Source organism: Mugil cephalus, chromosome 19 (assembly GCF_022458985.1).
Source record: "Mugil cephalus isolate CIBA_MC_2020 chromosome 19, CIBA_Mcephalus_1.1, whole genome shotgun sequence".
NCBI lineage: Eukaryota > Metazoa > Chordata > Actinopteri > Mugiliformes > Mugilidae > Mugil > Mugil cephalus.
Window position 1 is genome coordinate 8,546,283 of NC_061788.1, and position 106,430 is coordinate 8,652,712.

A 106,430-nucleotide genomic window follows, 5' to 3' on the forward strand; every position below is an offset into this window, starting at 1 on the left:
CGAATTATGAGCGTAGCTTGATTAAGCTGTGCATGTAAACGCACTGACTGTCTTTTTCTAATTATAAAACCGCAAACAGTACGGCTTGCAAAATTAAAACATCTTGCACAACTGAAGAGCCATAAAAGATCAGTCCTCCGATTTAGCATTGGGCTGGTCTTCTTACACAGAGCACGTCATGTTTCTACATCAGCCTAGAATGGCCAAACTAAACGCTACCGCAACGCAGAGCATCTTACAACCCGTTCATTTACACACTAAGTATCTCAGCAACCACAGACTCTCCTACACGCCAAATACAGGAAATGTGAGGGCACTCTCCAGTTTTATTCTTGCTTGTTGGTAACTTGATAAACTGTGGATTCATTACAGTTGCACTGGAGTGGTGTTTTCATGACACACCTGACTTCCTATGGCTCACAAGTTACACTAGAAGACAGCAAATGCGTTGCAAGCATACTCCTCACAATGCAATATACTATGCTACTAATATCCTAGTTTGAGATCAGACGCAACGGGTGCTGACTCACTCGAGCTATCGGACAGCTTCGTCTCTCTGAAGCTGATCTGATAAAGCTGAAAATGTTTGCTTTAATTAAAATGAGCATATATGACTGAACCTTAAAAACTAAAGGGACCTAACAAAAAAAAAAAAAAAAAAAAAAGTTGTTGATGTTGCGCACTGGCGCCTCCTACACACACCTACACACTTGTTTACAGCCTCCAGTTTGAGTTAGATTGATGGACCAATATTTACTTTTTATAGAAAGAGAAAAAGGAACAATATTTGGTAGAAGTGGTCATGTTTTTGGTTTTCTTCATGTCTCTGCTGAGTTCACTGAGCTCAGGTTTTCTGGTTAGTTTTGCTACATGTTTTAATACGTGCATTTTACACATTCATCATTCATCAGTTAAATAGCATCATATTTCCACTGTCTATTTCTTATTTTTCTCATTTTTATGTTTATGTTGTTCTTTGATTAGCACCAGTATTCTGGCTTTAAAATAATATAGAGTATCAAATACAGCACACAATAAATTTGTTTAAGTTTCCTCCAACAGCGTGGGAACAGATGAGCCTACAGTATAACCAAGAAAAAAAAGAACAAAAGCTATTCACGAAACAGATTTCATCACTCAAACATGGCCGGTAAGCAGAAACAGGTCTATCTGACAGATTTGGAGGATAGGATGGTGACACCCACTCCACAGGTGGCAGAATGAAAGCAACAGCAGCATGTGGGTGTAACATAGAGTTGTTGTTCTGTGTACTGTAAGCCTTCATCTTTGTTTTATTCAAAGGGGGAGGTCTTACGTGCTGGACCCTCAACCTTGCACATGGGCAGGTGAGCAGACGCCCGCAGAGACGCGAAAGTCCGGGTTTTAATCGGTGTTAGAGGTGATATTTATGCAGGGGATTTGTTTACACCTAAAAAAACAGAGTTTGCACAAGATTAGCCACGTTGTATTTGAAAATCTAAATTCTCAGACCTCCCTTTTGCTCTGGCTGGAGTGTCCTTGATGCGTCTCCTCCTCCTCCTCAAGTTTCTCAGAAGCCCCAGTAATTAACAGGGTGGTAAACCTTGCCAATGGATTTATGCAAATTAAGATGAACCACTCCACCTTGTTTGTTCCAAGCAGTTATGAGAAGAAGTAAGGAATTATGTTTGTTTGTTGGCTTTTACCAATAACTTATAGATTATTATTATATTATTGGGGAAGGTTCCTTTATGGAAATAATGGTTTATATTGCATCATAACTAAATGATGTAATGATGTATCAAACTCCATTTAAGTTACATTAAATATGGCGCTAATGGCAGAAGTCACCAAGACCTCTGCAGTTTACTAATTATAAGTCGTGTTATGCAGGAAGGACATTTTTTATTTTGTTTAGGGACTGTAACAGGATTGACAAAAGTATTATTCATACTGAAAGTGAAGATCGTTTTCTCTTTTTCTTATTGCTACCAATTTGACCCCTGGATCACCTCAGCACATGTTCAGACACAGTTGTAAGCTAGCTAGGATGCGCTAGTTCGTATTCAGCTCAGCCTCTGACTGATCTCAGAACCTATCTCTGACGCCACAGTCTGTCACGTATCGCTTGTTTCCTCCTTGTCAGTGTATGTTTTTGAAGCAGACTTTCTTTTTTTTTTGCTCAGTCTGAAACATTTTCTGCCTGTGCAGATGTGTTAGTTTCCACCACTGTAGGCAAATTCAGGTCAAATTATGTCTTACCTTTGACTTTTGTGTGCATTTACACCACATCTTATATCTGTACATACATGTACACCGTGCTTGAATTGAAACAAGAGTACATAATGCTGCGCTGCACATAAATTGAGGTTGTCTCAGCTCTTCAGTGTGTTCATAATGAGGTTAATTATGAAAAATTAAGATAATAACAATTCTGATTGTCTGGGTTCAAGGTTTGAAATCTCAGAGAGGAGAGTTGTCAGAGGGAGGACATTTATTTTAACAGTTTCCTTTCCTAACTAATTTTGTCTTTTTCTTTTGGGGTTTCAGCACCGACTGAAAAGCCTACACTTGCTTCTCAGTCATTATGACATTTGACATTATTCTAGGACAAAAATGAAGACAACTAATGAGTCCCTAGGTCTACAAGACAACACACAAAATGGTCAAACCTCTGGTAGGTGTGTACATGTACACCTGTAAACAAAGTCTGCACTCTAAGAACCAACCAAACACTAAAACAGAAAATAGGACAGGGCTATTGTAATCTGAACTCACACTGGTCTGCGTTAAAGCCTAAGTATGGCTGGGTCAAACTCTTATCTTGCTGCCCATTGCTCCGGAAACCTGCAGTTAAACTTCCTGAGACTCAAAGTTTACAGCAGAGTACCTGTGAAACCTGCCTGCCATCCTGCAGTGGTATGACATCCAGGATAGGAAGCTGAAATAATTTCCCTCCTCTCATTCAACTCTTGACTTGACGGCTCATCGATTACAGTAACACACGCGTGGTTTTGCTGCTGGTTCTTCCTGTTGGAAGTCGTAACATTTTCCCATGTCTGAGTGGCTTTCTTCCAGCGTACAGCTCAGAAGGTTTAGACAGTTGCTCCCAACGTCCCCAACTAAAATAAAAATAAATAAAAAAAATGGGATTTTGGTTCCAGACAGGAGCAAAGTACTGATGTGTCTGGAGATCAGAGGTGGATATCCAGAGCGGAGGCACTCAACTGCTGTCACCCCCTTCTGTAAAAGATTAGCATTCCAAATATGCACATGTATAAGTTGACCGAGTACAAAAAAATGTACTACGATTCAGACAAAGAGTGAATGATGGCCTCATTACAGGGGTCAAGTGCAAGGTGCAGCACTATCTTCTAGCTACTTCCAATCAACTTCCAGCCTGGTACAATCTATACATGCTGCCTTGTATACATTTCAAAAATAATGTGGGTGGTGGTGGCCAACGCCCACTCTCCGGAAATCACCTCCAGTCTTGATTTTCGTATCAATATTTTAAACCTTTCCGTAACACCCCGGCCTCCAGGTTAAGAACAACTTGCATAAGGGCTCGAAATAACTGAGAGCGAGGAATGCGTCCGAGCCACAACTGTCTAGGATACTTAAATAATAGTGAAGTAATTGGGCAAACACACTAAATGAGCTGCTCTTTGATCCTGGGCTTTTTTTTTTTTTTGCCCACAACAGTAAGTGAACAAATAATTGAGATGGATTAGGAAAACATCTGGCAGTTCATACATCTAAGCGGTAACACTGCAACGCTATCATTTTCTCTTTAGCAGTTTTTTGGTTTCTCCCAGTTACTGAGGGAAGTACCTGGCTCTTTAGCTGCTGAATGTCATTAGGGGCATTGAGCAGGTACAGTACAGAGGGAGAGAGTATTTGGAAAAAAAATAAAATAAAAAAATACTGCAGCTGAAAACTAAGATTTGACAACAGCGAACCAAAATAGGAAATGTGTGAGGTTCATCAGAACAGACGAATAGAACAGGCGTTGTTGAAAAAACTTTAAAATGAAAACACATGCAGCCGAGCTTTACGCGCAATCGCTGACATAGAGCGTATTTTTCATTTGGAGAATCATTACACCCCGCGATGCGTGTCGCTCCCGTGTCCCTCAATAGGACACTTTCAAGCAGCATTTACATCACTGATTACACCCTCTTATTATATTCCCATTATGCTGCATTACGGGCTTCAGAGCAGCACAATGGTTCCTACATCCTGCCAGGTACGAACTGGTACACTGAAGCACACACCCAAACACACTCAGATACTGTCACCGACTCTCTATCACACCACCTTTCTTCAAGTCCTTTCACTTCTACCCTGATATGTCTTTTGTTCGACACCTGATATGAACCCCTCTAGCTCCTGTTTGGCAAAGGCAAAGGCCCACCCACTGGTTCAACCCTGCATTATGCTGCAACTACCTCTTCCCTGTTTTGTTTTTTTTTTTTCCCCTCTTTATCCTGTTTTTTTAAAAACCTTAGCTCAGTCGTCCAGCTGCACCCGAGCCTCGCGCTTTGGCTGTTTTATTACCAGCTCCAGACTCGCTGCATCAATTTTCTAACCCTTGCTCCTGGCTTGGCCTTTGCCCCAGCTCTCTAACGTGTCTCCAGACCTCCAGGCCCTGGTCAGGCAGTCCTCCATCCCTCTCTCCGTCCTAGAGTTTTAGCCCCAAGGCTGAGCTCTGTCTATACTCATCCGTAACCATACCACCCAGTCCAAGCTTGCAAGCAGGTTTTTTTTTTTTTTTTTTTTAGGCTTGGCCCGTGAGTGTTAGTGTGTGTGTGTCACTCCCCTCCCCTAAGCACAGGTGGACTTGTAGGGAACGCTGCCAAATAGTTTTGGTTTAGAGGGAGGGAGGGGTGTTGGCTGAGGCTGGTGGGTGTAGCAGTTTTTTTGTTTTGTTGTGTTTCTTAGATAACCGTTTCATGGAACCGTACCTTTTCACTCCCCCAAATCACTGACACACCTTCAGAGCAAATTCGAGTCTCTATCTTGCCCCGCTCTCACTTTCACAAGTCTACCAGTGCTGAGACGGAGTTGGGTTTCCTGACAGGGAGCGAGCGCACAAGAGAGGAACTGAAATCAAAACTTCTCCTTTAAAAGGTCAGTAACATCTCGCTGTCTCTTTCACTCTTTCCTTTTTCTTCCTCTGTTTCACTAGTGTTTCCTCTACTGTAAAAAAAAAAATAAATAAAAAATCACAATGAGAGGTTTATATTTCCTCTCTGCTATGAAAAAAGTTTTCAAAGCATGCAAGTGCTGTCGGCTACCCTCTGAGAGAAGTAGAATCAAACTAAAGGATGGCTGACCTTTCGTGAAACCAGGTTCTTCTGTGTTCCCAATTTAAGTTGCAAATTGCTTTTTACAACAGGGCCATACAATAGAGAAAGTAACGTCCGGAGATACCTGGACATTTTCTTTGTGTGTGTATCTTTGCAACACATGTGAGCAAAGTGACAGCCTCCCTCTTCACACAGCAGCCGCACATTTAGGAGGAAGCAAGTGAAAGCATGACAGAGCTGGAACAGACTGAAAGACTGATATCACTTTTACTTGTTAATGTCAGAGCAGCTTGTTTAAGTGCATGAGGATTTACGTCTTATTCCTTGTGATTTTTTGTGAGCTGAGCCGCTAAGAAGCACGCGATCGTACGATTAAGCTGAACGCTGTCTGAGCAGATGACGTCTCTAATTGACAAGGTAGCATTAAGCTACAGAGGATAACATCTGTCCTCCAGGAATCAGTCAGTCATCATTTAACCTTATTCTCAACTTCAGTCTTTCTGCGCAACAGATTGTGGGGGCAGAGGTTGAAAGAATATTTCCTGTGACTACCCATCAGATAGGACGAATTACTGTTAACCTTTATGTGCATTATTTCAGATGATAAGTGTTACTGTTTCATCTTTCAGAAATAGATGTTGGAATTTTCCGCAGTGAAACCTGATATGTTATAATTGAGTATCTTTCTAAGAAATGGCGCTCATTTACATATCAGCAAGACTAGCATTATCCTAGCTGATGAAGCTCAATGTACAAAGACACCTGCGATTATTGTACGTGTACGACTTAAAACAAACTGAGCAGTTTCACTTTTCAGTTCCCAGGACTGATCTAAAAATGGTTGTGGTCTATCTCCGTTTCACCTGTGAACCACATTATCATCATCTTCTTTATTAGGCATGTAGTAGCATGTTTCCGTTATCAATCACATGATGGGCCGCATGAAAATGACTGAAAAACTAAAAAGAACAGGATTTCCTATAGAGCACATGAATAGCTGCTGTGTGGCGCTGAACAGTGCAAACTTTCTGGTTAGAAAGACTTTCATGGCAACAAGTAAATAACAGATGCGCTTCAGCTCGAAACCTTATCAGCCTCCATCATTGATCAAAAAAAAAAGAGAGAAAGACAGTGTGAGTCTGTATAGTTGCCTTCCTGTAGCAGTGGGGGTTAGATGGGGATAAAATCTCGTCGACAGCACCACACCTATTCTCGTCACACACCCTGGCTGCAGCTCTTCTGTCTGCCTCGTTTTCTCTCCAGGATTATCTGAATTGAACCTGATCCTTGCTCTTCTTTTGTTACGTCTTCAACGTGTTTAACAAACATCACCCCGAGGCGCATTGCGTTCGTGTTTGTACAATCTCACCTATAGCACACTGTGCACATTATGGGAAGCAAACATTCGTGGGCCACCCTATAGAGGAAGCGACTGCGCAATTCTGCGTGAAAGCATAAGTTGTCGACCGAGAGACTTGGGTGTCGTGGCTGAATGTGTCAAAGACATGAGGATGTGGCTTCATAATTATTGCAAAATTATGCAATGTGTTCATTATGGGACTGACAGAGTGAATGAGTCCACACGCCTTCTTCCCACCTGACAGCGTGTGGGCATGCCCATGTAACACAGCATTTACACTGGGCTACACAATTCAGTCTTAACCTCACATGACACAGAAGTCATCGCGTTTTCTGACCATTTAGATTAGACGTATGCAGTCAAAGCCTCACGTTCGTTCGGCGCACGCAATGTATGTATGTGTTCGTACGTCTGCCATGGCGGAGCAGCCGCTTGTTTGTGCGTGCTGTGTGCGTGTCCGCCCTCCTCCGTAGGATCGAGGTCCAGGTTTTGTTGTGTGGAGTTGGGCTGGGTGAGTAAGCCGCCCCTCACAGATGAATAGAGGATGGGAGGAGGCTTGAAGAGGCTGCCGTGGGTGGGAGGCCCGAGCCCTGCCAAAAAAGCTCCTTCTGTGGGATTTGTGTACTTTTGCGTTCCTCACGAAACACAGCGCCTGGCTAAAACGACAAAGCAGCCAGGGAGGCAGGCACTCGCACTCCCAGAGGTCGGCTCGATCGCACCCCTCTCTGCTTTTGTGAGCTTTTTTTTTTTTTTTTTTTAAATTTCCACCGTTCTCCGTTTCTTCTTCCCTCCAGCCCCATTGCTTCTTCTCATTACCTCTCTGGAGTTTTCTTCTTCTAAATATTGATTATTTAACAAATTGCCCCACTCAAATCAAATAAGGTGCACTTAAGTTATCTCTAATATTGGATTTTTAATTTTTTTTTTTTTACTTAATATATATATATTTTACAAACAACTACAATACTGCCTTTGTGTGATATTTTGGTTAATTTTAAGTGAGCTACACCACACTAGTTTTGAATAGTTTATTTAAACTTATGCCGTGAGCGCGTCGGAGCGTATTCATGGTCTTTTCAGTTTCTAAATCACAGTGTAAATGTATCTTGTGGTTGTTTTTGTATTCTTAGCAAGGTCAAAGTAATCACAGAAATATTTCTGTCACACATTCAAACATCTGAAATGTCAGTGGCAGCCACAATTTGTTAATGTGGTTGTGCAGTGAAGCGTTTTACATACAATTTGTGGGTGTTTCCTGAATGTTACCTAGATAATACAAAATAGGTCCCCGTAACCACTGGCAACCCACCCAGCTTTAGCCGAGTGACAAGCAACAAAGAGACATGGTTCTCTGCTTAGCGATGAGGCAAAATGATCGGCCAGTAAATTAGAAAATTAAAGCTCTGCTTTTGACTGTGGCGCGCGGTTGCAAAGGCGTCGCAGGAAACATACAGACCCCGAATGTCATTCAGCATCAGGGAGTTAGATGAAGAAAAGAAGAAAGGGAGAAAAAAAAAAGAGCATGATTTCATAATCTGTAAAAGAAAGATCTGGGTTGAATAAGTGGGTCCACCCACCTGTGTGTGAGAGGCAGTGAGAGAGAAAGCAGGGCTGGATGGCAGTTTTAGAGACATGAGTGTGTGGGTTAGGCTAGCTGGCCTGCTTATGCTATCTAATCACTGGGAGAGAAAGGAGAGCAGCATGCCTTGATCCACCCACCCACCCCAGACAAACAGCAGTTAGCCTGCTAAGTACTATATGTGGTCGCCTGCAGCTCTAGGTTGTACATGGGGGAACGGAGATAAAATGTGACAGAGTCTGCAGGTAACAGACATTCAGCACAATTATGTCTCATTCTGAGCAGGGGAGAAAGAGAGATGTGTCAATTTGGAAGCCACTGTGGGTCAATTGCATATGAGAGAGTGTGTGAGTGCACGTCACACTCGGTGTGTGTCAGTGGCGAACACGTCGGCCGTAATTCGGCAGGTTTCACGTAGAAGAAGCGAAGCTAATGAGAGCTCACCGAGAGTTGTTTTTTTAAATTAGCTTCATTTGTTTTAACGCGGGGCTAACCGAGACCACTTAATAAACGCCGTCCTAGAATTAGAGCGGCTTTGTCAACGTGAACTCATTTGTGTTACGTTAAATTCCCTGCGTCTCTTTTTCGCCATTTGTATCACAGGCGGATTAGTTACCTGTGTGATACCTGAGTGGGTGGGATGAGATTAGTCCAAAAATAGCTGACCTACACATCGCACTTGTGTATTTCGGAGTGTGGTTCAATGAGGTCCGCAACCCTGTGTGCGCGTGCTCGTGTGTGTGTGTGTATGCATGTGTGTGTCATGACAGGCATCTGTCTCCCCTGCCCTGCAGCCTGACTGGTTTTAATTAGGAGGTGCCAGAGCGCCCGAGGGCTCTCCTGCTGACACACACACGCGCGCGCGCGCACACACAAACATGCATACCCGCACACGCACGCACACTACCGGAGGGCAGACAGAGGCTGTCCCACCAAGGCTGGCCTCCTTCTCGTTATCACCATAAGGAGTTGTCCTCATTCACCTGACGACCCTCACAACACACACATGCAAGCGCTCGCACGCAAACACCGGCGCAAAGCCAATCAAATGAACACGACGCCGAGATGCATCGCGAAGTTGTTCTGATTTACTTGTATTTCTCGTATTCGCAGTTTAGCCGTTTCAGATCCAGAACAAATATCTTAGCGGAGGCAGGTTCAACGTGAAGAATAATAACATTTGTCTTCGGTAAATCAATCCAGCCAGTCAAGTTGGGCCTCACGCACAACAATGGGTTCATTCAACTCGTTACGGCCACCTGTGCAATATTGTAACTCTCAGCACTCGCAGCTCTAAATACGCAGCTTGTGTACTTTACCTCCCTTCTGGCAAAGCTTCCAATACTGATTAGGTTGTTTGAAAAGAAGTCAGAACGGGAGAAAGTTAAAGCACAAACAGACGGAGTCAGCAGAAAGGAAACGCCCTCACCTCACTCACCCGAATGGCATGCTCCAAGGTGAGTTCTAATGACCCCGCGCTGCAATGACAGATGGGTGTGTGTCTCTTTTTTATTTGTCTATGCCTTAGCTTAGGCAGCGCGCACAGCCGGTTTGCACGCCTCCCGTTCGCGTTCAAGCAACGCGGCCCCTGAGAGCGCGCCTCCGTCCTTGGACTTCAGGAGGCAGGGGTGCAGACCTGGGAGGCTGCTGCGATGCCCTATCTCTGGACTGTGTGGGGGATGACTGCCTCCCTTTCCTGCTCCTCTCCCACACCGAGCCACACCTGGCCTCTGAGACACCGGGGTAAAGGGCACAAGTCAGGCTGGTTGTGTTTGTCTGCTTCTATTAATCCTGGGAAGGTCTGCTAAGCACTCCCCTGAACTTGATTTCCATGTTATTTTGCCACCGCTACAATTTCAACAACGCAGGGCTTTCCAGTTTGTTAAAAGTTATCAGAAAAGTTCGAGAGAAGTTTTATGATTAAACTGCTGGGTAAACCCCTTCACCTTTCCGAGTTTGTGTGAGGAACAAGAATGCTGTTGGATAGTTTTTAATGGCACGACGTGTTGTCGGCCTGTTGCCTGAAGTCACCGGTAATCTTTCGCTCTGACGTCTGCTCTGACGTCTCTTTTATGAGATGACAGCATCACAGCTAATGTTTGCTAATGGCTCAAAACTGCCAAGCACTTTTCACGCGCAACTGGTGCTTTGGCAATCCTTCTCTTTGATGTCAAGGTACAGACTCACCGCCCGAAGAGGTAATCTATCCAAAGAAGCATGATTCACGCCGCAATGTACGACGAAGGGGATATCAGAAAAAAGGGGAGTTTGAACAGATGCGTGTGCAGAAAAGAGGTATATTCATGTAGCATCAATGGGGTTGCAGTGTGTCAATTAAACTGATCTTACAGTCAGACAGTCTGGGATCCCACAATAGAGCTTTCTGGAGTAAGTAGCCATGGAAAATAATAGTAACAGCATTAGGCTGGTAGGTCTTACCCTTAATGAAAGTGTGTGAATGTCCTTTTGTTCGACTGACACATGCAAATTGGTGCTCCATGATACGTGGCTGTAGTGCTGCTGCAAGACGGTCTGAGATATTCTGATGAGGTCCTCTCAGAGACACAGAAAGAGGCTGTTTCAGCTCAGATTTAGGCCCTTTGGTTCCGTTGCGAATCTGCTCGCCGTGTTTATGATACTGTACAGTGAGACAAGCTGACAACAGTGTCAAAGTCTTCATGATGTCAACTTTATGTAATGATTCTTCACACTCCATCCCCCCTCCAAAGTGCCAATCTGGTGCCCTGGTACGTGTCTCTTGCTGGGAGCAGCAGGTGGCAGTAAACAGGTACGCTGAGCCACCAGTCTGACAGACAGACAAAACAGATGACTCTAATTCAGCCCCTCCGATCCTCGTGTCTTCGAAACTGTGAGCGGCAAGACGCACTGCTTCTTGTTGTCTACACATTCAAAGGCATGAAGGGGACGAATAGCAATCAACATTCAAAAAAAAAAAGAAATATAAATCCCTAAAACACAGACACAAACATTAAGTTTCAAAAACCTCATACAATTAGCATAGCCTTCCTACGTAGCGTGGCTAAATGAAATCGCATTTTCGTCTGCATCACACACACTCTTGTATCAGCGCCATTGGATGGCCGTCTCTGTCAGTTTAGCACACGACACACAACAGCCTTGGTAAAGCCTGCAGCTTCACCAAGTTTAGAACAAAGCAGGTACCACTTAAGGTGTGTTGCTATGGTGGTGGCAACGAGTTTAGAACAGATAGCTGATCTTATAGAGCGGCAAACGTTGTTTTTCTGGCCGTCTGGCTGGCCTGCTAGCAGTTAGTGGCTAACCTTGTTTATATATACTGGATGCCAATGTGAGCTGGCCTCAGCTCTCACCCTGCACAAAACAGTGTAAACCACCATAGGCATGGGCTGTGGTTTGCTCCGGTCCATGTTTTCCCCAGGGGGAAGTGGGCATAGCAGTCTGATGTACACTCTGATGTTGACTTGTTTGTGGAGGTTAACGTGACACAATTTGACTGCCTTCGCAGTATGATTGTCGGTTGTGATAAATGGATGTTTAGACATATTTCAATAGGTTCTGAGTTTCAGTAACCACTGAGGGAACTATGGCTCAATGCATATTCTACCTTTTTGGAATCAAAAGCTGGCAGGGTGCATTTATTAAATTTAGTTTTATTGCTGTCACAGTTACATGCTCTCAATTTACTTTGACAAAGTAGCTGTTAAGTGCAAACTATAGACAGAGACACATAGATGAACAAAAGGGTGGGGTTTAGTAACGTCATTCCGTTAAACCCAATGGCCGTTAAGATAGACGTTAATGTGCTATGTCATAACATTTGGCTTGTCTGTGACAGCAAAGGAAACTGGGGTTCCCCCCACTTTTCTTTCTCTACTTCAGTCTGTAACTGACACGACATCGGAAGCAGCCTAATGAATTAAGAAGTCATTCTTCGAGTTTTCTCGCCGTGAACTTCTTCTTTCTTGACATTGAATATGTCCTCAAATTTCCTTCTAAACTGATTTCCTCTCCTCTGTTGAACCCTATAGCTAATGACTGATCTGACAAACTTCCTCCTCCTCTCCACAGACTGAGGTGGTGGTGTGCTCACCAACTGTTACCCGGTGCTTTCTGACTCAAAACAGGAATCTAACGTTGGCCTTATGCTCCTCTCAAGCTGGTTTTTGAAACCTTGGTTTAAATAACGGTTCGACAAGGACGAAAATAAGTCCACGCGCAGTTGCTTGTGATACTTTCAGTGATTGTGGTTGAATCATGTCTGAGATGCAGAGGTAATATTTCCTCTCAAATTAACACCACTGACTGAATTATGCAGTGTCGCTGGGTTGATTTATTGCGTTTTTCAATAGTTAGTCCATTGTGGTTCTCATGGGGGTTGCATGTGCCCCTCGCTGCCTTCCTCTGAATCACAGAAGTCTCGGTACTGCTTAATGTCAGTTTTATGACAAACCCTGCTTATGGGTGAAGTGGTATTTAAAAAGAGAATAGCAGGGCTCAGTTTAAAACAGGTGTAAAACTGAAACTAAGAGGCATATACGTCGCTCTTTCTGCTCATGTACATCTCGCCATCTCAGCTTGAGACTTACCAACAGAGGTGCACAAAACAGTTTTCCAACTTTTCCCTCTCTTTCTCCTTTCTTTTTTTACCCTCCCTCGGTCTCCCCAAACAACCCCTTCGAGTTTCTTTGCCCCGGTCCCTTTATACCAAAATCCACTCGAACACAACTAAAAATTCATTTTGTCTGACCTAAATCAGAGGGTGTCTGCGCCATGGGCTTATTACACACTGCGCTTAAACTTGTGTTGTGGAGGAGGATGGGGTATTATTATCTTCCAGCTACCCACCCTGCTATAAAAACTAGTGGTGCGACATCTCCTCAGCGCAGTGCTGCTGCCCTCCCTCCCTTCCTCTCACTCTCTCGCTCGTCCTACATGAGCTACACACAACAGTGAGCCTGACTCTAAACTCCACACTAGCCACTCAGCTACACAGACAGACCCAAGAATCACTCTCTGCTCGCTTCTGTTGCGCCGCTTTGCTCCTCTCCATTGGATATTCTACTCCGTTTTGTTTTTGTTTTGTTTTTTTTTTTCCCTTTTTAATTTTTTTTTTTTTTGTGAATGGGCATCAGTGCCCGGTGTGAGGAGCTTGTGAATGGACTGACTTGCTCGGCTGACTGACTGACAGACGAGCAAAGAGAGCGGCAGCTGTGTTTCAATTAAAGACAGCGATGCTGAGAGGTCAAGCGGGGAGCAGCAGAGCCGCGAAGTAGTCTGGACATACAAAGACACGTGAGGGGAATCGAGAAACTGAAGACACGGTAGGTGGCGGCTGCTGAATGCTGTGGAATGCCGGAGAGCGTATCAAGACATGTGTAAATTTATGTGGATGCCAGACGCGTCGAGCGTGCACAAGGAAGTGTGTCTATATATCTGTAATAGTTTGTGTGCTACCGTTACAGATCGTGTATGACTGTGGGCAGGCTTGCACTTGTGTGTAATGTTACGGCGTGCACATGTGCATCAGTTGTGTTGTGTTCAGTGTTGTAGCCCTGCAGGTTGGACCATAAAGGCCCAACGAAGTGCAAACTGGTCAATAAAATCACTTAACGCCGCATGTCATTATTTAGGCTCCGGCGTAAATATCGTGCAGTAAAAAAAAGAATGAGAGTTTTTAGCATCTCAGCACAGTCAGGAAATGTTAAACATTGCAGTTTCAGTGGACTTAAGTGTGTGTTTTGTCTCCAGCGCTAATTACACATTTTCAGTTTCCATATCTATACGACGATCTCCTCTCCTTTAAATCCAAAACAAATACTCGGGTAATTCATAAAGTTAACAGGGGTGTTTGGGAGCGTGGACAAAAATAAAAACATGTTGTGGATTTTAGGCTGAGCTGTAAATTATTGTTTGCCACCCGTCAGCTTTTAGACGTCTTACCTCATGTAGTTACAAAAAGCAATGACCAGTATTAGAACTGTTTTCCAGCTGGTGTTTTCATTTCTGTCTCAACTTTTGTTTTTAGTCACTCATTTTTTTTTTTTTGACTGAGTAGAAAAACTGCATGGATGGAAACACAAAAACAAAGGCTATTGTTGCAGACATTTGAACGTGCATTAAGTCACTATAAAGTTCGGAAAACTTTGTGAGAAAATTTCAGAAAGGCTGTGTACGCTCAAATCAGTAGTGCAGCTGTGATATCTCATCACCTCTGGTTAATTTAATCTACACATGCAAGCTTGACACAAAGGCTTAAAAAACACACAAATATGAAACTTGATTATTTGACCAGAAAAATACAAATACAGATGAAAATTTTAGAACTATATTAATGTCCAATATTCAAAAAATTATATACTTTTCATATTATATTGGGCCACCGTCCAGCTATCATCTGATCACTTTGGGGGTCTTTATTCAGAAACAAACTGAGTCACTGAAATGTATCAAGTGATAAGTAATACGTTCACAGTTAACAGTCTAGAAGCAACAATATTTATATCTTCATCACCGAATATTCACCGATATTCAGCAGTGAATTATAAAACTTTTGTTTGTGTTTTTTGGGGAGGGGGGTGCAAGATAATGGCGTATAGCTGTGGGCCCCCCTGAAGGCTCGAGAGAGCTTTCAGTAGATGTATTTATTTTATTATTTCATTTGATCAAATGTCTGATAAATAGTAATTCTATATTAATCATGCTCGTCTTTTCTTGAAATTATTAAGCGATCTATGTACATTTTTTATAACAAAATTTTCTAAAGCGAACTTCAAGATTTTTTAAACGACATAAATCTTAGATTTCCTCCCAAAATTGACTATATTATATCAAAACTGTGCGTGACGACACACTTAATTCTTAAAACCCTTAAAAAAAAAGGGTAAATTTCTCATAAATAATTGCCATGCGATCCTCAACTTTTGCGTCAAACTAAATGCTCAAATGTGGCAATGGCATTTCATCATTACTGTATGGTAAAATACACAACCCATGTTGTGCAGCTGGCATCACATGCCTCCCTCACCTGCTGTAATTGACAGCAATTAAAATAGAGTGTAAAAAATCTCCCTGTGCGGCCTAAAGGCTCCAAACAATTGACTCTAAAACACTAACCAAGGAAGTGTCTACTCGAGAAACAGGTGCACTGGTGTTTTACTGGTGATAATGGACTAGTTTACACACTAGGTCAAATGAATGTCTTCTCCTAATAAGCGGGTGAATTTTGGCTGTCAATACTGTAAATTATTGGCTGTGCAATTGTCCGCCTGTGACAGTTGTTTAGCAGGTGTTTGCTATGGGCAGTTGGTGACAGGGGTAAACTCTGGCTGCTGGTGATTTAGCATGTGGGTCAGGTGGATGCACTGGCCTGACAGGGATAAACTAGGCTTTGGGTGTTGCAGCTTAGAGGCCAAATGAGTGTCTGCCCGTGACAAGGGTTGAGATGGACATTAGCTGCTGATTTGTGGCCTGAGCGGTCAGGACTGGGGACAGTTAGCCACTCTACTCTGGGCATAATGATGATACAGCTGGACAGAGGGAAGAGGAGGATGAGGAGGAGGAGGAGGAGGAGGAGGAGGGGGAGGAGGAGGAGCAGGAGGGCGAGGAGGATGATTAGGAGGAGGTGGTGGTGTTGGCGGTGGTGGTCACTGCTCGGAAAGCAGATGAAGTTCTTGGGAGAAAGACGACAGTGAATGGAGGTGACACATAATTTGGGGTGGGAGTGCTGAGTTGAAAGTGTGAGTGACTAAGTGAAGCATGAGAGGACACGTGGTCGGTAGAGAAAGGTGGAAAAAGAGACTGAACGGCCTTTATTGGAGGTCAGTTCAAGAAACGACTTGATGAGTTTTCCCTCATGGAGCTAAATCCCCTGCCAAGCGGCGACCGGTTTGTCGCAGGAATCGGCGCCGCAGCCGAGCGCAGAGCACGACTTTTACTATTAACACGTTCAAAAATAGTTTCGACATGTTGAAAGCTGACATCATGTACTGAGTCAGTTTTCATCCTCAAAAGTTTGACTCTATGGGAAGAGGAGATGTGTTGCGACCCAAAATGACTTAAATAGTAATTATCAGTGCCCTTTCTCAAGGCGTCCCGCCCTGGCTGCTCTGATGGGTGGGTGGGGTGTGTGTGTGTTAAGGGTTAAGACTGTTTGGCTGATGAAATGTCGCTCCAGGACCTTGTGGTGGGAAAGCTGTGCCCTCCTCCCCTCCCTGTCTATGTGGCACATCCTCCTTAGATCCTCTCCACATTGTAATTAAGGGCCGGCCGCTAAGAGTTAGTGCTAGCTAGTGGCAGGCAAACAGTGGGAACAGAGGGGAGTGGTGCTCGCTGGGGCACCAGGCGAACAAACAGCAACAGCAGCACGTGTCCCATAGTTCCAGGAGTGGGTGGGATGGATCGAGAGCAAACGAATGACAGCGGGTTCGCCAAGCCCTCCCAGTCAGACTCTTTTTCTCTCCCTCTTATCCACTCAGTGTTGTTCCAAGCTCTGCACTATTGTTTGCCTTGGCAGGCTGTTACAGGGAGGGGCCCCTCTGCTGGTGTTTGTGCAACCTGTTAGGGAACTTTTAGGGCCATCTGATCTCTCCCTCGCTCTCTCACTGGAGATTCTCTCACCTTTTACCCAGGCTATTACTTTTGTGGATCTTAAAATATAATTCATTCTTTGTAATGCGCAAAGTTTGAACATGTTGCGTGTTACGCAAGGTTAAAGCACGGGGTTCGCGCCGCACCGCGGCAACAGAATCCACGCACCTTTTAAGCACTGATTTTTTATTTTTTGTGTATCACCAGTTTGTCTGGTCACTGCAATGTTCTCCTTCTCCTTAGAGGTAGGTGCATGGGTCTGCGGCCCTATAGCACCACCCCCTCTATAGACATTTTAATTATGTCCACACTGTATCAATGGCACGAACATAGCAACAGTTACCTAGCAACAAGATCGACAAGAATAAACTACATGTAAGATTGGTACCCAAGTTATATACCTGGAGGTGAACTAAGGGATTTTCTGAAACTGTTTTTATTTATTTATTTTTTTTCCTGCTCTGGTATGATTCTCTGCAAAAGAAAGCGAGACACTCTGATGTGAGTGTGTGTGTGTGTGTGTGTGTGTGTGTGTGTGTGGCTTCAACGCCGGCCCATTTAGAGCCAGTCAACAATGCAGTTGTGGTGTGTGGGGCTGCTTCAAAGTATTTATCTACACATGCCTCCAGTGACCACCAAGTGTGGACGGCTAAGTTTAAGCTCTATTCATAGATGTGAATGAATGAGCACCCTGCCAGAGGAAGTTTTATCACCGTAACTGCAAACAACAGCACAGTGAATCAACAGGTAGGAGCCCAGGCAGCCGGGGGAATGGAAAAGTTGAGAAAACAGCTTGGTGAATAGGCGATTGTGCGCGCGTTGAGGAGGCATCTCCTATGTCGGGGCTGCTAGTCACCGAGCTGTGAATCGAATGAGTGAGGATAAACTGCAAGCAAGCGTTTTGACAGGATACAGTATCTAGTGTACAATCTGACCTCTTTTGTCGTTCTCTTCACTTCTCACCACATCCCAATCACACTGTATTGTTCAGCCCGAAAAGGTATCAGTTTGCGTCGTGTCTGGTGGCGACAGAGGAGAGGGATGGACATCGTGAGCATTATCACAAAAAACTCTCACGCACTTCTTCTCGTCAGCGTCAAACTGAAACAATTATTGAATAAAACAAACCCTGCTTTATGTCTTATCAAGATGACGGGTTTCCCAAAAAACTTACACGGCCGCTACACGTCTCTACAAGAAATCGTGATAACACATTCAAGAATAAATATTACCCGACGTGATGTTTGCACAAAACGAGACATGCTGTATTTACCACTTGTTGCCTTTGCTGCACAGATGGCACACAAACAAGCATGCCTACAGTATATTTTAATAAAGTAATAAAGCTGGGCTGTCACTCATTGTTCAGCTGAGAGCCTTCGGCAGATATGAATGCTTTTGTTTTTCGTTGAAAACCATTCATCAAATGAATGGATGCCGCTCGTCCTCAGTGACACTTCATTTCAAACAGAGGCGCAGGTGTTAAGTTGAGCCGCAGCCACTGCTGCTGCACTCTTTTACATCAGCGCTTCAGATCCTGTTCCATTATTTGCTTAAATGTGGCCTCATCATCACCTGAGGAATCCCTGCTGCAGACTCAAGTGCTGCTGTAAACAACCGCAAAGAAAGACCCCTTCGCTCGCTGAGGCAGCAAGGAGCGCACCTCTTTCGTCACAGTGACAGGAAATGTGGCCAGTCATCAAATGCCAACAGGAAATCAAACAGCACACGGAAATTAATCACTGTTTAATTTGTTTGAGTTACACGTATGAGTGTGTGTTTTAATTCTGATCGAAGGCGGTTACTTAATTACATCATTTTGAAAGTTTTGTTTGTTTAGTTTAAAGCCCGTTTAACCTCCTGAGACCCAAACGTTTGTTTGGAATTTCTTTAAGATAAGATTAAGATGTTTAGTTATTTGTGAAGAAGTATATATATATAAAAAAATAAGCATCATCTTTGAACTGGAAGTGCTTTTTGTAAAAACAAAATATATGGACACGTGGATTATTTCACGGTATATTACAATTTAAATCCCCAATGTGTATCAAAATTTAAAACTGTTTATTTTAACGCAAAAGCAAAATTGGAAGCGATGAAATCCCAGTGTCCTCAAATGTGTACTTGTGAATTAGTTAAATTTTTATGTCATATCAAACTAGAAATAAACATGTACTGAACCTTCGTTACCTGTACATGGCAGACAAAAGTGTTAAGACCAGTCCTTGAATACAAAAAAAAATACATAGAAACAACACAAAATACAAATTCTATGTGTAAATGTACATATACATTTTACAGTATAATTTTAATATTTTTTTTAAACATAAAAGTAAAGTTTTGATTTAGGATAAAAGGATATTTTGAGAAAAATGCGGGTCATTCAGATTCATTTTATTTTTCAAGTTGATCTTTTTATTTACTTTCATTGTCTTTCGTCTCTACAGTCAGCAGAGACAGAGAGAGGAGAATGGTTCATCACAGAGAAGAGGACCTGATTGGGATTCCCTTCCCAAACCACAGCAGCGACGTCCTCTGCAGCCTCAACGAGCAGCGTCGCGATGGGCTGCTCTGTGATGTCATCCTCATCGTGCGCGACCAGGAGTACCGCACCCACCGCTCGGTTCTGGCCGCCTGCAGCCAGTACTTCAAGAAGCTCTTCACTGTGGCGACCGACGGCGGAGATCACCATCACGCCGCGGCCGTGTACGAAATTGACTTTGTAGCTCCGGAGTCTCTCACCGCCATCCTGGAGTTTGCCTACACGTCCACTCTGACGGTGACGGCGTCCAACGTCAAAGAGATCCTGAACGCGGCGCAGATGCTGGAGATTCCTTGCATCATTAACGTTTGCCTGGAGATCATGGACAGCGGGGACGGCGGAGGAGGAGGAGGAGGTGGTGGTGGTGGAGGAGGAGGGAGATTGGAGGAAGGAGAGGAAGATGAGGAGGAGGAGGAGGAAGATGAGGAGGAGGAGGAGGAGGAGGAGGACGAAGAGGAGGATGTGGGCTCCAGGAAAGATGAGCAAGAGGAAGAGGAGGACAACATCAGCGAGAGGTCACTGCAGTCGTCAGAGAGCAGGGGGGAGCAGACGCCTCCGGGGACGGAGGATTCGCCGCCTCCCAGCACCTCCACCTACCAGCAACGGTTTGACCTGCACAGAGAGTCGTCCCAGCCCCGGTCCCCAGACACCATGAGGGCAAAACAGGTACGGTTTGTGCTAATTGTGGAGTTCACGTTCCTAATCTTGTGATTTCAGGGAAAGGTTTAACTGAGAAATAACAATTATGGTGTGATGTGTTGCAGGAGAGTATGGAGACTCGGGCTCTGAAGGACTTTTCCATTGAGTCTCTTCTCCAGGAAGGGCTGTACCCCCGCATGTCAACACTGGACAGGAGGGCCAACTTCTCTCCTCTCCTGCCAGGCTTCTACCCCTCCATGTGGGCTGCCGAGTTCCCAGCCTTCCCCCAGCAGCTCCTGGACCCCGGCCACCACCAGCATCCCCACGCAGGAGCCTCGCCACAAACCAGGCTCCCTCACACCTTCCCCGCTGCCGCGCCGCTTGAGGCCTCCAGGCCTCTCGATCTCGCTGTGAAAAGACAGATCATCAAGGAGGAGATGAAAGACGAAGTCCCGTCCGGCCTGCTCCAGGGCGACTTCTTGAAGGAGCTGGTCAGCTCAGGCTTGGGCGGCGCCATCAACGCTGGGTCGGCGCCATCAGAGAGTCACACACTGGGTCCGATTAAGGACGAGGCAGACTTCCGGTCGTACCTCAGCTTCCTGAGCTCGGCGTCCCACTTGGGTGCGCTGTTCCCTCCCTGGCAGCTGGAAGAGGAGAGGAAGATGAAGCCCAAGGCGTCGCAGCAGTGTCCGATCTGCAACAAGATCATCCAAGGAGCTGGGAAACTGCCGCGACACATGAGGACGCACACGGGGGAGAAACCGTACATGTGCACTATCTGCGAAGTGCGATTCACGAGGTATGAAAACCAGCCCTACTTAGCATTAGCGTTTAAGGCTGGCAGACCACGCAGAGATTATCTTATGATCTTCTTCTTGTGCCTACAAAGCATAAGTCTTGAAAAACAGCAGGGTTAACGGAAAAGAACCCCATGCTCTTTTGATTGAGGTTAATGTGTATTCACCTCATCTGAATACCAAAGCGTTTAAAGTGGAAAGCCCCCTCCGCTGGGTTCTTTGCAGTAGTGGTATCTCACTTACCTACATCCTCCTACTGGTATTTTTCCACCTGTATTTTAGAGCAGAACTTTTAATGTTGACAATGAAAACGCATCATCTTTTCTGCCTTTTAAGATCAGACATGCGCACAAGATCTAAAAGGGCAAAGAAATGCAGTATTATAATGTTTGTGCTTTTAGTGTTTTAACCACATAAAATAATTTATGAATACATGTTGTTTTTGTTTTTGTTTTTCACCAGACAAGACAAACTAAAGATCCACATGCGGAAACACACAGGCGAACGTCCCTACATCTGCCTCCACTGCAACTCCAAGTTTGTCCACAACTACGACCTGAAGAATCACCTGCGCATTCACACCGGCGTCCGTCCGTACCAGTGCGAGCACTGCTACAAAAGTTTCACACGGTCCGACCACCTACATCGACACATCAAGAGGCAGAGCTGCCGCATCTCCCGCCCCCGGCGAGGTCGAAAGCCAGCCGCCTGGAGGTCCACACCTACCAGCAACTTCCTGTGCCCCCCCAACGCTGCAACCAACCGCTTCGAAGAGAACGGGTTGAGCCCCGCATACCAGGGGGTCAAGGGTCACGGACTTGGGGAGCTGCTCGGCCTCAGCAACAGGGGCCTGGGATTTAAGAGCATGGACGGCGCGGGCAGGGAGGGCAGGGAGGAACGGCGAGCAGAGGGGAAGCACGCTGCAGAGGAGGAGAAGGGAGGAGCAGGGAGGCAGAGGGGAGTGTTTGCCTTCGCCCTGGCTGGAGAAGAAGTGCTTACCCACTCTCCGTTTTACGGCGCGACCTCTGACCCCTGGACCATGAGACTAGAGCGCGCCCCGCCCATTCCCGAACCAGCCAAATGAACTCTGGTCTGTAGGAGGCGAAAATAAAAGACAAGAAAATCTCGTAAATCTCCGTGTCTGTTCTGATCCAGGAAGCTAATGCACCTTTTTTTATAAAGTGAAACAGTGATATCATGAACATTTTGAAGCCTGCTGATGTGGCAGTGGTAAAGCAGACAGTTTTTTTTTTTGTTTTGTTTTGTTTTTGAAAACACAGTCCAGTTAAATAATTTAACTAAATAATTGCTTCAGCGCTCTGAATGTTTACAAGTACTTTCACTGCATTTAAGAAGATATAAACTGCTAGTGAGGGAAACATATCAGAATGACATTCCTTCAAAATTCTGGAAGAAGTAAAGAGGCATTTAAAAAAATCTTCATATGAAGAAGAAACTTACATTAAGACTTGTCAGTTAGTTGGAATTAGTGACTATGCTGAATGTAAGACACACCATTACATGTCGAACAACAACAACAATAATAATTTGGATCTAATGAAGATAATAATAATTAAATCTGAAAGAAAACAAGCTGTATTTTTTGTTGTGTTTTGTTTAGTAATTTTTCCAAAAACAAAGGAAACCCACTTGAAATCCATGTTTGGATATTAGAAAACGTGTTATCATCTTTCCACTGCCTTGATCTAAGCTCCTCGTCTGCACTATTGTACATAGACACAAACTTTTGGCCGTGGTGTTGTTAATTACGGTTCTGTTGCTGATCATGTAAAATACAGACAATATATACAGACTTCCATCCAAAGATGTGTTCTTTAATATTTCACAGACTTGAATAAGACTTTGTTTTAATGTTTATGAATATGTGTCTTCAGAGGATGTATATTTCTGATTAATCAACTGCCGCTTTAGCTACACAGTAAGCTTGTGTTTCGTTTCGTTTTCGTTTTCCTTTTTTTTTTTTTCCTGCTGTAATGAATCGAATGGTTTTTGGCCCCTTTTTTTCATATATGTCCATCTCTTGTGTATAAAGAAGTTCAAAAAATTATTTGAATTGAAATTGGAAAGTATTTTCTTGCTATTTATGCGTATTTAAAATGAATGAGCCTTGGCTATATTTTGCAAATCTGTTTTATAAAGACACTAAATGTTGAACTTTGCTCTCGTCTGGGACTGTCATTTTTGCGCGTGTGTGTGTTTGCGTTAACCTTTGTATTTTTGGAAAGTGGAGATATACTGGCGTCACCTCTGTTCTTTAAAGAACTGTGTGTGGTTTTAAATTCAGGACTAGGATAGAGTTTAGGTCAGGGTGAAAGTTAGAGGTTAGTCGTGCAGTTATGTGTGACGACATGGCAGATAAACAGATACTGTAAGTAGGAGGACTTACCTTCTGGGAGATATTTCCGTACAAAAACGTACAATCAACATATTATAAGACATTAGGACTTTAAGATACCTCACAGATAACAGAACGTCATTCGGACATTTACTGATACGCTTAACTGTAGCGTATTTTACCACTAACGTTAAAAGATGTGCACTTAAAAAATGGCAGCAACTTGACTGTCACGGACGACTGCGATCACGGAGTTACACTATAATAGTGATGTAGATGTCTAACATTAGCATGAAGAGATTGGTGAAATTAGTTTAACACAATGAACCATGTGTATAATCCACTGTCTCTATAGTACTATATTATTCACACCCACACAAACAACACAACAAAGCTCCTCAGCTGGAGGATTATAGGTAGGCAGCGTGTGCTGTGATCTCGGGTCACACAGCAGCTGCTATTCCTGCCGAAGACAGTCATACTTTTGAGTCACACATAGTGTGTCTGATATATTTTAGTCATTAATGAAACTGACGTTCTATTTCTCACAAAAACAATTAGAATAAAAACAAAAAACGCCACAGATAATCCTGCGAGCTCAATAAACAATAAATTATTAAAGATAAATCCGGTCTGCTCTTTCATTTCCATTTCCAGGCCCATCCTGCTCATCTTTTCATCATAATATTTGTGAAATACGTCTAAAATAAACCTGAAACGACAATTAATTAATTGCCTACTCAAGCTGAATAATGCACAGTGCATCACATAGATGATGTTTCAATTAACTGTTCAGTAAATAGATTAAAAAAAAAAAAGATTAATAATTCCTGTCTGATCAAATATACCCTTTGCATTTTATGAGATTGTCATGTCTATATATATTTACACGGATAGCTATCAAAGGTGTAGTATATTGTTATTGTTACTGAATGTGCTGAGACTTCCTGCAAGTTGAAAGAAGCTTTTATTCCCTGCATTTTGCTAACAACACTCAACTTGTTTTCTCTCAAAAGCCCTTTTCACCACTTCAAGCGCTAATTTCATTGGTGGCACCTCTCACGGCACAGTCCTCTTCTGTTTCTTTGCCCTGACCTCTAGTGGAACATAACAAGTACTGTACTCACGCCTGTATTTCCTAATATTTAGAGTATAGCAATATTCATCTGAATTTACTGTGAATAATCGAGGATAATGGATGCCTAACTTTGATTTGGAACTGACAAAATAAGAGAACAAAATATAAAACCCATTAAAACGACTACTTGTAAAATGATGAAACTAAATTCGTCTCTAAGTTGCTCATTAAGGAAATAAAATCTCATTGGCTGTTTGAAACATCCCTTCAGTCACGGTACAATTTTATTCCTCCAGAGGGCGCTAAAGATTTTACTTTAGACCTTCAGAGTGACATGAGGCACAGTCCAAGAGGCATGGAAGTCATTTCAGGGATTGCTAGGAATGTCTCATTCATGAGAAGCATCAGATATGAATAGACAAAAACAACACTCTGCAGAGGAAGGTGTATTTATTTATTTTTTTTAACTGTCAAAACAATAAGTAATGACTTGAGTACAGAAAAATAGGAGACGTGATAGATTCTTTTCATGGTCCACACCGCAAACAAACCACATCCTTTCGTATATGTCCGTAATGGTTTGCAGCAGATGCTTGCTGATAATTTGTAATTATTTAGTCTTCATTCAAGTGATGATTGACTGTTGTGATTAACTGTGATAAACCTTAAAGATGACTTATGACAGTTAAGTATCGTGATGAAACACTTTGACGGGGCCTTTAGACAAGTTTTATCCGATTTAATATTCACTTAAGTGTGCGTGAAAGCTTCAAATGAACTACGGAGTGTGAGGTGACAAATGCAGTCCCACCGAGTGCGGTTCAGCCTGGCAGATGACGCACAAAGATGTAGCTCACTTCTCTTATATTACTGCTGCAGGAAAATTATCACGTGTGACCTTCGTGTTTCAGTTCTTTATCTGTTTATCAGCTGTCAGCATCGTTTAAAAAAATGTGAGACCTTTTTTTTGTTTTCTGACACATTCAACTAGTCAAACTGGCTGTCAGCTACTCTCCTAGTTGTAGACAGTTTTGTCGCTGTTCTACTTTCGGGTGTTCTGCACAGATTATTCTCAAAGAATCTCATATTAAGACAGTTTTTATCTCGTTATTGTCGCTGGGTTTTTTTTTTTGTTGTTGTTTTTTTCATTCACATGGTACAAAGCAATCGGAATTGGCTCTGCTCGCACTTAACATGCTTCCGTCATATGTAAGCTGCAAAACACAATGGGCCAGGAATGTCTGAACAAACTGCCCATGTTTTTTGCCTACAGAAGGAACGTAGCCCGTCAGGAACATTTCAAAAATTCGTGAAATAAACTGCTGCTCTGAAGAAAAGTCAGTTATCAGTTATGTGATTGCACCGTACATCTTTGTATTCATTGCATAATGTGTAATGAAATGTTTGAATGTAGTGTGTGTGTGTGTGTGTGTGTGTGCGTGCCAGCGTGTGTGCATGCGTGCGTCTAGCCTCCAACCCTCCAGAGGTGCAACTTCCTTCCCGACCTGTGGTCTTTTCTTGGTTCCCCTCCCTCATTACTTTACTTTGTCATGATCCTTTGAGGTCTGCGGTTGTACATGGAGTGACATTTGCAGTGTCTAGCTGCGTATGCTACGTGTGCGCTCATTGCATCTGCACACACACAGCATTCTTGATGGGACATCCTCTCAGGAAGCGGAGTGACAATGCAGCAGCAGAATGCAGCTACAAGTTAAACCACAGGGACTGCAGAAGGTAACAGGGGCCTGATGTTCTCTGTGGGGCTTCTGAGAGGCCAGTGAGGAAACACCTTCAAAACAAAGAAGCTTGTAAAGGAAAAAAAAAAAAAAAAAAAAATCTCAAGTATAAGGAACAATAAGTACAGCATAATTGGAAAGTAGCTCAGTGACATCCATGTCAGTGGCTCAAAGTTTACTGAAGGTTAAATACTCTGGTGCTGATAGAAGACTTTCACACAGTATTGTTACTTAATGAATGAATATATTTTGCATTATTGTATGTTCTACAACAATAGGTCAACACTCTCTTTAAACCACAAGGAAGTGCGTGCATGGACTGATAAAGGGGTTGGACAAAACACCGCAGATACTTCCTTTTTTGAAGAAAATGATGAAACAGTTACTTTGACTATGTCACCATATCCTAGATTAGCAATCGGATATTTTCGCGGATATCATGCCCTCCGCATAATACATTAATATATCAATGTCTTGGTAATGTGTTGGCTATTTACACATCAAGCAGGTGACATAACATTAGCCTTCTAATCAAGTTGCTCAATTTGATTAGTGGAAAGTCCTGAGGGGATGTTTAAAGCTAAAAACAGCTGCTTGGTGAAAGCAGCTGGGACTGGCTATAAAATCAAAACGATGTGCTGAAAGACACAGCAGTAATGTTTCAGGATACGTAAAGTACAATGAACAATCCTTCTCAGATAAGGCACACTCCAGGTATTTGATGAAGTTAAAATTCTGCAGTATTCATGGCTGGATTTTGAGTCAGTGCTGAGGTCATATCAGATGAAAAAAAAACTCTCAGTTCATTGGTACAGGAAGCCAGGAGTGCCCCCCCCCCCCCAGTCATTTGGTTTTGGCTGATGTGAACACAGATGTTGGAATGAATCTACTGAGGTAAGATCAGTTAGGAGGGGTGGTTTTGTTTCGTGCAAGATTATGACCAATCACAAAACTGTCTGCAAGCGAGTCATATTGAGGGACTTTCAGAACTTTATCTGAGAAGATAAACCAGAGTTAAATTAATATTAAATCACATTGCAATGTATTGCATCAGCGAGCCAGACGTCGTTGGCTGGAAACACGCTCTCTGCTCAATGTGGATGAGCAGGTGGCTATAAACTGGACCCTTCTTGTTTTTCACATGAAATGTCATGCATGACCTCTTAAGGAAGTCATCACTCTCTCGCAGCGGTATGAAGAAATGTGTATTTATAGCAGAGGTTTTCAAAGCGTGGTTTGCGTTCTCCTACCCTAGATTATCTGTTAATGTTACAGTTGATACTTTCTCTGCGACACTCACACTTGGTCTTTAAACTGTGTTTAAATGCTATGTTTACATGCACGTGAAAAAAATAAAAGAAAATAAATAATATACATATATATATATTGCCTTAATCCGACTCTAACTGGACAACAAGTGCACGTAAACTTGTTACTGCGACTAATACCAGAGTTCTCCTTATCCGACTAACACAGATAATGCGATTGGAAATTGATTTTCCTGGACCCTGGAACAAAAAACATCCAAGAAATCCAGTCAGCCAGAAGAAGGTAAACAGAGCGGGGATGAGTGGGCATGTGGCGCTACAGATGACGACAACTATATGTTCTTCTTGTATGTTCGGCTGCATTGGGCTTGGACTGTGAGATTGGTACGTCTTTAGACAACATGAGTTTCATTTATTTTTCACAATATTTCTGGAAGAGAGAGCTCGATAAAGTTTTTTATTTATAATTTTACATTTTCCACAAAGCAAAAAATAGGATGACAGCGCATGAAAAATAAAGTAATAAAGTCCATTCATTTCTATATTATTTGACGTCAATAGGTCATAGGTCAGAAACACGGTCAGGAAGGCACCAGTCATCTGAATTTCTAATGGAATATGTAGTAACACTGGAAGGTTTTACTCTGCAGACCTTTTTCACAATAGTTACCGGTATGATAACGTCTCTATTTAACGTACCAGCGAAAATTCCCTCAGGTTTTCTCTAATCTCACACATTCTAGACCACCAACATCTACAAACATAGATATGAGTTCAAGCAATTACTATTTTGTAATGAGGTTTATAAACACAAATCATTGGAAGAGACAAGCAAAAGAAAACTACAGAGACCAAAAAAAAAAAATTTGTGCATATATTTTTTAAGACGAACAAATACATCTACTTAGAATCTAGACTTACCTAGAATCACCTGTAATGATGTGGTTACATGATTTTTTGGGGGAATTCATTCTCAGTAGGGGCATCTGCTTTGTGTTACACTGTTACTTTACTACTTTTTTTCTTCATGTAAGCAGCAGCTATAAAGGCCAATCAATGTCTCCTTGGAAATGCAGCATACATGCAGTGTTGCTGTTCCTCCATCCACGGGGTGCACAGCAGGACTGTGTAGTAAGGTATATCTACTATTAATCAGACAAGCTATAATGGTTTCCTGTTCACTTACAATACATCTTACTTTGCAAGTTTATAGTGAGCTGAAGAGCAGCTTTATTGATTCCACAAACAGGAAGCAAACACCAACATAGTTTCTTGGAAAGTGTCAGCCTGAACCATATTGGGAATGTGTTTGAAATCAGAAGATATGTTTTGTGGAATCAATGAGAAGTAAGGAATGATATAGTGAGATTAAACAAAATATAATACAAGGTTACATTGTACCACATTAACACGCAGTAGGCAAATGGTGATGCAAAACATTGATCCAACATTTTCTGTAGGTAATCTCATTATAAAAAACTAATGGTGTCTCTATTGTGCAGAAAAGCAATATGTAGATTGTATCTGAGGCATTCTCAGGAACATTTTAGACGTAACTGGTTATAAACATGCTCTTAAGGTTATAACACTTAGGTTATGAGAAGTTAATACAAATAAAAAGGATGTGATGTCAGGGATATTGACATGAAATGCATTTTGAGCCAAGTAATCAATTCCACGTAGCCCGTCCAGTATTACCTCACCTGTAGCGTGAGAGCTTAACTCCTTAATGGTTTTGGATGGCTTTAGAAGTAGCTGAATAATTTAAAAGCTTTAGTTATACGAATTGAGAAACAGTTTTATTTCAGTGGAGGTGCATGTTTGTTGATTTGTATTTTTTGTGCCTCACTCTCCTGAGGTTACACATCAGTAATGAGACCTACAGACGATAGGTCAAAACAAGGTTTTCAGCGGGTTTTAAGGTCTACTATATATAGACTATACTAGCAAGCTTAGCATGATTTGTCATGCAGGAAGAGACAATATTCAAATGAGTAACAGAGCAGTGACAGACTGAACAACGTTTTTATCACGTGAACATGAAAAAGATAAGGCAGCAGATACAAATAAAAAAAACAGATGCATAACAATATCAACTACTCTGTGAATGTATCATTATGCAAGCACACCTGTACATGCACCTGCACATACATTAGTATAGTCATTTTCATAATGTAATGGCTACTTGAAATGGGGCTGTGTGGGGCTTGTGTTTGTTATGTTCAGTCCATGAATAGTTATATATATATATAATGATATATATATAATGAGTTGTGTGAAAAAATAGCTTACCAAGCTGTAACCACATGTTCACAGGTTCCATTTAAAGGTGTGTAAGCAATTGTGTTCATTTATACTCGTCTCATCTCATCTTCTACTACTGAAGTAGAAGTATATATGGTAATGGCAAATAATGGGCCGTATCAGACAAATACTATCATAATATCACATTCAGTAAGTCTTCCTTAAACTTTCTTTTCAGCTTTGCTTTCAGAAATATACCATGACTGGACAATCTTTATAGACATTTTCCCTTGTTTAGATGTAGGTACTGTTTCAAAGAGGATCAAATGTTTGCCTATTCAAATATGATGAAAAGGTCCACTCTTTTCTTGGATATATATATATATAACTATAGCACTGTCATCTCTCATTTTGTCATGACGTATACTGTTGCCAAGAACTACTGCACTCAGTCTACGTAGGCATGGGTATCTTTTCTTGGTAGACTGATCTCAGTGGAGGTATAAATATTCTGTGGTTAGTGTTCAGTTTAGTTTTTCTAGTAAAGACCTATAGGCTGGCGATATTCACAGTTACTTCATATGTGACAGATGTCAAAAACTCAACAGATGAGCCTTGACAGTCTTTTTGTTTTTGTTTAGTATTTTACGACAGCTGTTGTTGCTACGTCTAAATGCTAAGCTTCCGCTGCAGTGTAACACTGTAACCCACCTAATTTACAATGCACACTTTGCCTACATTTAGGCAGTAGTGTGTGTGTTGTTGTAAGTTAGCACAGTTAGCCTACATAGGGACGAAAAAAGGGAGGAAGAGGAAAAATAAGAAGAAGAAACACGCGGGATAACAATAGGGGCTATGCTGTAGGGGCTAGGCCTCGCTAGGCGAAGCCCCTTAACCCCTAATAAGCAATCATTAATGGAGAAAGTGCTAATATCCAACATAAACAAGGCTTCTGCAGGTTTGAAGAAGTTAAATTTAAGACCCTTTTAAGATCATTATGGGTTAAATTTAAGACCTACATGAAGTGCGGAAAATAAGGCAAATCAGAGACCCAGAATTACTTTTAAAATAACAAAATGTATTGTTATTCAACTATCATCTTAGGACATCCCTGAGCTGGGCTCCACTAATGAGGAACAGAGGGGGTCATACTGCAAATGAAGAGGTAATAAATGGATGTAAGGATTTAAGCCAACCCTTAAACAGGCAACGTGCATCAGGAGATACATGCTCTCACTAAGGGAGGCTTTCATTCATCAATCTATCTTTTATCAATAGTTTGGTCTGTCATTAGCATGTGGGTCACTTGGTTTGGTTGAGTTCATCTCTCATCGTTTAATTAGCCTTGACAGAAATCCATCATGGCCGACGGTGGTGCAGGATATGCTACCCAGAGAGTATTTATTAGTCATACTTATTTTCACTTAGAAAGAATAAAAACTTTTAAAACTAACTAAGACCATTGTCTTACCATTGCCATGAGGAAAAAGTGCTCTAACTATGTTTGTATTGTTATTTAGGGACCTTATACATGAATGTATCCCACGAGATACGTTGCCAGATTAGGACTAGAAAATGCAGAAATTTACTAATCTGTATTCCTCAACATTTTTGTGTCAAGCTACAAGGCATGTCACTATTTACTACTAAATTGTATACTGTCATGCACTTGTATGTACATTACAACAACAGAACTGTATTTTATACTTAAATATTTCAGTAGTAATTTCTATTTTGGCAGGGTATTTTGGCTAGCTCTTTTTATGGGAAAAGAAAGGCAAGTGCAGGAATGGCAGAGAGGATGAGAGTGATGGAGGATATCCCTGCAAGCTCTTCAGATTCAGATTCATCCAGTGATGAAGATGAGGAAGTAGTTTTCACTCAGCACGAGATAGAGACAGAGAGTGAGGACAGTTCTCATGAAGATGAGACTGAGAAGGATGAGGAGAGAGAACAGACGTCCAAAAAAGCCAAGAGATTCAGGTGTTTTAAGTAGGAATTTTGGAATAATAAAATGAATGTCTGTTGGTAAACATAAATTACAGCTTAGTATCTGGTTTATTTATCAATATTAAGTAGTTATTACGGTTGTTTTATTTACAGCTGGCGTAAAAAAAAAAAGGTCTGAGCACCAATCAATGGCAGCAGCCAGTGATTTCAGATAACCTGAGGAACTATCTACTCCTTGTAGCTATTTCTGCAGATTTTTTGATGATGAGCTCTTCCAGCATATTGCAGAACAGACAAACCTCTACAGCTGTCAACAAATTGGGGCCAGCATTAACACCACAGTAGATGAGCTCAAGTCATTTGTTGGTATAAAGCTAATCAAGGGAGCGGTGAGAATGCCATCCATGGATGATTACTGGTCAGAAGACACACGCTATCCCAAAATAGCCAATGTGATGCCAGTAAAAAGATTCCAATGTTTGCCAAGATTCATCCACTTCCAAAATAATGAGACCTCAGATACTACCAAGGACCGGCTCTGCAAGATCACACCAGTGCTGGAGCACATAAGTAAGAAGTGCCTAGAAATTGAAAGTGAGAACCAGTTCTCAATAGATGAAATGATGGTCCCTTATACATAGGGGAGAAAGGCTGGGTCTCTGCAAACAAAACCTCACCATTGGGGTATCAATGGGTACAGTGTGCAGCAATAAGCCCCGTCAAAGAGGTCAGACCTTTCTGCAGGAAGAAGGGAAGAAGAGTTGCTGTTCCTTGCCCAAACATTGTGTCACAGTACAATGTCCACATGGGAGGAGTTGACCTAGCTGACATGATGGTGGCCTTGTATCGCTCACCTGCTAAGTCACACCGGTGGTACTTGTGCCTCTTTTGGCAAATGGCTGATATAGCAGTCAACAATGGATGGCTGCTGTATTGCAGAGATTGGAAAGGCAGTGTGAAAAGGCACAAAAAGCTTAAAGTATTCAGGCTGGAGGTTGCGGATGCACTTATCCATGGTGGAAAGAAGAAGGGGAGGCCTTCCAAGGGAAGAGAAGAGGATGTGCTGAGTCCCACCAGATGCATCCAAAGACCAACAACCCCAAGACCAGTGGCTGATGTCCGCTATGATCAAGTGGATCACTTCCCGGTCTTTACTGACAAGGGAAGGTGCAGATTCTGTCTAGATGGACAGACAACAATCTCCTGCAGTAAATGTGATGTTCATCTGTGCATCGTCACTGGAAAAAGTCCAGGAAACTGCTTTCAACTATTCCACGAGTGAATATAGACAGAAATGGGAAAGAGACAGAAAAGGCATTGTAGCTGTTAATTTGTATGTGCTATGTTTTGTTCAGTTGTAAAAATGTTTACTCAAGAGTCCAAGTTCGGGCATGGAGTACTTATTGTACAGGAGGAGGGAGAAGGAAATAACATTCCCTCCGTTAATTGAATGTGCATGTTGAAACTGAACTGACAGCAGTCAACTACAAAAATGTCTCATTTGTCCTCCTCAAATTAAATGTTAATATGTTTTCAATGTCGGCTGTTTATTACCTCAAAAAAGGCAACGTATCCTGGGAGATACAACTCATAAAATCCAAAATACAGAACATAATAATAAAAAAATAAATAAATAAATAAATTTTTTTACTTGGGTCTTAAATAGAAGAAAAATAACATTACATTATTTTTTGCAATTGGTTTTCTACTCGTGCCTGTTTAAGGGTTAAGACCTACAATGCAGAATATGCTCGTATTTAAGACTAAGGCCTTAAATTGGGATTGTCAAATTTTAGACTTTTTAAGACTTCTTAAGACTCTGCAGAAACCCTGATAAATGTGTGTGCCCCACTTCAAGCCATGAGAACGCACCTTTTAGAAAAGTTTCTTCACTGATTTTAATCATGACACTAAATGCAAGTTGAGCAGTCTGAAGCTATGAACATTGAATGTTTAAAATGTTGACTCCCATTGATTAATTTCATACTTTATTTTCCAAATGTGCTGATGTATATTAAAGAGAAGGTGAAGTGGTAAAACAGAATCTGTAAATAATAAATATAATGCGCTGTGATATCAGGGACTTCATATGAAGCCTGCCTTCCAAATTCCTTCCCGGTTAATGACAATGTAGCAGCCATCCATTCAGCAGGCAATGAACAATGACTGCCGGACATCAATACAACATGCTCTCAGTAGTTAGATCTAATGGGCCTGGGAGAGAAAAGCCCTGCTCAGCCTTGTGATAAATCAACCCCTGGTGTACACTCGCATTAACTGTCTGGAAGGCTGAGGCAGTTGCACTCAGCAAAAAGAAAACCGCTTTTCCCCCTACCTAATGCAGTCTGACTGACAAGTTATCAGAGCCAAAATAAAGGGCCAAAATGTGAAGAAAGCATTAAAATAAAGAGCCTGCATTTACAATATGTAGCACTGCTTTTAAAACTTCTTAGACCCTGAATGAGACTGAAGCAAATTTTAGTGTTTGTAAGTAACATGTAATCAGTGTGGAGTTTAAATTGACTTGTTCTACAAAGTCAAAAAATAAATCTGTCTTTCTTCATTTGAGATCCTGTCCTTTATGAAACAGTTCAGAGCCGACGGCAAATTGACCAAGATTTGTCAGATATGGCTGCATGTTATATGCATAATTGTAATTTAGGGATTATTTTGATGAACACATTGTTTTTCATCTAAATCAGTACTTCTGGAAATGAAAACATCTGACAGCTGTATGCAAGGGACCTAGCTCTCATTCCTCTGCAGAAGTGAGGTCTGATACCTGATACTAATAATCATAGTTTAATCCTAACAACATCTAAATCATTTCAAAATTAGACTTAGACAGACTTTAATGATCCATAAGGGAAATTGCTTGGTCACGGTAAATTAGTTGCATATAAAAAACACCCTTAAGAACCACAAGTAAATAGCTAGCTAAGAGAAGCCAACTGGGTAAATGAAATAAAATAAAAAATATTTGAAATGTAAAAGTTGAAATATAAATATATATAATAGTCGTATTTGATACAAATGGCAACATTGTTATATTACTATATGTATACACGGTACAGGCAGCACTGATCTGTAAGTATTAGGAAAGAATTAAACATACAATATTTCTGATATTTGAGTCCTTTGCATGTACTTTATTTGGAGGCTGGTAAAATACTACGTGTGCTCACATGCAGAAGAACAGTCAGTGACCTTGACTGGGAACCATGCAATTATCACGCAAGCGTTCAAAATGAGTCAAGTACAGAAAAACTGTGGCTTCTGGGATTTTTCCACATGCAGTGTTAAGTGATTTCAGTCCATTGAATTTATGCTTTTACAGTAAAGTCAACCAGTCTGACACTGGATCGCCAGTAGAGGAGCTACTGTAGTACTGTAGTTACTAATGTCAGAGACATTGGCAGAATCTCAAAAAACTCATCTGTTTAACCTCTCAGCTGGAAATTAAAAGGAAAATTAAAACTGCTGCACTTAACAGTTAAAGAACCAAAGGTAAGAGCACTAAATATCTCTGCAGCCGAAGGGAATGACAGAACTAAAGACCTATTTCTGTTTGTGTGGCCTTCTGAAGTTGGCAGAGCTGAGACGAAGCTGTGCCACAGCTGAAATTATGCCCCAGAAACATCTCTGAAGCCTTGTTCTGTTAGGCTGCATGCAAGACACCGCCGTGCCTAGAAATACTGCCACCACAAAGCCACAGGGCAGGAGGGGACTGTCCGCCTCAGATTTGTAGCCCAGACTCATGGGGTGTGTTTTGCCTCAAAAAGGCGAGGGTGAAATTAAAGGCAGTTGCTTTCATGTAATTGCACATGGATGTGCCCACTGCCCACGGAGCTGACCCCAGCTCTTGCACTCTAATGACGGGTTGAGAGCATGAACAAGGCAAACCCTGGCAGAGTAATGCCTACAGGGATGTCGGCCCAATAGATTTTGTAATAACCCTATAGCACTAAAGCACAGGGCCCTTATCTTTATTCTATCGGTCCATTCTCTTTTAACAATTAGTTTCCTGCTTTGAATGAGAGTCTTTTATGTTAACAGTCATACACACTGCATTATAATCAATTATGAATGTACTTTATATGAACAGGCATCCGTTAGTGTGCTTTGCTTTAATGTTGCATTACGATTAATAATGGATACCTGGATATGTCCATGCCAAGAGTCAAGAGTTGTTAGTTAAATGTTCGATATCTACACACAGCAAGTTGATCCTGCACAAAGTCTATTAAAATGTAAAGATAAATACATAAACCACATATCTAATTGAATTATTTAGATTACATACGATTAAAATACATTTCAAATGCAAAAATGCCATTTACCTTATAGTAAAAGCAAACATTTGATCCATATGATACTAAATATTATATGTGAATTGTTATCCATAGATGAAAATATCCAAAATGTACATAAAGCAATGGTAGTTATAGCCTCCCCTTAATGTGATGAAGTAAAAAATCAATAGTCGACTTGAAGATGTTCAGAAGTGTAGCACTGGTTATGTTTATTTAAACAATGACACATAAAAACTGTATACTGCAAAATGTCTGGGGCTGACTGTAGCTAAGGAGTGGAAACTTTCCTCGAGGAATGGTTTTACCATCTGTAAGGTCAACTACTGTGAAGGAAGGTTATATTGTACAGTACTTTCAAATAAGGGGTTTCAGCTTGTAGATTATACTTAAATAATATAGCATTATAATAGCAGGAAATCACACATATGGTGCACTGATGATTTAGGGGAGTCTTACAACGTCTGATGCTGAAAAATGGCAGCTACAGAGGACTTTAATTACTGTCCTACTGACAAAGATGACAGGAAAATTCAGCCTCACTTCAACCAAAGAAGTGGCTGCCTCCAGGGTAACATTTTAGTGAGGGTGGTCCAGCAAAAGAGAAACCCCTCCACCCAAGCTCCTCTTCAGTAGTCTATGAATACACATAGACTCACTCAAACCACATATTATGGGTTAGTACTTGCTGATGGTTTCATATTTGGACCAAAGTTTATGTAAATGCAGATGCGAGCTCCACATCACTGCCGTTTGCTAAAAAACCCAAGGTTTTTCCAACCATGTTCTCGGGCTGTTAATCCAGCTGCCTTTACATGGACCCACTCTGTGATTGGTCCCAGATTTGCTGCGGGTCCACAGTAACTATTTGGCTTTTCCCCTGAAATTTTCCCATTGCCTCTGGCACAGTGTGACCTGCAGGAAATGACTGAGAATTGTGACTGTAACAATGCTAATGGACCAATGCCAGACCACAGCTGTTTATTCGGCCGCACAAAACATTCCTCTGGGTTAATAACCACAGACGCTGGAAGATATCTACTATTTAATGATTTGGTCCGTGACACAGAATGGTATGTGCTTTGTCTGGGGAAAATTGTAGTAAAATGTGTAGCACCGACTAAAGTACTAAGGCAATGAGATTTTAGCTTTTTAGTTTAGTTGTAACTCAGTTATCCTGAGCTCGCAAGCTCTTTTGTTTGAAAATAATGTTTATTATTTTAGTCTCACATTTTATGTTGAGATTTTAGTCAGGGACATCTTAAAAGCTCCTCAAAGTGTAGAGTCTACTTTGTCACATCTATTTTAAAAAGTCATCATCTGTCTCTCTGCCTCTTAGACTCCTTGCTGCCAGCCCTGCCCATCCTTCCTGGATATGAGGTCACAGCAGAGAGACCAGAACAAAGGATGGGCTGCAGTCATCTTAACCAAAACTCTTACCGCATAATGTTTACTCTCTCTTTCTACTTCTCGTCTGCGTCAGAAATGAACCAAGCAAAATATAAAGTCCTGCATGTAAACTCAAGGCTTTTATTAAAGTTATGCTATGGCGTGTGCATAAACATCCAGAGGCAAACTTCATGTTGCAATGTTGCATTAAGACATTTGCTTGAATTTTGTTGTATTATGTTGAATTGTGGTTATCATTTGACTTGAGTTTCATTTATCAGTGTGTATTAGGGCCTCAGTGTCTGTGCAGATATTATTTATGATTTTACTGTTTCAGTTTAATTGTAGTTGTGTTTTTTGTAAGCTGCTGTACAATAAATCCAAATTTGAACTAATTAAGTTTCTAATTTTGCTTCTATATTGTTTTTTTTTTTCTTGGTAAGCTATTTTGGTAGCTAACTACATACTAGTTATGTGGCGAGTTTAACATTTGCTTGCTCCTCAGCTAATTAAAAATTATAGCAATTTTGAATTACTAGCTAGCTAAGTAGCTAACTGACAAATTATTAGCTGTCTTAAATGATTACCAGCTAGCTAAGTAGCTAACTGACAAAATATTAGCTATCGTAAATTATTACTAGCTAGCTAAGTAGCTAAATGACATAATATTAACTATCGCAAATGATCACTAGTTAGCTAAGTAGCTAACTGACAACATATTATCCATCTTCAGTTCCCGTTTGGGATGAACTGTCCCCCGGCTAAAGAAGTCGACGAAAATGCCCCGGATTTTTTCCTCATCTTCTATGAATGCAGAAAAAAAATTATTTTTTATTTATTACCGGTGTACCGGTATTATTACAGTCAATGGTTATTACGGGAGCCGCCGAAATGAAAGCGATAAACAACTACGGTAGCCAGCCGTTGCAGTTTAAATATGCTTAAATATGAATAAATATCTCATAAGAAAAGAAACGGTAATTGTCCCTGTTTCTTCGTTTCATCTTGATAACATTTAATTAACACGGGCTAATTCGATTTATTAATTTAACTTAAGTTTTATGAAGCTCAACCTGTTATGTGCTAACTTTAAAGTAAATTTCACTTTATGTATGCTCTCCAATAACCTTTTGTTTGAGCAAAGTGACATCCTGACACATCATTATTGAAATACAATGCAGCAGGTTGGGCTTCCACATACCTCCTCCCGGTTTGATAGTCTTGGTGAGTTGAGCTAAGCCTCCAGCTGCGTCTGTGCTCCCCCTGTCCGGACTCGAGGGAGGGGAGAGAGGGGAGGGAGGCAGGGGAGTGACTTCCAGACAACCGTCGACAACTCCGGAGTTTTCAGAGATCAGTAAAAGATGAGGAGTTGCGTTCTTTCATTGATACAGAAGATACTGTAAATGCAATTCCAGGAAATACGGCGACTCTATCGACAACTCAGCGATGAGATGCGGCTGTGCCCATCAGCGCGCTCTTAACTTTCACTCAGACAAGAAGTGCGAGCGTCCAGCGGTGAGTTGTGTCAAAGCTGCTTTTTGAGGAAAATGTAGACTGCTTGAATCGGCGCGAAGTGGCCAATTAAATCCGTTAAGAGATGCCGGAACATTTAAAAAGTTAGTGTGATGAAGAATTGTGCGAAATTTCAAGTTGAGAAGCTGAAGAAATTTTAACCTTGAATAAGCCTCTTTTCATTTACAAGTGTCCTGTGTAAACAAACATCACCGTTTATTTTAAGGTGTTGACTCTGTGTTTATTGTAAAGTGTTTGCAGGTATTTGCTAGACTCAATGACCTCTTGTTTCGACAGAAATGTTGAAATCCTTAAGGCAAAGTGGGATATTATACTGTAACAGTGTCAGAATGATGATGGTTGATGTAATAAGACTCTCATCTTCTGCTGCAGTTGAACACAGTGGATACTGGACTCCCTGCTCAAGTCTGACATCGTGTGTCCACAGCCGGCGTTTGGAAGATGAACAGCACTGAAATATTCCTCCACTACAACTACACGGGAAAGCTGGACTACCGGCCTAACGTCGGCGCAAGCCCCGGCGCCCTGGACTTTAAAACCATCGTGTTCCTCGTCATTTGCAGCTTCATCGTCCTGGAGAACCTCACTGTGCTGGTGGCCATATGGAGGAACCACCGGTTCCACAACCGCATGTACTTCTTCATCGCCAACCTGGCACTGTGCGACATGCTGGCTGGAGTCGCCTACATGGTCAACCTACTCCTGTCAGGAGAGAAGACCCTGCAGCTCTCACCTGCGCTGTGGTTTGTGAGGGAGGGCAGTATGTTCGTCGCGCTTGGTGCATCCATTTTCAGCCTCCTGGCTATTGCTATAGAGAGGCACCTGACTATGATCAAAATGAGGCCGTATGACGCCAACAAGAACTACAGAGTCTTCCTGCTTATAGGGACCTGCTGGTTAATCGCTATATCTCTCGGAGCTTTGCCTATTCTAGGCTGGAATTGCCGGGGCAATCTCCCTGATTGCTCAATAGTCCTCCCGCTCTACTCCAAGAAATACGTAGCTTTCTGTATCACCGTTTTCATGGTTTTGCTCTTAGCCATGTCAATCCTTTACGCCCGCATCTACATCCTGGTTAAGTCCAGCAGCAGAAAGGTGAGCAAGCACAGCAATTCTGAGCATGCCATGTCCCTGCTGCGCACGGTCATCATCGTAGTCGGGGTGTTCATTGCGTGCTGGTCACCCATCTTCGTCCTGCTCCTGGTGGATGTGGCGTGTGATCAACAGTGTCTAATCCTCTACAAGGCGGACTGGTTCATCGCAGTGGCCGTGCTCAACTCGGCCATGAACCCGGTCATCTACACTCTGGCCAGCCGCGAGATGAGACGGGCCTTCCTGGGCCTGGTTTGCGGCATTTGCTACAAGGCGAAGGTTTCCGTAAACGACAGCGGGAACAGGCAGTCTCTGGAGCCCAGCCGCAGCAGAAGCAAGTCGTGGAGCAGCCAGAACAACCCTAACCAGAGCCAGCAGGGCTCCAGGCAGGCGGAGCTGGACAAGGGGCAGGAGACGGACACAGGAAACAGCCAGGTCTCTGTGGTGGCGGGCGCAAGCAGGGGTGCTGCTGAGACTGTCCTTGAGAGCGACAGAAAAAACTGAAGAAAGGAAGAGTGAAATAATCTATATTCTTACAGGGTTGGTTCACAGTGGAGTGCATTGGTGACGAAAGGGATTACGATGGGTTAAGAATGAAGGACGCCTAAAGGGCAGATTTGAAGCATTTGCTGCGGGGCAGTAGTTTAAATGTTCACGCACAACGTTAGACAGATTGATGCATGAGGCAGGTAAGTTCAGTGAGTTCCCTCTTTGTCACATCTAGTGTCCAGTGAGAACCAAGTATCTCCAAACTTGATCATTTATGCAGAATAGTGAAAGACAGACGTCGAATGAAACGGTGCTCTTCATAAAACACAATCAAAAAGTGAACATTCACCTGCAGCTAATAATAAGTGCAATTATAGTACTGCAAAAACAATGTATTGAAGAATGATTGTAGACGATTATTACTTTAACAATGAACAGCCAAAAGTATTTATTATCCTCTGTATTCTGCAATTTCGTATTTACTCAGTATTATTACAGTATGCTGTGCAGTTACTGTGATCGGCATTGTACACTCAAGTGTTTTTTTGTTTTATCGGTAGCAACAAGTTAAAAAAAAAAACAAAAAAAAAAACAGCATTTGTTACCACTGTGCAAGTAAAGTCTAAGTGATAACAGGGCTCCATCTGCTGGCTGTGCTGCTGCATGTTTTATATGGACTGAAGAAGCATGAAGAGTCACAAGAGGCATGTGAATGCAGCATGTGCTACAGAAAAAAGGATTAAATGCAGCTATTTATATGAAGCAGAAAATATAAGCTTTTACACAATAAAGGTAAAAAAAAAAAAAAAACAAGAGTATGGATAAGGATCCTGATTACCTCATGTGGGCAGCAGAGTGCAGCCTTGTTTAGAGGTGTGGTGTTCAGGCATTTTTAAATATAATATTCACAACATTTCTGCAAACCAACCATCGTTTGGAAAATTCAATAGCAACATAATCTGTCCAAAACAGATCCACTGTCGAATAATTTAAAAGACCTCTTTGCTTCTTCTTCTTTTAACTTTAGCTTATTCAGTGGATTATCCAGAGTAAGGACACCATTGCTGCGCTTATTATTATTATTATTAATTTTTTTGCAAATGAGTAAGTGAAACCATGAGGCAAACTTGTCTGTGAAGATTCTTCTGTCATCCAAGACACGGTGTATCTGTAACAAAACTAAAACAAGGGCAACTGGACTTGCTCGAGGTTTCTTGAAGATGTTGTCAAGCCAATTTATAATGTCTGTAAAGTTAATTCTCTTATTACTGTGGCACAGACAACTATAGAGATTCTACACATTCACAGTTTTATTGCCAACAGTCATACAGAATAATGAGAAACCCATACAACCAAAAGATTAAATCTGTAAACATCATTTGGACTTGTTGTTTCTATGTTTTTATTTCCTTTTTTTTTCTCAACTTTACCTGTCCCAAAATAGTGAGTTTTCTGTGCAATTCCCTCGGACAAAGATTTATATTCAGAATCTCGAAATGATACATCTAGAATATATAATAGAGAGGGAGGAAAGGGGGAGGGAAGGAAGGTGGGAGGGAGGGAGACGGAGATAGAGAGAGGGAGGAAACAGTAGTCTCAAGCAGCAACACGCAGCAGGGCAAAACACAACCTCTAGTGAACAGGCATGCCCCATTGAAGATCAGCTATTGCACTTTGAAGGGAGAAAGAAATATATATAGATATATATCAAAACAAAACAAAAAAAAAACAACACCACCAATTGTGAAAATAAAAGGCACATTTTCATCAACAGAAATCTGGAAAGACGGCGTGTACTTATTTGTGTCCCAGTGTGTTTGGCGTCTCAATTTCAGTACCGAGCTGTTTCTGCTCCATTTGTGATTCTAAAATATTCTGATAACAGATTTAAATTGGCGCCTTTAAAAGAAACTTGCGCCACATTCCTTTTCCCAGTATTAGATTTGATGAAATTATGTTGCAAACATCAAAAGAACATAAGTGGTAAATATATCTTCCCCATTGACTCTTTTCTACGTAAAATTATTCTTCTCCCCTTAAACGAATCCTGAGATGAAAACCGGGATATGGGACACAGCTGGTCTTGAACTGATCTAGCGGATTACTTATTTATTTAAATTATCCCTATACTGCTTTTTGCTAAATGTGTGTGTTGTTGTGAGATGCATGTACTGTACACTCCCTCTTGCAGCAAAACACAGGCACATTATATTACATTGCATCTGTCTTGTCAAACTCATTGAACACATGCTGATTTTGGTTCAACTGAATTGGTCCAGTGCATATCAAATACAATGCCCCATTCATTTGGTTTCCATCAGAGTCCTGACAATAGTACGGATGAGAGCATTTTTTTTTCCTTTTTTTAAAAAAAAGGCTGTCTCCAGAACTGACATGTACCATTTCTGTGAGCCATTTCCAAATTTGGATTAATTCCCCACAAAAAAAGTACTTTGTATAACTAAAATCCGATGAACGGTCGTGTACAGCGGACCGCAAAATTAAAATCAACCCTTTAACTAGTTGCTTCGTAAGAGCTAGATTTCCCCCTTAACTGTAATGCTTCAAGCAATACAGGACACTGCATTCTTCTCTTGCAATAAATGATAAAATAAGAGAAGGGTGACTGACAGGGGTGAACACGTACCTCTTTGATGACATCTAGTGGCAAAACAGTAGTATTGCCATTTTGATATCAACGCTGATAAACTCTTTCAAAAATCAGTAACCAAAAAGTGATCTGATATTTAACATTCTGGATCGAGTGCACACAGTGTGAACGCAGCATCTGTCTAATTGAGTCTGTAAGTTACGTCTCACCACTAATTCCTCTTGGTATAACTGACGCAGATGATCTAAGTGATCTAACTTCTTGATTGTGCTATTCATTTTCACCAAAGGAAATAAAATAATAATCAAAATAAAAGAAAAAAAAAAGATGTGAGAATATCCACTGCAAGGCCCAAAACTAATCACCGACGACACACCTAAAAGAATTCAGAGAAAACCAATTCAGAAATAACATCACTGGTTGAAAAGCATAACTATTTTACAGTGTCAGCATACACAAGCACCTCTTTCAAATAAAGGGGTCTCAAGGTCTACGAACATGGCCACAAGAACGGTTGATTTTTAAGTCATGCGACTGCAGTGACACGAGAAAATACTTCATAAAAAAGTTTATCTTTAAAGCCATTGACAGCACTATGAAGGGCGTCGGTTTGCACCCCAACACTTTGTGACAACTGCAAAGCAAAACACATTCAGTTCTAATCTCCAGTAAAAGCAGGTTTCATATAGTGACTAATTGAGTAAGACGTCACACTATTGGTGAGATTTAAAGACCCCACCCCCACCCCTCCTAATGTAATTCATTAGATTCATTATAAACAGCATTCCTGCTTCCTCGACATCTTAGCCAACAGTTCCTGTAGAAATGTGGTTGTGCTTGACAGACAAAACTAAAATTTCAGATTTTTATTCTAAAATACTCTTGTTAACACCTCTTTGAGGTTTGATTTGCACTTCATCTAAACTACAAGAACATTTTTCTTTTAAATCTTTTAAAACACCAAATCAAGATATTATGTCCAAATGCACCTATGTCTTCTCAAAAATATAGCATTTCAGTCATCACAACAAAAATAATAACAGTTCTATAAATATTTCTTTTTTTTTTATCTTAAACAAATCTTCCAGTGACTCCAGGAAAGTAGCTGCAGGTCACTCTGTCAGCGCATAGAGCCTTTATTTAAGCATCTTCTCGTGTTTCATCTTCACGTTCCAAGACTGGAGACTGTTTAGAGCTTCCTGTTTCCCATCAGGCACTGCAAGCATCACTGTTTCCTTCCAACAGGCTGCAGGAGACACAGTTCACTCCCGGCTGACACAATCGGCAGATTGTTGTCACGGTGATGGCCAATAAGGTGGCTAATGCTGTCAAATATATGATCTTTTGTCCGTACCTTTGAAAAGAGAAACAGAGATATTAAAAGTCTGTTTTGTGAAAGAATCCTTTGTTTTGGACAATGAAACTTATTTTTCAGTAATTTCTATATAGAGCGTCCTAAAAGTGTAATCTACATTTTGTTTTACCCCTGTCTTACCGTGCCCTCAGGGTCCACCAGCAGTAGGTGTTTGGCAAGTCCATTGTGCATGCCTGTTAGTACGTAGGACCCTGGGTTTGTAGTGCTCTTACGGACGAGAAAGTCCCCGTCCTCTTTCAGTAGTTTCTCAGCATCACGGCGGCTCATTTTTCCATGGTACCACGTCTGGCCCTCCAGCTCCTCCTGTGCCCGGAAAGCCAGAGAGCGCACTAGCAGAGGACTCGAGTTGTCCACGGATGCTGCCTTGTGGAGACCAGACACCTGGGACTGGGCTTGCCCCTGGGACGGTGGCTGGGACTGGGACTGAATGGCGTCCTCGAAGGGCTCTGGCATAGATGAAGGCAGCAGAGAAATGTAAAGTCGGGAGAGGAAGTGTAAAACGCATGATAAAATGATCAACACATGAAATACTGTTGAGCAGTTTCAGAAAGAATTTATAGTTTTTAGGACACACTGCAGGTACAATCATGGTGTTAGGCGTAGGCTAACCTCTTTCACTTGCCACGCTAACTACGCAAGCACATTTCTGGGATTTACTTTATAACTCATTAGTATATATTGCATCACTTTATAGCACTTTCCTTTAAAGTAATTTTCCCTAATTCTTTTAAAACTGGGGAAGCTTCAGTGTAGGATTATTTTGGAATTTAAGGTTGAAGTATAGGAGGACCTATGATGAGTGGACAACTGCTCCGTATGGAGATATAAAGGCCTACACTGAAGCAAGAAAACATACTATATAGTCAGTCACATCTTCTAACTCCACCTAAATACCACTGCACTGTACCTTTAACAGTTGAGTGCCTGATGCGATGATATGCTGATGACACAGTGTTGTATAGGAAAGGCCGATGGGCAGTTGTCAGCCAATGAAAGTAACACAGGACATTTACCTTAATTTTAAACCTGCAGGGTCACAGATTAAGCTGACAGAGTAATAGGAATAGTAAGAATAAAACTGGTGCACAAAGGAAGTAGAAGGATACATATAAAAACAATAAAGTTAACACAGACAGACCTGGACCATCTTTTCCAAGAAAATCTTCCTGATTTGCATGTGAATATGCTTGAACAGTTTAGGTAATACTGTATTACCTCAGCAACATGCATGCATGGTGTAGGAAGAAACATGTTAGGTATATATCCTCCTGAGACCCTATGTCCTCATATGGGGACATTAAGTTTTAAGTTTTATTGCAGTTTATTCTGCTTCATTTAAACCCATTGTCCTCATTAGTGGACACGTTAGTCGACCATGTAGTGGTAGCAAAGGTTAAAACTTATTTATACATGCTTATTAACGTTTCTAGTTTGATATGACGGGCAAATTTAACAAATGAACAATTTCTGCTAACTGGCAAGTACTCGTTTAGGGACATTGGGGCTTCATTGTTTGCAATTATGTCATTGCACAGCCATGTTCAGGTATTAAAATACTGTTTTATATTTTGTCACACATTGGTGACTTGTTTATAATATAAATAATGAAATAATCCCAGTGTCCACATATGAGGACATAGTTTTTTGCAAAAATTACTACTTCCTGTTCAAAGATGATGCTTAGTTTTTTTTATACATCTTAGGTCCTACTAATCCTAAATTAAGAGGAAATTAAAAATGCATACCAAATAAAAGATTAAGTCCCTGGAGGTTAAATGTGTTCAGGTGTACCTGCATGGGTCCATGTGCAGGTGTGCTTGCGTACTGATATATGTCCATATTAGTTGATATTCTTATCCATCCACCTTATCTTTTTCATGTTCTTGAGACAAAAATGTGTTGAGTCTGTCGCCAGTTACTTAATTGTATACTATCTGTTCCTGTATGGAGAAACATGCTAAGTTTACCAGGCACCAAGCTTGTTAGTAGAAGTAAAAATGACTGTACACTTAACGGACTAGAGCATGTGGATAATGATGGCTGAATTAATTAATTTTTTAAGGAAATGATCACTGTTAAATTATATAGTCAACATGTAATTTGTGTCATGGAGACTTCATACATAGATTCATCTTCATGTAACTGATCCTCTATGTATAATAATAGCAAAGCAAAGGTTGAAGCTGAAAGGAGGAAAGAGTACGGCTATGCAGTGACTCTGTCCTCCTTTTGTCTCCATATGGACATGATGCTATTATATTGCCACAGCAAAGTCACGGACTAACAAAAGCTAGGAAACCTCTATAATTAAGAATTCTAAAGTCATTTTACTGTTTCTAAAAGTATAATTTCGTTACCATATATTGTTTTAACAGATGGTTTAAAAGCAGATTGTCTGAAAGTCTTGAGAGGTATATGGAGAGCTCAATTAAAATGAACCGGAAAGTGTTTGAATGGATGAACTAAGCAAGACTCAATGTGGGAACTGTGATTAAAAACATGGCTCCAACTTTGTCACATTTATTCTATTGAACAAAGTCAGAGTTGATGGAAACTGATTATTTGGAACTGTCCATGTAAAAGCCATATAAAAAAAACATCAATCTACAACACACGCCAACCAAATCTTACTCATGTCAAACAGGTCCTTCTGTGGGCTTTCTTTTGCTGCCGCTGCCATGCCCTTTGTCACATTTTCTGCCTCAGCCTGGAGCGCTGCGAGCACCTGGGCATCGATCTGCTGGGTGTTCACATACGTGGGCATCTCCCCTGCTTTTGATGCCTGACCTTTACTCTCTGGCAGACTGCTTATATCAAACGATCCTGGACATGCGGAGAAACAATCACACTGCTCACATGATAAAATGGTGCAGGATTTAAATACGTCATGAAGAGGACTGCTTGGATTCTCTTACCCTGCTGAAGGAAGATGGGCTTTCTCTCGTCTCCCCAGTTTTCACAATGTCGCCCTTGGTAATACGTCTGATCTACTGAGCCTGGACCCATCTAGGGATATACAGAACAATAATTTATATATAAAATATTTAAGGTAAAGACTTGTGTAATGTATAGACCCCTTCACAGTTTGTAAACAATGTGACGTACTTTGTTGGGCGGGGCTTAACTGGATGCCAAACATCTCAAACACTATAGCTTGTAAACGGCGGTTAGCGTATGTCAAGAGACTGTATTGGCACCAATGGACAAGGAAAACACATATTTTAGAGAATATACTAATACACACAAGATCCTGAGTGTTATTTTAGAAAGTTGACTCTGACTGATGGGACTATATTTACCAACCCCTTCACTCTCCCAAGATGGACAAGTAGAACAAAGACACAGAGGGGACAAAGTCTAGTCTGTCTTTATTAAGTGAAGCCTCTCCAACAAAGATATTAAAAGAAGTAAGTGGAACCACTGTGGAGAGTAACGTAGTAAATACAATTTCAGCTTGGACACCCCTGAAACAAGTAACTAACGTCGCGTTAGCTAGTGGTTAGCATTAGCATTGACATGTCACAAGAATCCCCCAAATAATGCTCAGATTAGCGTAATTTCAGTTCAACCCATAACGTTTTCGAGGCTGAAACTGATGATGCATTAAATATTAATCTGACATGATGTTAAGTGTGTGTATTGTTGATTGCCTCCCTATCTTTTCTTTTATTCGACAAAACCAAACCAAGGTTGTCTATGACTGGCAGTGGCCAATATGTGATAAAACTTCAAGTTAGTGTTTTTGATTTTTCGGTTTTGGCACCAAAAAATACAGAAAGTCGACCTTTTCATGGTTGAAAGTGACAGTGTTTGCCTCAAGCTTCCCTCTGTTTTGCCTCCAGCTAACGCCATGACGCCACAGTGACGTAGGCCATGAAGGGGCCTATACATTTACACGAATCATATGGTAACCATGGAAGCATTTATGTGTATTCAGCTCGTAAATCGACAGTTTGATGAATTTGTAAAAGCTGCAGCGTGATAACTTTTGTATTGTTTTGTGTACAAAAAGGAAAAGCAGGTTACTTAGAAGTCCCACAGTGATGATCTGATAAAGTTGCTCAATATAGCTCGTTTCCATGCCGCCTTTGCCTGTTTGTCATTATTGATACTTCCAGTCTGAAGCCTTAATGTCGCACATAGATACACACAAACAGATGAACACAAACTTCTTTTCTTCATACAGTATGCCTGAGGGTAGTCCAGATTAATTACCTGGCCTCCATCTGCTGCATTCTGATTGGCCAGCCGGGTGTCAATGAAGCCCCCGGGGGGTGGCATCTTGCCGGGGATGTTGTTGTAGTAAGGGTGCTCTGCTGACTCCTCCTCTTCCTCTGTCCACGGTAACTCCTCCATGTTTAATACCCTTAAGGGAAAACAATAATTTGTATGTGCTTTTGCGTATGTATAAAAGCACTCTTGGGTGTGTTTGCCACGAACACACCCCTTACCTGTCATGCGTGGAGGACAGCTTGCTCGAGGGGCACTGCAGGTACTGCTGGAAGCGAAGGTCAAAGGCCTGGCCGATGGTGCTGATGACGTCCTGGGCCAGTCCATCGGAGCACTCCAGGATGTGACATGCTGACAAGAACCAGAAGTTTTAATGAGCATGTTGAATAAGAGACCCTCTACAGATTATTAAAGAAAACAATATTTACCTCTTCTATTAACAGGGTCCTTTGCTACATATGCAACAAAATCTGTTGTGTCCTACAACAAAAAAAAGAGAAACTTATTAAAATCTGCTCATATAATGAACAGCTCTCAGAGGGCTAAATATCTTTTGGAGGACTTTAATTAACATTGTACCGTATACAAAGCTATAATTAAGTACATTATTATTATATACAGCACATTTCATTGAATAAATGCACTAAACAGTTATTTTCAAAACAAACCAAAAAACAAGCGTAACCATTTCCCAAATGGATAAAAACAAAAGTATTTATATACTTCTATTCAACAAGATAAAATAGTTTTTAAAGGTTGACATACTAAGAGGTTTTCTTGCACAATCAACAAATGTATGCGAGTGAATTTTATGCTAATAGTTACTTACTGGGTCTCCGCCTGATGCAAAGGAGATGGACTGCATGTGGTGGTTGGCTATGATCTGTCAGGAAGAAAGTGATACAATGCATATGATTCAACCCAGATTCATTTTTAGTTGCTCTTGTATTATATGTATAATACACCTCCTTATAGACGTGTCATTTATTTTCTTAAAACTCTCACCATGTTAACAATGCCTAAAATAAAGTTTCCTTTAGTGTAGTAGTAGTTTCACTGTGGTTAACTGGTCCCTTTTTTTCCACCCTTTTAGTTGACAGTGGAGATTCCTTCTTGACCTTGGACACATGTGTTATATATACTATAATACATGGTCCAGAAACTTGGTTATTTACAGAGCTTCCAAATATATTCTTTTGCATTCTTTCCCCCTTTTTTGTGCAGCTGTTTCCATACAGTCAACAATGACTGGCTCAGTCAGAGCGGGACATCTGGTGACATCCAGTCATATTATTTATATAGATGTACAGAATGTAAACATATTATGACTTGACACACTTCAATCCACAGAGACTTATATCAGCTCAGGGGACAAATTGTCCAGACCAAACTGGACTTTCTGGACAAAATGCTATCGTAGCAGTATCTCCTTTTTAAAAAAAAAAAAAATTGCATGTCTTAATATAATAGTTTGCAAAGTTTGCACACTGACCTGTTTGCAGTCGGGGGTCATCAGGTTGAGGCTACTGGTGGAGATGTTTAGGTTGATGGACATGCCAGCAAACTGCAGATTGCTCTTCCCCAAAATGCTGGACAGAGCTTTGGACGGTGGCTGAGAGGATCACAGGGAGACACATGAAAGGAAAAAAATGCTATCAGTTAGCATATCTAGAGAAAGTTAGCTGAGCTCGGGGTATAAAGAGGAAAGCAGTGAGGCTACAAGAAGAGACTTCTCCAGTGTTTATGCTAAGCTACTAAGCTAATCAGTTGCTTGCTCTCCTCGTCCAAAGAATGACATACTTTCCAAAATGCAGAGCAATTAATTTAAATAGAATTATTCAGTGACATGTCATTTCACTACTGCTGGATGAACGCAGTGGAAGCACTCTGCCTAAAAGACACCAGTTTTTTAGTTAAAAAAAAAAACACTAAAATTATAACCTCATGTTCGGACGTTTATTTGGATCTCTTTATAATTAAAACATTACATTAACAATTATATTATTTACAGTGTGAGCAACACAAATTCCCCCTAAAATTAAAGGACTGTAAATAAATAAATAAATGCACTATGCAGCTGGTGACACCATTGTGCGTTTGTCAGCCACGCAGCCAAAATAACATCATCTTATATCTCGAATCCGTTCGTAGAGAAACTAGTCTGCACTCATTCTGCGTTATATACTCTTCCCTGACATTTGAGCGAGCTCCAGAGAGCAGAGTAATGCTTCATTTCACACCCCACATTAAGACACCGTCTCCTCACACACCGTGGACACACACACACACGCACACAAACACACACATGCGCGCACACACACACACAGTAGCTCAGCCTCCTGATCGCAGATATTGTGCACTACATGAGTCACTAAGCACTGTGTGCGGTGTGCAATGCATCGTGGGTTGGAGCAACACCCACGCAGATACAGTCCCGTACCTCTTCATCTATCTCTTCTCTCCTCAGCCTCTCTCTTCTCTAAAGTACAATTTTTCTCTCTCATCATTTCTTCCTCCCCATCTCTAGCTCTCCGTCTTTATTTTCCCTCTCTTTTTACATAAAGGAGGGAGAAGAGGAGAGGGAAAAAAAACATACAGGGGAGATGCTATATATAGATCGTGGAAGGGTGAATGAACATCTACTGCCGTTTCCTCTTTTTCTATCTAATGTACATTCGTTTTCTCAGGTATTCACAGTGCTTCTCCTGTGATCAGTCCACCGCTCTGTCCCCCTCCTTCCTTCCCTTTCTGTGCGAGTACCTTTCTCTTCCGCAGTGCTCCTTTGGTCCCTGGAATAGCCTCACACACAAGGCTGATGGCTTCCCTAGAGGGAGGGCAAGAGGAGGAAAAAGAAGAAGGTGACTATAGGCACAATCACAGTTAGTTGACTGTTAGACTATGTTTACAGTCATTACTCTGAATATATTTGCAGTTATGTCCCCAAATAATTTATAGAAGATTATAGCTAGATAAAGACTTTTTTTTTTTTTTTTTTGCAAGTTGCATATGGACTTGAACTACCTGAAGTTACAAAAGACTTGGCCTCACTGCCCTTCTTAAACATCAAATTAGTATTCAAATACTTTTTTTTAACAAAATTAACTCAAATACAAAAATAAATTAATAAATCATAAATTAAGCAAATAAAAGACACGTAGAATCACAGGGTTCACAGGGTTCGAACGGTGTGTGGTCATCACCTGGTTTAGATATTCAAATTTATAAAATCTAATTCTATACTCTCCATACATGCTTAGGTACCCTGTACAACTTTTCTGACCAATCCATACAACAGTACAATTGTTGCAGCTTTAAAGTGGCAAATGTACGTTAACACCTATTAACCAAATGAGATAAGAAAACAGTGGTTGCCACTGATGAAATTATATGACAGTTCTTAAATTGACAGTATTTACAACGATGTGTCCGAGCAAAATTACAAGTCACACACACCCAATGATGCACACAATACATCTCTAAGCAGTTAACATTTAACTGACTGACAATGTCACACAGGCGACGCTGTTTAAGACGTGATGTCCAAGGATGTTTTTTTTTTAATATATATTGTTAACTTTTATTTACTGTTATGTGGCGCTGATACACCAGGTAAAATCCTGTGTACGTTGTTCATTTGGCCAATAAAGAGATTCTGATTCTGAAAAACAAACCTGTAATTACTACTTTTGCCACAGGCGGCGCCACAGTGGAGACTGCTACTTTAAAATGGTTCAGTGAAGACTTTGACCTGTGGGTGGTGCTAGATGAAATGTTGAGGGATTTATTTACTGTTTGCTGGTTTTCTTTTTTTTCTATTTTTTTTTTTTTTTTGTCTATTAACACATGAAGTATGAAACATGACCTCACTAAGTTTTTTTTTCCATTCCCACTCCAGATTTCAGAGGGAAAACATCCTAAGGTGATTGTTACGTAAAAGTTAAAAATAAATGGATTAAACAATGGCTAAACATAGAACTGCTTTGATGCAAAAGAGTAAATTGAGACAGAGTGAACCAGAAATATTACTTTTTGTATCCTCTCCAAAGCACACACAGCAGTAGGTTATTTTAAAAAATGAGAGGTCTAATAATAGGTTCACGTTCTCTAATTGTCTCAATATCTCTTCCTCTATTTGTCCCTTTATAAGGGAGAAAAAAAAATAAAACCACACATCCACCCAGTGACAGAGAGAGGGAGAGAGACTACTGCGAGCTAATGTTACCGGGCTCAGGAAATCAAGCAGAAAAGTGAACATGACAGAAACCGATTCACTGCTGGCCTTTGCCTCAGTGCACATTGGTCAATGATTTCAGAGTGGAGACAAAGAAAATTCAATGCAAAAGAATAACTGCACTCAAAATTCATATGCAGCCCAAATAAGATGATAGTTTTGAAATGTTTAATCTTAATAAATCATGGCCAAACGCATACCAACCATTAGCAGCATTTTGTAGATAGAAGTGACATTACAGTAATATAAAATTTTACAAACAGCTGATACACTATTTACTATATACTATTTTTTTGGGTGCTCTTTTAAGTCCCAAGAAATTATGGAGTAATTGTCTCTGTCATTATATTGTAATGTATTGTGTTGTATTGTACATACACTGCCTTCATATAGAGCTCAAGAGCTTGTGGTTACAACATTTAAAGCTGGGTAAACATTTATATGAAGTGATGCCTGTCTCGAAGCCACCAAGGCTAACAGTTTAGCAAGCAAGCATAATGTAGGCTAACCTAATATAGGAAATGAAAAGTTATAATGAAACGATGAGGCCATTGCGGATACATTTTTGCTCAAACATGCTGCTGATTTACAAAGAAAACTCTATACAACTAAATTACAACACGTTAAACTTACTATCAACCTCCGCAATTTCTTAAAAAATGAACATATACTGTATGTCACAGCTCGTAAACTCAAACTTCACCAAAAATTTTCCACTTATGAGGCTGTTAAAATCCCAAGAGGAGGTCATACAGACTTTTCTAGTAAATCTGACCTTATTTAAGGGCAGCAGTACATACAATGTACAATGTTCCAGTTAGCATAGCAGACCTTAGCATCACATCATCAAATGTTAAATAATTTCTAAACTAGTAACCCAAGCTTTAAATTGCATATCAGATTTGTAATTAAAGTTAATAATCATTAAGAGTAATTCTTACTTACAGATGTTAGCATTAGCTGCATTATTAATCTTAGCAAGCTAGCTTGATGCTTGCTAATCAATGCAACAAGCTACCTTAGCAAGCAAGCTAGCTTGATGTATTGCTTTATTGAAAAGTACACAGCATTCTTCTGTTTGTAGGTTGTGACGTGATGTTCCATTGTAGAGTCGATGACATTTTATTGAACTGAACTGTCGTATGTGAACTAGCATGTACAAGAACAAGGTTAATTCATAACAACAAAACTATATAGATACAGTTGATGGATTATGGCATCTTAAAACTGAACTACAATTAATTAGTTACTGTAGACAGGTAGTGAAAGTAGATTAACAGACAATTTATTTCCTTTCTTTTTTAATACTTTAGCTGCTGAATGTTAAAACGTAGGATTCTCCAGAAATAGGGACTAGAACATGTGTTAGTGTCTTAGTGTTCTTAGTTAATATTTCCTGAGTTTTAGTTGTGAATCAAACTCTTAATACTGATTAACTAGTCGCTGAGGTGTGTGTTGTTTGGGGGTTTGTTGTAAAATCTATTAACTTCTGGCAATAAAGCACCATTGTGTTTGTACATACCTTGTTATTTGTGACCTTGTGGTGAAGTCCAGGGATCTCATTGACCGAAGGACTTCTATACAGCCCAGGTACTACAAACAAAGAATAAAAACATGGTGTGAAATAAACAAACACAAGCATGGCATTACATGCACAAGAACTTCACAACACTTAACTTTAATAAAAGGCACAAATGATTTCTTGAGCCTTGAGTTTTGACCACTGTTTTTGACCAGATTGAACGCATCCAAGTGAATTATGGGTGAAATGTAATGTCTTGCATGAGTTAATTTATCTTCACATCGATTCACTGGTTGCCCAGGAAATGATGCATGCTAATGAACATCATTAGAAGATCTTCATTTTTGTTATTGCCATTTATTGCCACCTATATCTGTTCACGCATGTACAAAAAAGACCTAAACACGTAATAAACCAAAGTCATAAATTTGCTGATATCATGTTTCTTAGTTTAAAACTCATCAAGAAGTTCACAGAGCCACAGTCTGACACAGAGCAGATGAAACATAAATAAATAAATGCTTGTTCCATACAAAACTATAAGTGTGTTATTATGTCCTGCTTTGTCACAAACTCATCTTCTATATCAGTCGGCTACTCGCATTACAACACCTCCCCTAATTAATACTGCATAGACCAGGAACATTTTGTGCTGACGAGCGCCTATCTTTATCACAATCACATTCATAATCTGGCTGTAAACAAAACGGGCATCCAGACACACCAACTCCATTTCATAGAAAAAAACAAAACATATTAGAATCATAAATTTCACATTATGACTCCCAGCCTCTCTAGCAAGTACTTTCAAAGTTCAGGCAAACAGACACAATTCCTGTCGACGTGACGTTTGCAAGTTTTTAACGTCTAATCTATTTTTAGAACAATGAAGTGTTTGAAGTGTTCGACCCAGAACGGTCAGACACGTATCAAACCGTTATAAAACTGGTTGAGACCAATTCTGAGCACAACACGTGCAGGCGTTTTTTTTTTTACTCTCAGCTGCACAAACAATACGCACCTCAGTCATAACGTAAAACTCAACTGCAGATCAATTATGAAAATTGATCGAAGGCCAAATCTTAAGAGGCCATAAACGATCCCAGTAGACTAGAAGTCACATCGAGACATAGACCTCATCTCAAAGGATATAGTTTTCTATACTGTTGGTTGGATATGAATGCAATGCTTCATCTATAGTACACTATACACAACACTCAAAATGATGGATTAGTTGATGAACAGAAACCCAAGTGCCAGTTTCTTTGATAATCAGATAATCGTATCAATCATACGCTTAAAAAAAAATCAGCCATCTTGTGCAGACTTTAGATGCGTTTGTTTGTCGTAGGCAACAAAACAAAGACATAAATGTTCCTCCATGCATGCAAGATGTGTAAAATACCAACGGTTTGTCGTACGAATTTATTTACGCCACCCTATTACTCATGATGTATCCTGTACTCTTAGCAAAAGGTGGACGACTTTTTAGCTGATTCAGCTTGTTGAACTGGCTCTCTTTCTCACCGGTTGTTCAGTTTGGCAAACCGGTGCACGAGAAGAAAAACAAAAGAAAATACAAAGCCACAAAGTTCACCGGTTCACAGACACTGCTCTCATTTAATATCTTTATCCAATCTGAAAATGGTCTAGAATGACCACAGTATGCGACTCTTCTTTGCTGCCTGACCTCCCAGTTATTAGCAACACAGACAGATACGAAGGCTTCGGCCACCTGCTGGTATAAAGAGTTATCTGCTACAACACAGGTCTTCAACCAGGGGGGCCGCGACCCCTATGGGTCTGTGGAGGTACTGCAGGGTCACAAAATCTTTAATTGATTAGACATTTTTTATATATATATTTTTTGAATTTCCCGCCATAAATTTAAATTTCTTTAAATACACATTAACATGAATCCAACATATTTTAGTACATTTATGCAAAATGATAATAATAACATATTTCTATATAGCACTAGGTTGAGTACTTAATGTCTACGTAATATCTTCCTCAGTTTGGGGGTCCTTGGCCTGAAAAATGACCCCTGTCCTACAAAATGTATGTTCCAGCTGGACGTATTTTACGTGCAACTTTTTGACCTACATGCAATCACTGCCACAGTTGATGTCGAATTGGCCCTTCCTCAATAAGTGTGACAAGCAAGGGCTTACTTCTGACTTATATCTATTTTTGAATCCAACCTATTCCACCCAATAAACACCAGCACTGCCTGCAAACAAAATGGCTCGACTTTCTAAGAACAAACAATAAAACGGCAACAAAAGTTCCGACTCGATCTCGACGGCAACAAAACCGACAACACGAAGACGAATTGCTACGACCAAAGTGCAGCCAACTCCAGCGCTACTTTTGCACAGACACATGCGTTAAAAGTGTGAGTGTAGACAGTGTCGCCGTCAGTCGATGTCCCCTCAGAGTAATGGTGCATGATGTGCGAGGACGGACCACATGACGCTAATTAAAAGTGGTGTGAGCAGAACACCACGTTGAACTCAATACTCAGGGCTCAAACCGCAGAAAAGAGCCGGGGGTGGGGGGGGTGCACGCCGAACGGACCCATTTCCCCTCTCGCAGTGTGGATGCTTTCAACGGCATTGACTGGACAAATAAGCGCTTTCTGCCTTAATGCAGTTAATGGAATGTCATGCCGACCACAGATACTGTAGGCTTTGTTCAGGCAAAGTTGCAGAAGGTGTCATATGATGGCAATCACTCTGCGTAACTTGATTAGGAAGATAACACATTTCACCCGACAATGCTGCTCTTCATATACATTTTCATCCTAAACCTATATTTGACCTTTAGTTTAACGTGCCGCATAAATTGAATTTGAGGTTACTTTGCGGTTTCATTGAAAAATGGTTTAGTCCATTTCCCCCCCCCCCATTCATTTCACACCTTGAAGAGCCGGGGCTCAGCATCACCACTCCTCATACTAGTGACTCATTGCCGGCATGATGACATTCACAGCTCTTGTAGTTGTGCGCCAACTTGTGCCCCTTTAAAAGATGTACGACGGCTGAGCAACATTAACAAGGGGTGCGGGTGTAATGGGACTCACATGCACTGTGGTTTGTCTTTTTTTCCCCCATTCAACCATGTTCACTGTCTGCAACTGAAACAACCACGGAGCTCACGGAGGTGCACAATGTACAGAAATAACGCATCGCCATGGTGACTAAAGCATAACGCCGTGGCTCCGCGTAACACAAGGCAGACAGAAAACACGGCGTCAATTAAATGGTTAAGATGACACTGATAACTGGCTGTTTTTATTTTGCACTCATGGGGTTTTCATCTACTTTTCCTGAGTGTTGACCTTCTCCATCTCCTGAATTATTCAATGTCGATTTTCTGCTTGCTGCTCCTTCGCTCAGCTTTCTGCTCTAGCCTACCTACCTACATACACCCACTCAAGGGCATGTTGTGATGAGCAAGTTAACCCCCCCCCCATCTTATGCAGGTAGATACACTGGAGTCATTGAAAGAAAAAGGAGAATGAGTGGAAAAAACTGGGGTAAGACCAAAAACGAGGCCACCAACCTTCACAATGTATGTCACTCCTGGACCAGAGATCTTCTCATTCGAGTGCAGCCATCCTCTGGAGGGCTTGCTCACCAGTCCGCCGCCTCCACCCGGATGCCAGTCCTCTCCGCCGGGCTGGAGATCGTCCAGCCTGCTCTTCTTGCTCATGCTAACGGCCGGCTCCAGCTGCGAGCAGGGGCTTGAGTGAGAGGCCGAGCTGCACAGAGAGCCGCCCACACCAGAGGCTGCTGCCGCCGCGGCTGCTGCTGCTGCTGTCGCCGCCGCCGCCGCACTGGGGCTCGGGCCACTGGAGCCGCCTGAGCCCGATCCCCCACCCCCCTGCAGCTTAGACACAGCCAGGTCCTTGACAGCCGAGGGCAGACCCTTGATGCCGAGCAAGCTGCCCGAGTTGCTGAATTTCAGGTTGGACACCTTGTTGATGAGCGTGCAGAGGGTGGTGCCTCCATCTTCCAGGTGGTCGGAGCCGTGGCCGGTGGGGGTGCTGGACGGAGCGGTGGTGGCGGATGAGGGCTGGACCTCAGTCGGGGGTGTGTATGATGTCTCGGCTGCAGACTGGGGGGTGGCCGAGACCTTGGGGTTCATGGACAGGCCGTGGAGAAGCTCATCGACGGATGTTACTGACTCATTCCTGAAGCGGTTGTATTTGGTACGGTGAAGCATACCCTTCTCTCTCTTGCTCTCTCCCCTCTCTCCACCAACCAACGCGCACAGCCTGCCTCGTTCACAAGTGTGCTGGCAGACGTGGCCGAGCCGCGCTGATTACCCTCTCCTGTAACATAGCAGCAATGGTACAGGCAGCAAACGCCTTTTAGCAATCACAGGCCACCTGACTGTAATTTTCTCTATTGAGGTTACAGTGGTGGTTGTGTTTTCTGCTGCTGCTGCTGCTGCTGCTGCTGCTGTCGCCAAAGTCCAATCTGCTCTCAGTGAAATCCAGAGCTGCAATCCAATCCGTCAGAGAGAAACACACAGACACAATCCATGGGAACACAACACTGAAGCAGAGGAAGAAGAGGATAAAAGGTGGCCAGGGTTGTGGTGCAGCTTGTTTGGTTTCCAGCGGTGATGCTGATGCCTACCCTCGAAATCCAAAAAAAAGTAAGAGAAGAGGAAAAAAAAAACAAAAAAAAAAACAGGTCTATGTTGTTGATGATCACGGAGACTGAAAGGGAAGAGCAAATACTCTCTACTGACTGCTGCCTGCCTGCCTGCCTGCCTGCCTGCCTGCCTGCCGGCTCAGAGCTAAAGCATGACTCACTGATCTGAGAAAACCTTCTCAACAAAAGGCTTGCTGAACACTGCAAATCACTTCCTGTTGGAGGGAGAGGAGAAAAAAAAAACTCCCACTTACAGCACACTAGAACCAATCAATTTTTAAATTCCCCAGTCTCATATTTATCCTCCATAACTCTTTCCCCCTTATTTGTTTTTCTGAGAAAGGGAAATGAGGAGCGAGAGGTAGCCCGATAATCTAACTTAGTAAAACAATTACACATAATCATTTCCTTGAATTCTCGTTTTAAAGCCGGCGATCGGACACAGGCTGCGACGAAAGGATGACACGCCACAAACTAATCGCGATAAATGAGGTGAAATAAGGCATGGAAACTAACATTCATTGTCATTTCATTGACAGCTATGATCAGGAAGCTCGCTTAAATCTCAACCTTTTTTTTTATTCAAAACAGATAATAAAGATTTACCTTGAAAGAAATCTCCATAAATCGTCAAAGGAAACAATAAAGTAAAATTTTAGCTTGGCTGGAAATACGTAGCATCATTAATATATTGCCCATTTTAATTTATAATCACCCGGGTTTGAACTATCCAAAATCTACGACTACTAAACGCACTTGTTGTCTCTCCGCAAAAATATAATCAAGCATCAAATCAAGAACAGAATGAAGCAATTGATCAATTATTTTGAGATTAACAGTCTGCTGCGTAGTGCTAATTCTATGTCTTCAACAACAACAACAAAAAAAAATCCACATCTAGGAAGCAGATTCACAGCCGGTCTAAACATGAATGATACAACTCAACAAAACACAAAAGGAACAACATGTCTCTCAGGCAGATAAGTCAATGAAAACAACCAAAACGGATAACGGAGAAAAAAAAAAAAAAAAAAGCCCAAGAGTCTCTTTAAAACCAGCAGCAATGAAGCATCTTTGTCTCCTCGGCAGCGGCGAGCGCACATTCATATAAAATGTCCTCAGGAGCATCTAGCAAAGGCGAAAGACTGACACTCATTCATAAGCAGCTTCCGCTCTCACTGTGCTGCAGATTTCGCACTGCAGTCCCTCCCAATATCTCTCTTTCCTGCCTGGCAAACGAGGGAAAAAAAAAAAAAAAAAAAAAAAAAAAGACAGCACGTCTGCCTCCTCTCCTCAGAAACAAAGGCAAACACAAAAGCAGAGGAAGAAAAGCCGGGCCCTCGCAAATCAAAAGAAGAGGCAAAAAAGACAAAGGAGAAAAAGAGCAGAGGAGGGGGGGGAAAAAAGCATGCAATATTTAGCCTTTTATGTGAATGAAATAGCAGGCTGGCATACCAGTGTTTCTGTGAATGGAAGCAAGGCCTTTCTGCCTCTGCAAGGCAATCCCTAGGGATGGCATGGTCTTATCCAATGAGGAGCCAGCTGGATGACTCATTCAGGGGAGGCTTGCAGAATAGTGGAAGAGACCATTCCAGACACAGGTGTACATTTTGTTTTCTCTCAGCTGACGTTTAAAAAAAAACGCTCCGTGCATCATCGGATATGAGCCGTTTGCGCAATTTAACAAGATGATGTTCAGTTCACGGAGTGAGAAACAAGAAGGCTGCGCAGGATGTGAAACAGAAGGAGGGGAAAAAGCCACCCCCGTGATTTTGATTGCCACCATTATCACCTTTTTTTTTTTTTTTTCTTCTTTTTCCCTCCACATTCATGTGAACACCTACACACATTTAATTAGTGATTTACTGTTTAGATGTATGAGGGCAGATCGTTCAAAAGCACTAGAACAAAAAATTATATTTTGGGCATAGAGATATATTTGGACATTGAACGTTTGCCAGCTGTAAACACGCCTTATTGCAAAATATTTCAGCTTGAATTTTATTATTAGAATCACAACACATCAGCCTGTATTTTATATTTTAGTTCATTATATTGTCCCAGTACTTTATCCATTTATTCGCAACCATGCAAAATGCCCTTCAGCTAATACGCTAGTTATTGTGAGCAAAAAATACTGGAAATAAAAGCAATCGTCTTCCAATTTCATGTCTGTAACAGTGAGATTTTTTGCTGTTCAACAACTGCAAAGCCAAAAAAATGATGCGATAAGACTGGCGATAAGGTGTGAGTTGTGTAAGATCAAGGAATCAGCACGGTACGGAAGACTGGGAATGCCAAAACTTGAAATGATTTAACCTGATTGACCTTTAATTTGATGCCATTTATTTCCACTTTAGTGTCCGTTTACACAGCTCTCCATCTATGCAGAGTCAAGGATTGTGGGAATTCAACCAGGGAGGATGCTGTCGCAGTCCCAACAAGTCAACAACACGTCACCCATGGACGACAGCGCCACGGTAGGTCGAAGGCTGATTGGTTAAAAGCCCAGTTTCAGCTGAGTTTGAACTACAACATCATGAATATGAAAAGTATTTATATATCGTTTTACTTCCTAAAAATTGGCGTCATCCCAAAAGATCAGTATTGGTCAGGCTATGAATGTAAATAAGAAAATAATCGGGGCAAAAACTGCTGAGTATTAGTTGACTCCTGAGCAGCTAAGTGAAGTTTAGCAACCTGCGGTCGCAACCCCTGGTTGTGCAAGGAGCCTCTGCAGAACACCAGTGGGCATTTCCTCAATTGTGGCCATTCAGCCACCATTAGATGTGGTTGGCTAAACTCTCCGCTCAGCGTAATAACCCACCACTGAACCACATCCAACGGTTACAGCAGACCTCAGTGTGCCTGTAAATGCAGATTAAGTTATTCAGATCTGTCACATTCTAAAAATACATTTTAAGGGTTAATTTCCAAACCAGCTAAGCTACTTGAAGGAGAGTGACAGATGACACTTTCAAAATAAAAGGGCATTTAACAAATCTTCGATGAATTTCACACATCACATGAAGCTACACATAACCAAAATATATGTCATATCCAGGTAAGTTCACTACATTTAAGGGATAGCCTATAACAAAAATCAACTTTGGATAGTAAAAAAAAAAACAAAAAAAAAACACGTGTTCCTTTGAATTTAAACATGTGATCCAATATTAATTTTTGATCTAATTTTTACATTAAGAGTGAATGGGAAAGGAGAGACAGAGGAAAAGAGCATCCAATGGCAAGAAAAGCAGCAGACAATTCTCCACTTGACGACAGTTGCCAGGTTACCAAAAACATTCAAAAAAGCAAGAGTTATTTTCAGACTAGCTAGGAGCAAAATAGCCAACGGTACAGAAAGGGACGACACATGCAACTGGTAAAATGTGTGTGTGTGTGTGTGTGTGTGTGTGTGTGCGCGCGTGTGTGTGATTATAAAAAGAAAAAGAACAACAGCAACAAAAAGCATCATGTTGTTTGTAACATCTGAGGAGACAGACATAATAAAACATGAAGTTGCACAACAGAGAGTGTATTGTTAAGGGAAGGGCAAATAACATTAGCATCTGATTTATTTGTCATGTTCAATGTGTTTTAAATAAGCCATTTCCTCTTATAACTGCAGCAGTTTTCCTCCTTGAAACAGTCACCAAACTGTACCAGGTCAACCACCTTTTAGTCACAGTTTCCTATGGTTAATAGCTGCTACTATCAAGTTTTGTGATAATTACAAGATTTTTTTTTTTTTTTTTTTTTTTTAAGTTGAAATGTTTTTTTCTACAGCCACACCAATACACTTGTAGAGGATATTCTCTCACACCAACCATATCACAAGATAATCATCCAACAAAGCCGCGCCATGGGGTTACAATAAACAGTGCCCCCAAACCAATCTACCATGTGAGCCAATTACATACAGACTGTTACTCAAATAACGTCACAGATTATATGATTAAACTATTGTATGTGAAGCTATCCCACGGGACAAGTCAAGTACCTATCTATCTAATAATCTAACATTTTCTTGCTTATTTAGAAATCTACTGTGGCCCTGAAGGTCAAAACAAAGCGACATTTAAGAAAACACAGCGATATTACAGAAAATACAACAACCAGTCACATCAGCTGATATTTTAGCACGGGTTCTGTCCATTCAGAAACAAGAACTATTGTCCTTACCTTTAAATGTCATTGTGTTTTCTGTAATGTTGTTGTGTTTTCTGTATTGTCGTTGTGTTTTCTGTAATGTCGTTGTGTTTTCTGTAATGTCGTTGTGTTTTCTGTAATGTAGTTTTTAATATATATCTTAAAAAAATAGATCAAATTTTTGACTTGAAGGCTGGTGGAAAAGCAGGATATTATCAAAGCGAAACTTCCATGGCTGAAAACTGAAGTCAGAAATGGAGTGCCAAAACTTGTAGGCCCTCAAATGGTCAATGCCCATAGACCTTTGTGTTAAAATGTCCAACATTACAGCAGAAATAAAATGTTTACAGTAAAATGAAAAAAACAAAACAAAACATCTGTATTCAGTCAAAATTACAGGGACCACTCTGGCTGTGGTGATAATATAAATAAAGGTTACACAACATCTGGTTGCCATCGTGTTCAGAGTGATGATTGAAATTTCTAGAGTGTCATTTTCTTGCCCTACATCCATGTCCTAAGAAGTCCCTTTTGTGACTGTGTTTTAATAACATTGTTGCCTGTGGTTTCACGATCGTGTGTCGTGTTTCTTAAAATCTCAGTGAAACACAATGAAATGAATAGCAGAGGGAAACAATATTGATAGCCTGCTTGATGAGAGTGATGAGTGATGTAAGTATTTCCTGTGCGGACAATAACATCCTCAGCCTTGAGAGCTTATTTTCATAATCACGTCTGGGGCATCGTTTGAGCTTTCTATGAATGGTTCATACTTGGTCACGTAACTGCTAGGAAACCATAATAGGAAAGAAAATGTATTTATTGTTAATAATTGTTTCCCTAATTCATTCTTGCTACTGGCACTCCCTCTCTTCCTGTGCTCCATTGCTGAGGAATAGGGGTTACATTTGAATGCTATGTTTACAAATAGGGTAATTACAAAAGTAATTTATGTCACATTTATCTTAATATTATTTCAGTTTATGATAATGACATTCACTTTTGCTTATTGCGCCACACAGAAACAAGATAAGATTAGTCCCTGAAAAGATTTTTTTTATATATATATATATCTTATTTGTATCTGATCATGCGTTACTTTTACCCAGTTAATACTTTTTTCCAACAAGGTTAAAGAAATTGTATCTTGCCAAAAAAAAACAACATGACCAAAATTTTTTTTTATAAATATATTAAACTGAAGTGTAGTTTTTGTTCTGAATGTCTAGAATCGAGTGTATTCTTTCAGAAAATATACGGCTTTGTAACCGAGATTATTACAGAAAATGTTTGTTTTGGTCTCTTAGAAAATATATTGTGCAAAAGCTACAGGTTTGTTGTTCACGTAAATTGTTTAAATAAAGATTTATTTATTTTTTTAGAAACAGGACAACAGACAACTAGTGCCTTCATATGAACAGCTTTGAAAACAAACAATAATTTGAAACATCACTCACCTGTGCTTTTTTGACCACGGACGCTGAGAACTACATGCGGAAGTGGAATGAACGAGATTCTGGTCACATGACCGAAGTCAACCAATCAGAGCCTTCGTGCTATTTTCAAGAAATAAGCCAAACGTGAGTTGTGCTGTCATCCTGTCAAGCTTTTCTCAACAACCGACACACTTTATCCCAAAGTTATGTCTCGCAACAACATTTACTATTCGGACAGATATAGAGACGACCAGTATGAGTACAGGTGAGCAAACTTTATCACGTATGTTGTTATCTTGTTAGCCTACTGTCAGAACTATTTAGTTTTTTGTAACGTTTGCTAATAAAGCAACAACTATATGTTCCAGAACAAAGGTCTCGAAAGAAAAGAAAAATTATTAAAACTGAAACATTTCAATGACCAGCTTGTAAAATAATCTATGAACAACTTCCTCGTAGTATTTGTCTATTTATTATTGTAGTTAATTTAATTTCTTTAAGTTTTAGATGACTTTCATTCTCGTCTAGAAGTGTTAAATGTCATGGATTTATTTATTTTTTATTTTTTAGACAGCACAGAGTTGACACAGACTGAAATGAAAGCTGTTTATTTTAATTTTATTTTATTTTCACAATAATGTTTCAGTTAATTTTTTCCTGCGTCCATTTTTTTTTTAAATTTCCGTTAACTAAAATGTTTTTTTGTTTGTTTTTACTTAGTTAATAACACCTGCAGCTTTCACAGCTGCATCTCGTTAACTTGCCAGATTACCAAGTTCATACAGAAAACACTGATTTACCTTGATTGCACATTATCATTTGGCCACAGCTGATCAGAATATATTTTCCCCCCCTTTAAATACATTTTCTAAAACCCCGCTGTATGTTTAAATTGCTATCAGCGTACACCGAGTATAAGCCGTCTCTCCTCACTAGACATGTCGTTCTGCCTCGGGAAATGGTGAAGTACGTCCCGAAGTCCCACCTGATGTCTGAACTCGAGTGGAGACAACTGGGAGTGCAGCAGAGTCAAGGCTGGATCCACTACATGATACATGAACCAGGTGCTTCAGGGAAACCTCGACCCAAACCTCTGTTCTGATGACAAGCTTAGAAATGTACACTGTCTATGCGTCACATTTATTGGGCAGCAAATGAGGATTTAGTCCTCAAAGTTGAAAAAATAGGCAAGTGGAAGGATTTGGGTAACTTTGATAAGGGCAATGCTTTTATGACTAGGCAGCTGGGTCTGAGCATCTCCAAAACTGCAGCTCTTACTGGGTGTGTCTATCAAACGTGATCCAAGGAAGGAAAAAAGGTGAATTGGTGTCAGGGTCGTGGGCTCATTGATGCACGAGGGATCGTTTTGTGTGTGGCTGCCTAGCCGCAGACCATCAGCGTTGCCCATGCTGACCCCTGCCCACTACTGAAAGTGCCAACAATAGGGATGTGAGCATCAGATGTTCAGGTGGTAGCACGCGTCAAAGTGACATCCACGTAAATGGCAGGATCCAGGCTTCCCAGTAGAACATTACATCGCACAGAGACCAACGACTGGTTGTTTTAATGTTGCAGCTGATTTTAACACGTGACAGTGTCGGCCTCGGTTTTGGTGACTTTCATTTGTCTTTCGTTGTCCTTTCAGAGCCCCACATCCTTCTGTTTAGAAGACCTCTACCTAAGCACTGACACAAGGACGATTGAGCCTGCTGTAGTATTTTTTATTATTATTTGGTATCCATGGAGTACTGCTGGTGATTGTGTACTGTGCATTAGTTGTATTTGGTATAAAGATTTGATTATGTGCTGTATATGGGATCCACAATAAAAGTGAGAAAGACATTTTTCCTCTTTATCTTACTTGGTCACAAGAGGGCGCCGTTGCTCAAGTTTTTGTAGATTGAGCATGGCAACAAATGAGTATCATGACTTTTTTTTCTTCTTACAGCAAATGCCATATAACAAACAACTAATTTATTCTAAGGTAGTGAGTATTTATTGCCCAGACGTCTATAAATCTCAAATTCTGATTCCAGTTTAGGACGCTGTTGTAACCTCTATAAACGGACTTCCAAGGAGAAATACTTAGCGGAGGTTAGTAAATAATTCAGACAGCGGGGGTGGAAAAAAAACTGACGTGTCACTCTAGTTTGATCCAGGAAAAGCCATAACTTGTGAATATTTAATCAACCATGTGATGAAGCAATAACTTCAGCATCATACAAGAACACGTTTTTAAGAAGCCTCCAGATGATCGCTTTAAAGTCAAGTAGTTTTAATGTGAAGAAAATAACGGCAGACAGAAAGGATCAAGCTTGTAACAGTTCAATTTGTGCCATACTTGGAGTAAATTCCACGTGGATGCTGCATTTTCTACCCGATCTTCATTTGTGTTGGTGAAATACTGCTAAATGTCAAATGGTAGCTCTGTTTCTGTTATCAAATCTAAATAAGCTTGGAAGCTGTGGCGGGAAAAGGTGTCCACTAAAGATAAGTGAAAATGTCAAACCGGAAAGTAGCTGTGAAGGACCAAACGGAGCATTTTGAAGGTGCAAAAGAATAATCACTCTATAAACAGACTGAACTGCCACATGCGCCGCGTCACGTACAGGAACTGATCAACATCCCTCATATATACCGACAGATTTATTGTTCCATACAAAGACTGCGTTCAGGACCTTTGTTTTCATCGATAAAAATACAAATAAATGCATTTCTGACAGAAAGGCAGCCCGCACGTCCTCACGCTGAGGTAAACCGATGAGGCTTCATCTCCGTGCAGGGTTCGGTAGGAGTCCCACCATCATCATCATCTTCATCACAACCAGGTGAGGCCCTGCAGGAGGCAATTCTCTGCTTCGTGGTCCATCAAACTCCCATTAAGAGGTGACACTGGGACATTATTATTCCATCTGTTTGTGATAGTTTCAGTGTCAAGAGGTGTGGTCCGTCTGAACTAAGGACCGCGTTCACAACCAGATTAAATAGACGCCTTCACACAGCTCTGTGGTCTTCACAGCTTTCCTGTAGAGGGAGAAACACAGCCGCACTGTACTGAGCATAACCGTTTTATATTGTAAAAAAGGCAAATGCTACTATATTTTTAAAAACTAAACCTGTAAAACTACTTCTAATTAGACTAAATTAACTCTGAAAGCTGAGTTAAAACATACAATATAGAAAAAAACCCAACAACCTCCTGAACAAGAAACTTAACTGGTATAGTGAGCAATATCACGAGACTCGAGCACTTCAGTTCTTTAAAGGTGAATTTAATTAGTAACCTTTAAAGGAACATCTCCAACACAATTAGCCGAATATAGTTAATTGCTCATGTGGTTGAGAAAATGCTGTTAGACTTAATGAAGTTAAATGCACTGAACAAATAAGCTGCAGCAAAAGCTGGTGATTAAGTTTCCAGATTGTTGTTTGCAAAACTCTTGGTCAGACTGTGGAAAACAAAAAGGTATTTATAGAGCTGTTTATCTAATTAAATAATAAATCAACCTGTCGTAACTTTACGCTCAACAAATAGGGACTTTGCACTTTTCTTGCGTTCCTTAACAAAGCTGGAAACTCACCTGAAGCCAAACATGCAGAGCGGGTTAAAAGTGGTGCACACGCCACACAGCGAGTCAATCCAAGGCCACTGCACAATAATACACTCCCAAGAACTTAACATACCCAGGCCTTTTCCCATCTTTTTAGCAGCTGCTCGTGCTCTGTGAGAGCACCTCTCCACTGGTTCAAATCCCTGGATGGAATGTTCTCGTCATCTGTCAAATAACAGCATCCTTTATAGAGATTCATCTTTTCTGGCATTAACAACAAATCCGCCGACAACCAGTCCCCATCACTCTCCATGCAGGTCTGTGATCACATTCTAACAGTGTATTTTTTTTTGTTGTTTTTTTCCCCACAGTCACGCCAAACCAGGCCCAGATACCTCCAATAGTGAGGTGGAGGTCGACCTCTGACGTGTCTTTTCCTGTGCTGGCCTCGGCGACACATTTGTAACGGGCGTCCTTGATCAGCGGCCCCTCGCGGAGCAGGCTGCTCACGAGCACCTCCTTCTGACCCAGCGGCCGGCGGTACTCCGTTATGGGGGTGTCCACGATGTGCCCGTTTAATAGCCAGTGAATGTGGACGTCACTGGGACCTGCGGCGACAAGAGTTTTGGACTACGTGTTGACTCCCCTGAGACGCCACCGACTTTTGGTTTGTTTCCGTTTGTTAAGGTGAACATGCAGTAGATGCTCATGCCTCCTAGATATTTTGTTTTTACTAATGGACCTCTTCTGTTTTGTCCAAAGGACTCTAACTTTTGTCAAGTCCAAGCTTCCTATGTTACAATTGTTAGGTTAGAAACTCCAAAGCAATGCAGGGGTCCATTCCCATAGAAAACACTTTGAAAACAACACAAACTCCAGACTTGACAAAAAGTAGGAGCTCTCTGGTTGGCAGACCAATCAGAAGTCTCCATGGTTACGGCCATTGAGTGTCAAAAAAGTGAACGTGGAGATTAGCAGCATTAGTTGGAATCAGAATGTAAATTTATGCTGTATTTTTTTGATGAAGTCATACCTTAAGTTACTTGTTAAAGGCTGGAGGGCAGTATATGTGATCATTCCTCTTCGTCCTTTTAGCGTCCGATCGGACACTACAGTATTTTAACGTTAAAATGTTCTTCTCAGTAAAGCTCTTATCGTTAGCATCTTTTATTTAGCTACGTTTATCATAACTGGAATGACCTAAGACTAACTGAAACCGAGGTTAGTCCACTTTTCCAAATCCATGTTGGTTCATATGGATCATTGCCAAGTCCAATCGACCTTAATTTGATCTGATAATCCACGTTTTTCCCGGTCTCGCTGTATTTATTGCTACATATAACCACGTTTTGACACTCAGGGCGCCGTGGCCCCGTGCGGCAGTGACGTTAATGCATGCCCTCAATAGTTTCAAACAACAACTATCAAATTTTTTAAAAAGCAAAACCACATGCCTTTTGCCAGTATAAGTAAGTAAAAACAGTGTTGAAAACAATGTTTATTTCTTCTGTCTATCAAGAGCCGTAGCCCCAAAATGTTCCCTAGATTCATGTACATCTTCAAAAGGTACTTTTCCATATATACAAATATATTTACATTTGTTTACAGGCACAAAATTATCCCACAGACAGTACTGAGACCATCGAGCTGGATGTAATTTGTTCCGATGGAGAAAAAAAAACCTCACATTTTACATTTTCTCATCTGCTTGTAGTTACACATTAATACACAAAATCTGTACCTTTAAACCTTTGCCTCTTCTTTTCAAACATTCATTGATTATGTGGGTATTTTGAGTCCTCCACAAATCACACGTTAAAGCAAAAGGCAGGCTTGTTAGGAATTAATTTTTTGTTTTGGGTAAATGCCAACATGCATGGTGGAGAAAGGAAGGGTGGGAGAAAAAAAAAAAAAGGGTTCGGGTTCAGGATGTGAGTCAAACTGACAAGCACCACTCACCCAGGGCGAGGCAGAAGAGCAGGAAAGCCCCCTGAGCATGAACCCCCAAGGCCTGGTCTTTGAGCAGGGGAGGCAACAGTCTCACCCCCGCCTCCCGAGCCTCCACACTGTGGTGCTTGGTGGTGGTGGTGGAGGAGGAGGATGTGGAAGAAGAAGAAGAAGAGGAAGAAGAAAGGGCAGAGCGGGAGGATGAAGTGTCGACAGGAGAGGAGGCTGTGAGAGGGAGTGATGGAAGAGAACAGAGAATTGAGGAAAACGGGAAACGAGGGATGACATGCACACCAGACAAAAAGACGGAGGGACTAATGAATGATCTGAAAAACCTGCTGCAATAAATAAAATGAAAAACAAAAAGGATGCTCGCACCTTAAATAATAATCATCTTAAGAAAAAAAAAGATTCAGATTGGTTCCAGGGTTTGTTATCGTGCGCACTGTACATTTTTACAGATCACATAATGGAAGACGACTAATGAAGACTAATACACAGGAGCCGTATCCACGAGGGACTTCACAGGGAGGGAAAAAAAAAACAAAACAGACTCAGCAATGTCAAACTCTACACAGTGGTTTGATTAATTCCAGCATTTCTCTGTCTTGCAAATCGTCTCATGTCCACTTGTTTGTTTTTTTTGTTTTGTCCGACCTTCAAATGCTGCGTAACCCCTCGCTGGCTGAGATCATAAGGCCCACGTACCAGGTGCTGCAGATGGCGACGCTGTGCGACAAAGCTAGGCTGCATTCTACCGATTGAATCTTCCCTGAGAAATTATTGCTGATATCGAAGCGACTACACACTGCTACAAATAAAAAGGGCTGTACAGAAATTCCAATCTGGAACACAGTAACTTACCAATTTGGTAAACAATGTTTCCAATTTGGAATGTAAGAATATAGCTTTTCTTGCTGGACTAAGCTTTTTTTTTTTGCGCTCTGAATCAAGACAGCGGGAGTTGTGATGTTTGAACTCGGCTCTATGCTGTACAAACACAAGCAGAACAGAGGCTAGCAGCAAGGTTAGTCTGCATCCGCGAACTGTATGGACTGAGAGTCACAGTCCACATCAAACGGTTTCTCCTGCGAGGGGCTGTCGTCTCCGAACCCGTGAGTGGGGACGCGCCCGTTGCTGCAATCCGGTTCAGTCTCGTACCCGGTGTCGCGCAGCGCCCGGAGGTTCTGAGTGGTCTGGCTGCCGTTCTGGGTCGGTTGCTCTGTCAAATTAATTTTATCGGCGGCGGGCGGCTCCATTAAACCTGCCTCACAGGCCCTGTACTCGGGCTGACTGGCGCTCTTGTGAGTCCCCAGCAGAGCGGCCCTCACCCTGAGGCAGGGAGCGGGGAGATACTGCATGTAGCAGTTGTACACGAGCGCGGCTAAGAAAAGGAGGAAAAACAGGAGGAAGAGGAAGAGGAGGGCGATGCTGTTGTTGTGCTGCAGATACTCGGCCGACGGGTCTCCGCCGTCTCGAAGGGGGACGATGGTGTTGGGGGGGTGAGGCTGCTGCTTCGGCTGCAGCTTGGCCGTGCTGCCGGAGGACGAGGTTAGTGACGAGTCGGTTTGGGGCGGAGAGGTGAAGAGGTCTGTGGCTGTGAAGCTGGGAGGAGCTAAGGCCGAAGTTAGTGGGGCTCTGTCTGTCTTACCATTACCTTCATCTTCTACATCGTGAAAACTGGGCATCTCCTGCTTGCTGAGGGTGGTGGCCACGTCGCCCGCCTGGTGCGTGGGCGCCGGCGGAAGATCCAAAGCCAGGACGTATCCACCCAGGAGGCGGCTGAAGTTCTTCTTGGCGCCCGGAGCCCACTCCACGGACCAGCACTCGTAGTAACCCTGATCCTCCGGGGCCACGCTGTAGATGAGCAGCCCGGTTTCGGCCATGAAGTGGAAGCGAGAGGCTTCGGTGAGAAGTGAGCCGTTGGACTTCCACAACACCTGAGCCAGGTTGGATTGAACCAGGCACGGCAGCTCAGCGGAGCTCCCCGGTTTGACCGTCACACGCTGGTAGTCTTTCAGAAACCGACCTGACACTAAAAAAGACGGAAAAAACAAAAACAAAACAATGAGTTTTCGATAATCAATCAATTGTTGCATTTAGGCTTGTAAACATGGTCAAGACGTTTCAGAAACTGATTGCACAACAGTTTCTAAGAATAAAGGAAACTTTCCAGTGAGTGGCAGTGGTAATGTGTTGTTGTTGCCAGGGATCAGAAATGAATGGGCTGACTGGTTATACAAAGTTGTTAAGATAAAACACGGCTTAAACCTGGTATTAAAAAGCTATATACATGCACCAATCAGGCATAACATTATGACCACCTTCCTAACATTGTGTAGGTCCCTAACAAAACAGTTGTGACTCATCAGAAAATGGACATGGGCCTTCTTGTGCTGTTTTTCATGTTTTTTAGTTGTTCCTAAACAGTTATTTTTGTGTTTTAATGTTGTGGCTGATAAGTGTATGTATCACCCAGTGTGAGGTACCCTTCAATATATATGGTGGGATATTTTATGAGTCAGAAAACACTGATTTATATTATTAAGACTTGTTGTGGGTCTGTTCACGAGCACGTTGCAACCTACCTGAAGGACAAACGTCTGCGTCACCATTCAGACTCTGGATTAGGTTCCTGAAAAACAAGCATTATTTTCATAAGCCTAAAATATGCACTCAGTCCACGATGACAAAATAACTGAGACGGTAAAGCAGGTCCAACTGGATGGATTAACAATGCTTCAATAGAGGTTTTAGTTTCATGTACTGGCGCGACAATGGGTTGGTATGCAGACAGAGTGATAGAGGGTGAATGCTGCCGATCTAGCTTCGTGGTTAGTTACCTAGGATTTTGGTTTGGAGTATCCAGGATACTGAGGCAGGTGGAGGTGCGGCGGTCCCAGGCGCAGTAAGGGTCCCGTGCCAGGATACAGTCAAAGCAGGTGGAGTACTTCCCACAGAAAGATGTAGGGGACTGGACCACACCAGAGTCGGAACCAGCGTACAAAGACCTGGTCTGTGGAAGAATATTCACATCAACATGAAAGAACAGTGTGCAAACTTTTACATTTCACGCAACCTCTCTTATTTTAGAGGAACTGCCACACTTCCTTTTAACACTACGGCCCGAGTGACTAATCTTCTTTGCGGCTCCTTATCGTGAGATGTTTCACAGCAGAGTAAGCACGACGAAGTGTTACGTGGTAGAAACGCATTGTTTAAATTCTTGAGAACAAAGTCACTGACCTCAGAGGACAGCAGTAAGTTTTTGATGGGCTCCGAGTTCTTCAGCAGCTGGATCTCCTCCACCATATGAACATCTCCTTCAAACAGCACCGACTTGTGCAAGACGCCCTTATCTAAAGATGATCAATAGTCAAAATAAAACACCAGACCCTCTAAAAAATCTTTTTTGTTTTAGTCACTTGACCACAGATTTTAAAATCTGTGACTCGGATGATTAACGAGCATCTTAACCGATGTGTCGTTTACCTGTCCCGGTGAAGATGACGTCGTAAATGTTCCCGTCGAGTGCTCGGACCCTTTCCACCACGATCTGCGTGTAGTTGACGTCTTTGGTGATGAGGCGGGGTCCGTTGCCGATGGGCAGGACGGGATCCTCCAGCAGGGGGTGGTCCTTCACAAACTGCAGGGGTTTGTCGGGCATTTGGAGCGACGTGTTGATGTTCTGCTGCCTCAACGCGTTGTTGATGCACTGGTGAAGGAGACAGAAGAAGAGATGCCTTGTATCTGTGTGTGACAAACGTTCACGCAGAGCTGAGCTCAGTTTTTCATTCGAAGGCACTTACAGCTCCAGCGCGAGGAGTCGGAGGCACGCCGTTGTACCGCACCCACTTTGTATGCGACTGCTCCACCGTCACCTTCTGCATGTACTTTCCGTTGGCGAAAACCTCCTCCACCGCCTCGATGCTGTAGGCGCACACAGCTGACAAACCCACATTTCCCCTGTGGGATGAGGACACAAGGATGACGACACAGTTGGGAGAGTGAGGGAAAACATATGGAAAGACTAAGGGTGGGCAGAGACTTTAAGGCCTTTTACTGGCTTGTTTTCTTTTTCTGATTTCTCTTTAAAAACCACTGACCACTGAGAGGTGAAGACGGCGTAGATGACCGTGTCTTTCCTGTCGTCCGCCTTCAGGATGAACACATCGTGCACTACGTTGAAAACGAAGTTGAGCTCGGGCATGGAGCACACCAGCTTGGCTTTCAGAAAGGTTGTCCATTTCTTCTGCAGGGTGCGCTGCCCTCCGAGGTCGCCCTGTGGTGGGACGTTGACGGCATTAGACGGTGAAGGGAGAGGCACAGAAAAGAGGCTAAAGAAATAAGAAAATTGTGCAAAGGCAGGATTTCCAAAGAGGGGAAATGGACCCCCACTGTTCTAAGTCCTGCTTTTGGCAGTCCTCACTTTTATTTTTTTGGGTTAATTACCCTCCTAAACACTGTTCACTCAATTTTCACATGTTATACTACAGATAAGTAGGAAAAAAATATGTGATACACTCCCGTGTCACAACTTTGGACATTTTTATGGTATATAAAGAAAAAAATCTTATGAAATTAGGGCATAAAGAGAAAGCATTCAAATATATATTTTTAAAATCAGATTTAATTTGTCGTGATTGGGACTTATACAAAATCACAAGCTCATATCAGATTTAAACAAAAGAGGAAGGAGAAGGGAGGAAGATGAAAAGGGTTGGGACAGCAGGCTCCCCAACAACAGGGGGTCACGGGCTAAAGAGATGCGCAGATGGTGCATGCCATGTACCCACCTTACAGACGCGCGCCACCCTGGGGATGAGCAGCTTGCCAAAGAACTCGTACTCCACCGACACCTCGGTGAAGAAGTAGTAGATTTTGTCGTCCTCGCCGCTATCCCCGTTGTTGCCTTCTCTGATCACGTCGGCAAAAACAAAACTGGGCTCTGAAAGGTAAAAACGGCAGAGACAGAAAAAGGTAATTGGCGAAGGAAAGTAGAAGAAATATGACATGCGCTGAATGTGAGGAAATATCAGCTATAATGTTAACAAAGACATCCTTGTATTGAATTGCAGAGATTTTCGTTAGCATGCTAACAAGCTAGCCCTGGTCTGAGCCATCTCACAATGCCCTTTTATACCACAAGATGGGTTAGCAATTCACTGGAGCGTCTAGTCCAACATGAGGAGAAGAAGAGGGGGAAGCCCCCATAGCAAAGGCAGCTCAGGGCGTATTTTTCTTTTGTACGGCCCATGATTCTGCTTCTCAATCATAACAGGTTGTCAATGAATAAATTTAACACTAGTGGAGTTCTCGACAAGCAACGTTTGAAGTGAGACAGAAAATCCCCCTTAAATATTAGGTATCTCATATGAACTCAGCTTTGTTGCATTAAACTAAAGGACGGGAATCTGGTGGTGACCAAAACAGAGCTAAAAGTTCCGAGCTTACATTAATCAGGTAGGCAGGTGATAACAAAGCTCCAGGTCTATGACATATGTATGTGTCAGAATGTTAAGTAGTGAGAGCCGATACTTCTGCTGCCAGGATTATTTTTGCTTTAGAGGAGGTTATCGTTGTGTAAAAAATGAGAAGCGGCCACTTCAGTATTTGGTTTACTGCCCTTCACTAACAAGAAAGAGGAAGGATCGACTTATATAGTGACTGAAACTTTGAGACCTCGTCAACACAAACCACTGCACAGTAAAGATAAGATTCGGCCTCCGCTGCAGAGCCTAACGGTTCCTACTGCTTGTGCACCAACTCACCATTGAGCCATGATGTGGAGTACTCCGTCCTCAGCAGGGACTGGGACGGGGAGTATCTGGAAATAATCGGTTCACTGCCTAAGAAGTTATAAGCTGTCCCCGAGTACAGCGCTCCATCTGACAGAAAGGCGGAGAGTAAAGCAAAAAATTATCATCCACTTTGCAAAAAAACAAAACAAAATAACAACAGATTACTGGGGGATTAATGTGCACTTTCACTGCAGGGATGGCAACTAACAGAGCTCTTTGTTAAACGAGATGAAACTGGCCTCAACTCACCAACCATGACTGTGGTAAAGCTCTGCGAGGGGTCAAAGGAGCACTTCCCTCTGCCATCTTCATGTCGACTGTCCAATGAAAAGTCGGCGAGGTTCTGAAAGGGGAGATAAAGTTTCAGTAGAAGGTCGCGCTGTTGATTGGCGAGTCTGGACACATGTATGTTCGTTCAGGGTTGCGTTCCAGTTAAAGTGTGTTAACCTACCAAGTAATCGCACAGAGGCTGAAAGGCGTGAGTGCCACAGACATACAGCCGCTCATCATTTACAACTTGGAGCACTCGAATGTAGTTCAGACAATCCCTCTGGAAAGAGACGTTACGTATGAAACATATTATTATAGGTTTGTAAGAGTGATGACGCAGATGAAGAAACGGTTCTTTAACTCACCTCTTTTGATTTTCCTTTTTGCGTGCACATTGTCATGGAGTTATCCGCAACTCTCCACAGAACCTGAAAAATAATAAAACGTCAATCAAAATTACTTCTGGTAAATTGTCTTTCACAGATTTTATAAATATTTTGTCACCTTGTTGTTTCTGACGGTCACATTCTTCTTGCTGAGCTCAAAGATGGCCTCCCTGGCTCCCACATACAGCGCGTCTTGTTTCTCACTCAGCAGTAACGTGGAGTAGTTGTAGATGCCAGGCTCAGAAAACTCCATCAGATCCAAGTCTGACCATAAAAAAAAATAGAACAAAAAAAATTTAATGGCATAATTTTAGCATCCAGCCACAATTTAAAAATAGTAATTTGATAAATTATCAATATCAAAATTTCAAATTTTTTTTAATGTGCAGGACAAATATCGGCCAAGTCTTAGTTTTAGCCACTTTCAGCTCCATGTTTTGGATTTTGCATTTAACCAATTCTTTCAGAAGTTGTTGGTGACCAAAACGCAGCTATAAACGAGACTAAATAGACTAACATTGATCCAAAAACACAATTCATATTGAATGTTACTCCGTATTTCTACTGGGTGTACTGAAGTTGTTATTTCTTACAAGTCCACATTTATGTGGTCTCGATATACTATGCAGAACGGGCTCTCTGTGTAAAAACGCCTCCCAAACACTAGATGGCGCTGTGTTTTTTTTTCTGCCAGTCTGGTTAATTATTGTTTCTACTTCCTGCTTCACTCTCCAACAATTGCGACTGAAGCTTTCGCCAAAATTTCATCAAATGCGTGTACATTTTTGCATCTTCGAACCTCCTCAGTTTGTTTCCTCTACGTTTTCCGTCTTTATTGATCCAAAACCATCAATATGAAAATTGAAGAGATGGAGAAGCAGCCGGAAATACTGGAGGAGACCAGTATCCTACCAGTCACAGCTCTTGCGGTCTGTGTTGCCGCGATGCGTAGTTACATTTCTGGTGAGGTGCACGTCAGGCTACCCGGCTCATATGGGGGAACTCATATGCCGTCAGTCAAATGGTCACAAACAGTAAGAGCAGCTTTAAACTTCACTTTGAGTTGATAAACGTTCTCCGATACCGTCAGCCAAGATTGGAGATGTAGCTCAGAGGATAAGGCGCCAACACGGTTTGTCTTTTCTGTAACAACTAAACCCTTAAACATCATTTTGGACATGTTTCTGTCTCTCATAGCACCACACATTAACCTTGTATAAGTGTGTCTCTTGTCATTACTTTGTGCTGTGATTGTGGGCGGACCTAGTGAAGAGTTAAGAGTTTGGATAGTACTGGTCGTGCCAGGTGCAAGTGGGTTCAGGTTGCAGGTGCCGGGTCATAAACGCCGCAATGATGAAAACAAATGCCTCCACCGAGTGACCTGCCCAAACACTGACCGTGTCACAGTCGACGGGAGAAACTTTGTTAAAGGGTGAACTGTTCTCAAACTGAAACCGAGTTGCTTGAGCTATTTCTGTAAACGCTGCAATGCAAACACAACTTCTGCCTGTCAAAAAAAAAAAAGCGTTCCAACTTGAGACCCTGTGGTGAGACTGGCGGCCGTCTGTGTTGGTAAAATAAGAAAACAGGTGTAACCGAGCGATCTATTGTGAGCTTGAGGTGAAACAGATCTTCAGCAGATTACACAGTACATATCTATACACACCCACGTTGCCAGAAGGGTGACTTAACTTCAAGTAAGCGTCTCAAGTTTCTGGTTTTGAGATCGTGTCACCTCATAAATACCAGCTGAGACTAACAAGCATGACTTCCCATGGTTTTACTTAAAATTAGAACAGGGATTTCTAAAGAGCATTAAAAAGGAGACATAAGTAAAGGGAACAGAGATATAACTAACCACTTAATATATGAAATACCCGATTTCAATTCCTCTAATTCTTAGTCACGCATAAATATAACTTACCTTGATGCCTCCAGGATGTTCGAGGCACAGCGTGGGGTCCGTGGGTGGACACCTCCAAGAGCAGCCCCAGGAAGACTCCCAGTACGCCGAACCCCATGTTGGACTCTGATAACTTCGGGACCGTGAAGTTTCCTCTGTAAGGACACGCACACACGGCACAAAGGCAAGACTAAAACAATGCACCAAAACCTGCACTGACGGCGCATTTCAGAGAGATGTAGAGTTTCTCGTGGGCTGATCTTATCATACCAGCACGTGCACTGACACTTCCCTTTATACTGAAAGCTGACAGGAGTGAGTTCTTTGCTTTTGTAACGTTTAGTGTTAGTACAGTATGTACTTAAATGAAAATCCTGCACAGTAAAAAAAAAAAAATTTTTCAACAATAAAATGTGCGATCCAAAAGTTTGAGCTCATGCATTACACAGGCGCTGCGATGATAAGAGATTTTCAATCCCTGTATCTCCAGTGCATAACTAAAAGACTAGCTTGTAAATGACCGGTTGGGATTTGGAGTTATGTACGAAAGCTTGAAGGGATAAATCAGGTATCACATGTGCGGTGAGGAGGAGAAAGAGAGAGGGAGAGACATCACATTAAAACATAAACATCCCGCTTGTTATTGTTTGTAATAAGCAGGGAAGCACACACGCGCCCGTGACATGCACATTAATGAATGCTGTTTAATGGAACACGTTGTGGTTGTAATTATCCAGCTACACCACAACATTTTCATTCCATCGTGTCTGTGCGCACACCTCAGGGTTTATAACACCTTGCGCAGACAATGGGCGTGATAATGACATGACCCCTGTCAGATGCGGCCGTCCTTTTCTATTTGCCAATTTGTCGACGACTGCGACGTTTCCGCGGACCAACAGCTCTGGTCTGGTGCATTCACGTCACACGATAAATCTAATGTATTTTATTTAGAGACAAGTTTATTTTATGTTTTCTGTTTTCTTAATGAATTGAATTTACTTTGAAAAGATTCACTTAACATAATAATAATAATAATCTCTTTATTGGGGCTTTATCTAAAATAGGATAATGAACCAACCACAATTGAAGTTGGCCATTTGAGGTCAGCAGAAAATCTGAGGCAAAAAGCATAGGCTTTAAAGCTTAAGTAAGATATTAAAATAAATCTCTAAATCTGTTCTCAATCCCGAGTGTTTGCCAAATTTGCTGCTGTGCAAAAGAAATAAAAAAATATATATATATGTCACAACTTGTCACACTAAACTCATTCTGACATGGGGTGAAGATTACCTTCTTTTCCCTCTAGTATTATTATTATTATTAACACTGAAAAGGAATTAGCTCGGAAAGTGATTAAGTCACATTATTCAATTGTAAAGCTCAACTGCTTCCTTTCTTTTAATCCAATCATGTGAAAGGAGAAATGTAGAACGGCGGCCGCACAACCCCTGGTTTCTCTCACGAATGGAGTTGACTTTTACATCATTGCTGCCGGAGCCGAGTGTCACCTGCCCTCGCCGAGGGCTAGTGTTGCTGTATTAAGCAGAAGGCAGTCGGGTACGGATGTTTGTTGTTGGGGTTTTTTTTTGTGCACTTCTCTTCCGACACAGTAAACCTATCCGGTACAAAGCAAGTAATTCTGGTTTTTACCACATCCTACTCAAAAGACGTACCTGCACAACACAATGTCTCGACAAAAAGGGTGGGGCAGCCATGCGAAGAATGTGATTAAGGGTTATCGGATGTCTTGTCAGATGTGGACCGACTCTGGCGACTAAAGGTGAAACCAAATGAAACTTGACACATGACAAACTACTTTAAAATTTGCTGTTTTATTGGGTCATTTCTCCTCATTTTAGACTTTTTAAACCAGCATTACAAAACACATTTAACCTCCAAGAACAGATAAATCACTGCCAGCTACTCTTTAATGACCTAGTAGCACCAATTTGGAAAATCCCTGTTAAATATAGGTTAGTAATCAGTCACCCAGTACAGGAGGGGGGGTTGTGTGCCACAGCGCATGTAGAAAATCAATCACCACAGCCAGAGAAAAGGAGGGTAAATGATAATTGATTATTGATTGGGTTCTAGTTTGGAATTAATAGCCCCAGAGGCCAGGACCCTCCACATACTAGGAGTCTCTACCATCGGCAAAATCTGGCAAAGATGGAATTCCATCCCGACTCGGCTCTGCTAAAGAAAGGGTCAAATACACAAGGACCCATTGTTCACTGAAGATGAGGGTAGCCTCTACTCCACTCCACTCCACCCCCATCACATACACATCATCACTGCAGAGTAGTCAACAATGAACAGAGAGAGAGAGAGAGAAAGAAAGAGAGAAAGGCATCACCCCCCCTCCTCCCCTCTCTACAGTCTTGCCAATCTAAATGCCAGGACAGCTTAGCCATGAGGCAAGCTAGCTTTTTAAAAGATCACGCAAACCCCAAGAGATGTGAAAGCATCGCATGGACACGTTGAACGCAGCATTAAAAAAAAAAAAAATAAATAAAAAACTGACACAGCAAAGCTGAATGAATGAGATAACATTGCTGTATTTAGGATGAAAGCTCTATAGGCAACGCCTTGCACCAAATTCTATAAATAAAAAGTAACTAGACTCAGTCGTCTATCTGCACACTCCTGAGACCTTTTATCAATGCTACCACTCTGAGCCCCATTTAGGTCAAAGCTTAAGCTTCAAACCCCTTTGAGTGTTACAGTAGCAGAGAGAGCATACTGGCAGCTACCCTATGCTGCTGAGAGATTTAGAGGAGTGGCCATACTGGCCTGGGATATTTAAGACGGTAACCATGCTGGCAGGTCTCTTTGAGGCCTTTGTGTTCCCCTCTCAGCTCCTTTGGTTGGGCCGGGAGGTTGACACCTGCTTGGGGCCTTGGGGTTCCCAGCACTGTGCTGTTAACTGGGCATGGATACTGGCAGGCTGCCCATTGAGCGCAGGGGACGGAGAGGGGGAAACTGGAGCTCGGCCTATCTGCGCATGAGAACTTGCAAAGAAAGAAAGCGAACGAGCTTCATCTGGAAAGTAATTTAACGTCTTGGAGCGACAAGTGATTCTGTGAGAGCCAGTCGTTTGATTTTAATTGAAGCTGGTCGTGGCAATAAATAACCGATATTTGATCACTGGGTGGGGGAGTTTGAAGCTCTGCACTTCGTGATTATTATTTTTCCCTTTGGTTTGCTAATTCGACACGACCACAATGACAGGGCAGTGTCCAAAAACTACAGGCTTCACTAATCAGTTCATTAAAAAAACATATGTAACCAGTTTTAATTAAACTTTGTTGGCACTTCTTACTGAAGGACAATGTAAGATTGATAGTCAAAGCTAAATCTTTTTAATAAAGGACTATAGCATATATATATGTTATATACCCCAAACAAGCATAACATTATGACCACCTTTTTAATATTGTGTAGGTCTCCCTTGTTTTTTTGAGTTGTTCCTAAACTGTTTGTGTGTGTGTCAGACTGCATCCTGTTGGAGATGGTTGCTGCCATCAGGGAGTTCCTGATCTGGTCTAGGTGGGTGGTATATGTCCAACATACATCCACACTAATGCCGGGTCCAAATGTTTCCTAGCAGAACACTGTATTGTCACAAGATGGTCAATGTCATTTACTTCTTCTGTCAGTGGTTTTAATGTTGTGGCTGATTGGTGTATATGCAGAACTATGCTCAATGTAATCAACTCCAGCAGGTGGGGTTAAAAAGCTTGGAAAGCAGACTGCCATACTAGATGATTTGTTAGGTCAGTTTAATTTTTTCCCATCATGTAAAATCTTCATAAGACATTTTCCGTTCAACTTTGACTCGTTACGGTGAAGTCGAAACAGATTCATCCTGCCTCATGATCAATTTGGATCAACTGACTCCGATCTAATTCCTTGGTGAAACGCCAGTCCAACTTTTCACGTAGAGCCAAATCTGGGATTCACTCCATTTCCAGTGCAGGCAAGAAGCTTGCAGAGAGTGTGGTGAGGACACAGAGCGTGATGGAGGCTAATGTGAAGGAGTTGGACATTCAGCGCCTGCCAGCAGCAGCTCCCAACTTATTTTCCTTCGCTGGCTCCGTTTTCCGTGCATTCCTCGTCATCCGCATCAATGCACAGAGATGCTCTTCTTCCCTTTGCTGCAGCGCGCCAAGAGGATGGGTCTCATTTTCTTTCAGCTCCATCTGTTGCTATAATACCAAGGTTCCTAAGCTTTGCGTAACAGGAAATGCGCTGTAAGTGTTTCGTTTTGTGGGAAGCAGTTTGGTTTTAGAAGTTCAATACGACAAACTGTGCTGCACACGAACTTTGTTCCTAGTTCACATTCATCTTGTGACGGTTCCTAAAGAAATGTTGCTGTGGCCTGAACGCACTTATAGTCTCTCCGCACTCTCCAATAACAATGATACACCACATTTCTTTTGGTGACCGACTTAATCAGCAGGACAGTACAGTACCCGCCCGACTGTGTGGGAATGGTGATAACACAGTTTGCTATTATCAGCCTGCTTTACTAAACGCTTCTAAAAAGACTAGTTCTATTGCTTTATGTAGTAATAACCTAACCACCATGAAACTGTCATTGGATATAAAAAACAAAAAACAAAAGAAATCTAGTGGTTCATGCATCTAAAACATAAATATATTCTACTTTTCTTCATCTGTGGAGGAGGTGAATTAAAAATGTTTGGGTTCTGCATCGTTGGTTTTCAAGCCGCGCCTAGGTGGACTAGGTGAATTTCATTTCTGTGTCCTTTGCTCACGTTTCATATTATAAAACAAATGCCCGAACCATCTGTTACCAGACTTGGTGTTTTTTTATGACTCTGGCCGTATGTTTTGGGTTGCTGTAACGTCCCGGTGAGTTATTTGGAAGCAGGCACGTATTAAAAAAAGCAAGTGAGCTAGAGATCCTTCGCTTGAAACAAAATACAGAGACCACAGAGGATGACACACTCATGGGGACAGATGTCTGCTCCGATGTCATTTACAGATTAATGGCGTTTGGCTAAAGATGTGGCAGAGACTCGAGCTCGCACACATGTGCACACGATAACGCCAACTGCGGGCATCAAATCCCCCTTAGGAGAACTGACAGGGACCGAGAGCCCATCTTAAAATACTGCCAGCTGACCAGAGTTTTGGGTTGCGTTTGCCTGCAGGCTGATGGACACTTTTTGACATTCTGAACATAGACGGCCAAGGTTTTATAGTCTCTCAGCACTGGCTAAGCTACCGGCATTCCAGCTCCAGCTGCCTGTTATTCTTTAATCTAATGATGAAGGATACACACTGTCTCCATGTTTTCTCCCAAGCAGAAACCAATTTTTGCATGACAATACAGCCAGTTTTACAGTCAGGTTTGAACTATACCTGCATTTTATGCATTTTTCTTGGTAACCACAGCAACTGCATTGCTAAAAGACTAGTTTGCAGCTTTTTAATTTCAACACTTCAAACAGCGGTGACTGGAGATGAGCAGCTTTTGTTGGAGCTGCGGTAAATAAATGCTGAACACCACTTGCCTGCTGGCCTCAAGCAGAACTAAAGCTATATCACTTGAGACCGTTTACATCCATCTGGAGCCACTTTATCCAATCTTTTTCGCACATATGCAGTAGCACTCTTCCAAGACCCGCAAACCGTCTTTGATGTGTAAATCTGGTAAGTTACCCTCACTTTCAAGAACAGCCCTATTTTCTTAACGTGTCAAGCCCTCGGGATAAATTATCGCCACAGCCGAAACTGCAGTTATGGTCCAAACCATCTGGAAGTCACGGAGGATAGACGTCGGCCTTAAGTTGAGACGTGCGAAGCCGCCGAGTCAAAGGCCCATCATGATAACATTGAGTCATCTGAAAGCCAGGGAACAGCTGTATGACCTCCGCTGCACAGCTGACTGTTGGTCATACGGAAAACATCAACTAAAACTGCAACAGATGATGCAGCGGTCACTGGACGTTATCCACAGTGAGCTCGCGGGATGACATATGGGAGGAAAAAGCCAGATCAAGGATTAACAGCGTGATCTGCACTATTAATTCATGATGACAATGTGCACATGACACTCGTTGCCGGCGCCCAACGGGCTGACAAGAGATGGCTTCTTCTTAAATTAAGAGGACGTATTTCAAATGTAGGTAAACCATCAATGACAACCCAGATGTCTAAATTGAGGAAAGAAGCTTGTGTAAAGGCAACACTATACAGAGGATGTAAAATGGAAACCCTCCTATATAATTACTGGTTGTAGGGTCCCTGCTGAGCTAGCATGTCGACCTAAAGTGGCCACAGCAAAGGCAAATGAGGGGTCAGGTCCAGTAAAGGGTATATTTAGTCTGCCGATGGCAAACTTTTTAAAAACAACACGCCCTTTCTCTTAGTCACGTGGCTCTGGAAGATCAGAAAAACTTCCCTATAAACATCCAGGCAAGTGAAGTAAGCTAACTAGAGGAACAGGGATTACTGTGTGGTGTTCCCCATCCAAGTACCGAATGTGCCTCAGTAGTCTAACATGAAAACATAATCACCGGGCTCTTTTTCTTTTAATTAAAAGGAGGGAAAGGTTTTTACTATTGACAGCTGCAACAGCAAAAGAAAAGAAAAAATTATAGGAACGTCTGGGTAACACCAGACACTTTGTGTCGTCATTAAGATATGTAAGCTGTTCACTGAAGTCAATTATAGATATAGAAAATATACCAAAAAACACACAAAAGGTGCCAAATGGAGTAAGTGTTAAAAAAAATTAATAATTTAAACTTCCTAAATTAACTGCAGCCGCTACGTTACGCGGCATTTAAACGAAAAATCCAGTGAAGCGTTTACGTTTTGTCGCCTTACTCGAGGCGAATAATCCGTTATGTAGCCTGGGGTCACATGGCAGCCACCACTCACAGTCAAGTCATAAACCTTTCACTTGATGTAATTTCCTCAAGGCTACTGTGATGGGGCGTATAATGTGGGACTATTCTGGGAAAGTTTGAAAGCCCAACTCAAGGCCTTGCGGTCCCACGTTGTTGAATGGTAGTCACACTGGTTGTAGATTTATTTTTTTTCTTAAAGCCAAGGGCAGGTGACTGAACTTTGAATGCATTTTACAGATTTTATTTTTTGTACACTGGCGGATGCATATGATGAGGTAAACAAAGAAACCAAACCACGTGCAGTTACTAGGCTTTCCCACCAGTCAGGGAACATTTGAAGGAGCAGTAAACACCATTGAAACCCTGCTATATTTTCTCCTACCCTACTCGCCTTTAAAGGGGACTCCTTTCTCCTCCGTTTTTCCCCTCAGTGAAGTCTTCAGCAGGCACCAATTTCATGCTGGTAATTTTGGCCGGCAGAGACAAAAACCTCCTTTGGAGTGCTGTGTGAAAACTCTCCCTCCCCTTCACCCACACAGCCTGCCACAACACCAACAGTGTGTCCTCCTGAACTTGGCATACCAGCACATAAAACACAAATTTCACTGTTTTCCTCAGAGCACAGGGGGATAAACAACACAAAGCCAAGTCGAGAAACTTTCAACACCTATCGCGCTGATCTCGTGATCTGGCCTGCAGATTTAGGTCAAGCATTCTGATCTCTCAAAGAGTATAGAGTTTACTAAAACAGTGGGACATTCACTAGTTGAGATTTGTAGTGATTTTTTTTAAATGCTGGCCACTTGATTTCACTTTGGTTTCCCTAATTACGGGCATCAGAAGCTTTACAACATTAAACAATACCTCCATGATTGAAAAGTGTAGACAATTCAGAAATCCACATTTTCCTCAGCCAGGTTTCAGTCACTAGCTTCAACTCTTCTTTAATACAGCAATTAGTTAAATACAATCGCTGCGTTGTGATTGACAAGTTTCCATATAGCATATGACTGCAAATACTGCATCAACTTGATTCTCTTCAGCTCGTTAGTCCTCAAATAAATGGTTGCACCACTTCTTTTAGCTGACAATACTCAACTCTGGGTTGGTTGAAAACTTCTTTTCCAAGCACATGAAAAAAAAAAAAAAAAAAAACGAATTATTGACTTAATCCGACTTTAACTGGACAACTTAAGTGCATGTAAACACGTTACTCCGACTAGGAATATGGAGTTCCCCTTATCCGATTAAGACACCCAGAAAATGCGACTGGAAATTGATTTTGACAGATAGCACGCATCTCATCTGCACCTTAAGTAGCGCGCACATTACGTATGAGCTTAAAAAAGCTGAACTATTATCCATCTTGTTATTGTTTGAAATGCCGGTCTGCCACATGAACGACTCTTGTTTATTATATGATGTACTAGGTCAAACAGAAAGGGGGCCATATTAATATTAACCCATTGAAAAGACACATATCGCCACCTAGTGTGGAGGAGGACATGTTCCCAACACTTATTCTATTGTCTCCGTTGCATGTAAACTGGGTCAATGACCGGCATTCAGAAATGAAATGAAAATTTCAAAATTGCAAAAATGGAGAAGCAGTCAGAAATACTAAAGCAGAAACACACTACTACCAAGAGGACCAATCACAGCTCTTGTGGTCTGTGGTCGTAGTTACATTTCTGAGGAGGTGCACGTCAGCTCTGTACTGTCACCAAAGCTACAGCATCAAATTGAGGCGGTGGTCTAAACCGCCTACAAGAGTCAACATCCTCACCAGTTGATAATGCGAGAGCTAGTTAGCCCCAATATTAACGGAGGGTTTTACAGCGAGGTCATAAGCGAGATGAGCGCACAGGAAGTGATGGAAAACAAACAACAAGGGCAGGGCAGTCGGGTAATTCCGACCGGAGGTGCTGCAAGCAGTTACGCCCATTGTCATGAGTGCAAACATTTGTTGAATCCCGCGATCAACACTTGACAATTAATTTTTGTGGTTCCATTGTGAGCATCAGAGCAGCTGATTGAAGTGCAGACTGACAGAACTGGATAGACAATCCGACGTTTAGTTTCTAATTGTTCAGAAGGAGAAAAAGAGCACACCGACATTCTGTACTGAAAGTTTCTCACGAGTGAGGCTTGTGTTGACCTCTGCTGTTAATGCTTTGGAACAATTAGAGTTCAGTAAACATTTTGTTTTTTTATTATTAATTTTTTTTGTTTTCTTTTACAATAGAAAAAGCTTTGATAATGAATAAAAAACCTGCTATGGCAACTAATTTAGATAAAGTTGCATTTTGCCTCCATAGGGTGAATGTAAGGCTTTTCGTAGCTTAGTTTAAAACGTATATGCTCAGCTGTGCACGCTAACATTTGGAGCTCAGATTAGAGAAGACGGTTTTCTTCATTTGCTTCTACTAGCTGATAAAAAGACACCAAACTCTTTAGATGCCAGGTTTAGATCTTACTGCAGACACATTCACACCAGTTTGGCATTTGGAGAAATTCTAAGCTTGACAGACTTCCCATGCCAAGTTACGGTTGCTAAGCTATGAGTGGACAATCATTGTCTGAAGGAGGGACTTAGCGATGTCAGGGAAAAGCCAAAGAGTAATGCTGGTTGTCCAAAAGGCCACTGCAAGCAGGCACAAAGCTCGTCACTATAGACACCAGTAGATAGAAGAAAACACAGATGTTTGCTTTCAGGCAGACACGAAACAAAAGAATCACAACTTAAAGGGGAAAGGCATAAGGAATAATTGGAGAAAAGGGGAAAGCAGCATTATAAGACAAAAAAAATATAAAAACGTGAGCTTTTTTTTCCCAGAAGCAACAAAGCCAAGAGGGATAAAATCAGGAGCTGCGTGGTCCAGGAGCGGTCATGCAGGAGAAAATAAAAAACAAAGCCCCGAGGTGATTACAGGGGGGTTGGAGAAGCATGCGGCATTCGTGTCGAAGCATGCAGGCCAGCGAGCGGCTCACTGTCTGTCTGCACAGCAAACAGGGAGGGAAGGAATGGAGAGGAGTAGAGTTTCTGACCTGTTGCTCCTTAAAAGATGCGACGCTCTTCCTCCGGAGAGAATTATAAAATCCTCAAGCTAGGGGAGGGGGAAGAAGACAGAAACATCAGACAAGACACATATGTAGTGTGTGTGTGTGTGTGTGGTTAGTTGTCTAGAAACCATAGTGGAGATATGCATCATGAATCAACGAAAAACACATGTTGCACATTAAATTTGACATCATATAACAAACGCAGATAGAAAGTAGATATTCATTCTAGGAAGGACAAAACAATTACACAGCGACTTAAATATCCTTAACTACTAAGCCGGTGATATCATATGATGTACATCAGGATACAGTGTTGACTTTTTATAACCAAGGACAAACAAATGGTGAGCAGCCAAATACTAAACATTATCTTGTGTGAATACCGTCATCGGAACCTCAGGTCTGTGACGGCTACATTAATTTCCTCCTCTACTTCCTCTTCTGCCACAGAGGACTAGCTGTTTGTGCGAGAACAGATATACAGCTGTGGCCAGACTTGTCTGCCCACGACCAAATGTAAATAAAGTTGACATTTTCACCTGTCAACACTTTGAATTTATTTCCTCTCTGTGTGTGCGATAATCCCATGAGGTGAGCCACAGTCACTGAAAGCTGCGCAGTTTCTATTCCGAGTAAATTATAGAGTGTGCAGACTGTTATCAATTCGACAGAGGAATTAAATAGTTTTACTACTGTACGTTCATGTACATGTTTTCAACACTCAAAGTGGAAGTTTAAAGATAGAAAGCCACAGTGCAGCTAAGTGCAAACCCAAGCACGTCAACATGCTCACATTGACCTAGATATAGTATTTAGTGTCGTGTACCATGATTTATTTATTGGCATTAACGAAAAACTATATAATAATAAATTAAAATAAAAAATAAATAAATAAAAACATAATGTCACTGGTTTTACAAATATAAAAAAGGTTAAAAAATAAAAATAAAAATAAAAAAATACCGAAGGCAACAGACATTTTGCAACTCAGGTTTGGTTTTTAGGTAGAAACTGCTGTGAAAAGCTTGAAAAAAAGAAAAAAAAAGAAAAAGGTTTTAAGGGCCTATTTTTGCAGTGTAAGCAGCACTGCTTGTGCATCACTAATGAAAGGGTTTAAAAGAATAATCTGCAGTCAGCTGGAAAATTCTACCGCTTTCATTTTTAGTGAAGGAAAAAAACAAAACAACAACAAGCACTTATAAGTCAACCAGGAAGTAAAAGTAGAAATCTTCTTATTGTCTTGTGACAGATGGCTGGGCCTCCATTCACAACACTTTCCAGTCTGTTCCTTTACACTGCTTCCCTGAGCAAAATGAAAACCCTCCCAACAAGGCTGAATACATTCTCCCTGCACAAGTACACCGGCTTTATTCCCACAGTCCTCCACAATCCGGCTCTGTTTGAGTGGAAAACATGGGGTTACATATTTACTTTGCCTCGACTGTAGTTCGGTTTGTGAATCACGGTCTGTTTCCAGTTCTCAGATACAGAATAGATGCCTAATTGTCCCAACACCCTTGAAAAAAATAGTTTTAAATAAGTTAACAAAAGTCAGAGATGGGTGGATTTTTAAACAACTAACACATTCCCAGATAAATATTCCAGACAACTGAATTCAGGTCAGTCAAATCAACCCAAATATGCAGATTCATTAGCATTCACTCGGTGGGTTAAGCTACTGTAATGCAGACCCCCCGCTCTCACGTATAAAAGAATAATCAGATTATGTTAAGCAGTGATGATACACACCAGACTACAAACACGACGGGTTCGCTGATCGCTTTATAAACCGAGAAGCTTTGTATGTGTCCGAGCATCAACTGTGCACGATTCTCCGGTTTCACATTTATCTGCGATGACAACTGTTATCATGTAATGAATAAGCCGCCCTTCTTTCATCACGTATAGATTATAAGTTGCTATAAATTATAGAAGGAGATGAGCGACACGATGCCTGCGGTGAGAGGAAACAACTGTTCACGGGCATCAAGGTCAAGAGCCCGAGCGGCGGCCGTATCTTCACTCACATCCACAAAAAAAAAAACACGATGCATCAGATCCGTGCCCGTCTCCGTCCTGTGACGGCATCAATGGGGCGCTGGGACCAGATGACAGTTCAAGATTGATGAAGCGTGGGCCAAAGGGTGCATCCCCTTCGACATCCTCAGGAAGCACTCCCACAAAACCCCCTGACAGCTGATACAGAGTTTTTTTACCATGCTCCCGCAAATCCCAGTGACACCAGTGACACCACGCCTTCACATGTCTCAATTCAGGACGTCCTGAGTGGGAGTCCGGTCTGGGTGCGAGCCCGGCAGTGCCCCCCCCCCAAAAAAAAAACACGCCCTGGGTGACACAGTGGTCTGGAGAAGTCACGGAGAGGAAATGGAGATGTCACGGGTCTGAGGGGTTTTTAATTGATGAGCGGACTTGAATGAGGAGCGGGCAATGCTGACCTTTTGAGGACACTTCAAGCCAGAACAAATGTATTAATAGCCCTACTTCAGAAACTCACCCAATGGTAAACATACTGACAGGAAGCGCTATTCAACTCAATCCACTGTGACACCTGATTTTTTTTTCCACCCCAAGCTGATAGAAAAGGTCTCCGCTCGAGCTTTTGTCAATATCGTGTGACCTTCACAGCTCCGCCTTCCTGCCCAACAGCGACTGAGACGGATTTAATTCAGGTACTTTGAACAAATCGCTGTGCATTTAACTTCTAACCACGCTCACAGTTTGAACTTGATAAGAAAAACAGATGGACGAATTCCTTCCAGCACAAGATGTCCCGGCCAAAAGCAAAGTTGGGTTTTGCCTCAAGGTTTCCATTCATCAAAGCACAAAATTACAAGATTAAGAGTCCCCAGCCACGTCTAGAGGCTTCTTGAGGCTACGCTTTGGACAGCAGCACTCCGGGCCGAGTAGCTGTTGTCAGCATACCTACATGTTAACAGTGATGAGGCTAATGGGCTGGTGTATAGCTGGTATTTTGTTTACCATAGTCACAGTCTTAGCGTGCTAACATTTGCTAATTATAATTAAACTGAAAGTGAAGCGCAGGCTGATGGGAGTGGCGTTATATCAGGAGACGATAAAGCAGAAGAAGAAGAAAGAGTTATAGTGGTCAGAAAAATGTAAGAGAAAAGTGAAAGGAACGCCACAGTGGTTACAATTGATCCGGATATTGGCATTATTGGCTGAACTGAATTTCCTGGCAACACATCCATCCATGAATCAGTCCAAAAAATCACAAAGTCAGGGAGTTATCAAAGCCATTCTTCTGCTAACTATGTGAAAAACGATATTGTACTTAAGAACAAATACTTTTGTTCCTTGTTGCATTCAGGCGGTGGGAGAAAAATTGAAAATATGCGATAATTAACCTCTAAACTTGGCCGGTACCGGTATCCACTGACCGACAAACTTCTTTTCAGTCCTCAAACACTTACTTTGGAGAACGCACCTCCAAACCACACATTTTGATGCAGGTTTGTAGCGTGCATAAGCACCGTAGTTCTGTGTAACAGATAGCTCCTCTTAACCAGCCCCTACCCTCACTCCCCCTGGGACCTCCACTGATACAGCCAAAGCACACATACATGCAGAAGGTTGGGAAAGGCAACTCATCCCTGTGACAGCGCGGCCATTCCAGAAAACCCTTCCCCACCACTCACACTCACACACACACTGTGCAGCCAGCCTTATCGTCCATCTACGAGCATCCCAACTCTCTCCCAAGACTGTCAGCGAACACCCCCATAGGTGGGGGAGGGAAGGAGAGCGGCTGATGTGAGAGAGGATACTGTAGCATGCAGAGGAAGAGAAGAGAGGACTAACAGACAGAACGAGGAGAAATGAGTAGGAGGAGGATTCTCCTTATGGAAAGCGAGAAGGGAACGGTTGCGTAAAGAAACACGATCGTATGGCTCGAGGGTTTTAAGGAACAATGCATTTTTTCCCCATTTTGATTTTCCAATTGTCCCCAGAGAAAAGAGGCAATTAGCAGCAGATGAAGTTGTAAGAGTTTTACACATACACATTTTTTTTTGTGTGCGATTTTGTCCTAATTTCCCCCATGTGATGCAATACAACGAATCCTTGTGAAAGTGTTTTAGAAAGAAAGGTGAAATTCCTGTTTATTCAAATCCTGCGTGGAGAGTGCATGGACTCTGTACTTTACCGCACGCACACGCACACACATACACACACAGACACACAAAGCCCGTGTGCTGAAGAGGATTACGCCGGCTTGAATTTAAACAGAAAGAATCCCCGTCCACAAGCACCACAGAGCAAATCTGGCTTTAGAAACTTTCCTCATCGCAGAGCATCCTGGAACAATGGCAGGGCCGAACTTCAACCCATGCAACGTTAAATTTTTGAGGATGCGAGAGCAGTTTGATAGTCGAATCAACAGAAACACATGGAAGTTCAGAGCAGATGAGATAGATGAGACTGAGGTGGTTGCTAGAACGTGTCAGACATCTGTTTGTTTAGATGCGTCCACAGGATAACGTGTATCTGGGAACGCACGTATCTGCAGGAATGTCCTCTGATATCCTGACATGTGTAAATGTTTACTCATGATCAAGCTTAGGGTGAAAAAAAAAAAAAAAAAAAAAAAAGAGGAGAAGGGGGGGGGCATTTTTGAGCGTGTGTGCTGGACAGAAAACAAGTAGCCGTCTTCTTCTGCCTTTGTATGAATCTTAAGTAGTCCCATGTCGAGGGAGGCTTTGTTCGCCGTCACCGTCGGGGGGCACGTCCTCCAACTTTTCCCCTCACTTCCTTTTAGCATAACATTTATCATTCTTCCCCGTGAAACAATCATCCTACAACATGGACGAGCGTCTAGCGCACAATGAACTCACCCCACCTCCCCATCACCGCCTTCTGGTTGCCTGGATACCTTTCATCCAGTGGGGCGGCTTGTCAACAACATCATCACTTACTTAAAAACCTTCCCTTCGTTCCGTTCAGCAGAGCCGTCGTGAAAAATCCTGCCGTGTCTTGTTCTCAAATTAAAGTTTCCAAGAACATATTTTGCTTCACGTTGCATCCAAGACACTCAGAAAAAAGAAAAAAAAAAGAACTTCCAACCTTGAAAAATTACAAGGGAACGGTCGAAGAGCTACAGCCGTTTAATTTGTGAGAGAAATTCCCCTCTGGGCAAATATAGCATTATCCAACACTACTAAACAACTCAATATTTTATGCTGACATAATGGCATGCGTGATGTTTGCCAGGGACGGTACCCTACGGCCTGCTTCATGGAAACACAGTGATTCACTGCCTTTTCTCTAGAACTCACAAAAAGGTGCATTAGTAAGTGCACACAAACACTGAATCACATGAGCTTTGATTCATTTACCAACTTCACTTCATGCACTTAAACCTCCTTTATATCTACAGTCATTATCACCGTGGTTTATAAAAGTATCTGTAAAATAACCATTTCTTTTGTTTTGTTACAAGCCAAACTTTCTTCATTTTTTTCGTAACTCAGGCGAATAATAGCCCCGGCCTTGTGCGGGCCTATCCCTTTCAGCTGACTGGCCCGCGCCACTTATTCCGCTTATTATGAACGCTGACAGCAGACTATTTTGTCTTACTGCACCCAAGTTCTCCGTCTCTCTATAGATTAAATCCCACCAATACTGGACCGAGAGACAAAGTTCACAAAAGAGACAAAAAAAAAGAAAAGAGATAGGGGGCACAGATAGAGCACTGGTGCAAAATGAAAAAGGGGGATGGGAAAGATGGGATAAGAAGGGACCACCAAAAAAGAAAGAAAAAACAGGGAGAATACAAAGGAGGAGCGAAAAGAAGAGGTGGTAATATGGTGAAACCTCAAAAAGAAAATCTTTAAATGACTGTTTTGTCAGGGGAAATAAAGAGCCGGCAACAGCAGCAGCGGCAGCAGCAGCCACATACCAACACAGTGAACGGGAATGCAAATAAGCCCCGATGCAAATGTCATACGTCTTCACGGGGAAATACAGGCCGTCTTTATACCAACCCCCCACCACAACACACTTCTCTCTGTCCCGTCCGCACCCCTGTTTCTCCTCGGACTCTTCACCGAGGCACGCTCACGTAAACGCTCCCCAGGAGGAGCGCAACTACCAAGAGACTGCATCATCTTCTTACTTCACACTCGACACAAAAGGGCCACGGTACAAGGAGCTCTTCACACAGACGCCGGGAGGATAAATCACTTACTTGTCCGTCATGGCGTCGGCTAGCGAATACTGATTCATTAAATCTTCTTTTCACTTGTCGTCACACAGCTGGAAATGGTCGAGCGGGAAAACCACGGCACAGGTCACAAACACAGGTCTGCAAGAGAGGTAAAAAACAGCGAAAAGGTCAATCATTCATTCGCATTTACAGTAGACGTACAGGAAAATATTAAACAGGACAAAATAACTTCAACAAACAACTGTTTTGGAAATAAAATATAAGAAAACTGTGAAAATGCTACAACCAAGTGAATGAGTTCAAATCTCTTGTGTTATATGACGTATTTCACGAATTCAGCTATTAAATCTGCTGATTAATTCATCAAAGTCTCATGAACTACATACATTATTTTGCTCTACGTGTATGTAGGTCAAATCAAGACACAAACAATTACCAAACAAAGGTCTGAACACACAAGAGTCTTTTGTCGCATCCACTGCAAGTCAGTGAAAAGACAAAACCCTAAAAAAAAAAAAAAACACTGAATGGGCCATCGTCCAGACCGGGACCACGTCTAAACTTTGCAGACATGCTTCACTCGTTCACAATTAGCCTTAGCAAGGCCCGGTCTCTCCGGCTTTCTGGGGGGACACTGTTACCATGGTTACCAAGGCAGCCAACCAGCCATCTAGCACAAATAGAGTGCACCAAGCAGTCCGCCGGGTAGAGAGCGGACAGTCTGAATCCAGCCGCGTTTCCAGGATCAGCGGAGCTGATTATTTCCTTCAGCATCGAAGGATGAATAATTCATAACTGATCAATAAGCTGCGAAACACACCTCTAACAAATTATAATGAGAAACGCACATAAATCAGCAGAATCACTTCCCTGCCTGCGTCACGATATTGAAATTTTAATAAGGCGATTAGACGAGAGGCATCCTGTGCCCTGCTGACTGATGAGCAAACCTGGCATTAGCCCTCCAGCTGATCAAAAGATTACGATAGCGGCACATTAGATTCATAGATTATACCCAGTTATGTGCCAACGTGTTGGCATAACACATGATCGTGACCTGCAACAGGGGGATTTAGCATTAAAAACCAATTCGCAGACAGACAGGTTTACATAAGAGACGTGAGGAACAGACGAGTGGAGGCGAGGTCTCGACCCCACCCAATCCAATCAGCTCCCAGACCCAGACAGACACCAGCCTCAGAGCCGACGGGCAGCACCGTGTCTGCGTGGAGGACCATAGCTAAACGGACTCATGTGAATCCTCCCTCCTCACAGCCACTCTTCATTTCCCCCTGAGCTCTAAGCGTTTCCCTCCCCAGTGCTCCAGAGCACTTGCTAACCTGTCACTCCATCTCTTTCATCGTCCCGTCTAACAGCACTTCACCGAACCTTCATCCACGCATCCAGAAACAAGCATTAGCAGCGTGCACACCCAGGTCACGTCAATAAACAATTTAGTTCCATTTCCTCTGGACTATCAGCCTTTGTTTATCGGAAACATTACCGTAAGCAGAGAGACACAAACATCTAAATGTTTGTTTCCCTTTAAACCCATATTGAATTTGTTAAATATGCTTCAAAAGCAAACGCTTCTTCAGTGTCACGCGAAAACTAACCCATTGCTCTTGGCAGTGGTGGTGATCTGCACGGTGATTTCCTGCAAAGCGTCTCACCCGAACCTTAAATCTACCCACACGAACTGAATGTGGTGCACACTACAGAGAAGCGCCCGAATTGCAAAACATTTGCAGCAAGTAGGTAAATGTTAAAAAAAAAAAAAGAAAAAAAAATAGGACACATGAACGCCAAACAGATAGAGAGGTTTCAACATGTGCACTGCAGAGATAGAGGCGTTCTCAGAGCTAGAAGAATGGAGCCCTTTGAAGTGAAGACAAAACTTGTTGGTGAGCTTTGATCTAAAAAAGCAAAAACAATTACACCCGGGCACGATTCTCCAAGCGTTTCAGCGCCCAGTTAAAGAGAGCGACTTCAGGAAGGAAAATGTGAACTGTCCGAACTGGGAGGATGCTGCCACTCCTTCCTGTCTCGAGGAAGATTTGTGAACAGCCTGCCAGGAGAACTCTTACCACATGTTTCCATGAACGAAATATCGAAGAAAATAACACGCCGCCTCTTATTTAAGACGCTCGAAATGTTCTACGCACACTGTCAAAATGAGTATGTTGGTTATTCCTCACAGCAGAGTCCCAGTCACTGCATCATGAGAACCTGCTAGGAAACACAACAATGAATTATTTACCTCGGATGAGGTTTGGGTAAAAATAGCATGCATCATGCTGGAGACTCTCCTCGCTGCACACGGTGCCACGGCAGAAGAAGGAAAGATAAATATCAGCGGTCGACACGTTCATTTGTGTCAACACAATCTCACCAAAAATCTGAGTGGGAAAACCCTGCAGGTTCAGAGGTAAGAGAGAAGCTGCGGGAGAAGCTCATTCCAACATGGCACAGTCACACTGTCATTACTGGGAAAGTCACCAACGGTTTGCATGACAGAGGAAGAAAATAATAGATCATCCACCCGCGACTTGTCTGCCGTCACCTCCTTCCTCGCTAGTCGCCGGTCCTGCCTCCTCTCGCTCCCTCCTCCAGTCTCCCCCGTGCCCTCCTCTCACCATCTAGCGCGGTAAACACTGACGACGGGAACAAGGTGCTGCAAGGGGTGGAGACGTCGTTGCTTCCACTTCGGCGCACGCCGGGGGCGGACCGTCTCCGTCTGAGCGTGCGACCGAACGGGCGGGATTGCGTTTCCCCCGCTGTCAGGGCAGTGAAGCGCTGCGGCCGGCGCGAAGCGACAGCGCCGAGATCGCGCCTCTGGAAAGCGTCAATGCACACAATTGCTGAGGAGGGGGGAGGGGGAATTTGGGGGGTTGACGGGGGTGATGGGAGAGGAGAGGGGGGGGCCTGAGGTTGGGGTAGTGTGCATGTGCATCTGTTGGGAGTGTGTCTATTGTTGTGGGGACGTTTCAGGAGGTGGATGTGGAGCATAGGTTCGGCCGCTGCCCCGAGGTGACACAAACTACTCAAACAGGTTAAGTGTTAATACCGTTTGCTTCCTCAGGCAGTGAATCAGTGATGCGTGGACCTCGTTCTCTCTATGCAAACACCAAACAAATTCAACAGTAAGCAACAACAAGTTGATAAACTGATTAAAATCTGCTGACTGAAAGCGTCGGTTACGCCAAGTCTCCCTACTGCAGAAGTGTCACCTATAAACAACACTCGTCAGCTGCTTTATCGCAGATGGAAGAAGGACAAAGACAAAAAAACGCCTCCTCCAGTCAGCTGTGTCAGACAGCGATAGCCTCCACGGCGACAGAATGTACTGTATGTCGGCTCGCCGTCCACGCTCCATTCCCTTCCAGCTCCCTGCTCTCAGCGGCGCAACGCCGGGAGCCTTTTCAAAACATCGCGCGAGCTGTCAATAGAGCCGCAGCAGCGGATCAAGCCGCTTCCTGCACCCTCAGCGGTATCACTCATAGCTGTGCCGTGGTGCAGCATCTTGGGAATCTTCAAAGTTCCGATTAATGCGATTGTTATTGACTTTTTCCTAAAATGCACGCGTGTGTTTGCGGTTTCAAATTTAATGACTGCTTCCAGTCGATGAAATCCAATTCCGCCAACAGAGCCTTGCAGGGCTGTGGATCGTTCAATACTTTTGGTTGACAAAACACACGGAACCGAGTTTAATAAACAAACCACCATTCAAGCACGAGACAGTGTTGCAGAGACATCGCTGGAATGCAGAAATGCATTATGCATGGCCAGGATCGGTTTTAAAAAGCGTACACGCTCTGTGCTGCTGATACGGAGCCAGATGCTGCTCTCTTTTTGCCAATAGGAAATTATTCCAGCCTGAGGGTGATGGGGAGCCAGGGTGTGTTTCAAAGGGAGCTGGGGGGTTGTCCCAGATGTCCGTTTTAATAGAGCCAGCGCAGCACACCTAGCCTCTGACCTCTACCCTCCAACTCCAGCGGGACCAAACCAATAAGGCTGAGGCAAGCCATACATCAAGCTCACCTACCGCATTTCCTAAAACTGTAACATTTAAAAAAGGTGACTAGCAGCGCTGTTGTGTGTCGCACGTTGCATCTTTTCCCGACCAAATGGTGCCTGCTTCTGATTAACGGGGGTGGAAATCTTGTTTACACAGTCGTCTGCCAGGAGAAAATTAGATTGCTAATGAGCGGGAGAGAACAATGAAAGGTCGCGTGTGTCGGTGTCAAAGACGCCACCTTTTACAGTGACCTCCACAGCAGGAGACGAAGCGCTGCCTCCCAGATCGTTCGCAGGTATTCGAGGCTTTTCCAGCAGAGGAGCTGGCCGACGACCGAGAGGAGAAAGCCTCCCACCTCCTTGAATGGCCACCATCAAACCCATTAAGGGTCTATTCAATTAGGTGAAATGTGGCATCTTTAAAAGCGGGGTCTTAGGGGTGGTGCATCTAGACCCGACGCAGGAATGCAGAATCTGGTGCTCTTTATGCGACACCTGGACACGAGCCAGTTAGAGCCAATATCAGCGCTTCTTAAAAGACCGCGATCTGACAAACAGCCAAATCTTGGGTTTGAAACCCAAACAAGGCACCCAAGTAAATAACGCCAGACATCCAAAACTAATTTTAACACAAAGCTCTCTTTCAGCTAAGCAGTTCCTGACCGGATTCACATTTTCCACCCATTTTAAATTGATTATTGATTAAAAAAAAAAGAAAAAAAAGAAAAGCAGCCTAAAGAGGGGTTTGCGTGTCTGCGTGTGGTTATCATTAATGACCATGGGCATTCTGTGTAATTTCATTTAGCATATGCGAATCCTGTGCTTCCAATGAAAATGGAAAAGAAGTAACTTAAAGACAGCTCAGTTTCTCCACTGTTAGAACTCAAACCGATCCAACAGTAAAAATAAACTAAGCAGCTTTTGGGGGTGATTTGTGTAGGCAAAGATTTCCAACCATAAAAAGACTGTACAGGGCACAGAAACCAACACCAATACATTATATTAACATAATTAATTCACAACATGCGCGTCTCGCGCAGAAACTACAAAACATGCGACGCAACCTCTAGCCTGAGGGAAAGTCAGAGTGACAGACGAATGTCTGAACCACTCAGTGGCATGCAGCCTGTGGTTTAATGATTTCTCTGCTGCTGGTGAATGATCACACAGCAATATCCTGTTCTCTCGCTAGTTCTTTGCCTCGCCCCCCGAGGGTTTGGCTGACATGATTCTGGCTCGCCCGGGTGCCAGCCAGCCCATCACGTTGACAAGATCCGGGTGGGTGCCCCGATGCCTGGTGTAACCCGGCCAAGGACCCATGGCACCGAAAATCGACGAGGCAGAAGAGCTGCTCGTCGAGGCCACGGGAGAGGGCCCGTGCGGAGAGGTGAGAGGTAGAGAGGGTTAACGGCAACAACTAAGCACTGGAAAACCGATTTAGAAAACACAACAGTCGTGTTTAAGGGGAAAACGACAAAGGCTGGCGTGCTCCAAAATTCCTCAGTGCTTATACAATGCGAACTAAGCTCCCGTTTACTCCAACCGAAAAGCTTTTGGCCATTAATGCATTTATTATGAGCCTAGAAAGGTAAAGAGGACGGGCCGCAAGGAATTGGGTTGCAAGTCAGAACTAATCCACAGCAATAAATCCGGGTGGACCGTTTGCTTGATAACTCAGCTAATCATCTGACCTATAAAGATATGCATGCAATATATTTTTTTTAGCATTTTATGAGCAGAAGTTTTCTTCGTCTTCTCGGACAACTTATAAATCTCCGAGCACAGGAAGCGAAACTAAGGAATATAATGTAATTTTATGAAAAGAAAGGCCAGATGACCTAATGAGAGGATGCAGCCACCAAACTAATGAATTAATAGTTTTGGATTTAATCAGGAAGAGACAGAAGGAGAAATCAACAGAGAGGGATTCCTTTTCTTTCTGTACTTGGTCCTCTGCATTTGCAGACTTACTTTATACTGTGAATGCAAACTTAAACAAATACATTACGATGTATGCCCATCGGCGTGTACGAAAGGGCAGTCGAATGATAACGAACAGACTACGACATCCAACTAACAAGTGATGGTCCTGACTCTAATCGGGGAAGAACCACGAGAACTTCACGGCACATCTGTCTCTAAAAACTTGACGCCAGGATTACGAAAAAAAAAAAAAAGGTTAAGAGAAGGTCCCGGTTTGGGATTATGATGGTGCACTCTGAATTATACTGCAAAGAGCCAAGAACGTCACACAGAGATGCAGGACTTCAATTAGCCAGGCCAGAGGGCAAATGGTGAGACACAAAGCAGCCCCATAACTCCTCATGACTCCCCGCTGTCTGCACAGCTCCCACTGGCAGCCAGGACCAGACATGCAGGCAGGTGAAAGGTTTACGAGCATCCACTGATGAGCCCCAGCTGCAAATGAGCTGCCCTCTTCTCTTGGGCACAAGATGCCTCCAAGGCTGGAGAACTACTAATAAAAGCATTTATATACGTAAATATATATATATATATCTCTTTTGAAGGTGCACGCTGCAGGTATTTTATTTCTCTCGCGCTCTTCCAGTGCGAGCTGTGGTTACGTGGCTGCGTGCGTCGCCGCTGTCAATAAAGCTCTTTTGTTATTGCAAGTGAAAGAGCACCCTTGATTTATGCACGCCAAGGCTTCAGACCCCCGAATGACCTCTGGGTGGCATTTAAAAAAAAAAACAACAAAAAAAGTGAAAGTGGGGTTTAATGTTTAAAAAAAGAAAAAAAAAAGATGGCGGACACGCAGAATTAATAATATTGAGCAGTTATTTGCGATGCAAAACCTTAAATATCGACAAGTTGGTTTTAAAGCGTCGAAGGAAATCGGTGTAACCGTGTTAAAGGTTCTCAAAAAGACATTTGTATCTTTATTCTTTTGAACCTTGGTGGAGTTTTTGTAATTTTTTTATTTTTTTTGTACTTCGGCTACAAGTGCAACAAGTGCAGCTGGAGTTCGCGACAGCACGCACGAGCACCGGGGCACAGCCTGAAATAACTTTTTTTTTTTTTTTTTTTTAGAAAGATAATGCGACTTTATCCAACAAATAAAGTCCTTACGCGAACTAAAAGCGACTGCTACTCACCGCGAGGACGTTTCTGTCTCTGTTCCGGTGCGCGAGGACGAGGTGAGCGTTAAAACAGCAGCAGCGTGACAAAGTTTGGTTTGTCGGTCTCTCTCAGCTCAGCATGGCGGCGACTGGAGCCACAGACTGAATTCAAACCTCTCCGGGCTGAGATATCGACAGACAGGGGGGAGGGAGCAGCTGGTGGTGTTGGTGGAGGAGGAGGAGGAGGAGGAGGTGGTGGGAAACCAAGGTATCCTTCAACCAGGATTTTCTTTTCTTTTCTTTTCTTTTCTTTTCTTTTCTTTTCTTTTCTTTTCTTTTCTTTTCTCATTTAGTTCTACACGACAGATTCATTCACAGTTCGATATATTCAATTTCAGGAAACTTTATTAAATGTGACTGTGAGAGTAAGAGTCGTACACTGAACTTCACTAAAAAAAATTATATGTTTTAAAAGCTGTATTAGTAACAACTATATTAGAATGGCCAAAGTAAAATCTTATCAGTTTAAGCACTATTTAATACAGATCCATATGCACCGATCAGGCATAACATTATGACCATAATATTGTTTAGACTCAAATTCAGAAAACTTTATTTGTCCCTGGGAAACAATTTAAGTCACGAGTGAGAAGCAACACTGGAAAACATGACACTTTTAAAGAAAGAAAAAATAGACTATCCATACAAAAACTATACAAGAAATGTTTGAAACTTTCCAAACCGCCTAGGGGGGATGTAAACATGACTCTATGAATAAAGTGGATAAAGTGCAGACAGGGTAGGTGTAAACACGAGTTAATAAACAGGGATAATATATTATATTATATGTTATTGCAACCCTCCTCGTGCTTTCCTTGTGTCGCCAAAACAGTTGTGACTCATCAGAGAATGGACATGGGCCTTCTGAGGAAGTCCCGTGGTGTCTGGCAACACAATGTCCTTAGTGGGGGCCCTTGGGTCATGTGGGTTGAGGGGAGGGGCCCTCAGTCTTGTTTCGGCACATCCCGCAGATACTTGATCAGTTTAGGATCTTTTTTTTTGGGGTTGTTCCTAAACCATTTGTGTGTGTGCGTGTGTGTCTGTGTCAGGCTGCATCCTGTTAAGGATCAAGGAGTGTCATTGCTGTGGGGTGGGGGTGTCTGGTCTGGCCTAGTTGTGTGGTGCATGTCTAACATCCGCACAAATGCCAGGTCCAAACATTTCCCAGCAGAACATTGTGTTGTCACTAGATTTTCACTGTTATTTACTTCTTGGATGTTTTCCTTGTTTTATTGCTTTAATAAATGGAATCATGGTCCATGTCATTTTTCTTTTACTAGCTATAATAAATCAAAATAGCTATTTTTATTTTTTTTATTTAATAAGTAAATAATACAAATTAAAAATCTTTACTATCAAAGTGAAAGAAAAAAGTGACTAATCATTACTGATTTATGTGTAAATTTTTTCCTTGATGAATTAACTTATCATTTGCTCTATGAAAACAGAAATTATTAATGGATTTTGTTTAAATATAATTTCCTGGTGGGGCAGTTTACATAACAAATTCATATGTTTGAATGATGCAAATATTGGTTTTAAATCACAAGTTTTACTTTTATTTCTACAGTACATGCTCCTACTTACCTATTCTCTACTACCTCTCAAAATGATATTCTTAATAATCCGTTGCATTCATTGACATATGGAGTTACCGGTGTCAGAATAAAATTTAATCAGATCATAATGCACGGTGCCTCTTTAAAGAAACCTTTACATCACTAGTTAGAATTACTCACGCCTCCAGTTACTACTACATTAAAATTCTCTCTATATATCTTAATTAAATAAATAATAATATATTAATATTATATGGGATAATGCACAATGCTTTGAAAATGAACCCATCTGTGCTTTTACATTGTGGTTGTGCCCCTTTCTCTTCAATAGTTTTTTCAACCACTGCTTAAATCATATTAGGCAGCTGCTTTATTTTATTATATTTATCCCTTATTTTTATGTCTATGTCTGGTTCATATATGTTCTTTATAATCTCGGGAAGCTTGGATAAAACAATTTCCCTGTGGGGATCGAGAAGTGATCTTGATCTTGAATCTCGCTGCACATGCTCATTTCCTTGTATATCTTTTCTCAATGACCTTTCTCTGCACTTCACTTGACAGATAAACAACCAACCCAGAATTTTAAAAACCTTTTTTATTTTATCCAGTAGCTGTTTTATGATCTTATTTCATGCCTTTGCACCTCTTCGCAGGTACATTTGTGTGGAGAGGACGTGACTTCGGCATCCTTTGAGGTTGTGGTGGCTGGCTACAGCGTAGAGGCGGTTACCTTTAACCGTGCTTAAAGTCTGTAGGTGGGGGCAGTGGGTTTAAAGGGTCACTGTTTTGGGTCAAAGGTTGGGCAACATTTTCCTAAAGAAGAAGTGACTGAAACCCACAGTGGAGGAAAGACAGACCGACTCTTGTCTCGTTTCGCAGAGCAGAGGAGGAGGGAGTGGGGCTTTCCGTGGCACAGCAGGCCGAATACAATACCATCTTTGAGCCAAAGACAGATTACTGCTGGTGGAAGATAGAACAGTATCACGCTTTACCTCTGCGGCCGCTTTGCGGACTCATTGAATAACAAATTAAGAGAATTTACCTGCGCGGCTGAGCTACAAAAATAGTTTGTATTGATAAGAAGAATTAGTCCGCGTCCTCAAATACGCCAGTGCTCCCCGGCATCATGAGCTATACTACAAATTGTTTATTCTCATATCAGCCCCTGGTGATTTGAAAGCTTAGAGTCGAAAGGCTGGCTGCAGTTAAAAGGGGACAGCAAGTGCTGCTGAAATGAATACGAAAAGCAGCTGGGTTTATCTTCAGTCACTCTGTGACATGTGCTGCTAAGAGAAAACAGGTGACCCAAGAATGTGTGCCGAAACCTAAATGTAATACTGGAGCTCAAATGATTTGTTGCTACTAAGACTGGTCTGCATTTCTAGAGACATATTCTATGTGCTAGTACGATTTCTGCGCTATAAACAGCCTTGTGCGTCTGTCTTATCTTGCCTTCTTTTCTTATTTTGTCTCTCTCTCATTGACAAAACCCTCTGCTTATCTCCGCTTATCTGTCTGTCACACTGTCTGTCACACTGTCTGTCACACTGTCTGTCACACTGCATGACATTTAACGCGAAAAGTCGCCGACATAACAGTAGTATGTGCGAACACACAATCGAATCGTGTAACAAAGACTCAAACGCACACAATAGATGAGAAAAGGGCTAGATTTCCTCTGTAAGTATGCCTGAGCTCTTCAGACACACCATTCGGATATATTTAGAGTCCCTAGCTGGTGTATCTATGCCACAAGGCAGACCACAATTATTCATAACACCGGAAGAGCCAGTGCTGGTCTGAGATCAGTCAAGAGGAGAGTGCGCGTGTGTCGATCGGAACGGTACGGGATTAACACCACAAGAGTCAGAGGTCAGGGCCTGTGGTCCTCTTAAAATGAAAGTATACGCACTAAACTCTGTAAATGAGTAGACAGATTTCACTTTTAACTCAATACTACAAAGGTTTAGGTTCGGCGTACATACCGACTTTCACAGCTCGTACTCTGCATATGCACAGTGGTACTGAAGAAGTGAGGTCTAGCAACTATAAACAACGACTAAAAGAGCTTTGTCACAATTAACTAAACATGGAATTACCTCGCTGGATGTTTACAAAATAAAAATGAACTTATGAAAATTATTATTTGAACTTTTTTTTCAGTCAACATGAAGAGAACCCCCCCAGAGCAGTTTGTGTGGAAATAGGCCCTTCTGCTGGATTCATACCAGACACGAACGCCAGAGTTTTGTGTGCTTTTGTGATGTTTAAGTTGCAGCCTCCACTTGGCCTCTCCTCTCCCCTCCAAAGTTTTCTCCAACTTTCCTACTTGACTAAGCTAAAATGCAAGTCATATGTTTATACTTAAGCTCGGCTGTTTTCCTGGTATATACTGGCCACCTAGTTATTTAGCTGCACCTAGCTAAAGCTACTAAATAAATCCTGATACACATGTATGAGTCAGCGTGACTGGACTTTACTCTTCTGTTAAACTACAATGTTTATTATATTTATTCTACGCTCAATGAGGGTGTGTGGTGTGGTTACAGTAATGGTAACATCTGTTATGCACGCCTCAAACTACAAATCGACTATACAATTGATAAAGCCTCTCTTTGACGTAGCTTAACTGGAGATAATAACCGTCTTTGCTGTAAGTGTGTCGTATTGTCATTAGCTAAGAGCAATAAACTGACAACTAAGCCTGTAACTGTTCAGGTTGATCAGTGTTATACCTGCAAGACATGTGTCAAAGCTGCACCATCTAGTGGAAAAGAGTGAGTGTGTGAAATCCTACTTCAGGCCTAAAAGAAAAGTGGTGAAGTACGCCCCCTGGCTGCAATGTTTTGTTGATGGTCACTAGGATGACTTCTAATTATACCATGCCTGCACCATAACATCAAGATAAAGCTAACCTCTCTGTAAAACTGTGTGATATCACCACTTCTGCAAAGTGGAATCACATTTTGTTGAACTGGTATTTTGCTCGGTGCCCCAGAAAATGGCTTTGACTGCTCAAATAATATGACACAGCTGAAATCTTTCTGTTATCCACCATTGCCTTACAAGTCTGGCATGTGTGGGCAGTTGTGCTCAGTCAAGGTCTCTGTGAAGGTTCTCAGTCACCCAGGTTGTAATATATCCAAAAAAAACAAAAGAAAAAAGAAGAAATGATGCAACAACAGCATCATTGTCCCAGCTGGTTTTTGGATGTATTAATTTCACACTTAATGGTAAG

The 106,430-nt window shown here is 42.0% G+C and overlaps 5 protein-coding genes across 16 annotated transcripts; 3 read left to right on the forward strand and 2 right to left on the reverse strand.

Annotated features, from left to right (window-relative positions):
• Positions 1 to 4,776: 4,776 nt before the first annotated feature.
• On the forward strand, positions 4,777 to 22,969 carry LOC124996236 (zinc finger and BTB domain-containing protein 7C). 2 transcript variants are annotated; one of them, XM_047569044.1, is made up of 4 exons: positions 4,777 to 5,112; positions 19,264 to 20,024; positions 20,123 to 20,796; positions 21,257 to 22,969. In XM_047569044.1, the coding sequence occupies exons 2-4, from the start codon at positions 19,287 to 19,289 to the stop codon at positions 21,876 to 21,878; spliced, it is 2,034 nt and encodes a 677-aa protein (XP_047425000.1). In that variant the 5' UTR covers positions 4,777 to 5,112; positions 19,264 to 19,286; the 3' UTR covers positions 21,879 to 22,969. The 2 variants fall into 2 exon arrangements, with proteins under 2 accessions (XP_047425000.1, XP_047424999.1); XM_047569043.1 differs by lacking the exon at positions 4,777 to 5,112 and adding an exon at positions 11,995 to 13,551.
• A 15,408-nt stretch (positions 22,970 to 38,377) lies between these two features.
• Positions 38,378 to 41,049, forward strand: LOC124997100 (sphingosine 1-phosphate receptor 3). Its single transcript, XM_047570678.1, has 2 exons — positions 38,378 to 38,640; positions 39,031 to 41,049. The coding sequence occupies exon 2, from the start codon at positions 39,100 to 39,102 to the stop codon at positions 40,252 to 40,254; it is 1,155 nt and encodes a 384-aa protein (XP_047426634.1). The 5' UTR covers positions 38,378 to 38,640; positions 39,031 to 39,099; the 3' UTR covers positions 40,255 to 41,049.
• A 550-nt stretch (positions 41,050 to 41,599) lies between these two features.
• Positions 41,600 to 64,545, reverse strand: shc3 (SHC (Src homology 2 domain containing) transforming protein 3). 2 transcript variants are annotated; one of them, XM_047570677.1, is made up of 13 exons: positions 64,485 to 64,545; positions 57,776 to 58,547; positions 54,209 to 54,279; positions 51,216 to 51,279; positions 49,948 to 50,067; positions 49,285 to 49,338; positions 48,884 to 48,935; positions 48,677 to 48,806; positions 48,441 to 48,591; positions 47,141 to 47,231; positions 46,857 to 47,048; positions 44,346 to 44,671; positions 41,600 to 44,204 (listed from the first exon to the last, which is right to left on the reverse strand). In XM_047570677.1, exons 2-13 carry the CDS (start codon positions 58,436 to 58,438, stop codon positions 44,076 to 44,078), a joined length of 2,043 nt encoding a protein of 680 aa, XP_047426633.1. In that variant the 5' UTR covers positions 58,439 to 58,547; positions 64,485 to 64,545; the 3' UTR covers positions 41,600 to 44,075. The 2 variants fall into 2 exon arrangements, with proteins under 2 accessions (XP_047426633.1, XP_047426632.1); XM_047570676.1 differs by lacking the exon at positions 64,485 to 64,545 and having other exon boundaries at positions 57,776 to 60,105.
• A 16-nt stretch (positions 64,546 to 64,561) lies between these two features.
• On the forward strand, positions 64,562 to 66,305 carry zgc:86839 (Cyclin-dependent kinases regulatory subunit 2-like). Its single transcript, XM_047570680.1, has 3 exons — positions 64,562 to 64,728; positions 65,400 to 65,527; positions 66,109 to 66,305. Exons 1-3 carry the CDS (start codon positions 64,670 to 64,672, stop codon positions 66,150 to 66,152), a joined length of 231 nt encoding a protein of 76 aa, XP_047426636.1. The 5' UTR covers positions 64,562 to 64,669; the 3' UTR covers positions 66,153 to 66,305.
• Positions 66,306 to 66,721: 416 nt separating this feature from the next.
• sema4d (sema domain, immunoglobulin domain (Ig), transmembrane domain (TM) and short cytoplasmic domain, (semaphorin) 4D) lies at positions 66,722 to 101,782 on the reverse strand. 10 transcript variants are annotated; one of them, XR_007110919.1, is made up of 20 exons: positions 101,607 to 101,782; positions 94,495 to 94,611; positions 78,343 to 78,476; positions 76,537 to 76,682; positions 76,398 to 76,460; positions 76,214 to 76,312; positions 76,012 to 76,105; positions 75,733 to 75,849; positions 74,758 to 74,909; positions 74,068 to 74,243; positions 73,771 to 73,927; positions 73,454 to 73,676; positions 73,208 to 73,320; positions 72,805 to 72,977; positions 72,550 to 72,596; positions 71,613 to 71,996; positions 69,974 to 70,186; positions 68,410 to 68,622; positions 68,045 to 68,239; positions 66,722 to 67,487 (listed from the first exon to the last, which is right to left on the reverse strand). XR_007110919.1 is itself a non-coding variant. In XM_047570671.1 (20 exons), exons 2-20 carry the CDS (start codon positions 94,530 to 94,532, stop codon positions 67,458 to 67,460), a joined length of 2,664 nt encoding a protein of 887 aa, XP_047426627.1. In that variant the 5' UTR covers positions 94,533 to 94,611; positions 101,607 to 101,781; the 3' UTR covers positions 66,722 to 67,457. The 10 variants fall into 10 exon arrangements, 9 of the variants coding, with proteins under 9 accessions (XP_047426627.1, XP_047426630.1, XP_047426631.1 ...); XM_047570671.1 differs by having other exon boundaries at positions 68,148 to 68,239; positions 101,607 to 101,781; XM_047570674.1 differs by having other exon boundaries at positions 68,148 to 68,239; positions 71,619 to 71,996; positions 101,607 to 101,778.
• Positions 101,783 to 106,430: the final 4,648 nt, after the last annotated feature.

Coding starts and splice junctions, on each gene's coding strand:
- LOC124996236 (XM_047569044.1), top strand. CDS start 19,287: ATGGTTCATCACAGAGAAGAGGACCTGATTGGGATTCCCTTCCCAAAC. Junction 20,025..20,122: donor ACACCATGAGGGCAAAACAG/GTACGGTTTGTG, acceptor GATGTGTTGCAG/GAGAGTATGGAGACTCGGGC. Junction 20,797..21,256: donor TGCGAAGTGCGATTCACGAG/GTATGAAAACCA, acceptor GTTTTTCACCAG/ACAAGACAAACTAAAGATCC.
- LOC124997100 (XM_047570678.1), top strand. CDS start 39,100: ATGAACAGCACTGAAATATTCCTCCACTACAACTACACGGGAAAGCTG.
- shc3 (XM_047570677.1), bottom strand. CDS start 58,438: ATGCTTCACCGTACCAAATACAACCGCTTCAGGAATGAGTCAGTAACA. Junction 50,068..51,215: donor GAGCACTGCGGAAGAGAAAG/GTACTCGCACAG, acceptor TGATCCTCTCAG/CCACCGTCCAAAGCTCTGTC. Junction 48,807..48,883: donor GGACCCTGTTAATAGAAGAG/GTAAATATTGTT, acceptor GGTTCTTGTCAG/CATGTCACATCCTGGAGTGC.
- zgc:86839 (XM_047570680.1), top strand. CDS start 64,670: ATGTCTCGCAACAACATTTACTATTCGGACAGATATAGAGACGACCAG. Junction 64,729..65,399: donor GACGACCAGTATGAGTACAG/GTGAGCAAACTT, acceptor TCTCCTCACTAG/ACATGTCGTTCTGCCTCGGG. Junction 65,528..66,108: donor CTACATGATACATGAACCAG/GTGCTTCAGGGA, acceptor TTGTCCTTTCAG/AGCCCCACATCCTTCTGTTT.
- sema4d (XM_047570667.1), bottom strand. CDS start 94,532: ATGAATCAGTATTCGCTAGCCGACGCCATGACGGACAA. Junction 74,910..75,732: donor CTCCACATCATGGCTCAATG/GTGAGTTGGTGC, acceptor TTTACCTTTCAG/AGCCCAGTTTTGTTTTTGCC. Junction 72,597..72,804: donor ACTCCAAACCAAAATCCTAG/GTAACTAACCAC, acceptor CTTGTTTTTCAG/GAACCTAATCCAGAGTCTGA.